The sequence below is a fragment of the Sphaeramia orbicularis genome, chromosome 12 (assembly GCF_902148855.1).
Source record: "Sphaeramia orbicularis chromosome 12, fSphaOr1.1, whole genome shotgun sequence".
Lineage (NCBI taxonomy): Eukaryota > Metazoa > Chordata > Actinopteri > Kurtiformes > Apogonidae > Sphaeramia > Sphaeramia orbicularis.
The window spans coordinates 74,303,406-74,447,584 of NC_043968.1; the positions used below are offsets into that span (position 1 = coordinate 74,303,406).

The following is a 144,179-nucleotide window of genomic DNA, read 5'->3' on the forward strand; positions in this document are numbered from 1 at the left end:
TGCCTCTGGTGAGTAAAAGAATAAAGACAGATATCAGCTGCAACAATGGAATTGCATGTTTGATACTTGAAAGCACAAAAATGTAAAACTTTATTTGTCAAAGCTCACCTGAACATGTCATATGTTTGCAGTGACTTAAGGTAATCTTTTAGAGCAGGGGTGTCAAACTCATTTTAGTTCAGGGGCCACATACAGACAAATGTGAGCAGAAGTGGGCAGGACCAGTAAAAATAATAACTTAATAACAATATATAAATAATGTCAACTCCAAACTTTTCTATATTTTAAAGTGAAAAAAGAAAAAGGATTAGGAAAATGTTCAAATCTACAAACTATCCTTTAAAAAATGTGAATAACATAATCAGCTATGAACAAAAAGAAATTTAGTGAGAAAAATAAGTACATTTTAAACAATACTATGCATCAGTTTATCATTTACAAACGTGCATTACAACTTACAGATCACAGAGGATCTATAAATACACAAAACATGAGTGACAGGCAGAATATTGTTAAAATTGCACTTACTGCTCCTACAAAATTTCATGTTGTTCATATTTGTTCCGGATATTCACATTTTTTGTAACAAGATAGTTTGAGAATGTAAACATTTTCATGTACTTTTACTTGTTTTACAATAAAACAAATAGAAACATTTGGAGTTGTCAGTATTTAGAGGTTATTATGGTACTATTTTACAGATCTGACCCACTTTACATTGAAATGGGCTGAATGTGGAACCTGAACTAACATTATTTTAATACCTTAAGTGTAAATTTTGCATTTTGCAAATTAATCCTACCTTTTGCCGTATGTGTTTACACCCGTGTTTGGAGCATTTCCTCAATGATCTACGCAAAAGTGTCCCACATTACCTGCCTTCACCTCAGACCTGATGGGTGCAGCAGACTCGCAGCGCCACAGTTTAGGACTTCGTAAGAAACAAAACAGCAGTCACTTCTACTACCTGTAGTTGATTAATAAATAACCAACATTGTAGTAGGAAGTAATAAATCTTACCGATCCCCAATAAAGATCCATAGTCAGTACAAGTCTGCAACTGAGCAATAAGAATCAAAATGGCAGAACAAGTATGTAAAGCACAGGTGTCAAACAGGGGCCCAGGGGCCAAATCTGGCCCTCCAAAGATTCCATTCCGGCCCGCAGGATGAAAGTGCAAAAATTAACCTGAACAGTCAAAGTTGTCAAAATCCTTTTGGTTCAGGTTCCACATGCAGACCAATGTGATCGCCAGTAAAAATAACAACACAGTAACCCATAAATAATGACAACAACAAATTTTCTTTGTGAAAAATTATGTGGAAAAAATTGAAGTGAAAAAAATAACATTACACTGTGAAAATATTCACATTTACAAGACTATTCTTTCACAATAAAATACAAATAAATACATACATAAAAACAAAGATGAACAACCCCAAATGTGCAATTTAACATATTCTGCCTGTTACTAAATGTTTGGTGCATTTATGGATCCACTGTGATCTGGAGTTGTGTTAATAAAAACAGATGTAATATTGTAAAAACTGTTCAAATTTTAGTTCCAAACTCCAAAATTTTAACAATATTCTGCCTGTTACCAAATTTTTATGTGACACTGTGTAAATGCACATGTATAAATAATAAGTCCAGGCATAATATTGTTAAAATTGCACTAATTTTTCAAATGAAATTTCTGTTTTTTCAGGTTATTCACATCTTTTTTTGTAAAATGCAAATATTTTCATAATTTAATTGGGGTTTTTTTGTACTAAAACAAAAAGAAAAACTTGAATTTGTCATTTTTATAGGTTGTCAAGTCATTATTTTACTGGTCTGGTCCGCTTGAGATCAAATTGGGCTAAATGTGGCCCCTGAATGAAAATGAGTTTGACAGCCCTGATGTAAAGGATGAAAACAGACTGAAGGAATGTTCTTTGATGACAAGGCTGGACTTCACCTCCACCTGTTACCTTTTATTTTACTCACAATTACTGCAATACATTTTCATTGTGACCTTAACCCTCCGGTATCTGGGTGCGCTTTTTAGGCACACTTTGCACTTCGTTTTAAAAAACTTCATTTTTTTCCCACAATTTAAATAAGGTTAGAATTCTAAAGTTGTTCATTTGTGCATGATCTTTAAAATTCTGGCCACCAACTAAAATTTGCACAATGTAAACAACGAAAATTACAAGACTAGCATCTGTCTCCCAAGTGTGCCTAAAACGCACGATTTCTTCCATTATAACCACTGTTTTTGATCCGAAAGCCATTAAGTCATAAATCCTGCTTTTACTGATATCTGGGCTTCATTTGAGAGGTGAGGGTCTAAATTAATTTATTAATGTTGTTGATGTTGCTGTTAATCATTGACATATGCCAGGCTGCAAAAATCAAATAATATGTAATCCAATTTTTATGTAGTATATTGAAAAAGAAAAAAAAACCCAAAAACATATTTTGTGTTTTTTGCATCAAAAAATGTAGTGACATCATGATGAAAAGAGATCGTTTAAAGGGTTAAAAAAAATGTAAAATGAATGATATGTATGATTAGGGCTGACCTAGATTTACAAAAATAAAATCAAATTAGAGCAGAAAAATAAATCAATATATAATATTTATAGTGTTTTTATACGTGTGCCATTTTTGGCACACTTGGTGACAGATGCTAGTATTTTTGAACATTTGACCTAGAGCCAAAAATAATAATGCAAATTAACCAATATTGCTGTTAATCATTGACATATGCCAGGCTGCAAAAATCAAATATGTAATCCAATTTTTCTGTAGTATTTTGAAAAAACAAAACAAAAACAAAAAAACCAAACCAAAAACATATTTGTGTTTTGCATCAAAAAATATAGTGACATAATGATGAAAAGAGATCGTTTAAAGGGTTAAAAAAAATGTAAAATGAATGATTATTTGATATGTATGATTAGGGCTGACCTAGATTTACAAAAATAAACTCAAATTAGAGCAGAAAAATAAATCAATATAATATTTAATAGTTTGATTTATAGGTGTGCCATTTTACGCACACTTGGTGACAGATGCTAGTATTTTTGAACATTTGACCTAGCACCAAAAATAATAATACAAATTAACCAGTGTTGCTGTTAATCATTGACATATGCCTGGATGAAAAAATCAAATAATATGATCCACTTTTATGTATTTTGAAAAAAAAAAAAATAAATTTTTTGAGTTTTTTGCTTCCAAAAAATGGTTTGTTTACATTACAAACACGGCATTTAAAGGGTTAAAAAAAAGTGCCAATTATTGTGTATTTGGTGTTTTTATTTACGGCTCAAGTTGATGAAATAGAAAAAAAGTGTAAAAGAATTAAAAACAAACTGTATGAAATTTTTTGGACATAATTCCATTATTAGTAAGGGCCTTGCTGGACGGGATATATATATTATATAATATATATATATAATATATATATATATATATATATATTATATTAAATTTATTATAAATAGTATCATCTGGCCTCCGCCTACCTGGGTCCATTATGACTGTTTTCTTCAAGTGTGATGGCATTTATCCCTTTTCATACTACCACAATCGCTGAAACTAGTCTTATTTCTCCTAATGACTCATGTAGAACATTCACATCAGCCTCCTTCGTGCTGTTACTTTGGTTTAATCCGTTTGCTTCTGTTCATGCAGTGATTGGATGTGCGGCACCAGACCTGCGCTCCGATGGACACTCTTAGCACTGACACCCATGAGACTTCTAGACAGACACAGTGACTACAGTGATTAAAATTCACAACGACATCTGAAAAATCCACGATTTTATGTCAGATCGTTCGAAAAGAGAAGAGCCTGAAAAAAAGAGGAAAAACACACGACACAATCCAGATCCACGCCCTCTGCATATTTTATTGGCCAGTGAGAGGCTTTGGGAAATATATGGCGTCGCTAATTGGCTGATGTTTTTAGCAATCATGCATAGTTGCTCTCTGATTGGCTGAGTCTTTAGGAGGAAGTCAAGTGTCACAACGTTTCGGGGGGGATAAGCTCGGAGTTGACAAAAGCGATCTGTATCGAAACATTTTGGACGCAGTTTTTTTGAAATTCCGGAGTTGAGTGTGGACGGACCACACTGGGGAGGATTATATTATCTGATTTGTGGATCGGTCCGCCGTGCTGCCTTGTGCTGAGGACTTGGTCTCTGCGTTGACTTGACCACCACCGCACGGCACAGAGGAAAGTGGGACTTTATTGTTCAAGGCTAGCTAGCTAGCTTTGCCAGGCGGCTTGTTTTTTGTGTGTCTGCCGTGGACCGCAGGCTATATGGCTACGAATTACGAGCCAATATATGGACTTTCAGAAGATGAGGTAAGCATTGCTCTTAATAAGACTCCGGTGTGGAGTCAGCAGACATGGTTATTCGTCTCCCAGAAGGGGTTAAATTAGAGATAGCTAACTATGACGTTAGCTGGGAGCTAGCAAGCCCTCACCCACGGTAACATTCCATAGTAATGTTCAGTCAGCTGTCACTTTCCTGCACTCTTATGCCTGTGTTTGCATTACTCTACACACCCCAGTTCCATCAGCAACTGCATAGTGTTCATTCATCTCAAAAATCAGCTGCAACAATATTATCCTTTTCCATAGAATGTTTCAGTTCACCAATGAACGACTTGTAACTGGACTAGACCCTCAAAGTGTTGTTTTTGTCAGCACTGTTTACCAGAAGAAAGTGTTGGCATATGGAAGGGGTGGGGTGGATGACATTACAATACAGCCTCTCTGTCAGACTTCAGGACCATCTCATGTCAACATTAGAGAAGTTAGTTTATGTGTGGTGAGTGATTTTTGACTTCTGATTGAAGCCCATGCCCACTCCACCCTGTTGAACTATGGCCTTTGACCCTCTAGTGAATTTTGGATGAGAGATTTCATGTTGACGTTGTTAACTATGGCAGATTCGAGCATGAATATTTTAGTGACATAATGTGATCCTACTAGGGACACGATCATCTCATAACAGAGGTCTGTCATTCCAATTACAGCCAGGAAGTATTATAAGGATGTCCTTTTTTTGGAGGGTCTGATTGATGATTAATAAATGTAATCTATCAAATGTTCATTCTGTGTTCCCATGGGAGAAGAGGGGCGTGTCAGGCTGTGCAGGCTGTCCTTGTCATAAACCAGTAGATTGGTAGCTTAACAGCAAGTACAAGAGATTTGCATGTGGACTTCTGCAGTTGAAGAAACTGTGAAAAGTACTGCATATTTTAGGGCAGGACTTATTTTTGCAGGCAAGTCTGAGTTTGAACTGTTCACTCAGATTGCTGATTTAGATATACTGTTGGCAGATGCAGAGTGCAAAGAAATAGATATTTGAAACTGAAGTACATGTGCTGATGTGTAACATTTATATGATAACAGTCACAACAGCAATTTGTGGCCTGTGAGTTATCTGTGTCAGCTGGCATCTTGACAAGGTAACTCTTTTCACTCTAACTACTTTCTGGTATGTGGATGTATGACTTTGTCAAAACTTGCCATTTCTAGTGTGTTGTTGCAGCTCGGAAGTTGTTTGTTCTTGTTGCATGGGAGGTCAGAATGGTAAAATGCAGATACCAGATTGGATGAGAACTCAGACTGCAATAGTTCCCCATCGGCAGGATTATACCACCAAAGTACAGCCCGTGAGCAAGACTGCATTCACCATTAAACACTTAAAACCATGCCATGGAATCTACACAAGTAATGGGTTTAAGACAATTGTGGCCTTGCATTCCAAAAGACAATGCACTTCCTTTGCCTATGAGGTTCAGTAATGATACACCCTCTGACCAAGGCTGAAGTAACAGCTGGGCTTGCCTTGGCTCCTGCCTGTACTTCATCTCTTCCTACATTCTCAGGCATTCATCAGAACTAAAACTATGATGTACTGTATCATATGACGGTAACACTACTTAGAAGAAACACTGTGCTGTTAAACTTACGACCATATTATATGCTACAGTGAAGGTGAGACAAAAAGTGTGTGCAGTTGTAACCTCATGCTGGAAGTAATTTCACTGTGGACTGCTTTATCTTTTCATGAGAGCTGCTATGAAAATATATGTGTTCATTCACGCAACCAATAATACAATAACCAATAATTATAACATTTAAAACACATGACTTATCATAGCTGGGCTGAACTGCCAGTGTTCCAGGCTGCCTGTACTACATGTGTTATTGACATTTTTTTTTCCACTTTCTTTTATGTCATCTGTCAACTTCAGATGTATAATTAAATGTTGATTAAATGTCTGGATCTGCCATCTCTTTCTTCTGCAGCATGAAACCAGTGCTGGGGTTAAGGTCATTGCAGGAATTGATCTGGCAAAGAAAGACATCATTGGAGCCAGGTGAGTAGTATCACATAATAATTTGGAAAATACACCACAAAATGATGAGGAGTTTTGGTCACTTGCCCTGAAACAGCACATGAAAATGGTCAAAGTAAGACTGGTGCATGTGCAAAAATATTCTGAAGAAAAACTCTTATCAGAACAAGAACAAAGGTTGTAGCTCTAACGTTGTCTTAGGCATTCTGCAAATAATTTAGAGGGTCTTTTTTTTTTTATTAGGCTATATCCTTTCAGCCTTGGGCAACATAGTGTTAAATAGTTTAACTACATTCCTTCTATATATAAACAAAGACTTTGAACAAAGTGTTAATTAATGATTACCTAAGTGCCTTTCCTATCCAGCTCATAACTTGCTTCATTTACAGTTTTTCTAGATAAAAACCTGTCTAATAATTATACATTCCACATACTAACACTGGGGTCATGGGAAACATGTCAAGACCAATGTTAAAATTAAACTGTTGTGAGTCTTTGAGGTGTGAAGTTCAAGGGCCTTTTCTCTGACACTTTCTGACTGCCTCGTCTCATGTGATTCTTTGAAGAAATGTAACCAACAACTTTCATGTGACATTGCATAACATTCCTCTGTAGAGCTGTAGTTAAACCCTGTGTTAAGTTTTGCATGGAGTGACTTCTGCCCCTTGAATTTTAATAGCATCTTTTTGCCCCTCCACGGTGACATGAGTACTGTGATCAATTAATGTGTTACGAGCAATAACCAACCGCACCTGAAATCAGTTACTGTTGTGTTCATGTGATAAATGCAGACAGCACTAGGAAGGATACATTTAGCTTAATGTGCCAAGATTTTTATTGGAGACCATTTCTAAATTGCCACAAATATTCTGTTTTGACTTTTCTGTGCTGCAAGGTGTTGGTCATTTATGTCTTGATGTGGAAACCAATAATTGTAAACACATTTATGAGGGCATGCTGAAAGTCCACATTTCCTCCAAAACTCCACAGTCCTGTAACTTCAGTCAAACAGTGGGTTTCACAAAGTCAGAAGAGATTGAAGAAAAAGGGATCAGACCCTTTTTCTGAATCTTTTCCAAAATGTAGTGGATTTATTCTTGGCCCAAACTTTAATGTTTTGCACAATCCTGTTGACAACGAACAAATTATGAAACAAACAAGTGATGATTAAGAACCTAACTTACACGACAGTCATAAGTGTAGTATTCTCCCTTTCATAAGTGACACTTAAAATGCAGCAGCTCTCTGTCTTGGATTGCTACACCACCAGTGATAGCATCATCTAGAGCAGAGACCTTTATCAGTGCTGTTCATTGGAATGTGGCATCTAAACTATGAAAAAGCAGTTTTAGTGAAGAGAAAGAGAGAGAAAGAGCTCAACATCTTTATCAGTGTGAGTGCTGCTCACATGCCAGAGTTCATGTGTTAGCATCCTGATGCCCTGCTGGCAGGACAGCCCATTCTGGCTCAGGAGAGTACTGTACTGTACTGAAGAAACGCTGAATGAGGGCTCGATGTGGCTAGCTACCATAGGAGACAGTGCTGACTTGGCAGTCTGTCACCTCTTAAGAGCCTCAAACAGTGCTGGCTTGTTCTTTTCTACTTTTTGCTCCCAAATCATTGCTGCATTCTGTATTGCAGCTTCTTATGGGGACAGCTGATTGTCCAGATTTAGATGCTTTCTTATTGCTGGCATTCATTCACTATTTCCTGGTGACTCCATTACTGTCTTATCTACAGATGTCTGCAAAGAGCCTCTGGGGCTAATCTGATGGTGCAATTGAAACCAATATCTGAGCAAACATAAGTGAGTGAAGTTCTCAAATCTTAAGTAGATGGTATTTTTTCAGAATGTGACAGCAATGCCATGGGACAAGCTTTTTATCCATTATGTGGATGCAAATTGATGATAGTAAATCAGGAAAATAGCATGTGGGGCTGCCCAATTTGGTGAAAAAGTCTTATTTCAATTATTGTGGACAATACTGCAACAGTAATTCACATCTACTTGCTCGGTTATAAACGGACGTGCATAGAGTACCAATCATTTTGACTTGAGTTTTTTACCCTGAGCTTGAACTAGTAAAAATACAGCAGTGATTTTCATTTTGCAATTTTTACACAGTACCTCTCTGTGTTACTGAATCAGATAAAATAGCACCCTGTAACACGCACACTAAACCCATTTAAATTGCATCCTTGCGCGATATGTAATTGCAAAGGTTGACATTGCTATTGGATTAATTGTGCAGCTCCCCTGGCATGCAATCAAACAACTGGAACAAGCTACAGTTTGAATCTAGTCACCTGCTAGCTCTCATTTCCCAAAGTTGGCTTGAAGTAGTTTGTCTGCTCCAGCAGGATTATTGTTCAGAGAAACAAGGAGGTGAGAAGGAGTGCAGCTGAGATACAGTACTGTAGGGCCATTGTTTTTGTTTAGTCACAGCCGATCACAGAACCCTAAAACACAATTAGAGCCATGGGGTTCCTGAAGATGTTAATTGCTATTTTGCTAGGGCTCTATTTATAGCTCATTTTTTAATGGATCTCTGAAATCCAGTGATCGGCTCATTCACTCCCCAAGAATGAAGTACTGAGATTGGCAGGCAGGCAGACCAAATCTAATTTCAGGCAAATCGATCCTGGAATTAGATTGGTTATATCAAGTCGGAATGGCTAAATGTCCCATGAAAAAGTCATTATGGCAAATCAGATTCAAAACATTCATATATGAGTCAAATGGGTTTTCTAAATCGCTGTGTCAGACTGACCACTGAAGTCCACATGTAATTCAAGGCACCATTTTATATTAACATTACGCTGAAAAACACAATTTGGAAAGATGGAAAGTTTACTAAATATTCCATCGGAGTGTGGCATAATAAGTCACACTTTTACTTTATCACATGGTTTCAGATTCCAGCATCACCAGTCATTTTATTTACACACAATTTTGATAGGTGTTTTGGAGTAAAGCGGCACACTATAAAGGGGTTGGACAAAATAATGGAAACACCTTCACCTCAAGATGATAATGCCCCAATCCATACAGCTAGAATTGTTAAAGAATGGCATGAGGAACATTCTAATGAAGTTGAGCATCTCGTATGGCCGGCAGTCCCCAGACCTCAACATTATTGAGCATTTAAGGTCAGTTTTAGAGATTCAAGTAAGACGTCGATTTCCACCGCCATCGTCTCTAAAAGAGTCGGAGGGTATTCTAACTGAAGAATGGCTTAAAATTCCTTTGGAAACAATTCACAAGTTGTATGAATCAATACCTCGGAGAATTGAGGCTGTAATTGCCGCAAAAGGCGGACCTACACCATATTAAATTATATTTTGTTGATGTTTTAAGGTGTTTCCATTATTTTGTCCAACCCCTGTAGGTATACAGATTTAAAGAATTGAAAATATTATTTGCAAAGCAATGCTTGGGGTTTGCTAATGTTTAGTTGATTGACATTACATTGATATATAACTGTGAACTATATCTGACCATTTACAAAGTATGCTAAAAAACTACTTTTTGGGAGGTGCTGTTAATTGAACTAGGTCTTGTATAACATGTATGTTTTTTTTTTGTTTTGTAATTGTGATGAATGGTTTTTAGTTGTTGTTTTGTTTTGTTTGTGGGTGTTTTTGGTAATCTGTGTATTGCAGTATAAAGACAATTGTGATGAGTGTGGACTCCAAGAAGAATAGTGATGGCCTAACCCAAAGCTAATGGAGATCCAAATAAATGAAATGAAATAGGTAACAGTGACTGATATTGGATTTTTAAGCTACATTCAGCAAACTAAGCAGCAGGAAACAGCTGATAGCTAATTAGTCATCTAAAATCATCCCTGCTCCTCCAAATATTTTTCACTGAAAACCCATCATGTCAGACATTAACTTCTTTGCACTTCATTAGAAACTAGGAAACCTTTCAACTGAACATCTAAGTCAAACTAATGAATATGTAACAAAATAAATCTGAATCACGGAAGTGGAACTGAATGTTAAACTAACCTTAAAACCTAGGTTGGATCAATTGTTTTAAACTGGTCAGCTTAAATCTTCCCCAAAGTCAGTTCTAGTTTGTTGTTGTTACTGTTGTTATTATTAGTTGATACATGTGCCCTATCAATGCTGATTAATTGGCCAAAATGATTAATTGGTTATTTCTGATCAATAACCTCGACATGGGTGGGTATCTCAACTGGAGCTCTAGTAGTTGTCAAACTTCAAGTCTTAGCTGGTTATTGATGTTGGTTGTTTTTAGGGCTTAGTGATATAGACACAAATTCAGGGATGTTATGGTGGTGTTTATTGAAGTCAAAATATTGTGGTTGTAGAAGCTGCCATGTTGCTTCAGTGATCAGCCAAGGAAGTACAGTAATAAGACTGGCATCAAATGGAGGCTTAGCAGCAATTTGTAATTAAAGCCTATGGTTGTATATTTAACCTTCATATATCACCTGTAATTAGCTGTCCATGCTGGGGGTCTAAATTGTGGTCTTCCATCACCGGGTAGATTTTCTACATCCAGAGGGAACGGTGACAAAAAATATCACACATTGAAGCTTTAAATCTATACAAACAACAACCAAAACAAAAACCAGTCCTTGAAAATGTGTCAGTGTGCATTATTTGGTAAAAAAAAAGAAAAAAAAGAAAATTATTTTAAATAAAATACAATGTGTGTGCAGTTATTAGGCAAATGAGTATTTTGACATATCATTATCATATTTATGCAAGTTTCCCAACTCCAAACTATATGAATTCATTTTCTTGTTGAAATGAGTCATTTTCAGGCAATATTGGATGGATTCGATGGATTGGAGAGATAATGGCCTTTAACACCCTATATTAAGATAGGGGTACAACGGTACGTGTCGTACCGTTCGGTACACCCCTCACGGTTCGGTATGAGCATATACCATGGTACGGCTCATTTGTCATTTTCAAATGACATTTCTGGACAACTTGCGTTTATTACAGTTTTGCAAGACGACTGACTTACTATCATTGGTTGGAGCCGGACACGGAGCCCGGATAGAGCATTATGTGATGGAGCCAAAGGCAGCGAGCCCCGGCCTGAGCTAGAAGCGGCAAGCCTGGCGCGAGCCGGATGTGGCCCAAGCCGGAAGTGGCGGACCCCAGCTAGAGCTGAACGCGGAGCACAGCCTTTCTACTTCCAACTACCCTTCTCAGTATCAACATTAGTATCCACATTAGTGCAACCTCCTCTGTCATCACCATGCTTGTTATCACAGACTTTCTTTTTCCTCTCAAAAAACTTTACTCTTCTTCATGGTATTTGGCCAGTATGGTAATTAAGAGTGGCGCCCTCTGGTGGATTGATTGAGAGCGCTCATTCCAACGTACATGACCCGTGGAAGTATGAAGGCAGTGATTATTGACAGTGTTTGAAACGGGAGAACCTATTTACGCATATGAAGGAACGTAAATGAGCCTTAAGGCTCTCCATCACCTTGCAGTTACGTTTTGGTGCACAGCGGGGCTCCAGCTTGGCTCTGCATCCGAACTGTACCGAACCGTGACTCAAGAACTGCAATACGCACTGAACCGTGGATAACCTGTACTGTTGCATCCCTATATTAAGGTGTGCAGAATTATTAGGCAGCTTCTTTACTTTAGGCAAAATGGATAAAAAAAAAGGGATTTAACTAATTTTTGAAAAGTCAAAAATGATAAAATTCCCTTTAGACAGATGAAATAATCTTGAAACAGGTTAGCTATTGAAGCATCACCACAAGATTATCACATTTTATTGCAAATAGTCAACAGGGTCACAAAATATGCAAAGAGAAGAAAACACAAACTAACAGCAAAAGATTAAAAATAGAATCACGAGCGAAATTAACAGGAACACATGGACCTGCAGAACCACTATGTTCTAGAACAAAAACCTACCTACAGTGTCCAGAAGTAGAAGATGTTCAGTGCTCAGAGACTATGTTAAGGTGAGAAAGGCTGGAATACGACCACCACTGAACAAGACGCATACGTTAAAACATCAGGACTGGGCTGATAACCATCTGAAGACATGTATATTATACGTTTTATGCACAAATGAGGTCAGAGGAACTGTTGATTGACCAGACAGATGGACCCACGGCTGCACCAGTATATCACAGAACTCCACTTTTGGGTTCTCCACTGAAATGTTGCTCCATCGTGTCAGGTAGTAATGCAAAGTCTGACATGCCCATTTCTTCTAAACTGCCCCTCTTCAGATCCATTTATTATATTGAATTTCTGCAGAACTTCTTTAATTCTACTACATAAGTGTCATTGCCTGGACTGTATCCAATGGTTCAATAAATCAATCATTAAGGAATATGACATGCTTTTTTCATGAAGTATATAAACAATATTTAGCTTTTATTCTTATAGACCCTATCAAAAGAGAAATTCAGTTCTCAGTATAAAACCGCCGCTTATCAATGAATTAAGTGATCAATAAGGTCAACCAACTAATGCAGTGTTTTTCAACCTTGGGGTTGGGACCCCACGTGGGGTCACCTGGAATTCAAATGGGGTCGCCTGAAATTTCTAGTAATTGATAAAAATAAAAAAAATAAAAACTTACTAATAAAAAATCTATGGTGAGTTTACAGAGACAATCACAACACATAAAAGACAAACTGTGAGTGTGAAACTGAAGCACTGTGGTTCTGTTTATCTGTCAAATGTTCATTGTGGTCAGTTTCAGATGCTGCAGCTCTTTCATAATTCATAGTTTGAGTTCTTGTTGTTCAGTATTATTGTCAGCCTTGTGAATCCAAGCTGGACTGACTGTACATATCCTGACCAAGGAAAATCAAATTCTCCCTTTGTGCAGTAATCTACACCTGGCTTTTCTGCCTCCGTCCATAAAAATATACATTATATAGAATAAGTGTCATTTAAAATATAAGTTTATTTGCATCATAATATAGTAAACTATTACAGGATCAAAAACGAATAAATTTTAGCAAAAAAAGGGACTGGGGTTGCTTGAAATTTGTGATGTTAAAATGGGGTCACGAGCCACAAAACGTCGGAAACCACTGAACTAATGATTAATGGATTAATCGATAATTTGCATCCCTAGTAGTAATCATGAAACATGATTATTTCTCTGGCAATAATCGTTGCACCAAAATCTCTAATCGTTACATCACAACTCCACTTCAACTCAGATGCCAAGGTGGAGGTGGGGTTCTGGTATGGGCTGGGATTATTAATGATGAGTAGATGGACCTCTCTGGGTTGAAGATGTACTCAGAATCAACTCCCAAAGCCACTTGCGGTGTTTAGAAGACACGTTCATTTAAGCAGTGGTAACGAAAAAGTTTGTATTTTTCAAGAAAGGTGTTTTTTCATGATTTTATGCAGGACAATGTTCCATCACATACTGACACCACTGAGTGTCTAGCCAGAAAAGTCTTTAAAGATGGAAGAATAATGACAGGGCCACCTCTCTCACCTGACCTAAACCCTATTGAGAACTCGTCCTACCTTCTTAAACAGAAGATTTATGGTGAAGAAGAACACTCCACTTCTCTGATCAGTGTCTGAGAGGATGTGGTTGTTGCTGCACAAAAACTGATTGTCAACAAGTTCAGAAACCGACACACTCAGTGAATGGAAGGATAATGACTGGCATTGAAAGCAAGGCTGGCTATATTGGTCAGAGACTTTTTATTTTTTATTTTTTTGGTAAATTTTGAGTTGTTTTTTCATTATTTTCAATTCAACAGATGAAAATAAACAAGTGAGAAAAAGTAGGAAAAATTTTTTTTCATTTAGTTGCCTAATAATTCTGTACACTGATATTTGCCAAATGTTTGTGTGCACAGATATTTTCTTAATAAAGACAAAACCTCACTTTCTTTCTTAGATATTCAGGCTTGAGCTTTATGAACATTTTGGATTGAGCAAGAGTGCTGTAGTTCTTCAATAAAATGACTCCTCAAAAATACAACTTGCCTGATAATTGTGCACACGGTTTAAAGCAGTGAAAGGCAGTGACAATCAATCCATAATGAATGATTTACAACAAATGTGGCATTTTGTGTTTCTGTTGAGCAGCAAAAGTCTCCAGAGCAACCACTAATCTTGATTTGTATGATTTAGATTAAAAAAGCAAAATTAGATTAATCAAATGAATTCAATATGGAGCGGGGCAATCTCACAATCTTATCATGATGGATTTATTTTTTCATATCTCCTTTTCAGATGGATTACATACACTATACAGATTGTGTCATCGAATAACAACAGTGTCAAGACTTTGCTACTCAGTGTATTAGTGTAATTATGATAATTTACAAAAAATATGACATTATGAGCCGTTAGCATTAACACTGCTAGACGTATATGTTTATTAAAGTCAATTTACAGTGATTCTTTAGTGTCTGTCCACACCAACGTGTTTTAGTTCACATTATCGTGCAGTGGATGTGTCATGTGTTGTTGTTGCTGCTGCTGAAGAAATAATGACAACTTCATATAGTGAAGAATTCCTGGGGGTCTGCTCATCTCTGATTTACACGGATGCTTCACAGTTACGCTGGAGTGTTAAAAACATTTTTGGTTTATTATAAATCTCCCCAGCCTATGTAATTATTGGAAACACTGTCTGTAACTCTCATAGACTGTCATGGATTTACATTTAAGGAGAATCTAGACTGGTGTTTACATCAGCTGTTGTCAAAATATTGAAACAATACAGTCCCAGCCTTTAGTTTCATCCTCCAATCCCAATACTTAAACTACAATTAGTAACATGATTTGTACTCTCATAAAACTTAGCCAAAGAATAGGGTTAGGATGGAACCCAAAATGATCATACAGAGTCATTGCTTTTGTTGTGTTGGACCTTGTCGTGATAATAAGTACAAAAATGACATTATAGTTGACACAAAGTTGGAAAGTGCAACACATGCACTGAACACTGTATAAAGTTGTGAAGACCACAGTTTTTTTTTTTGTTAAAGGAGTGATATTTTGCCTTTTTAAATGGAATTCTTCATTTTCCAACATTTCCCTGTGGTCTACATAAACTGTAAATGCTCTGCTTGGGTCTGAATTCTTCATTAATTCAACTCCACAGGTCCATCTTCAACCCTATTTCTGAGTAATGATACTAGAAAGGTGGTTTGGAGCACTGGTCCTTTAAATGCAAATGACCCACTTCAGGCCCTGCCCCCTCCAGGTTGTTTGCTGTGCTGCTCTGTGCCGTTCAACCAACTGAACATTTTAGGTAAACGGCTCCAAGTTTGGACATATTTTCAGTACGGACTACAGCTGCTGCTGCTGACAAGCAATTCTGTCGTACTCAGAGAAATGTCCGTCTGAAGTCTAGACGTTATATGCGCAAATGCTGTGACATAACTAGCTATAAAACGTAACAAATTAAGCAGGAATTGAAACGGGTTGTAGACAGCCACTGGATTTTTGCCAGAATGAATATAAAGATAGTTTTGCAGCACCTGGAGGGTTCAAATTCAAACTTTATGAACTATTAGGGTCCAAATACACAAATAAATGAACCAAAGACTAATAAAAGTGTGTTTAGATAAATATATCTTTAGGTAATTCAGGATGTTCAAACTAATTTTAGTTCAGGGACCACAAACAGCCCAATATGATCTAAAGTTGGCTGGACCAGTAAAATAATAACATAATATATAAATAATATAAGTAATGTAAATAAATAAGTAAAGTTTATAAGTAATGTTTTTTAGAGTGAAAAAAGTAAAATTACATTATGAAAATGTTAACGTCTACAAATTGTCCTTTTAAAAATTTGGGAACAACATGAACAAGCTCACATTTCTTTAAAAAAAGTGCAATTTTATTATTTACAGTTTATTATTTATACATTTGCAATACAACTTACAGATCACAGTGGATCTATAAATACACAAAACACGTAGTAACAGGCAGAATATTGGTAAAATTGTTCTTAATACTTTTAACCCTTAGGAGTCTGAGCCTATTTTGGCTGTTTTTCAGTACTTTTGATTTTGCTTTTATATACTATGTAAAGAAATGTTTATTATACCCATGGTATCATTTTTTCCAGCACAACTTTATCTACCTCATCTGCCTATTATTTTTTCACTTCAACCTACTATATCAACACAAAAAGACAAAAAAATAGGACCAATGGCCCTGTAGCTTACCCCAAATTAAAAGCTTTGGGAAATGTATCCAGATGCCATTTATCATCACCCGGTTATGTGTATTTATTATATTACAGAAATAATATAATACCATGTTTTGGTCATATTCCAATCAGATCTGTAAAAAATTGAAACTCCAACTTGATATCATTGATATTTACTGATTCATTGTATCAATCCACTTCCTATCTCTTACAATGGGACAATTTTTCAAAGTCGCACCAAATCTAGAATCAGATCCGGATTGAAATAATTTCAATACCTTGTGCTGACATCATCATACAGAAGCTGTATACCAAGTTTGAAGTCAATCGGAACTGTAGTTTCGGAGAAAAAGACAATTGAAATTGTTTCCCTATAAGAGCCCGTGTTAAATTTTCCGTCAGTTCCCAGATCCAGAAGAAGATCCTGATCAGCATGTGGACATTATGTTTTGGTCATCTCTTCATCAGGGCTGGACTGTAGAAATTTACACTGGATATCATTATATTTACTGAGCTATTGCATCGATCCACTTCCTATCTCTTATAATGGGGAAATTTTTCAAAGTGGCACCAAATCCAGAATCAGATCCGGATCTAAAATAATTTCACTAACTTTTGTTGACATTATTATTAAGAAGCTGTATACCAAGTTTGAAGTCAATCGGAATTGTAGTTTCAGAGAAGAAGATGATTGAAATTTTTGTAACGGACGACAGACGATGATGACAGACGCTGCCGCTGGATGCCGCATGATGACAGTAGTTTACGGCCTGTCGGCTGGTAAGCTAAAAACACACAAAATATAAGATCCAATTTGAAAAATATAAATACACAAAGATACTTAATGAACCTTTTCAGAGACTTTAAAAGTGAATATTGGTTCCAAATATTAGGTATAGAAAATCAATTTGTAATAAATTAAAACTATACTCAAATATTTGACATAAAAGCAGATCTTTACCCAGGCATTTTCTCCAGTTTTGTCACCTCACATTATTTATAGGTTATTATGTTATTATTTTACTGCTCTGATCCACTTGAGATTAAATTGGACTGAATGTGGAACCTGAACTAAAATGATTGTTCATACCTTCAGTGTAATTTGTGCATTTCACAAATTCATCTCACGGGCCAGATTGAACCCTTTGGCGGGCCGGTTTTGGCCCACGGACCACATGTTTCACACCCATGAAGTAACTGATCCGTTCATGTATCCGTCATTCACCGGTATTGAGTTTTACGCATATGTTCACCACAGAATTCTAAAAATGTATTCCAAGTGAGATTTTAGAACGGTTATTGACCGCAGTGACCTGACGCTGTAATTCATGCTGCCTTTTGGAACGGAGATCAGTGGAATAATTGTCCAGTAATGAACAGCACAATTTCAAGTCTCCATCCAGAACTCACTAGAGGTCTCTACCCTGTCAGCACCTTTAAATAAACTGTTTTTTAAATAGCATAGTCACATAAACTCTGAGTACTATTTTATGCTGCAGTTTCTATATTTAGCTCACTGCTTTGTCAATACTACATTATAGCCTTATCTCACAATACCCAAATGCAAGCAGTTTTTTATCTGCAGAGCTGCTGGTGGCGGGCTCAGGTTTCAGGTCTGGGAACAAGCTGTATGTTTAGGTTGTAACCCAACAATGAGGGCTCTGGTGTGCTTAGTGTGATGGTAGATTGGACATAGGATTAGTAAGGGTGGGGAGCACAAACTGCTGTGTGTGTCGTCGTAAAAAGTGATGCGTTCAAACTATGAAAAGACTATTGTTGTATTCAAATGCTGAAAGCTGCCACTTGGAACAGTCTTTTGGCATGTTCCCTGATGTTCATCTATTCACCATTTAATTCACTGTGCATTCTTAATGAATCTGTTTAAAACATATATTAATTCTCAGTCAACATAATGTTGTTTTAGGAACCTTAAACACAGTATACTGTTAGTATTGTAGCAGATCCTTTTAATATTTATTTGGAAATACATTTGCTAGACTTCGTAACACTTGACTGCAGGCAGTAGATTAGTACCTGTGAATCTGAATGTGTTGTAACAAAATGAAATCTGTGAAAAGCTCAAGATCTCATTATAATAATAAAAAAATAATCTTTCTTCCTCTGTTTCATTGTCTCTGCAGCGATCCTTACGTGAAACTTTCCATCTACGTTGCCGATGAAAACCGAGAGCTTGCCTTAGTCCAGACAAAAACCATTAAAAAGGTGAGTGTTCAACTAAAAACAGTTGCTTTTTGCCACCGTATTAAACACATCACTTTCCTCGTCTTTTAGTCTTACCATAATGAAGTCTAGTGTGTCAGCTGTTTGTCAGATTGTCCTCGTGTGCCTGATAATCTCCTCCCACACCGTCACCACACATTCACACCATGGTCACTTAAAGGAAGCTTTGTCGAATCCTTTTAAAGTCACAGGTTTGAGATCACCTTCCTCTCCTTAATCCCACCTCGCTCCCATCACCACCTTTACTTTAAACTGAATCACATCCTTTGTAAATGAAAGAAAACACTGGCAGTTACTAGAGGGCAGTGACTCCTAGTTGATTCATAAAGGACTCTTTGAGTCTAGAAGGGTCTTTTCTTCCGGTGGCCTATTTTTGGGGATGATATCTATTCACAGTAGGGGGAGCTATTACATGCTATTAGTGTAACCTGTATTCAGGGACTATTTAAGGACTGTGTTTTTCACTGAATATCTGTGTTCCACAGTTTTCTCTTCTTTTATAAGTTTGGGGCACAGCTGATGTCAAAAACTAAATTCGTGTGAAATCACTGTGGAGAGCAGCAGTCTCACTAAAGAGCCTTTTATCCCAGATTTAATACTTGCAGTGAGTTCTCAGTGGGCCTTAATGCAAGTGTTTTTCAACATTTTTGGATGACTTTGTTTATGTATTATCTGTCTAGCTTTTCCACGTTTTTGTATACAGATGTGGTAATAATAATGGTCTAAAATTATGTGAAATTCTAGGCTTTTTTTTCAAAATGTGGTCTCTAACCCTTTCATGCATAGTGGTCACTACAATGCACAGCTATTCTACAGCTGTTCTCTTGTATATTCATGGATTTTGTTGTTTTACTTGCGTATCAACCAACAGTGGACGCTTATGCAACACCCCATACATTACAATTCATACCATTACTGTTCCTGTTCTTGCTAAACCTGATCTGCAGTAACATATTTGAGTGTAAATCAATTGTTAATTGTTAATAGACTGTAATTAAAATTTCTTTTAAAACAAAAGTTGTTTTTTTGTTGCATATTATCTGAGTGAGTAATAACTAGTTCTAGTATGTTAAAATGTGAGGAAACATCAGATTCACAACATTAATAATGATTGTAATGCCATATATGTCATACTGTGTGGAAATATGGGGCAATGTGTATAAAACTAATATAGACCTGATAATTACACTCCAAATAAAAGCTATAGAGTCATAAACAAAGTTGGTTATCTCCAATCAAGTAATCCACTTTTTGTAGAATCTGGTTTACTAAAATTTTTTGATATTGTATATTTAAAAACAATGGAATTTATGTTTTGCGTTAAAAGTGAAAACCTTCCTTTTGTATTCAGAAAATTTTTAAGTTAAGAGAAGGACATTATAATTTAAGAGGGATGTTTGTGTTTGAAAATGTAAAGTAAGAACAAACGTTAAATATCACAGTGTTTCAGTTATTGGTGTCAAGCTATGGAACGAATTGAAGGATGAAGTGAAATTGTGTAGCTCACTGTCGAGTTTCAAAAAGACTTTAATTTGTCAAATTATGAAGGGCTATGAAAGTAATATGATTACAAAATGACTTATAACACTGAATGTAGTATAATTTGTGTTTAAGTATTTATCTGCTGCAACTTCAGGTGTGGACTTGGACTAAGGATGGGAATAGGAAAAGCAGAAATAAGCCTCCGGCTTCAGCTTCTTCCTTTTTCAGTTATAAATGTGTTAATTTTATGTTTGTTTTTAATATGTATGTGTTTTGTTTTGTTGTTTTTTTTAAATATGTATGTGTTTTGTATTTTGTATTTAACTGAAATAAACATTCATTCATTCATTCATTGTTTTTCATAGTTTTCACACAGTATGTCAGTAAATACATATTTCTTTGCTTCAAAAATTAAATGCATGGTGTCCAGCAAAGGGGACATTTTTGTAACTCAATGAAAAATAGATTCATAAAAAAATTTCAATCACATTGTTTATTTCATGCCTAAAGAGGAATAAAAACATTTGGGAAAAAAAAATCTTGATTTAGGTAATCATAATAATTCATGCATGAAAGGGTTAAAGAAGACTTTACATTATGCACTACATGTATATAAAAATTATATATTTGTATAAAAAGGCCAGAACTCAGATACCTGGGTGGGAGAAAACCGCTCAGCTAAATAAAGAGAAACAGAATTATACCCTGTTACATCATGTTAACAACCACTGCTATTGTTTGATTTTTATTACTTTAAGACATCAGGTTTATCTTATCAATAGTGTATTTGTTTCAGTATAACAGGAAAATTTTAAGTATGTGTGTTTTCTATTTTGATACTATAAGCGTAACATGCATATTACATCACACCTCATGACCCTGCTGGAACCCGAGGGAAGTCCTGTTCATTACCAACATGTGAAATCCTCTTGGCTTCAAGCATTAAAATAAACAGCCTTGTAGCAGATTGAATACACAGGTACTGTGTTACATGTTTCCTTACCTCCAAAGAATATAACTGTATGTGAGGGCATCTCTACAGCACCACACTGATTTATTTATAGTGGTTTGTGCACATTTTATTGACATTTTGAAAGATATGGATTTAGCAGTTTTGTTGTTTCCAGCATTTTCTGATGAATTATTCAGACACAAGACCTGTAACAACAACTCACGACATGAGAATTTTGCGTGGCCACTGCTGTCATGTGACTTGAACGTCATCCAGTGTAACGTCGCATGACAACATTAATTATTGAAAATCACTAAGAAAGTCCGTTAAGGAAGGAGCATGACAAGAGATAAAACTTAGTTGTTTTCCTGTTTGCAACAATTAAACAGAAAATGATGGAAACTCTAATAACTGCAAAATCCCTGTCTTTTGGATGTCAATAAATGTGCACAAACACTATAAATAAATTCACGCGGTGCTGTAGAGATGCCCTCGCATACAGTTAAATTCTTTGGAGGTAAGGAAACATGTTTGTCAGAGTAAACTCAATAAAACAGCATCAGTACTTTGTGTATTTTTTCAGTGAAATCAAATGCAAAAAACTACACGAGTACTGAGTATTCTATCAGAATTTAAATACATGCAGCTCTCAGGATTTCGGTCTTCCCCCTCCTTTCAAGGCAGACCTGCCTGATTAGTACATTTTTCATTTAACACCCTGTATTAAGAAGGTTCGCTATCTGCCAGCTAACCTGCTGCTGAGTCATGCAGGCAGACATATGCTGCCAGTGGCCATGCTTGCCTTATAGGATATAAATAGCTGACAAGGCACGGCGATGTGGGGCGAAAAAAAGAAGCATCACTGCTCTGCTCTTCTGTGGGCTCTGTGTGTGTGTAAGTGGGGGCATCTTTGATGGCATCTTTGTTGTTGAAACTAAGAGTTTGGCTCGTGGCAAGATGACATGAACAAAAGATATAAGAAATAAATACAAGAAAAGCACCAGTCTGAGACTTTATCAGTAACTAAATGTTCCTCCGAGCTTTTTTCATCCTGGATATATTAATGTTTGGTGTTTCATTCTGTGGGACCAACAGAATCACAATATTTAAGCATTATTTGATTGTAATTTGCCTTTTTGCTCAGGGCAGGAGGTTCATTTGTAACTCTGATCCCTCCATAGTATTTAACCGAGACGCTATTTTATTGCTGCTGTAAAACGTCGCCAAGTGTTTATTAATCCGATCGACCTTGTGAATAAAGGCTTCAATTGACATTCTAGTGTTTAAGTCATTTCAATCACCAGAGGAATTTAATGAGAAGTGTCACATAGCTTCCAGACTAATAAAATATCAGATGTGTGAGACAGAAGGGGAGTGTGCGCATCCACGTCGTGAGTGGATCGGCGTAGAAAAAGTTGGTCGAAAATCCTCATGGCTGTTGATCCAGGGACTAATGCCGATCACTGGGATGTGTTGTACTGTAACTCCAAACTTGCCCCTAACAACCTAAGAGGATCATTGACGCACAAGTCTCAGCCTAATTTTCTCACTCAGGCCCTCTGCTTTCACTCACTAGTTGGATGGGTTTTCATACATCTGTTCAGTTTCCTGTGTAAACAAACCATGGCGCTTATTTTACTTTAACCCTTTAACCCCTGACGTGTCTGTGGTGAGCATTCTGAATGTGTGATTTATTTTAAATATTCATAGAAATTCAACCATTTGCTCAATGGGAAAAATTTCAAACGCTCTGATAGAAAAGACTTTTTTCTTTCCATGGACATCCGAGCATGCTCTGTGCACCCCCTGCCTCCTTTGTAGTGGGGGGTAAAAACACAGAGCAGTAAGTGAGACCAACTCAAAAAAAAAAGACGCTTTTTTGTTTTTTTTTTAACACCGTTTTCCTTGTCGTTTTTTTGTTGTTACTGTTTGCAGTGTCGTTATGATTTTCCTTTATTATTATTTATTTTTACTGTGTTTTGACTGAGTTTTGGGAGTTCAACCCAGATGTTGGACGGATTTAGAAAAATAGAGTCCAAAACTAAAACTACTGGGCCCAAATTCAAATCTTTGTTGTTCAGTGTGTTCCAGTTCACAGTTCTTGTTCAGCATCCTAAATCTCTAATTCTGAATGTTTTATTTAGTCCAAATCTGTCAAAATTCACTCCTCTCTTTGTCTTTTTCTGTTATTCCCCCTGTTTTGGACCCTAAACACACAGTAAATCAAAACCACTGAAGAAAAGGAACACAAGCACATTCTCACAGCAGCTTTAATGAACCTGAAACAGACGACAATTCAACTGCAGCACTGTTACCTGGAATAATCCTCAGGGGTTAAAGGGTTCATATGTAGCCAGCTAAATCTCAGCATTAACATGTTTATTCTTTTCTGTTTCAGACCCTAAATCCCAAATGGAATGAGGAATTCTTCTTCAGAGTGAGTTCACTTCAGAAACACTTCAATGCATCAGATCTCTTTTCCTCTTGTCGTCCTTCACACTATGATGCTCTATTATTGCACTTGTTTACTCCAGAATGGTAGAGTAGTGGTGTTAGAGTTGTTAATCTCAGGTTGCAGTTGAACTAAGAGCCAAGTTCAACCTTCTCCACCTCCACTGTAATCAAACAGACCATATTAGACTTTACAAGCTTAGCCACATGCGTATGATTACTGCCCACTGGTTATTTATAAAAGAATTATAGTTCAGTCCCAAGTGATAGCAATTAGAAGACTCACGATCTTCTAGCCACAGTCGATGTTAATTATTGTGATAGTCATCCGCTAAGGTTACCTAGTAGGTGTTTGCATGCATCTTCTTTGGCTTTGGATGCCACATAACCGCTGACTGACTCCTTTTACTTCTCCCCTGTTATTTTGATTCCAACCCAGGTGTGTCCGCAGAATCACAGGCTACTCTTTGAGGTGTTTGATGAAAACAGATTGGTAAGAATCAGTCTTCATAAACTTAACTCCATATTGCACATTGTTTTTCCTTCTAGTTTGTCATTGTTTTTCTCTAGCAACAGGTTTCTTCAATTCCATTTGCAAAACACTTTGTCATCCAACAGGATTTTCATGGTTTTGATTTCAAGTCACTCAAAGTCCTGAAATTAAGAGAAAATTGTCAGAAATTTTTGGAAAATAATGGAATTTAATTTTGTCTAAGGGAGCAGACCTGTTAGATTTTAGAGGACGACAGGGAAGAGCTTTTTAACTGTTAAAAAAAAGCGATGGTTTGTTTCAATCAAACATCCTGTTTTTATATTTTCATCTGGCTGGCATGGGATTAGCTATCTGTATCTGTTTACATTTGGTTTACTACTTTTTTTTTTTTTTTTACATTTGCTTATGTAAGGCCTACAGTCTGTTGTGCCAAGCTGGTAATAATAACTTAAAAACACTGTATAATTTAATCACTAAAATGTACTTATAAGTGTGTTTGAGCAATTACATCACATATTGTGGTTTTAAGTTCTAATTCTATTTAAGTTCTGCATATCCTTTAAAGAATCTGAAATCAAATAATCTGAATTTTAGGCCTTAAAATTACTTCCATTAGATTTTGTCTGTTCTTAATATGTATTAGAATATGATTTTAATGTTATTCCTTTCACTTCAGAGTCTTAATAAGTGGTCTTGAAAAATGTAATGAAAATTATCCGAGCGATAGTACAGAATCTGCAACCTAAAAGCATGAACCAATAAGTATCAATGCAAACTGTGCAATGTTAAACCTGCGTATGACTTCCATCACCAATGTGTCATCAAAACTGTAAAGCCCGAGTCATAGCCTAAGTATCACGAATCTATAAGTCTTTCCTTGATCACGCACCTGAATCTCTTCCCTCACGTTGAACAATTTCAAAGTGTATTCCACCATAAACACTATACGTGTTTACAAACAGAGCCGGTAGGTCACTTGGACACTTTCAGAAATTAGTGTCGACGTGTTGTTTAGGAAGCGGAGCTCCACCTACCCGCTTTTGCTTGGTCGACATGTTTGTTGGTGCTGCTACTGCGGCTATGTGGAGCTCCACTTGCCAAAATGCACATCGCAACATATTTCCGAAAACGCACGAGTTACCTACCGGCTCTGTTTGTAAACAAATGGATTGTTTATGGTGGAGTACACTTCAAAATAGTTCACCGAGAGGGAAGAGATTCAGGTCCATAATCACAGAAAGACTTAGAGGTTTGTGATACTTAGGCTGTGACTCGGGTTTTACAGAATTGATGAAAAATTGTGACGAAAGTCATACGCAGCTTTAATGTTTAAAGTCTGGAAAAAAAAACAATTTAAGAAGCATATTGTATTTTTTTTATGACTCATTCTGCTTCTTTGTGATGATACTGTTTTTTGAAGTTGTACTTTTATAGTTCAGAATTAATCATACCACTAAAAATGATAGCACCAAATATAATTACATGACAGTAAAACTGATGTGGTTGTGTAACCATGTTGCACTCAGTGATTCTCTCGGAATTGTTTTTTTTTTTTTATTTCACCACAGGGATCAGCATCAGCCTGGAATTAATTGCACTGACCTGCTTTTGTTTGCAACATTTCTGTTATGTCACATTTATCAAAGTAGAAGATTTCTTGACTTGTCAAATTAAAATGTTGTTGAATATCAGTTTCCATGACAGCTAAACTGAATAAGTGTGTAGTGTCAAGTGTTGGAGCAATTTAAAGTAGGACAGTGAGTCTTAATAGACAACTTGCTACTGTTCACAGACAGTCCGGGTATAAGACTCCTTCACCTTAGTTAACCTTCCTTTTGCAGCAGCAGCAGCTATGGGGTGAAGTGGTTACTGACATAATGAAGGCATTATTTTGTGGAAGAAGAGAGAGAATGTGCATGAAGAGCCTTTGAGGCTGCAGTCATATTTGTTTTGTATGGTTTCTCAGTAACTCTGGGTCTGGATCTTGAGCTTAATGTTTGACAAAACAAACAGCAGATGCGTTCATACACTGTTCTGGTGGTCTTGTCTGTGTAAGCCACATTCTTCCTGGGGCTCAGGTTCAGGGCTACTGCTTCTTCACTGAAGCAACGTGGGAGGTAAAGTTTTCATTGTGTCCTTTTTGATGAATATTACAGTCTCTAGTCTTCTGTAAGGTGAGGTGCTGATTATTTTTGTACATATTCTGCCTAAAATGAGTGCATGTATTTTGCAGCATGTGGAGGAAGAGGGCATTTCTAATGTTTCCGTAGTGCTTTAGGTGCTTTATGTAGCAGCAGGGAAGAGGATGACCCAAGAACACACAGCAAAGCAGTCGGAGCACTGCTCCTCTCCTTATAAGTCTGAGGAGGTTCTTTTCACCTTAGGAGCATGCCAAGACTCTCCCCCACCACCGGCCTGTACTTCTTTAAAGGGTGTGCTTGTCCTGCTGCACTCATGATTTATAGTTTATTTGTCTGAGGAGATAGTTTAAAACTAGACTTAACTTTGTGCTATAGCAGCTTTGGCAGATTTCACTTTATATAGATGCATACGTGAAATGATGCCTCTAAATAATTATTTATTGCAGTGTGCAATGTTTGTTTGTTGTTAATTTAGGTTTTTTATTGCTTATTATTACTATTATTATTATTATCTATTACTGTCATTATTATTATAATTATTTATTATTACTATTTTTATTATTTATTATGACCAGTACTTCTAATGTGCAATTGCCTATTCTTACCACTGTTTTCCTAGTTACCATTATTATTTATCTTCTTTTCATTTTTAGCTTCCAATTCTTCTTACATGTGTACATTTGGTGTTGTGCTCCCACTGGATCTGTACTTTCCTGGAGGGCTCTGCCCAAGGGATCAGTAAAGTCCTATATAATCGAATTTCTAATCTAGTAGACTAAATGTCAATGAATTTAAGTGTCCACAGATTCTACTGTACTCCACATAAGACAATGTAATGTATAGTGTAGAATGTAGAGATAAAGGTTTGAATAGGCCTCCAGTACAGTGTAGTACTGCGTTTTAAGCAGGCTTGTTATGTCATTTGGCAAGCTGGGCATGCTGCCATTGGACCACACATTGGCATTTTGTTTCTTTTATACAGAACATTCTCCATAACATTTCACACACATTTATTGACTGTGCATAAGACTGCAGGCAGTGTGTCATCACTGAACATATCTGCCTGCCAAGCCACAATTTCTTCCAGCATTACAGTCTTCTCATTTTGGCTGTTTCTGTGCCTCCAGTCAATATCACAGTTTGTCTGTTTGATGCCCTCTTGCCACAATGCAGATCTCAGTTTTTAGTTTTTGTCCTTCTCTCCTTTGTTCTCCTCGTGGTACACCATCAATAGCTCAGCTGTCAGATTCTTGCAGCTTGCTTTTGAGATGGAGAAGGAGACGCACTGAGGACTAAACCGTTGCTCAAAGCAGCCATAGAACAGGAACAAGGCAGCCACTTTGTGGATCTCTGAGGCATCCAAAGGCCAAATTATCATAGGGACTTTCTGAATTCCTTGTATGAAGGCAGACTGCTCCCTTAGCATTTCTGCCTTCATTTGTCATAGGCTACTTGAATTATGTTTAATAATTAATGGCTTTGTTGTTTAGCTGTACACATTCCCTCATTAATGTCTTATATTCACTGCACATACTATACTTTAAAATGCTGTGAGGTATATTTTTTCCACAGTAATGTGTAATGTAGTCTAGGATCACAGCTGAGATGTATCTTGAGCAGTTTTTGGTGGCCTATAAAACCAGCAGACAGTTAAGTGTTTGGCTGTGTAGGGGAGAGAGAGAGGGTATGTCTACTCCATTTGAAGAAGCCTTTTTTTCCTCAGAGAGGACTGCGCTGTTTGCCTTCTCAAATCTGCAATCTGACAGATTCTGCTCCTCACCCTGCCTCGGGGGTTTTTTGGTTCATTTTTAGCAACAGCTTCCTTATGTTTCTTTTGTCTGTTTCCAAGCTACAAGAAGTAACAGCCCAATTTGTCACATAAATTGTCTGTAAATTATGTATTTCTTGTGGAGCTACTGAAGTCACAGAGGTAATGTGATAGAAGGAGGGATGGGCAGAGGGATGGGAAATGTTCAGGCACCAGTTGGCACTTGAGGGCAGCATGGCTTTGTAACTGGAGGTGGTGGGGCCATTGGTTGTCACATGACTGAAACCCACTGTCACCTCGGAAACCAGGAGCGCCTACCGCTCTTATCCAATCATGTCAGGAATGCTGGCCCTTACTCGGCTCAGGCTATTTCTGCTGTCTGTCTCCAGTGCTTAGTATTGCTAAGAGTCTGCCACCCCTCCTCACCCCTTTTTCTCTTTAGCCTTCACTCTGCCACTCCTCTGAGTGTGTAGTGTAAAGTTCTCAGCTCTCTTGCAGTGGATGTTTAGTTTTTGTGGTGTGACTTTTCTTCAGTACAGTTTACTGTGGAAAGGAAAGTTGTGGAAGAGACTCGGAGGGGTTGTGGGAGGGGAGTAGAGGGAGAGTAGATGAAAAAAGGGGATCAGTCATCTAACCAGTCAAAGAATAGAAGTGGGCGACTCTAGGAGACGGAGGGAGGAGAGGAGGAGAAGAGGGAACCAAACCGGCAGAAGTCAGAAAGTAAGTGAGACTGAACAGAGCTGTGCGAAGTGAGGTGAAAATGGCACAACGTCTACGTTTGTACTTTGGCTCTGGCCGCAGTAACACAGCCCCGGAGATACTGGACGGAGAGTCTGACGAACAGCAAACACATCGTGATCTGACCATGACACCCCACATGCAGTCGCCTCCAGGACCGTGGCCTTTTCAGCAGGAGCCAACTTCACAGCACTTCCCACCCAGAGCGTTTGGGCAGCGCTCGGAGCCTTCACTTAAGCGCAGCTCATCCATGTTCATACCCCAGCTTGCTGCCTACCCTGAGCCACGGCTCACTAAGAGCTCCTCCATGCACATCTCCCTACAGCGCTCCAATGGATCAAATAATGAAGATTCCAGTAATCGTGTCGATGATGTCCCACCACCTTGTTATACTCCTCCAAGCCCTGCGCCTCCATATTCAGAAGTACGAGCAGATGTTCCTCAGCAGCCGCCTCCTCCATATTGCAGCTCAGATTCTTTAAACTCAGCAGCTTTCCTTACAGAGCCAAACTTACCAAAACGTAGGGTTTTCAGTATTGGTTCTAATGGTCATACTGTCTATAGTAGAGGTCAGCCTGGCATCAGTGTCGGTGGGATTTGTATCCAGAGGAAGTCTCCTGATGGCTGTGACATCCAACATTTCCGAATCCTCCCTTATGGAGATACTGGCTGGTCTGTTAAGCAGCAGAGCTTAGATCTGTCCTCTGGCGTTAATGGTGGAACACAGAGACTAGTGTTTCAGCTCCAGCAAAATCAGAACCAGGATCAGAGCCAGGGCAGGCAACAGTCTGCTTCATCCCAGGAAGAATGTACCAATGTTGGCTTTGCAAGTTCAAGGGGGTGTCGTATGGTGCGCTACCCCAGAATTAAGCTTGAGAGAAGCTCATCTCACCAGAGACTTTATCAACACAACGAAAATGACCCAGATGATGAAACTACAGAGGAACACCAAACGGACATGGGTACACAAAGAACGAACACAAGAAGCAGATCTAATGGTTGTACTTTCAAATTCAGTAGGGATACTCCCAGAAGACAGCCTCATTTTAAGATATATTTTACCCCTGGTGGAGGTGGAGATCAAGATAAGATTCCTGGAAATGATGCAACAGAGAGTAGTCCTGAGGTAAAGATTACTGTTGACAAAACTTCTGAATTGTTACTGTGTCTCTAAAACATTTCCTGAAAGAATTCTTGTTTCCTCCAAAATTATGGATTTGCGATTTTGTCAAGACACAAGTAATTTGAGAAGTTACTGCTATTTCACTCACTTCCAGATTCCAGTTCAGATGAGGAGAGATTTGTGTGGCGCAGGAAGAAGGTGGTAACAGTGGAAAGTACAGACACTGTAGCTGAGCTAAATCATACACGCTGGCTTTGTTTTACTTCACAACCACAGGCATTTGAGATTTTAACACACCATCAGCCAGTTCAGTGAGGAAAAGAAAACAGGAAATGGCTTATGGATGAATGGATAATTTCTCCCCCTGCACTTGTTGCCTTCTGTTTCACAGAAATGTGACACTAAAGTTTGGTAATACCCTTAACTGAAGCTAGTGCTCTTGGAGAGTTGGCTGTTTCTATCTTTAGTCTGTTTCGAGTGTGGTTGTTGATTTTGAGAGTGGCCAGGCGGCATGTCTTCTTTGGCTCCAGGCTGGTATGGATCTGAATCCCCGCAGCTGCTCCAAAAGTGATTAAGAACTAAAATGTCATTAGGTCCTATATGACCATCAAGAAGTTGAACAAACTATGACTATCAGCTTTTCCCAAATGTAATGTTACGATCTAGATCTCAAAACAAATCTTAAGGTTATGTTTTTGTCATCAGTGGGTCAGTGAAACACCCCAATCAAAGCTTTATTCCCAAATTAGGCATTTTTTGTCCTGTGTTCACTAAAAGTAATACTGATGCTCTTATATGCATGTATTTTCTTATTTTCATCCTGCTTTTTTTTTTTTTTTTTTTTTTTGTCTTCAGGGTGTTTTTGGTGTCAGCATTCAGCCATGAGTTTATATCTAAAGACAATAGCAACATTGCATGTCATGCATGTGAATAATAATATGAAAATGAATGGATTCTCTTTCATTCTGCTCACCTCATTAACTTTACCTTACAGTTCTGTGTAAGAGACAAAATCCTGGGCAAAGCATGCAGAAAGCACACACAAAGTGCACCTCTTGACTCTTACTCGTCTCCCAGATCTGTCAGTTGGGCAGACGGAGGAGATGGGAGGACGTGTGTACTTGTTGTATGTCCTTCTAGAATATTCCCTTTGAGGTTTGCAATGATGTGGGTGACTTTATTTGCTTTATAACATAATCACAATGAAATAATCAGAGAGTAAGGAGTGAAGTTCTATTTACAGACATAAATGAGAATTGCTACTTAGGTTACCTTGTATTTTCTTTATTTTTTGTGTGTGTGTTCTGACGGCCTGCGGGAAATTTCACTTCTGGCAATATGTCAGTGTGCCCTCACAGTTGCAGGAGTGAACAGCATTTCTGATTAGACTTATGCTTGCTTTTTCCAGAACAAAGGGAAGCTTTCCATGATGACATCTATGATATGCTCATCTTAAAGTTAAATGTTTGATAGTGTAATATTTATCAAAAATGTATCCTGTCAAATATACAGCATTGTCAGAGCCAAAGAGTCAGGTTATTGGCAGGTTAAGGTGGTCCGATGACTTTTGCTGTTGCTCTTTGACTCTAAAACCTGTACATTTTTTGCATTAAAATGGATTTGTATTATTTCAATATTAGTAAATGGATCAAAGCCACACAAAACAAATCTGCAATTTTTAAAATAATGAACACCTGAACATATACTTTTACCATCTTATTCCCAGAATTAATGGCCTGTTTGGGATAAAACAATATCTTTCCCCTTCAGATGTATAGGGAAATCTCATAGTTTTTCTGTTTTATCAGAAACCTTTAGGTGTTGCACCCAAGTCTTGTGGTTGAGAGAACCCCATATTAGCTTGAGACAAAGTGAGTGTCTTACAAAAAGTAGCTTATTTATATTATTGAAGGCACTTAGACCATACTTCTACGTATTTTCCACATATCCTATTTTACTTCTTTTTAAACAACTTATGTTGCAGTACCCCTGGGGCATCTTGGAAGGAAAGCCCCTCATAAAGCACAATGACAGGTCCTTTCCAACTGTCCTGGAGATGGAGGACCCCTGTTCAGAGTCAGGATACTACACCAGTGTCTGCGCCAGCTTGACTAGCACCACCAGACAGCTGTGCCATGCCATGTCATGCCGTGCCCTGCTTAGATCCCCTACTTGCCTCTCTGAATAAGCTATTACAGGCCAACAGTCTTGATATATTTACCTTAGATGAGACTGTGAATGGATTTGGGGGGTGGGTGGGTTTGTGGGAAGTTTGTAGTGTGTGAGAGATCCAGTTGGGTTATTGTTGTGAAAGGCTTTTCTCTGTCAGCTCCGATCTGTCAAGAGTTGCATGGCATTGTAATCTAGCAGTGTCAGCACTGAGACTGTTGAGTAGGTGAAACAACTCACACATCAGTGCCAGCCTGGACCTGATCCAAATCACTCTATATCACTCCCATATACCCGAACTAACATTCCAGGAAACTCCTAGTCTATTAACGAGAGTGCATTACAATTACAGTCAGCCAGTGCGTCACCTTATTCCCCCCACTCGCTTTTTGTCATTACGTTAAATTCATTTATGCTCTGATATCTTGCTGCACGATTCCTTCTTTGTTTGGTGTTGACCCTCCTCAATTATGGCCCCCTCCCTTTGGTGAGTGTAACCTGGCCCTGGGAGGCAGCTGCAGGCTCAACTGTGACCCTTTGATGACTCTGCAATTAAATCCCCCTGCATGCTCATACCCACAGCTTAAAATGCTTGTTATAGTTAATAACAGAAAAAAAACTGCCACGTCTCCCAACAGTGCATGTCTTATAGTCAGCCACTATCACAACCATCTGGTTCATCATTCATTAGTACTGAAGCAAATGCAATTTCCAGGTCATTCAGTATTAAATGCTTATAGTGAGTCATCAGTGCTGGGAGACCTGACTACTTAATTTATCATCAACATAAACTGTTATTCTAGACTTTATAAAAACTTTTACAACAGCAATAAGGTGGGAGTTTAGATTACATATCACAAGTTGCATAAAAGAGTGTAATACAATACTGATGATTTGGTTCAAGTTGCTTTTGTTGTCTCTGACTCACAGCTTAACTGAACACTTGTGTAATCACTAAATGAATGGTCCTGTTGGTTTGTAAAATGAAAGCCTCTTCTGCTTTAAAAACACAAAGTTGTGGATCAGTTGTTTAAACGCTGTTTGTGTGTTTCAGTGGGTGGATGTGTTTATCAGAGTAAACATGCTTTCACAGGTATCTGTTTACATGCCTGTGCATTAATAACTCAGCGTTTTTATGTGACTCATTTGTAACCTTTCAGTGTTGAATTCCAGCTCTATTCAGTGAAATGGAAGCCCAGCACGCTGTATACTGATGATATATACACTCCTTTGAGTGATCAGATTAAACCAGTGTAGTACATATCTTTTCCTTGGTCAGTGTACAGTAGTCAGCTGTATACTAGAAAGCAGTGGTTCCAACCTTTTTTGGCTTGTGACCCCATTTTAACATCACAAATTTCTGGCGACCCTAAACATTCAAAACAAGACAATGTTTTTGCTAAAATTAATTTGTTTCTGATCATGTAATAGTTTGCTATACAATGTTGTAAATAAACTTTTATTTTAGATGACATTTAGGCTATATAATGTATATTTTTATGGACGGAGGCAGAAAAGCCAGGTGTAGATTACTGCACAAAGGGAGAATTTGATTTTCCTTGGTCAGGATATGTACAGTCAGTCCAGCTTGGATTTACAAGGCTGACAATTAATACTGAACAAACAAGAACTGAAACTATGAATTATGAAAGAGCTGCAGCATCTGAAACCGACCACAAAGAACATTTGACAGATAAACAGAACCACAGTGCTTCAGTTCCAGCTTCAGTTTGTCTTTTATGTATTGTGATTGTCTCTCTCAAATCACCATATATTTTTTATTAGTAAGTTTAAAAAAAAAGATGTATCAATTACTGGAAATTTCAGGCGACCCCATTTGAATTCCAGGCGACCCTACCAGAGGTCCCGACCCCAAGGTTGAAAAACACTGCTATAAAGCCTTTAGAGCTTTTTTGTTACATTTCTTTTTTTTCTTTTTTTTTACCTCTCTGTATTCAAAAACCAACATGATTGAAGTGAGCCATTTTCACGTGTTTTAAAGTTTGTTTGTTTTTTTTGCTTATCCCAAATATTCGATAGTTGATGTCTCGTCTTAACCCACCGTTCCCTGTTAACGGTGTCTCCAGACCTACAGTGTTGTTAGTAATTGCCTGCTGTCTAAATGAGTTGTGTCCTACACACAGGCTGTATCCAAGAATGGGCTTTTCCATCTCGGACAGGTAATCATTGCCCCTAGTGGGGGCTGCTGCTGTGCAGCTCCATCATCTGTCAGTCCTCCCCTTTTCCTCTCACTCTGCATTAATTACAGCATACGGACGGATACATCTCCGAACGTCTTGGATTTGAAACAGACCTTCCCCATTTCTCAGACCTTCTCCTGTCCTGTCCTCTATCCTTCTGTCCCTCTGTTTGGCTGACGTGGCTTTTATCTGGTGGCAGTGGATGTTATTTTTCCTTGCTGGGTTTCACAGGTTCTTCTCCTAGATCAAAGGTCTATCCAAAAATAAACCCTTCACTCAGCCTTGGGTTTGGATACTTGTGGAAATCTGTGCTGATTGGTTGAGAACATAAAAGAACTAATCACTATAAGATCATAACAAGAGGAAACATTGTTTAATTCAGTAACAGGTTAATTAAAATAATAGATAATTGCATTATATTCAAGGTTTTCAAAGATTCTCAGATTTCACACAGGTGTTCCAAAAATAAGGCTAGATGTTCATTTGTAGTTGGGCTCTCCTTACAATGACAAGCTCTGAATCTTTCTCTGTTCGTGATGAGCACAAAATGCTGGTTTATCTTCTGGTAATTCATTTCAACATTGTGGTTTTTCCTTCTCATTCCTTGGAAACTATGATATTCCCTAAATAGTCTCAAAATGTTGGTGCTTTCCAGTCCAAATGTTGAAAGTCATCTTGTCTTTTCTTTCCTAGACCAGAGATGATTTCCTGGGACAGGTTGATGTTCCTCTCAGTCATTTGCCGGTGAGTTGTTTGCACCTGTGTGCCGCTGCTCGGTCTGATGTTCCACTGCTTTTTAATACTCAGCTGTTTCTTATCTTTTGTTTTGCATTGCCTGATTAACCTCTGTAAAGGTGAAGCTAGGAGTGTGTTGTGTGTGTTTTGTCTTAAGTGTGAGAAAGTGCAAACCTCAAACGTAACATCATGTTGCAACAAACAGCTTAACACAAATGCACAGTGGGCTATCTGCTCTGTAAACAGAAGTGACTGTCCTGAGGGCAGATTAAATGGAAAATGAAAAACTCACATGAAAATTATCAACTGCTGTAAGACAAGAGCCTCTGAAAACAATAATATACTGATGTTTTTTAAAAAAAGAAAAATTATTGAACAGATAAAATCCCATTGAGATTGAGATCTCTTTTAAAAGGGTGACCTGCCCAAGTGGTCAAGCAGCACACATCATACCATAATGACAAACAGGTTCATAGATCAGGGATAACAATAAATTATCACAGGCAATAATTTAGTAATAACACAAAATAACACCAAGAGTTTGACAAAATTTGTGCTATGTAATTTAGGTCACCAGGAATATTTTAAAGTGCGAGATCTGGTCAAGATCAGCAAACAGTTTAAAAACATAGGCACTGTCCAAAGGATTCTCACTGTTTAGTCAGTAAAATGGTACAGAAAGCCTGTAATGAGATGAGTTCTGGTATTTTCAGCTCCGATTGAAGAGTATTCCAGGCAGAGGAGGCTCGCTTCCCCAATTCAGTTTGAATCCTGGGAACATTCAGATAATAAATATCACATGTCTGAAGGGCATGGGGGCTATTTGTTCTCTGAAGAAGAGAAGATAAATATGACAGAACCAATCCAAGAAGAGCCTAGTAGATCAGAGACAATCAATGGTGAACCAAGCTCAATGAAGGCCACTCATCTTTTCTTTCTGTCTTTTCTGTGAATAAACACACATTACACTGACTGTTAACAACAAATATTTAAAGTTTAAGATCTGAAATTTTCTTAAACTTCTGTGTGGTTTCAGACCAAGTTCCTGAAGAGTGTGCAGGGCTCTCTGCAGCTCTGCTGAACTTGTGTACTTTTAAAGCAAATCGGTAAAAGTTGTTGGGGTTAATTATTAATGTCCTATTTGGCTCCCACTGGTCCAGGAATTAGAAGATAAAAGCTACAGCTGAGTCACGAGATGTGATGTCAGTGTACAGAAGAGAAGACCTTTGGTCTAATGAAGAAACACTTATTTCATACATTAAATAAGATGTCATAGTACTTATGTGTCTAACGGGGATGATTTAATGTTGTAAGAATCTTATCCTCATTCAATATTGGACTTGGTGTTGTTTAATCTCTAGATTTCCTTCATTTTTCATGAACCAGCCATGTTCTTGCTGAATCATGTGAAGCAGCCTGGTAGCCACATTTACTGTGTGAGCTACTTCAACAGTTTTTTTCACCACACTGCATGACACCCTGTCCCACTCATGTACTAGTTTGTATGAATCACACTGAAGATGTGGCTCATATGTCCTTAACTATGAACAAGGCTTGAAAAGTAGTGTTTTCACACTAGTAGAGTGGGAATGTCCAGTCCCTTTTGGCGGACCATCATAAGACCTTAATTCACAAAAAAATATCTATGATAGTTGATGGTGAGAGAGGAACCATTTTTGATCCCATATGACTTACATCATCAGTTACACATATGCCTAACATTTTGAAACATGATTCTGCAAATCAATACATTTAGTTTGTTATAAAATTTATGAAGTGTTGGACTGTGAAGTTAAGTGAAGTGCAGTTATACAGGGTTTCCATAAAGTCTCTTTACAATATAACACATTTATTACAAAAGCAAATAAATAGACAAATCTGTGGAAATTATTACGAAATGAAAAGTAGATATTGAAGTTTTTTTGCCTCATTTAACCCACCTCTATATGGACAACATTAGCTGCTCGAAGCACATCAAGATGGGACTGGATTTCTTGCCATGTTCACTGTAGCATAAGCCCCTTTTACACAGCACTTCTGTTACGGGAATATTTCACCTTTATTCTGGAATGACTTCTGTGTAAACGAAATGGTGGGATCATTTGGTCTCACCTTTATCGCGGCTTTGTAACGCGTCTGGAGGTAGTAGCAGAGCCGTGACAAAGGTGGAATCAGGATTGCAAAACGTTATGTAAAAGGAACACCTCTCGTTCTGCAACCAAGGTGTGACATTTTAATGGCGGTGACCCCCACGCCTGAGACAGCGGGCGCATATGGAGGCACTGGCATGAATTCTGCGGCAGCTACCCTGGGTGCTGCGGCTTCATGCCAGGGGTGCCGTGGCTTTGTGCCACTGGTGCTGCAACTACATGCCATTTTCACCTGTGGCATGAACGAGGTACCCAGGGCGGCTGCTGCAGAATCCGTGCCAGTGTCTCCATATGCGCACTGTAGGCTGCGCTGCGTCACTGCCCCTTTGATTGGGGATCACAGGTCCATTGTGTAAAAGTCCAGCCTGTCTCACCTCTGTTACTCCTTTGGCTTGACTGTGTTTAACGGTCAATGGTGGAAAAAAGGTGGGATCACCATCTTGCGTTTTTTCCGGGATCTCTATGTAAAAATGGCTATAGACTCATCAATTTAGAGTTCAGTTAACTTTCAATAAACCACAATACACATTGTGTCTTTTCTTGTGTAGCCATTTTTTGGAGGGTTATATAGCAGAACCTATTTCATCAACAGTGTACCTTAAATACACAAATGCAATGTGATTTAAAAATTGTGATAACAACTGAGTACATAGAACAAATTTGATAAAGAGATCTTATCAATTGCTTTTGTAATACATTTTTTAAACTGTAAAGAGACTTTGTGGACACCCTGTATTATTTGAAATACTACACCAAAAAGTCATATAAGTGACTTTATCCTAACATTTTATCTAACGACAATCTGCCCAGAGGAAAGTTTTCTTCAGCTTCATCACGACCAAGCGTGTAAAATGAGAAAAATGAGATGTAATGTCCCAAGGTAAAATCCCAGAGACACGATATACCATCTACTGAGCCATGTCACACAAATCTGAAGAGTGTTTTATTATTACGATGGTAACTATGGATTTGCAAATGTATCTTTGAAATGGATAATATAACTCAAACAAGTTAAGGTTCTGGAACCGCACTGGGAGGGGTACAACTCTATTTAATGAGCAGATATATAAAAACAATAAAAATCAAAGCTGTCAGATATTTTGTGTACTGCTTTGTTTATAACAACTTCATGTCAAAACTGTTTAACAAGATCCGCACTTGAGATTGGTCTTGAGATATGGAAAAGTAATTGGCAGGTTCAGTGGTATGTAAGAACACAGTGAACTGCCAGCGGTAACTGGTTTGGCCCAGTCAGGGCCAGTGGGTGATTTCTCTAAATTACTGAAGGTCTTTTATGCTCTTCATTTTGAAACAGGAGAAGCTTGACATTACATAATGATGATGGCTGATATTTCCATACCGTCAGATGTGTATCTGCTTATGTATCCAATTGACTGTTGTCAACAATCTCCTTTTAATTTGCAGACAGAGGACCCTGCCATGGAGCGTCCCTACACATTTAAAGACTTCCTCTTGCGGCCCAGGAGGTGAGTTTCTTTGGATTCTCACAAACAAACTGTATTATATCTTTTTATTTTAATAGTCTGATTTGTTCCCAAGCAAGTTGTAGCACATAGTATTAAAACATTGCTCAGTGTCGTGGCAATTCCAAAAAGGTATTAAGTTCACGTAAAGGTCAGTAGCTCGTTGAAGGTAAAAGACCATCTGGTGTTCTAAGAGACACTTTGGAAAGTCTCCCACATTTCTTAGCATCAGCCTGCGAGGGGCTTTTTGGTTTGCGAGACACCTGGTTCTAATGTGCTATTTGCAAATAAGGGCGTTTTTGCTGATGTTATCTTTCCAGTCACAAGTCCAGGGTGAAGGGTTACCTGCGTCTGAAGATGGCCTATCTGCCCAAACAAGGAGGACATGAAGAGGAGGCAGGAGAGATGAGGGAGGAGGCTGAGGTAGGGCTTTGGCTGCCACTGCTGTTGACTTAGTGCTACCAAAGGCATCTTTTTTATCATCGTGTTCATAATGGCACACAGCCACACCGTACTCCACTTCTATTCCTTCCTGCCCTCCTAAAAGACAGACTTCTAAGCTTAAAGATAAAAGCAAGTAGCCTATTTCAGAGTATTAGAAAAGTGAGAATGTCTGTGCTTAAAGTAAGACCAGAAAAGAGGTTTCTTTTATTCTTGTCTCTAAGAATCCAGTCAGTATGTAGCTGCCAGAATCTGGTGAAAGCCTTATCCAGGTCAGAGCCTGGAAAAGTCATTTACAACACTGCCCCTTATTCAGAGAGAGAAAATACATCTAAGCTTCTCCTCTATTTTTTATGCGTGTTAATGTTTGTGTGTGTGTCGAAGTCTTGTGGGTGTGTAAGCTGCAGTGCTCGAGTGCATGTCGGATACAGTTTCAGGCAGTTTAAAGCTTCGTAGGTGACTATAAAAAGCAAATTACAAAAAATGAGAAATGTCACTCTGCCAGCCACCCTTGCATCTCTTTGAATGTGTTTTTATCAGTGCACTGACCTGCAGGAAAAAATATATTAAACCAGTCCTCGGAGAGTGTTTCTGTATGTAACTGTTTCTTGCTATCTGTCCGTAGTCACTACAGATGCATGCACATCCTGTGGTTGGAGATATCCCAGTCAGCCAGCGTCTTGTCAGACAGAAGCAAATGTTAACAAAAGCATTAAAAACCACAACATAGAACTCAACCAATCAACAACAATCAACCAATCAACAATCAATGAGCGTCAACTAATTCCTGCAAATTCATTGTTTGTCTGAGTTTGAGTCCTTTCTTTCAGATCTATTTACTGACATGGCAAAAGAAGCTTTATCATGTTTAATACTTTAATTGAAATGGAAACTGTCATATAAGCAAATGAAAAGTAAGAAAAGTTTAGTTTTATGAACAAACCCAGAGCAGGGTGCCTCCATACCTTGTAAACCAATAATCACGTCCTCTGATGATGGCATGTGTTATGAGTGACGTGTTAGAAGTCAGTCATTTAACAGATACATTTTTGGTGTAAAGTAACTAAATTGATAAGTAGTAGTAAGTAGCTGCTGTAATCATCACTGGACAATATTAGCAAGACTTGGTATGAGCTGTTCTAGTTAAATCAGATAGCTGTGGTCGCCTACATGACATTGACTTTATTTGCTTACTCACTTTTTCTCCTGATCTTCATTGAAAATGGGTCTGCTTATTGACTATAGATTGGTGATATGTTAAGTGTCATGATACATGGGTCACAATTCATTATATTAGGGTGTATGGTGATACTATAAATAAAGTAAGACTGTTTTTAATATAATTTCAAAACATATCTCACACCACAATATGCTTAAATTCTCAACAGTATTTACTCCTTTTATGAGGAAAAAATGCTAATTATAAATATTGCAATATAATTTTAAAATTTATTTAGATAGTGCCACATCATCAAAAGTCATCTCATGATACTTTATATTTACAAGTGATCAAACCAGACTCTTACAATAATTTTATATTGCTTCAACTAGAAATACATCATTTCCTTCACGGGGGGTAATTTTGTTCATGTTGTCAGCTAAAACACTGATGTTTCTGTGTCTTGTTGGTTTACATTTTATCATTACAAACTTCTAACTTCTTTACTTTTTTATGTAGTGTTTGTCATGTTCTGACCTTACAGAAAACTGAGATTAGGCTTTGAACTTAAAATAAATGATGTGATCTTTTTTGTGATAACTAGCAATATCAACTGATAGCAAAATTGCACAATAATAGTATGTTTGGCTGTCAACCTTGTCAAAAAACATAATCCACGTTTCTATTTCTTGCAGTCCCTTTGAAATCACTAGTTTTTGTTCAGTCTTAGCACTAGAATTGTCCTATATAAGTTAAGAAAAAGAGCTCTGTTGTGAATTTTGCTTGCAAATTACTAATAATAAGTATAAGTGTGTATTGGCAAGAATCTGGCGATATGATACAAATCGCAATATTAGGACCACGATACAATATTTTGCGATATATCACGATACTGTTAATAAGGTAATATTTTTTGTTTGTTTTGTTTCCTCTATAATTATAGAATATTTCCTGGAAAATTTTAGTTCCACCAGAAATATGCACAAATACTAAACAAATTTTATTTGATCAGAACAGGATTTAATACTGTATCACAAAACTTTCCTCTGTATAAATGAAATTTTGTTGTAAATAATCATAATAATGATAAACAACTAAAATTATGTTTACAGACATTACAGTTTAAGATCCTGCTCAAATGTTAATATTCTATTAGTTGTAGAAAGAATGCATAGTGCACAGTCCCTGAATCATCCAACATCATAACATTGTTTTTGTGTGATCCCAACAAAGAAATTAACATCTGCCTCTCAGACAGTAAAAAGTGTTTTTAGGATGATTGAAATAATCATTATTTAACAAAACAGTGTTATCAGTTAAAAAAAAACTACATGCATGACCTCACAATACTACTTTTATAATATACAAACAACAGAGCATGTGAATATAGAAATAAAAGCAACACAAAAAAGAAAAACAAAAACATGAACCTCCGCCATGTCTCTATTTGAATAAATACTTAAAATATCGATACAGTACTTTTTAGTATTGATACAGTATCATCAAATTAAATATCACGATATATTGTGGAACCGATATTTTCTTACACCGCTAATAAGTGTACTGTGTTTTTGAGGCTGCTGTTCATGTGTAAGTCTTTATACCAGTATTTGTCATGTTGGGTCAGATAATGTTAAATCTTGCTTTCAGGGTTGGGATGAATCTGCAGACTCGGGCTCTCAGCGACCACAGCAGATGCTGCCACCGTTACCTCCAGGTTGGGAAGAGAAGGTGGACAACTTGGGACGCACCTACTATGTCAACCACAACAACCGCACAACACAATGGAAGCGTCCCTCCAACATGTACGGCACACCTCCCTCCCTTCGTTTAGTCTTGTGTTTCCTATCAGTGATTTGTCAAACACTTGACTGTAAATGAATGAACTCACTTCCTGTCTTTCAGGGATGTGATTTCCGAAACTGAGAGCGACAATCAACAGCGGCAGATCCATCAGGAAGCCCACCGTGTCTTCCGCTCAAGACGCCACATCAGTGAAGATCTAGAGAACGAGCACTTGGAACCCAGGGACATGGACAATGTAAAAGAGAAAACACAGATAATACACTCAAACGCATTAAGAACAATTAATTCATTCTGATTTTGTCCTTTCTGTCGACCTCATAGTCCTGGGAGCTCATCACAGAAGAGGACCCTAATGACAGCTTGGCCCAGTCTCTGCCTGGCCCCTCCTCCGTCATGACACCACAGCACCCGCCAACACCCGTCACCCAGGAGTTCTCTGAGGATCTGAACCTGAGGCTGTCTCTCACACCTGATGCCAATGGAGAAGTGCCAGGACCTAGCTCTGCTCTGGTGAGACCCATAAAGTAGCAGTCGCAGCCTAAGTCATTTCCCCATGTGACTGATTTCCTAGCAGTATTTACTTTTCTATTGATTCTATTGTCCTTTTTGTTCTTTTCTAACAGAGCCAGTTGTCAAACAGACTGCGTTCCTCTAGTATGACGGATGGTGTCAGTGACCAGGCCCAGGCACCTCCTCTTATGGTACATATTTCCACTTGTTCCTCTGTCCTCCTCTCTCTCTCTCTCGACTTCCTCATTTTCCTTGTTAAGTTAGCATATTGAACATCCTCCTCTTTGTTCTCTGATTGCATTACACGGGCTGTTATTGTTGTGTCGTGGACCTCCTCTTTCCATGCCTCAGTGCTGTGGGTGTACCACGCATCCAATCATCTCCTTAGCTTCTCCTTGTCTTTAAAAATGTCCACTTGTCTTTACTAGGCAGGTGTTGCTACCCCCTCACTTTTCCTTCCTGCTGTCCATGTTTCCTCCGTTGTACGGTTCATTCCTCTCTTCTTGCTTCAGTAGAATTACCACACCTCTTCCTCCCCCTCACTTTCACTTGCAGCTGTGTTTGATGTATCAAAGGAAAGCTGGCTACAGCTGTGTGCCAGGCTGCGGCGTGACCACTCCAGTAGTAACCATTGGCAGGGGTGTAAGATTAAGGAGAGCACCACATCAGTGTTAATGCTCCCCACAGAGCACTGAGTCATAGCATCAAGCTGTCACAGGATCTGAATCAGATGTTTGTCACAGCTGAGTCACAGCAGTGAGCTTGGCATTTTGAAGCTGAGGAATAATACAGGTGCTGGTGTTAGCTGTTCACTTTAACACTTAAAGAGGGCTTCACACAGAGAATATCATCGGAGTGATTTTCCTCTGTTCTGCAGGGCTTAAAACCTGCACAGAGTTCATAGGCGCTGTTCAGGTCTGGCATTAACATACACCCTGAATGGGTCTCCAGCGTCTCACACCTCCCTCCTCTATATGCAAATAAGCAAACTCATCTTTAGCCTAAAGCGTAGTAGATGCTGTCATTCTGAATTTAACTGAGTCAATTTATAATGTGTCTTTAATCAAAGAATGCCTGCAGCTTTTGAGGTGGAATGTTTTCTTGTTCAATAATTGAATGGATGAGGTGATGCTGTAAATACATCTATAGACTTCAAATCTCCATTGGACAACTCTGACTATTCCATTTGTATTATTGGTAAAATATGTGCATTTGTGCCTGATTGTTCTTGGCTATTTCTCACAAAGGAAAAAGTGTCCGTGTCAGTCCAGTATAGCACTAGTCTAGTCTATTTTGAATGAGTATCTGTGTGTCCCATGCCACCATGAATGTGTCGTGACTACATTCACACCTTCATCCACTCACGATGCATGTTAATGCCAGGTCTGATCAGAGTTATCTATGTTCATATGTGTGAAATTGTGGCTATTTTGGTGCTGTTTGGATACATGGTGAGATAAAAAAGAATGCCCTGAAGTTCTTAATTGTCCTAGGTAAAATGAAGGAGGGGGAGGAGCCACGTGTTTAGGATGTGTATGTGTGATAGCGTGTGTTTATGTGTGTGAAAACAGATGTCATAGACTGACAGGGATCGTTTATTGCTCGAAGGCGGTTAGTGATTTTATCCTGTATTTGCAGTTCAGTTTAAGAGGTTTGAGATTATGTATAAATAACACTGGTGTAATCAGAATATTAACAACCTAGCATCGGATGAGCACTAAATACAGGGTTATTCAAAAAGAATGAACCGATTTCATGACGCATTGCTTCAGTTTTCAAACATCGTCATGGAGTGAGTCAGTGACCATTTGAAAGAGGAGTTTTCTAAGTTTTGAATGGCTGCCCCAGGCTGATGGTTCGAGCTTTTCTAAATGAAAAAGTGCTTGGCCTGTGAGATCCCCAGACCTCACCGTGTGTGAATTTTTTTTTTTTTTTTTCTTGTGGGGATATGTAAAAAATCGCGTTTATGTTCCACCGCTACCCACTAACCTCAATGACCTTAAACATCAAATAACAACAGTGATCAACTCAGTGGATCATGATATGCTGATACGCACCTGGGAGGAATTCTCTTATCACATTGATGTTGTCCGTGCTGCAGGCGGTGGACACACTGAACACTTGTAGGACAGGAAATAAAAGTTGATTGTGAGTAGAATACTTGTGACTTGGGTGGAGTTTTCTATTGCTTTTCCTTATTAAAATATTGCGTAATGAAAACAGTTCATTCTTTTTGAATAACCCTGTATATTTGTTTATCTTTGGTATTTAAATGTTTCCTATTTTTGCTTGAGATTCATACCTACTATGGACTTTGTGAACTTCATATCCCATTTCTTGCTGCTCCTTCTCCTCTGAGACAACAGTGTTTTCTGACAGATGTTAGCTTTTTTTCCTCTTGTGTTGAGATAGAATCTGCTGCATTGTGTAGGGGTTAAATTTTCAGCTTAGAAGTCTGTGTCTCTTTACCAGCAAGGAAACATAATCCTGATAACCTCTTCTCACACTTTCTTAACGTTTCTTTTTTTTTTTTTTTTTTTTTATGTGTGTCTAAATCTTAATGATGACATTTTCCTTAACCTGAATCAAATCAAATCAATCACAACCACACCTCACACTTCACTGTGCTCTTTGCTGCTTGCGGCCATGCCCGCTTTCACCGCCTCACTTTCCCACCGTGGCCCATGATCACTGGAATCACCTCTTACTAGACACTGTTCACCTGCTTTGACGATAAATTCCCCCCTTTGTCCATTCAGTCTTTGCTCACTCAGACCCTTCACTGTCACCCAGTGCTCCCACTTGCCCCATTCCTTCCACACTGGCAATTGAATCCTAACAAACTGTGAACTAAAGACCATCTTCCCCTGTTGTCTACACCAGCAGAGTTCCCAGACCAGAAGAACGAGAGCTCAAACAGTCACAGGTGGTGAGGAGCCTATGGTAATAACCCAGTTTATATACAGTCTAAACCCTGTCAATCGTACACCCGAACACCCTCACTTCCCTACGACATACAGCAGCTTACAAAACTTCTCCTACAGTAAAACACAATTTCATGAAATGTCACGCGTAAAAAATCACCCTCTGTTTATAAAGCATAGTTGATGGACCCATCCAGTACCAGATGAAACTTCCTTTATTCAACAGATCAACAGTTTGTGTGAATGACGTATACAATAATACAGTACATAGTTGTTGTTTTTTTTACTTTGTAAAATGTGTTTAGTTGAGCAGCAGTACTTTTACTTAGTTATATCTAAACCTCAAAGTGCATGTCTTTTTCTGTGGTCATTTGGTCAACTATTTCAGGACCCTGTTTTGCTCCAAATGGTTAATATGTGACAAATCTAAGTAGTACTTATCTACTGACTGTCTGCCATGCGGTGTTTGTGTTAGTTCCTCTCTGTTTTCTATTGTTTTTGTCATGTGTAACATTTCACTTTGTCATATTTTGCATTAAAGGTCCAGTGTGTAAGAATTAGGATTATTTTAGATGTTCTAATTGATGGTTGCTCACACTTTTACAGCTTCTGAGCTTCTTTTAAAATGACCAAGACAAAATGATCTACCACCACTGTATATTAATACATATATCAGTGCATAGCTCATTAGGTAATATTACTACCATTTATCTTAATGGTCGGATAACTCAGTGGGTAACGCTACTGACTGTGGTGCATGCAAATTTTGCTAATTTTAGTTCCTTTTTAATGTCATGTGATCTACCCATGCTACTGTCACGATCTACTAGTCCATCGCAATTGACGTATTGGACACCCGTGTTGTAATTGCTAATTTTATTTGTTTGTAGTCACATGAGACTGAGAATGGTTGTGTTTTTTTTTACTTCAGAATGAATGTTTTTATATCTGAAGAGTGAGCGCATCCACGATGTTGAACCATTATCCAGTATTAAGGTGCATTGCTGTCACCTACTATGTTCGAATGTGGAACAGAGTTGATATCAGAAGGATATTCATTTGGTTTGAGCCATTTAATCCCTAGATGTGTCTAAATATATCACACACTGAATCTTTAAGATCAAAAACTTCTTGTCATATGTGATACAACTAGGGCTGGGCGATATGGAACAAAAATCATATCACAATCTTTTTTTTCTAATCAGATGATATCGATATGTATCAAGGTATAAATCAAATCACTGTTTTTGTCAAACTTAAACTTTCCATTACTCATAAGTTAGTTGTGAAGACATCAGAAGGTTATTTTTTGATTTAAATCTGGTGTATTTTCTGTCAGAGGTTGAACATGACAGATGTCCTGAAGAACATTATACAACTGTTTCAGATAAATAAAATGGGTACATATATTTAAAGCTAAACTAAAAGTCTGACCTGCAGGAAAAAGCTTTCAAGTTTTAAAAGAGAACACAAACGAAACAGACCGTCTTCACCAAACAATACCCGGGTATTTACGGGGGGGTACATTCCTTAATTGCTGTAACTGGCGTGAAACTGAAAGTGAAACTTAAAGAAAGGCGAGTGTTTGCGTTCTTCACATAGGCTACATGTATTCGTTTGATTCACCTCCGTATTGTATTGAAGGCCCTGAACCGAAAAAGTTCGCACCCTACTTTTCAGTAACCCGGCCACCCGAGTTCTTTTCTACTGAGGGAACAACCGCTGCAGTCCAAACATTAGCACCTGTGCTCTGTGCATCAACCTAACCTGATGTGGCTCTAGTGTGATTGGTTCGGTGCAGCGCTACTTAATTATGATCGGCTGTTCTGTCTATCAAAACATGGTCAAATGAATTCTATAGAAATTGTATAGAGCAGTGGTTCCCAACCTTTTTTGGCTCGTGACCCCATTTTAACATCACAAATTTCTGGCGACCCCGGACGTTCAAAAGGGAGACACTTTTTTTGCTAAAATTAATTTGTTTTTGATCATGTAATAGTTTGCTATACTATATTGCAAATAAAGGTTAATTTTAGAGGACATTTAGTCTATATAATGTATATTATTCTGGACGGAGGCAGAAAAGCCAGGTGTAGATTACTGCACAAAGTGAGAATTTGATTTTTCTTGGTCAGGATATGTACAGTCAGTCCAGCTTGTATTTACAAGACTGACAATTAATACTGAACAAACAAGAACACAAACTATGAATTATGAAAAAGCTGCAGCATCTGAAACCGACCACAATGAACATTTGACAGATAAACAGTACCACAGCGCTTCAGTGTCAGCTTCACAGTTTGTCATGTCTTTTATGTATTGGGATCGTCTCTCTCAACCTACCATATATTTTTTATTAGTAAGTCATTATTTTTATCAATTACTGGAAATTTCAGGCAACCCCATTTGAATTCCAGGCGAACCCACCTGGGATCCCGACCCCAAGGTTTAAAAAACACTGGTATGGAACATGTCTCATATTTCTATCGAGGAAAAGTCATATTGCAGTATATATCGCCCAGCCCTAGATACAATTGTTTATCACAGCTGATGAGGGATGGGGTTTTAAGTCCCTGTTGTTGTTTATGTATATGTATATGGTTGTTGAAAAATGCTTATTGTATTGAGTAGTTATGGCTTTAAAGTCGACTTCACTGAGCCGCCGTCCACTTACACAAACAGTAGTGTGTACCCATACTCCTTTTCTGTGGTGCTGACAGAAATGTTAAACTATTTGAAGACTCCCTCCTCATGTCTCCCAGTGTATCAACCTGTACTGATGAGTTGTCTTTGCTTTGCTCTCTCTCCACACTCGGCCAGTCTCCCACCGCGTACTCCTTGACCACCCCTGGCCTGCCCCCTGGATGGGAGGAGAGGAAGGACGGCAAAGGAAGAACTTATTACGTCAACCATAACAACCGCACCACTACCTGGACTAGGCCAATTGTGCAGGTACAGCAGGTCTGAAGGCTGGCTGGACTCCAAGCATGGGACTGGACCTTGCCTTGGCCCCCCCCCCCCCCCCCCCCACTCCCCCAGTCACAGCCTACGTCTGTGTGCTGGACCTCCTCCTCTATTTCCCCCCCTGTCTTTCTTCTCTGAATAATGGAAAAAGACACCACTTTACAAACCAGTGTTTCCTCTTCTGTGTTCCTCTGTGTTATTTCTTTTTTTTTTTTTTTTTTTTTTTTTTTTAATTCTGTCTTGCTGTATCGTATGTCTTTCTTCCTCGTCTAGCGTTTTGTTTGCACCAATGGATGAAGCGCGACTCTGCATTGGCCACATCTTTCTAAACCCTGGCATGGATTTGCAACCGTCACTTTTCCCTCCCCCCCTTTTCCAATTTCCAATTTCTCCCCTGTTCCTTCTCCAGTAGTTGTTCTCTGTCTTTCTGTCTGCAAATCAAGCAGCTCCCTATAGTCTAAGTTGCTACAAGACAAAGAGAGTGTGCTCCATGGGACCGGGTGTATGTTTACTGCTCATGTCTCTTCTCTTCAAATCCACCCATCCATATTTGCTTTTATGTGAAGAATGCAGATTATAACTGTTGATCTGTCATCGGTCATCACATCACATAGTGGCTTATTTTCCCCATTTTCCCATCTGTTTTCATTATTACTCAGGAGACACTGCCAAACAAATGCCATTAATCGCGGTTTTTCTATACATCGGGTGCTTAATTATACCTCATTGTATGTGCTGATTCACTCATTGCGAGTATTGGATGTAAAGCAGTGACACTAACTTTATTCTTCCCCATACTTAACGTCGGATACGTAACTGTAGCCTTCGATATCTTCAATTCCCAATGATTGCTGTTTTTGTCGGTTTTCCGCTACCTATGCTTTTGACATTGTAGGATCTTATTTCTCTGTGGGAAGAGCTTGCATCCAGAGTTTTTTCCCACTGCTGACAGGCATGTGTGACAGCATGGCTTGTGTTGGGACAAGTTTTTCTATTTTTTTTGCCAACAGCGTATCGTACCTTTACCAAAAACCCAGCTTAACCGTAAAAGTGCTATTCTCACTAACAGCTGACTGAAGATGGAGCCAGCACCTCGGCAGCAGCTTCAGGAGGAGCCTCGGCCTTGGCATCCATATCCACCCCCTCCTCCTCTTCCAATGCCTCCAACAACCACCTCCATGAGCCCCAAGTCCGACGACCTCGTAGCCTCAGCTCCCCCACTGTCACCCTTTCCACCCCCTTGGAGGTGAGAATTACCCACCTTTACCGACCTCTTCCATCATTTCTCTATCCGTTCCCCTTTTCCACAATCCGAGGATTTCTTATCCTTCGGTCTCCTCCTTTCTCTTCCCCATTTCCTCCTTTCTTTTCTTGCAAACCTTCACCCCGCCACCATCTCCACCCGTTTCCGCCAGATCATTGACCTCGACTGGATCGAACTTATTCACTGAGCTACATCAGTCGATTCCCTTTGTTAATATGACACTTTTTCTTCTGTTCATCTTTCATTCTTTCAGGGTAACTCTTCCTTGCTGCTGCTTTCTCTCTTCCCATCCCTCCCAACTTCCCATGGACATGCTAATTTAATCATTTTAACTGCATATTTTTCTCTCATTTCCATCGAAGACACTTGTTTTTCTTCATGGTATTCTTTCTCTTGTCTAGAGCTTGGATTGAGTTGACAGAGTACTAAAGCAGACCGACCATTTAAACCCATGAAACGGTTTGAGCTTCATTCCAGCTTTGTCTTTTTGAACAATTTGCATTCTGTGTACGTTTCAGTCTCGTCTGTTCAAAGCAATAACAGTAACAGGCTAATGTGATTACTGCTGGATGAATAAGGGCAGTCGTTACTGAATTGATTGCAAGTCCCCAATGATTGTTGTAATTTTCTAAAAATGTCCCCCAGGATGTCCAAATCAGTGGTATTGATTGTCCATGTGATCACTTTAGAGATGAAAAGGCAAAGCAAAAATAAATACTGCTGACTGACGCAGATATATTTGACAAAGTTTTCACAATGGAGTCATCTTTTTCAGTGTATTCGTCTCAATAATGGATAAAACAGCTGTAGTGTGTGTTTTATTTGGTAACGTTTACCGACAGTGGAAGGCTTTTGCTCTACTATGTCACTTATTTATTGGACAGGAGATTTACTGCTGACACTGTGTGCGCTTTCATTCTGACTTGAATAGAAAAGCGTTTTTAGGTTGTTACTGGCAAGTTGTATTCACCCTTATTTTCTGTGGAGCCAGATTATAGGGTTGGACCTATTAAGAGGTGGGATGATTTACAAACTATTGGGAGGGTTTCAATGATGTCTAATGGTTAACATTAGACTTCTCTACTGGAATTATTGACTTTAAAGGAAAGCAGAAGATCAAATAGTGTGTCTAGATCTTTTTTACAGCTTGTTTGAAGTTTACTTCCAGATTTTCTTGATGTATTACTCCAAGTTTGATGTTTAGTTCAACACTTATTCAAGTCCGAGATATTTGTATAACATTTACAATTTTTGAAGGAGGATGGAAGATGGGTTTGTATCATCTATCACTGTGGTACTCAGCCTTAAAATCCACGATCAGTCGACTTATTTGGGCAATATATTGAATCCTTTTTATTAGTCACCTTTTGCTTATCAAATGCTGTGAAACTGTCTTAATTATTAAACTGACATTACAGTGTTTTTCGAGGACTCAAGAGAAGTTCAAAATGCAATGTACAGGGTGGGGAAGCAAAATTTACAATGAACATTTAGTTGTTTTTTCTCAGCAGGCACTACGTCAATTGTTTTGAAACCAAACATATATTGATGTCATAATCATACCTAACACTATTATCCATACCTTTTCAGAAACTTTTGCCCATATGAGTAATCAGGAAAGCAAACGTCAAAGAGTGTGTGATTTGCTGAATGCACTCGTCACACCAAAGGAGATTTCAAAAATAGTTGGAGTGTCCATAAAGACTGTTTATAATGGAAAGAAGAGAATGACTATGAGCAAAACTATTACGAGAAAGTCTGGAAGATACTATTAAAGAAGAATGGGAGAAGTTGTCACCTGAATATTTGAGGAACACTTGTGGAAGTTTCAGGAAGCGTGTGAAGGCAGTTATTGAGAAAGAAGGAGGACACATAGAATAAAAACATTTTCTATTATATCAATTTTCTTGTGGCAAATAAATTCTCATGACTTTCAATAAACTAATTGGTCATACACGGTCTTTCAATCCCTGCCTCAAAATATTGTAAATTTTGCTTCCCCACCCTGTATTTGTTGTTATTTATTCGTGGTGAATATAATTCTTTAGGCATTGCCCACTAGTTATACTTCATTGCATTTATTTTTAACAAACTTTTGTCAGCTGTTTGTTAGACAAGACATCCTTTATTAATCCACAGGAAAATCTTGTTAGTTTTAAGATTAAAAAAAGAGAAGACAAGATATGTCTACATCCTCTTGATTATCCCACAGGGAAATTTGTTTGGGAAGGTAGTGCCACATTACAGCTGCATTGATAAAAATACTAAACATAATGAGAATTGCAATACACATTGAAGCAGATAGTGTAACGCACTATAACGACAAAGCAGTGAATAAAAACAGCCTCATAGGAAAAATTATTTGTAACAATAGAGAGACTTTAGAAGATAATATGTTTGAAGAACCAGGAAATGTGCGAAACCCAGGACTAAACAAGTGGTTCCAGGCACAACAAACCCTGCCCCTCACACATATTGTAGCTTATTTTGGCGTCGATCCAGCTGATGTCATCATGTCTATCAGTGTGCTGATGACAGCACAGACACATTTTGGCCATTATAAGTAAATGGTGAAAACCTTTTTTTTTTTTAAAAGTCATAGAAAATTTTAACTTTGACCTACTTTTCCCAAAATGTAATCACATCTATTCTTCGTCACTGGCAATCTACAAACCCAATTTGGTATGAATTCAACTAATAATTTTGCTGCTGAAGTGTTAACAAACAAAGAAACTGAACCAGAAACGATACCCCTTGCCTTTTCTTCAGGGGATGGGGTCATACTATAAATTAGTCCTGTCCGTAATATATAACATCGTATTGTTATTTGTTAAGTACAGTTATGGATGTGGAGAGAAAAGACTTAATTTGGTTCATTCTTAACATCAGCATTGGTTGAGTTTTCACACAACCAGTCACTTTCATTACTGTTTCTGTCTGTTTTTTCTTGACTTTATTGATTTGAGTCACAAATTGTATTTGTTTTATCTCTGACTTAGAGTTAATTGTATCTGTCTTTGTCTTTGTGTTTGTGTAAGGAGGGACTCGTCATCCTTACACAATAATTTTGGTGACTTAAGTCTAAGATTTTGAAAACCTACAGAAGTTTGAAGCTAGTCCTTCATATCCTGTGCACATTTACTCTGCATACAGATTGAGTTCTGTCTGAAACCTCCAGGGTTAATGAAGGTCACCACATTGTAAAGTTGTGTTGACTTTTTGACTTCGCAGTGTGTTTAATAGCTCAACACAGAAGTAAACATATTTTTCCCACCACTAAGGGGAAATAAATGAAGGTTTACTTAATGGGGTTGAGGATGTGCATTTATGTGATAACAAGACATCACAAGAGTTAAAGGAAGTGAAACACTCACTGCGAGGTGTTGTAATTACAACATCTAGAGGAGGTGGGAGGTCTGCGGATTAATTAACGGAGTCTTCTCCTGCTGAAAGTCACATTGGTCTGTAATAATTAAAGAATAATGGAGTGTGAGGAGCATTCAGTAGTCTAGCAACTTACTTATAGTTCATGAAGTAACAGAGTATTAAAGAAGGACATGGTGTAAAATGCTGTGATTCTTTTTCAGATTGCTATAAGTACATTTGTTTCAGAGTGTTGATTGACATTTATTGAGCTTTTTGATTAGCCAGTGAACCTTGAAGGGAGAAAAAACTATTTTCATGTTAAACAATGGGGAGGAGTTGGTCTGAGCTGTCATCTGTAACATTTGATGGGTATTCATGGATTATTCTGTTTATACATCAATTAATAATTTAGACATAGGCAGTCTTTATTTGTCTATTCCAGATTTCCATCTAGAACTGAAATTTCAATGCAGTTGGCTCAGGAGACAGTGAAAACATAAAACGATAAAAACAGACACTTTATATACATGACAAAATAAATATGCATGTAAAAACGATGTGTCAGTATAGAAAGCCGTGGGGTGTGTGACGAAGGGAGATATTATTTTGAGTTGAGCAGTCTTATGGCATGTGGAAGAAAACTGTTTGACCACTGGAATATTCTGGAAGCTAAAATCTGTCTTATCAATTTTCCATTCATTCTGTTATTCCTGTCCTCATTACTATCCTTGCAGTTCAGAAGACCACCAGGGCTTTGTTTTTTCCATAGTTCAGTACATATTTCATTATCAGTCTGTCTCCTCGTCTTTCCCATTTAGTTTCACCGGGGGATAGATTTACATTTTGCTAATTTTTCCATTTTCGTTTCAGGGAGCCAACAACATCCAGGTGCGGCGGGCCGTGAAGGACACGTTCTCCAACCCACAGTCTCCCCAGCCGTCCCCCTACAGCTCACCGAAATCACAGCATAAGGCTCAGCAGAGCTTCCTGCCCCCAGGCTGGGAAATGAGGATAGCCCCCAACGGACGACCTTTCTTCATTGACCACAACAGCAGAACCACCACCTGGGTGAGTTGGCACACTTGATAGACTATGTTACTGAGGTTTTTTTTTTTTTCTTCTTATCACTTCTGCCTAGATGTAGTTTTTGTGTATTTCCATGAGAGTATGGTGTAAATTACAGGGGTATTAAAGGGCATTTTGACTTTAACTCATTAGTCAGACAGGGTTATGAAAAACCTAGAAAATAAATCAACTTAAATCATCTTGATTTTTGGAAGAGTTAAAGAATTTAACATACTCTGAATTGACATTGGAAAAAAAAAAGACAGAAAATTTGACATTTTGACACAGATAGATTAGACAAACATGATGTATGAACTTAAATCACTATGACTGAGGCAGTTTTTCTCAGTGTGACCATCCCACATTATAGCAATGACCATGAAAATCCAATCATACTCAATAATTTGTCAACTGTCATGTAATCACTGGCTATGACTTAAATGGTACCTGTGGTGAATTTTCATTGCTAGCTATTTCAAAAGATCACGTATGATACTAGCAGTTCCATCAGGTAACTTGCGTTTTGGTACGTTTGAGTACTAAGTCACTGCTCGGTCAGTCAGGCATGGTTAGAGACATGTTTCCTCCTTCATGGGCTGTTCCAACGTCAGTATTGAAGCAGACTCGTCGTATTATCCAATGACTTGGGCTGTGATGGACTGGTCACTGACCCTGTGCAGCAGACACCAGTCTTATGCCCTGTTTCCACTATGTGGAACCGGCTCAGCTCGACTCTGGTACCAGGTACTATTCCTGGAGACCGTTTCCATTACAGGGTACTACTGACTTTACAGTACCTGGACGTCATAGCGATGTGGCACGTTACTTCCATGTCGTCTGCTCAGAGAGTCGCTGATAAACTCGCTCTGTGCATGTTGTCTCATCAAGCCCATGCTGAATTTTTTTGTCGGCCACCAAAGACTGAATCTCCTGACTGAATGGTGTAGTTTTGCGGGCTGTCATCATGTGGATTAACCTACCGCTGTATTTACTGTCAACTTCCGCATCAGTTTTTTGTAAAATGGTGGGTCACAGAGACAACTCTCTGACCAATCAGTGGTCTGCAGTGTTTACACATCACGTTTTGATATCTGTTCCACAGTCTTAGAACCTCAGTGGAGATGAGACCAAAAAACTAGTACCGGGTACTAGATTCCAGGTCCTTTCTCATAATGAAAATGCAAAAAAGTCAAGTCGAGTCGAGTTGAGCTGAGCCGGTACCACGTAGTGGAAACGCGGCATAAGATGACACATTATCGACCAGCGCTGGGTCACATCTCTAGGACAGTGGCGGAGTGTAAAGCCTACGACTGCACAAACAACAAGTGTGAACACATGCTTTACACTCAATCTCAATCACTGACTGCTGCTTGTTTACTCGCACTCAATCACCCAGAATCAACGATGGTTTGTCACTTCCGGCTGGCAATGGCTGCTCCCCATAGGTTCTGCCTCACCTGTAATTCACGTAATAAAAAGGTCCAGTGTGATGCATTTATGGCAATTTTTTACTGAACTTGCATCTCTCTTGCTTATAAGTAATAAACAAGTGGTTCCAGGCACAACAAACCCCCCCCCTCACACATATTGTAACTTATTTTGGCACCGATCCAGCTGATGTCATCATAGACAATTTTCGGCCATTATAAGATTTTAAAAATTCATAAAAAATTGGAACTGTGTACCTACCCAATTTGGTTTGAATTCAACCAATAGTTTTGCTGCTAAAGTGTTAAAAAACAAAGAAAACAAACTGAACCAAAAATAATACCCCTTTCCTCCCCTTTGGGGGCGAGGTAATAAATCACAATTAATGTCGTAAACATGCTCAATACAGGTCCACTTTAAGGCCCTGCTACCAGTTATCAGACAACAGTCCTCACTTTTTCTCCGTCTGCCATATTAAAGGCAGAGGAGCTGAGCATTTGACAGAACTCTTCACAGTTTAATTGACAACTTTAATTCACTCTGCAGTAAATATATCCGGTAGATTTATTTAGCCAGGTAGTGTTTTACAGGCTAAGTTTTTATTTTCCTTTCAGAGGTATTAAAAGGCATTAAGTTTGTACTTCAGTAATGTGTAAATCCACTGGTACGGACTGGAAAAGAGATGAAACTGGTCCTAAATTGCATTCAGAGTTGTTTAAAGAGAACTTGATGAAACCTGCACAAACCTTTTGTTCCCCTCAGTTGCTATAATGTTACATCTGTAATGAAGAGTAGCATGACACCAGTATTAAAAAAACTATAATAATTAACCATAGTGAACTTCATAGAGATTATATTAATGCCCCTTGAAATGTCTTGGTGAAGTTTTAAAGCAGGTCTATAAACGTGTGGAAACCCTGTTCGTGTGCTTTCTATTAAAATAGCACTCTATATTGATTATATGCGTATATTCTTTATATTTTTCTTAAATTTTTAGCAATTTAGCAACCTGATGGAAATTCTAGCTACTGAAAAAGCTGTAAAACTATATATCTACGTATGTCTTTGTACTTGATTCTCATCACTACATGGTGAAAATCTAGGGCAGTGGTAAGTGATGAACTCATGGGGTCTTTTAGTGACATCTGGTGGTGTGAAAGTAAATCTAACATTGGTTTGACCCTGAATAAGAATTATGCTCCTTCAAAGTCTTAAACTCTGTGGCTGTGATATTGAGGATGTTCACTTTGATTTTAAACAAGAACAAATCTAAAAATATATACAAATATATGTCTTCTTTACATCCTTTCCTTTCTTAATATCAGTTTGTTTGTTCTTTTTGTACCACTAGGAGGATCCCAGGTTAAAATATCCGGTCCATATGAGGAACAAAAATTCAATGGAGCCTGGTGACCTTGGCCCACTTCCCGTAAGTACTATCTTCATTAGACCGAAGGGATATTTATTTGGCAACCAAGTGCATTTTGCAGTAAACAGCTGAATCTATTGTAGTATTCAACTATTTCTGCTACTGGCAGTTATTTGCACAAGTGAATAACCTTATTAATATTTTCCTCCTTTTTCACTAATATCTAATAGTATTTTGTTGACCCTCCCATAAGACAGAAAGTGGAATGGAAAACTGTGCAAATTGTCACAAATAATGTTATTAAAATGCACAATACTGTCATGATGCATTCACATAAATTTGATCACAGGTCAGTAACACGTGACAACTTTATTCAAGACTCGTGCAGTTGAATCCAGAATGTGCAGTTATTTAACTGTTCAAATCATGTATCGGGATTATGCATCAATGAAATTTGCATATTAGGAAACAAACATTCACTATCTAAAGTATTTCTGTCTGGCGTTTGAACATTACTTACTTCTTAACCCTTTAACCCCTGAGCCATTGTTTCATTGAAACGGGCTGCTGTTGAATTGTCGTCTGTTTCAGTGTCATAAAAGCTGTTGTGAGTACGTGTTTGTGTTCCTTTTCTTCAGTGGTTTCACTTTACTGTGTGTTTTAGGGTCAAAACAGGTGGAATAACAGAAAAAGACAAAGAGAGGAATTGAAGTTTGACAGGTTTTTACTAAATAAGGCGCTCAGAATATACATCAAGAAGAGATTTAGGATGTTGAACATGAACTGTGAACTGGAACACACTGAACAACAAGGATTTGAATTTGGGCCCAGTAGTTTTTAATTTGGGCCTTTTTTTTTTTTTTCCTAAATCAGTCCAGCTGCTATTTGACATCTGGTTTAACTTCAAAAAGCAATTGCACAGTTAAAACATGGTAAAAACACAGTAGAAAAAAAATAAGGGAAATCACGACAACACTGCAAACAGTAAAAACAAAAAATGACAAGGAAAATGGTGTAAAAAAATAAAAACAAAAAACAAAAAAAAAAGCCCAAACTATTGATTTTTATAGTGAGTCAGTCTCAGTCACTACTCTACTACTCTCAGTAATTTTGCACCACATTACACAGGTGGCAGGGGGTGCACTGAGCATGCTCAGATGTCTATAGAAAGCACAAGGTCTATTCTATCAGCACGTTTTGAAATTTTTCTTATTAAGCCAATGGTTGAATGTTTTTGAGCATTTAAAATAAATCATACATTCCGAACACTCACCACAGACACGTCAGGGGTTAAAGGGTTAACCTACCGACCTACTAACCAGTCGTACTTCTGTTTTGTGTTAGTTAGCTCAGTAAACATCACTTGCTGGTTGATCTGAAGCACTTGTTTGTGGGTTTTGCAGTAAAAGATGAGATGTGAGCATGTGACTAGACTGTATCAGACATTTCCTTTTTTGTCCTTTGAGTGGGGGGGGGGGGGGGGAGGATGAGGAATTAGATTCTGTCAGGGTTGGGCTGTGGGAGGGTGTGTGTGTGTGGGGGGGGTGTTCACAATTCCTAATTTGGTTGTGGTGAATGTCTATCAACCATGCTATTATTTCTTTGATGCAGACAAACTCCCACCAAATGCCAAACATGACTGTTGCTAAATGATAAATGCTCAAACGTTAATGCGCTTGTACATCTCACAGGCTTGTGTGGAGTGTGTGCACGGGCGTGTGTTTTCTCTCCCTCTTTCTCTCTTTTCTCTTTCCATTCTGGTGGATCTAATGTATGCTTCTTCTTCTGCACCTGGCCATGTCTGTTTGGCAGAACCTACCAGAGGAGGTTGGTTGGTGCCTCCCTCCATCTGCCTGCCTACCTACCTGTCTGGTCCGGTTTTAGTCAAATGCCTGCAGACAGCCTTGCGCTTTATTATTATTATTATTATTATTATTTCTTTTTTTTTCTCCTCTCTTTCTCTCGTCTTTCTTTCTCTCTCATGACCGGCATGGATGGACTGTACCCACCCCCACCCTGCCCCGTCCATCTCCCCTTTTTCATCAATATTTGATCCCTCTCCCTCTCTCTGCACCATCACCACCATCCTCTTTTGTTATAGATTAACATTCGGAGTGCCCTACCACTCTCCTGGGACCCCTCAGACTGCACCTTGTCTGTTTACCTGTATCAGTGTTTGAGGCACAGATAGTCAAAGTTGGGAAAGTGGAGCTCTGATGCACTTTTAGGAGGAGAACGAGGGAGGAATTTAGGTGGGAAAAGTGGGATACAGTAAATAAAGGGCAGGAGGAGAGTGAATGATGGAGGCAGGTATGAACATTTCAAGACTAAAGCAGCTGTGTGTAAGAAGAAGAAATGTGCTGCATGTGTTTCTAGCGTGTTGACCTCGTTTCCACTCATGCAATTGCAGCACTTATAAACCACACACACTGTAAGTTAGACATGGGGCTGGGCAATAAAACAATAATGATATTTATCACAATATAGCTCTATATCACAATAAATATCATTATCGTCATGTGTTTTTGTTTTGTCTTGAGAGTAGTTTCTGTGTTTTATTTAAATCAACTCCTATTTTTTAATGAACATTTTGTCATTATAATTGTTGTAAATGTTCTACGTATAGATTTCTGAAATATTTCACAGCTGGACTAGTATTGGTCACGTTCTGACCATAAAAAATAGTGTCAAACTACCAATACGCTGTGGCCCGAAACATCACTTCTGTGGTTAATAAAACATTTTTTGGGAGCTCACAGGTTGTGCAGACCTTATCTAATTTTTTCATCCACTGTTTTTTTGGCAGCTGGATGTGCGTGTCACCACCTCTTTTCACAAATTACCAATAACCCAATAAACTAATAATGATTAGGGGTGTGTATTGGCAAGAAACTGGCAATACGATACAAATCACAACACTAGGATCACGATACGATACGATATATCAAGATATACTGTTAAAAAGGCAATTTTTTCTTTGTTTCTTTTTTAAAAATGATTATTTCTTGGAGGAATTGAATAACACCAGAAATATGCACAAATACTAAACACATTTTGTTTGATCACAACAGGTTCTAATGCTATATCACAAAATTTTCCTTTGTTAAAACTTAAATTGTATTTTACAGACATTACAGTTTAAGATCCTGCTCAAATGTTCATATTCTATTAGTTCAGAACTGACATCATAACATTATTTTTGTGCCATCTCTACAAAGGAACTAACATCTGCCTCTCTCTGACAGTAAAAAGTGTTTCTAGGATGCTTCAAATAATCATTATTTAATAAAACAGTGTTAAATGATAATAAATAAGATATAAACAATAAAGAAAACCAAAAAATAAAAATGAACCTCTGCCATATCTGCATTTGAATAAATACCTAACTAGAAGCACTTGGAGAGTGCAGACCTCCGCCAAGGCTGATCAGTGGCGCCCCCCGTGGGCCCCCCCACCCCCGATCACCACCAAAATTTAATAATTTCTTCCTTATCCCATTTCCAACAAACCCTGAAAATTTCATCCAAATCTGTCCATAACTTTTTGAGTTATGTTGCACACTAACGGACAGACAAACAAACAGACAAACAAACAAACCCTGGCAAAAACATAACCTCCTTGGCGGAGGTAAAAAAAATATCGATTCAGTATTGTGAAATGAAATATCGCAATATATTACAGAACCGATATTTTCTAACACCCCTAATAATGATATTAATAATAAATGTTTTTCATCTTGTTAAATAAGATTTTATGAGTAGCTGACATATGAATTTAGGGTAGGTAGAAGGATGGGGTAGGGAGGTGGGAGATTATAAATTAAACGTCATCCCACTCCTTTTTGAATGTTTGAGTTTCTTTTTATATGAATCCTTTTGTTTGGTTTTAATGTTGTATTCAAAACAAACAAACAAGTTTTGAAAAAAAAAAAATCTATCATGAAATCAGAGACTACAGGTGCATCATGTAACAGTCTTTTATATTGTGCAGTAACATCTTATGCATCATTTTCATCCTGTTGAATCATTTATGTGGTTTAATATTGTTTCTTTTATTATATTTAAGTCTCGCCACATCTTTTATAATGTGTCTTCTGGCGTAGCGTTGCATCTTTTTACCGTGTTTTTATTGTAACGTCTTATACATGGCTTCAATTTTGCTGCATTTTTCGCCTTTTGCCGTGTTTTTATCCTGTTGTGTCTTCTAATTTTTTTTTTATCTTGTGCTATACACATGGCTTTCATCTTGTTGCAGATCTTACGACACTGAAGTCTAGCTCCATCTTTCATAAAGTGTCTTCATGTATCTTGTTGCAACTTCTACCATGTTTTTATAAGATGTTTTTATTTTTTTGGTCTCGATCTGTTTTTATCTTGTGTCATCTTATACATAGTTTTCATCTTGTTGCAGCTTTTACCACATCATAAATCTTGCCTCATCTGTTGACGTGTGTTGCCGCATCTTGTTGCCCGTTTACAATGTTTTGCCTTGTTGCATCTTTTACATACGGCCTGATCACAATCAAGGGTACCAGAAAGGGTGCACAAATAGATAAAAAATAATAATAATCCTCTATCAAAAAATCAGACAGGCCATTTTATTTGTCTGATATTTCTCTTTTAAAGTCCAAAATATTTTTGTATTATGGTGTCTACTAAAAATTTCACAGGCTTGCCCCTGTCAATTCAGAAATTATTGGGTGTACGGACACTCCAGCCTGATAGCCTCCATATTTAATGCCTAGAAAGATATACTAATGTTTCAGCACTCAGGATAATCATGCATAGTTTATTGCATAGATGTCGTGTCCAAAGCATACGAGCTGAAAAATTCCATATATTGACAGAAACAATAAAATTAGACCCACATATTTTGATATGGTGTACGGACTCTACAAGATTGGAATGAAAATCTGGCTTACCACATGGTTGCATCTCTGTTAGATCTGTAACTAAGTCTTCCTGGTACAGGAGGAAATAAACATTTGTGAACAAGTTATAACAATATATCTATAAGGCATATACTCCATATTATTGATGGAAGTATATTGGTGTACAGACACTACATGAATTTTGTTGAACGCACCATTGAAAACATGCGGTTTGACATAAACATCCGTTTGCCACATTGTTACCAAATTTTCTGCAGCCAGAGAGCATACCAAAATCTGTCTAGTTGTGCATATGTAGTCATAATAATATTGAAATAAGAGGTTCTCATTCTATTATTACAACTAAAGGGCTGTAAAAGAAGGGTTTTCAGAACAAAATGGTTGATTGTCTTAATACTGAAAATAAGAATTGATAATCAAACAGCTGTTCAACAAAAATGATCAACAAATGAAAAGCAATGTGATGTGTGTATTTTGTAATAAAAAAGACACAGGAGTTGAGTAGTAATTATTTATTGTGTTACAAAACATTATGTACAATAATTTTGCTCTCTTATAACAATAAAATTGTGCACATGTTTTCACGCTCATTGGGTCGCCATTTTATCAGTTTTTATCCGATTTTCTTCAAATTTGGTGGATTGCAAGATCTAGTAATAAGATGGCCAAAGAAACATTTAGGGAATGGTTTTGGGGGGATCTTTGTGGAATACTGATTAATAACTGATACAAATATACTTGTACACCTTGATTGTGATCAGGCTGATAGTTTTTATCTTCTTGCGTCTTGTTGTGTCTTACATTGTATTTAACGTTTTCAAGTTGTTACATCTTTCATGTCACCTACATCTTGTGTTATTGTAGTTTTTTTTTTTACCCACAAATCATCTAAAACCACAAATAATCAGCTGGCTTTTTAAACTCGCAACAGGACAAAATATCAGCCAAGGAACTAATATTATTTATCAATATTGACCGATGACATTTTTTTGTAACCATGATACCATTTGTGTCCGTATTGCCCAGCCCTAGTTTGACAAATGTTAGCCTCAGTCCCTTTCCCGACCTCCTCTCCTCTCGACCCAGTGTAATGTTCTGTTTTAACCGCCTGACTGCTGGTGCCGTATGAGTGTGTGTGGCCTGTGACACTGTACTGAGTGGTCACCGTGTCAGTGGTGGTGTACTGGTTTGAACTCTAGTGCTGATTAACCTCTATGTTGTGGTCATACCCCTGCCTGGCTGACGTTTCAGACCTCACTCAAATAGGAGAGAAAATCCCTTCAGTTCCTTTTTGGTGTTTGATTGAGCTCGCCCTACTGCCAGTATAGGGCTCTATCAATGCTTGAACCTGAAAAGGTCACTCTAGTTCAATCAAGCATACTATTTTAAAAAAGGACAGACATGGATGGATTTAATGACTATTTGAGGATGGCCTGTTTTTAATAGTGTTGTCTAATGGTGACTTGGTACTTTTTTCTAACTCATCGTCTTTTCTTTTGATTCCTTTTTTAGCCTGGATGGGAAGAAAGAGTTCACACAGATGGACGTACCTTCTACATTGACCACAGTAAGCTGAATTCAACTTATTTTCTCAATGCTTTGTGTGTGTTGTGTGTGTATTTTATTCTGCATTCTCTTCATATCATCCACCTTTCTTGTCTTACGGCAGGAATGTCAAACGTGCGGCCTGCGGGCCAAATTCAACCCCCAAAAGGGTTCAATCTGGCCCGTGCAATAATTATACTTAGGAATTAACAATCAAGGGTCTAAAAATCATTTTAGTTCATGTTCCACATTCAGACCAAAATGATCTAAAGTGGGTCAGACCAGTAAAATAATATCATGACAACTACTACAGGGTGGGGAAGCAAAATTTACAATGAACACTTAGTTGTTTTTTCTCAGCAGGCACTACGTCAATTGTTTTGAAACCAAACATATATTGATGTCATAATCATACCTAACACTATTATCCATACCTTTTCAGAAACTTTTGCCCATATGAGTAATCAGGAAAGCAAACGTCAAAGAGTGTGTGATTTGCTGAATGCACTCGTCACACCAAAGGAGATTTCAAAAATAGTTGGAGTGTCCATAAAGACTGTTTATAATGGAAAGAAGAGAATGACTATGAGCAAAACTATTACGAGAAAGTCTGGAAGATACTATTAAAGAAGAATGGGAGAAGTTGTCACCCGAATATTTGAGGAACACTTGCGCAAGTTTCAGGAAGCGTGTGAAGGCAGTTATTGAGAAAGAAGGAGGACACATAGAATAAAAACATTTTCTATTACGTCAATTTTCTTGTGGCAAATAAATTCTCATGACTTTCAATAAACTAATTGGTCATACACTGTCTTTCAATCCCTGCCTCAAAATATTGTAAATTTTGCTTCCCCACCCTGTACATTTGTCTTTGTTTTAGTGTAAAAAAGTACAATTACAAGGAAATGTTTACATTTACAAACGATCCTTTCACAAAAAATGTGACTTACTTGAACAAATATGAACAACCTCAAATGTCTTAAGAGCAGTAACTGTAATTTTATCAATATTCTGCCTGTTATTAAATGATTTGTGTATTTGTAGATCCACTATGATCTGTAAGTTGTGTAAATGCTAAACTGAGACATAATGACATGTTAAAATTGCACTTATTTTTCTTATGAAATTTCAGGTTATTCACATTTTTTAAAACACAATTTGTGGATGTAAACATTTTCATTAGGGATAGGGTAGGATATAATTGTACTTTTTTTCACTGATTTGAAAATTATTATTATTATTATTATTATTATTATTATTATTATTATTATTATTATTTTTATTATTATTTATTTATTTATTTATTTATTTATTATTTATTATTATTATTATTTTAATTTACTGTTCTGGACCACTTGAAATCAAATTGGGCTGAATGTGGTCCCTGAGAGAAAGTGAGTTTGACATCCCTGTCTCGGGGTATAATTGTTGTTGTGTCGTCAAACATTTTCCAGTGACAGTGAAAACCAAACCCATCATCAATTATAGCAGTGACAAAGTGGACAGGCAGGCAGAGGAAAAGGCTTTACATAGTGCAACGGTATCACATAACTGAATGGCCTGTCATTAGATACAGGGTGAACATGATTTGATTGAAAAAAAAAATGACAGATTACATAAAAAGATTTTATAAATGAAGACATTTTAATTAAAAAAAAAATAGCACAGTTTCACAATACTGCACAGACATCCTAGACCAACTTTGGCTTAGAAATGAGCCTACATGTTCATGTCTAAGGAAATATGTGCATAATGTTTAAAAAAGAAACTAAATCAGGTCAAAGCCAGTATTTAGTCCAACCGTATGACCTCCACTTATTATGTCCTGAACTCTCCTGAGTAGGCTGTATATTTTTGTATTTTTCCTCTGTTCAGATAGTCCTGTATAGTTTCTGTAACATTCATACAGTAGTGGAAAAAAGTTTTTGGACAACCTTAAAATTTTACGCAGTCTCAAATATTATCATGAAATATTTGCAGAAAAATATTTTATGTTTTTCAAAAGGTGTGGCTGGATCAGGTACAAACAAGTGCGAATAATTTGTTTCTTTATTGTAACAAAAAAAAAAAAAAAAAAATTCTTGACTGTTGCATTCATGCCCTGGTATTTTTTCCTTATCTTGTTGAAACATCCTGTTTTAACCATGAAGGAACAGTGCACATGTAGAAGGTAACGTGGGTTTGGGGAATGGAATAATACTTGGCAGAAGTCAATGAATTAAGAGTGATTCTTAACTCTTTAAGTGCCAGACAGTTAAGGGGCTAATAAGCCTTAAAAGTGCCACAGAATTTGGCCGTTTTTCAGTATTTCGCGTCGTTTTTATAATATTTGAAGAATCCTGCAGGAAACCGCTCGGTAACATCCGACCGATTGCTAATTAGATTCAAAACGCACCGGACGCAGCCGATTCATTATTGATCGTAATTTGCATAATTCATAATAATAATAATAATAATCTTTATTTATATAGCACTTTTCATACATTAAAAACTGTAGCACAAAGGGCTTTACATATCAGTTTAAAAATCAGTACCGCCCCCCACCCACACCCACCCACTCACCCGCGCGCGCACACACACACACACACACACACACACACACATATACATGCAAACCCACAAGCTCACACATGCTTAAGAAGACTGACTGAGCACGAGTAGACCAGAACAAAAATGTACAAGTAAAAGTAAAACATCAATTTAGGAGGCGCTGTCTCAGGGAGCCATCCGCACCAGGAGGCAGCCGCCGACCCCGGCGACCAGGCACCAGCAGCACAGCCCCGCATCCCAACTAGTGGGAGAGGGCCAACTGGGACCCCCACCCACCAGAAAGGAGCGGACCCCAGTGAGAGAAGGCGCCACAGCCCCCGGAGTCCACAGCCGCCCCCCGGCATGGAGGGCTCCCTCTGATGAAACACCGGAGAATAAGAAACATTAAAAAGATATAAAAATATTATTCGGTCGCGTGACCTCAAATTCCCGTCTGCTTGGTCTCAAAAGGGGGACACAGAAAGAATGTCATCGAAATGTGAGAAAGAAATGGGGGTGGATGGTTTGTTTGTACACAAATATGGCGTGTTCTCCAAAGCCGATCTGATCGGCCCGTGGCACTTTACAGGTTGTTTTCGTAAAGCCGATTTAATCGGCCCATGGCACTGAAAGTGTTAAAGCAATATATCACAAAAACTGTCCAAAAGCTTTTTTCCGCTGCTGTATTTTCTGTAAGTGGTTTTTAATGCTATTTTCATATTTCCTCAATACTCTGGTTGGATCTTGAGTCAGTGATTGAGGAATGCACATGTGTCCTCACTCTGTTCTTGATAAAATAACAAACCTAGCGGACAGACAGATTTTTCCTGTTCTTTCCTTAAACATTTGTCTGTCTTTTGTCTTCAGATACAAAGAACACTCAGTGGGAGGACCCTCGCCTGCAGAGTCCAGCCATCACAGGACCTGTGAGTACTTTAGTTTGAGCTGCTGCTTTCCTTCAGACAGCCTCAGCCGTGACAGTTTTGCAACATGGAAGCAGAAGGGTTTTGTTTTAACACTGTTGTACTAAGTGTGTGTCATTTGTAATATCTTTGCAGTGACAAAGTGATTTATCTGTGTGGTGCAGAGGTCACTTAACATGCCGGCACCTTCGTGTCACTTTGTGCACCACTCCAGATATGGTTTCTCCTGTAAAACTTCCATATCCTAGTGTTGCTCATTGTAGTTCTGAGAGCAGCAGAATTAATCAAATCACAAACACAATGTCAGACTGTGCAATTTTATAATCACAAAAGGCTGTAATTTAGAAGTTTGAACTTTGTGTTAGTGGAGTGATAGTTTGACCCAGTTCTACGTTTGTGGCAGTACCCAAATTAATTTTCCTCTTTATTTAACCTTTCTTAAGTGATTTATCACCATTTCTTATAATATTGTCCTCTGTATTTTGTGTTTTTTCAGTGTGAATAATGTATTTTCTTATTTTTATTTTACTGATCGTGTAGATGTTCATAAAAACTCAGATTAAAGTTGAGGATTATTATATCAAAAACAGAGAAAACTGAAAAAAAGTGACTTTTTCAGTCAAATCTATCATTAACTGAACATAATCTTAGCGTCTCCATCCACTGTCATTGATCCAACTCCATGGGTTTTACTGGTGAGTCAATGTTGTAGAAGATGACGGTGTTTCCACGATAACTACGGAGCCTCTGAACGTCCAAATGGGTCATATCTGATGACCATGAAAAGATGAATAACTGTATTTTACACCAATTATTGACATGGATTGATAGAATCAGTGGGTCAACAGGTATTAAACAGTTTAGCTCAGTAGATGGTTTTTATGGTGCGACTGGGATCAGTATTCCATAAGTCTGGCAAAATATTTAAAACAATTATAATAAATTAAAAAATCTACATAAAGTAAAATTAAGACTGGTGAATCAACGTTGTAGAAGATGACAGTGTTTCCACGGTAACTACGGAACCTCTGAACGTCTAAATGGGTCGTATCTGATGACTATGAAAAGACGAATAACTGTATTTTACACCAATTATTTCAACACTGTCATAGGTTTAGTGGTTCCGAAGTTATTGAACATTTTAAATCAGTAGATGGTTTGCGTCGGTGGTGGATGTTTGGGTCTTTATGGTAAATGGAATGGTAAATGGGCTGAACTTAGATAGCGCATTTTCTACACCTTCATGGTGCCCAAAGCACTTTACAATTCCTCACATTCACCCATTCACACACACACTCATACACCAGCAGGCGGCTGGAGGGTTGAAACTGTTTTTGTATTTTAAAAAAAAATAAAAAATTATGTTTGTATATTTGATCTTGCAGCTGCAGTGTTGTCCACAATTTTCGCTAGATGACTTTGTCACCAAATCATAAAACTCTTGTATTGTTAGAGTGTACTGGTACATACACTGAACAAAAATATAAATGTAGTATTTGTGTAACACGAGACATGAGGCTCAAAATGAGCTCATGATGTCTTATAATCATGATTTGTAAACAAACTTTGTGTCCATTTCTGTGAGTGTGTACTTACTCAGTGATGCAGTAATTCCTCCCACAACACAGGTGTGTCATATCCACCAGGCCCCACAGTGTCCACATGAATGTCCCTGAATTCCAGACGCAGTAGTGTTCTAATAGACATAAATCTGTACCACATTGATAAACAAAATAACCTGTGTATGATTTAATATATTGCGAAACACCTAATGCTATTAAAAATGTAAAGTGTCACATGGGGCATTTATATTTTGCTCAGTATATTTAGGACATTGAAAGCTGACCTTATTATTCTTTGATTTCCTTGTGTTTCTTTGTGTTCAGGCTGTTCCCTACTCCAGAGAGTTCAAGCAGAAATACGACTATTTCAGGAAGAAATTAAAGAAACCGGTAAGACTTTATTACCCTGATAAACTTTTAAAGTCTGTAAACTTTTGCAGTACAATGTCAGTGCAGGTAATCCTCCTCTTTCACACCCTTCTACATGTTAAATATTCATTGTCATTATATCACACTTATTTTTAATTAGCACTTGTCAGGTGATGTGGCATTATCAGAACTTTCTATTTCTCAGCCCTTAAGAATATAATCAGTGTGAGCATCTGACGGCAGGGTGATGGGAGCTTCAGTCTTGTCAGTGGGATTTTTGTGGTATACACAGTGAAAGAGACTAACGCACCACTAGTATATTATGAGACGTAAGAAAAGGTAATAATTATTAGAATAATTCTCAAATTCCCATTTGAAATTCTGTTCATGGAATGTCATTTGTAGATTGTTCTTAGTGTATGTGCTGCTTATTTGGGTTTTTGTTGTCATTAACCATTAGGGGTCTGAGCCTATTTTGGCCATTTTTCAGTACTTTTGATTTTGCCTTTTTATACTATATAAAGAAATGTTTACTATACCCATGTTTGGTATCTTTTTTTCAGCACAACTTTGTCTATCTCATCTGTCTATTATTTTTTTCACTTTAACCTACTATATCAACACAAAAGGGCAAAAAACACACAAAAAACATAAAATCCGATTTGAAAAATTTGTATAATTTATTGCATAAATAACACAAAGATGCTTAACAAACCTTTTCAAAGACTTTAGAAGTGAATATTGGTTCCAAATATTAGGTATGTAAAATCAAAATTGTAGTAAATTAAAACTATACTCAAATATTTGACATAAAAACAAATCTTTAGATAGGGGTTTTCTCCAGTTTTCTCACTCCTCCACCCACCCCTACCCCCCCAGTCCTCCCGGTTTCCACATCTGGTTCAGGTGGGCGGTCATTCTCACCCTTAACTGCAATGCTAATGCAGTCTGTGGATTAGAATCTGCAGATTGGGCCAGTTTTTTCCATTTTGAAAAAGGACAAATAAGGACAAAGATATGGTCAGAAATATAACGCCCCCACCACCTCATTTTCATACTTTTACTCCCATTTGTTTACTCCGGTTTCAAACTGTCATATCTCCGGTAGTATTTACTCTGTCAATATCAAATAAAAAGTGGGAGAGTGTTTCAAGTCTGCTTTTCATGTGTCTTTTACCAGATGTTTTACAAGTTAGATTTAGGACAAATGTTGCGTTTTCACAGCAAAGAGAAAAAGCAGCATCTTTTGTGTTTTTGTAGCCTGACATGAGGATAAGGCATTAACAGTAATTATTGTTCACTAGTAAAGTAACTATAAAGTGGACTTGGCTGGAGGACTGGTTGAAAATGATTGATCAAATTCACAAAATGGAGAGAATAACATTTATGCTGAGGCTGCAAGCTGAACTTTACATGATAAGGTGGGGCAAATGGATTAGTTTCTTTAAAAACAAGTAATGTGTGGTTTGTTTCATAGTCCTGTGAAATGTTAAATAAACTACTGCTCTAAAAATGTAATAGTGCAACTTGATTGCTATTTCATAACTGTAACCTAAATTATCTTTACTATTAGATTGTAGCTATTATCTATTGCCGATTGTTATTTGTTGCTACATTCTGTATGACAAAATGATAAATTCCTAATAAAAAAAAAAGTGGACTTGCTACCTAGTCAGCTAAAGCATTTTCACCATAGTTAAAAATGTCGAGATAAAACTATCCTTTGTCCATCTGTCATTACACCCATTTCACCACAAATAATGTTTTCTTTTTAACTTTTTTAGGCCGACATCCCCAACCGCTTTGAGATGAAGCTCCACAGAAACAACATATTTGAGGAATCGTACCGTCGGATCATGTCCCTGAAAAGGCCGGATGTTCTGAAAGCACGGCTGTGGATTGAGTTTGAGTCAGAGAAAGGACTGGACTACGGCGGAGTGGCCAGGGAATGGTTCTTCCTCTTATCAAAGGAGATGTTTAACCCTTACTACGGCCTGTTCGAATACTCTGCCACGTAAGTGTCTGCTCAGTAGTGCTTTAGAGTCTAGAGTTAGCTGAGGAGAGGCCGTGAGTTCAGAGCTGTGGAAAAATCCTCCTCCAGTTGTGCTCTGTTGTTTTTTTCCACAGTGTTTTGAGGAGCTGGCCTGCCCTTGTGTTGTCCTATGAGACTTGTTGGAGTTTCCTGTAGACTTTGATTAACTTTTCCTGTCATTCACAAACCCATCCTGAAACAAATATTTCCCACATACAGGCCACGTCAAGTGTCATGTGTTTTGCTCATGATCATGCTTTTCTTGGCACCATCAATTCAAGATAAATCCTCTGACTGTTTTCCCAAGGATAGTTTAGAAGGAACTTATTTCTTCTATATTTTCTTCAGGGACAGATTCATTAAAACGTGAATAATACTGTCACTGACTTCCTGAAAAGACTTAACATTTCAGAAACAGGCCAGTATCACTAGAATGTACTGGAGGTGGTTTTAAAAATCACACCTAAATGTGCCAGAGTAACCGCAGAGTAATAACCTTATGGTGGCTCTGATGTTACATACTGATCTGGTGCTACATAAACAAAATTTGATTGATTGAGTGGTTTGATTGGTTTTCCCCTGTAAGTCGCTTCGGAAAAAAGCATCTGCCAAATGCATAAACATAAACATACCAGTGACAGTGATGTATACTGACCGCCATGTCAGGGAGGGACAGCTCAGCTTTAATGAATTTCTACGGGAATTCTTGTATATTGTGTCCCTTTCAGAAATTCTGTGGCTGCATATCATTAGCCTCATAGCATAATATCCTTAGTCATGTTTTTGGCCAAATTGTAATACCTGCATAATGTTATTCTCCTAATAGTACTGCCTCATTTTATGCAGATATCACAATTTGGCCAAAAATATGACTTTAAGGTAGGGATGTAAACAATTCATCAACTATCAATTAATTGTCGATAAGAATTTGCTCGATTAAATTATTCATTGTTGGTTAATTGCCCTTTTCCACGGTGGGATTTGTGTGTGTGTGGGGGGGTCATCTCCGCTGAAATCTCGCTCCATCATGTCAGGTGGTGATGCAAAGTCAGAAATGCTCATTTCTTCTAAACTGCCCCTCTTCAGATCCATTTATTTTATATAATTTCTATAAATCTCTAAATGTCATTGCCTGTACTGTACCCAATGGTACAATAAATCAATCATTAAGGAATATGACATGCTTTTTTCATGAAGTATATAAACAGTATTTAGCTTTTATTCCTATAGACCCTATCGAAAGAGAAATTCAGGTTTTACTATTTAGAGTAAAAAAAAGTCTGCATAAGATTTCAAAAAATATTCCAAGGCACGCTGTAGGATTTGTGTAAAAATAAAATGCCTTTATTACTCCATGGCAATCTTTAAAATACAGCCAACGCGTTGCAGCCTCTGGTCTTCATCAGGGCTTTTTTCAACAGAATATTTTTTGAAATCTCTCTTGCTTATGCATAAACACAGTCCACTTGTTTACATAACAAACCAAAACATCACTCTGGATTTTTTGGAAATTGTATTGTGGGAAGTGAAAATGGTTTCTCACGGATTCGGCAGGAAAACGAGCCAGATCGCTACAATGTAAACTCCTCCAATCCACCAGGGATGTTATACAGAATGAGTCTGGTCGGTGGATGGAGGTAAAGGCCACATCTGGGTTCAGCACTCACAAAGGGACAGACAAACTGCTGCTACATGAAATTCACATTCCCACAATGCACTTAACAAAATTTTCTAAAAGGCCCGAGTGACATTTGTTCTGTAAACAAGTGGACTGTGTTTATGATGGAGTCATCTTCGAAATTGTTCACCATGAGGGAAGTGATTCAGGTGTGTATGCACAGACAGACTAATGGATAAGAGATAATTACAATGTGACTGGGGTGATACAAATGTGAAAAAAAAAAAAAAAATGCGATGAAAGTCATACCTTCTTTAATATTGCCACAAATTTTTGCAACTTTTGTTTTTTTTTTCTCCTCCTGATATTCTTGCAGTTTTTCTCTTGTCCCTGTCTCATGCTATAAACCACAGGTGTCAAATATGCGGCCCGGGGGCCAAAACCGGCCCGCCAAAGGTTCCAATCTGGCCCGCGAGATGAATTTACAAAGTGCAAAATGCAAAAATTATCCTGAAGATATTAACATTCAAGGGCATCAAACTCAAAAATAATAGCATAATAACCTAGAAATAATGACTCCAAATGTTCTTCTTGGTTTAATGTGAGAAAAATAATATGACATTATGCCGATAAATAATGGCAACACTAATTTTTTCTCTTTCTATTGCAAAGAACATTAAATTCTGATATCCTTTAAGAATAAAATGTCAATAACCTGAACAAATATGAACAACCTGGAATGTCTAAAAAAAAATATGTACAATTTTAACAATATTCTGCATTTTTTGTGCCTTGGTAGATCTGATCTGTAATGCACATATATAAATCATAACCTGAGGCAGAATATTGATAAAATTGCACTTATTTTTCTTCAGAAATTTCAGTTTTTTCCAGTTATTCACATCTTTTTTTGTTTTGAATAGAAATAGTTTCATCGTTTAATGTTATTTTTTGCACTAAAAAATTTGCAGTCGTCATTATTTATGTTATTATGCTATTATTTTACTTGTTCCGGCCCGCTGGAGATCACATTGGGCTGAATGTGGCCCCTGAAAGAAAATGAGTTTGACACCCCTGCTATAAAGCCTAGACTTATTTAGGGGAGCGTAAGGCCTCCTAGGAGCCCCTGGTTTATGTTTCTACTTCATTCTAAGACTTTCTGCAAAGCTAGTGAAGAATAACCAGGTTGTGATTTTTCTTTACTGTTACAAGTGTTGTTTCCTTTTTCATTATTCAGATGAAGCTTAGCAACAGTGTTGATTTCTGAGACGTATGGCTGCATAAATACAGTTTCACGAAAGAATGGTCGTTAACTTTTTTGAATTGAAGTGAAACTGCAATGTAATATAATACTCTAATGATGAGCTACTGCTTTGTTGTTGATAAAGACAAGGATGGGGAAATGAACCAAGTCATAAAACTGTTTCCCGCAGAAAAGAAATGTTGCTACCACCTGCTTGGAGAATAATCTGGAAATGTTTTGTTCTTTCCAGGGACAATTACACTCTCCAAATCAATCCTAACTCTGGCCTGTGCAATGAGGATCATCTGTCTTATTTCAAGTTCATTGGACGTGTGGCAGGAATGGCTGTGTTTCATGGAAAACTACTGGATGGTAAGGTGTATGAAAGAGAACCTCAAACCCACCACTGAACCTCATACTGTTCTTTGACCTGTAGATTTAGGATTAACGAATGGAAAAACAGAGGTCATAATACCAGTCATATTTGTAAATTAAAACTAACTGAGCGTAAGACCACAAATCTCTACATATATATCAATACAACAGCTGTTTGATTTTGTGATATTTGTAATAGTGGAATAGTTCCATCATCAGATTTTCTTCATTTCTGTGTTTGTATTTTAGAAGAATGTGTTCATGGTGACATAGATTTCAAAACATCTTATTTCTTGTGAAGCAAATAGATACAGATTTTAACTTCACATTTTCACAAAGAAACACCCTGATGGCTTTATATTCACAAACTGTTCACCACTATGTCAGTTTGTAAATAATTATTACCAATAATTGTTTCTTCAAGCATTCTAACTACAGTAAATTAAGGGTTGTTCTATGACTATCATGTTTATTTTACTTTATACCTTTTTTGTGATTGTAGTTGTACCTGTGTTATCCATTTGTATTTTGATGTTCTTTTATGAAGCATTTTGAGACTTCTCTTGTCTATGAAAGGTGCTATGTGAATAAACTTTGCTTGCTTGCAAAGCCACTAATACTACTTCCCTGTAGATTTATGTACAGTATTGAATAAGAAAATGCTGAGTCATCTACAACACAGACAAAACTGGGAAAAAATTAATCTCAAAAAGCACTTAAATATTTTTCAACTCATAAAGACCCAGCGCTACTTTTGCGCCAGTTCCAAAATATTTTTATCTTTATATTTAACCTTTCTTAAGTGATTTATTACCATTTATTATACTATTATCCTCTGTATTTTATGTTTTTTTCAGTATAAATCATGTGTTTTCCTATATTTAAGTCACTGATTATGTAGATGTTCATAAAAGCTCAGATTAAAGTTGAGGGTTATTATATCGAAAACAGAGAAAACTGAAGAAAAAGTGACTTTTCAGCAAAGATATCAATAGACAAACGTAAAAACAGATGTCTCCATCCACTGTCATTGATCCAACTCCATGGGTTTTTACCGGTGAATCAATGTTGTCGAAGTTGCCGGTGTTTCCAAGGTAACTACGGAGTCTCTGAACGTCCAAGTGGGTCACATCTGATAACCATGAAAAGATGACAAACTGTATTTTACACCAATTATTTACATGTATTGACCGGATTAGTGGATCAGTAGGTATTGAACAGTTTAGATCAGTAGATGGTTTTGGTCACCAGTGGATGTTTGGGTCTTTATGGGTTAATTTTATGTGTCTGATACAGGTAGACGCTCTTTAGTTTGTATAAAAATATGTAGAATCTGCAAATACCATTTATGTGCACGTCTGCTTATGTTGGCAGGTTTTTTCATTCGGCCGTTTTACAAGATGATGCTGGGAAAACAGATTTCTCTTAAAGACATGGAGTCTGTGGTAAGATTGACAGTGCGACTACAATAATATTAACTCACCTGTGATTACATAAGTCAACGCAGCATAAAACCAGTGATATCAGGTATTTAGTTTTGCTTAATGTTGTTGGTCTGCATCCCTGCAGGACAGTGAATACTACAACTCCCTGAAGTGGATTCTAGAAAATGATCCCACTGAGCTGGACCTGAGGTTCTGTATCGATGAGGACAACTTTGGACAGGTGGGTAGATGTCCCTCACATCACACTGACCCTTTAATCCCTGATGTGTCTGTGGTGCTCATTCTGAATGCATTATTTATTTTAAATATTTGTAAAAAAAAATTCAACCTTTTGCTCAAGTGGAAAAATTTCAAAACATGCTGATAGAATAGACGGTTCATCTGAGCATGTGTAATGTGGGGGAAAACACAGAGCAGTGAGTAAGACTGGCTCACTATAAAAATAGACAGTTTAGATTTTTTGTTTTTTTCCTTTTTGGACCATTTTCCTTGTCGTTTTGTGTTTTGCTGTTGTTTTCAGTGTTGTTGTGATTTTCCTTTTTTCTTTTTTTTTTTTTTACTGTGTTTTTACTTACCGTATTTTCCGGACTGTAGAGCGCACCTGAGTATAGGCTGCAGGTGTCCATGTTGTAACGTGAGTTATTTACACAGAAAGATGGTAAACAGAAAGATTATTCAAATATTTATTTCCATACCTTAACTGCTTTTTTCCAAACAGTGCCTGTAACACGGCAGTAACATGGCTGGTTAAAAAACCCAGAAAAGTCATTGATCGCTATCTTCATCTTCCTTCTGCATTGAAACAACTGAAGTCGTCTTCTTCAGTGTCGGAGTTGGAACAGCCTCAGAAAGGCTCCATCACTCACCTTCTACGTCTCTTTTCCGTTGTTGCTCTCAATGACACTTCGGTGCAGCAGCTCTGTTTCCATCTTGGACAGCCAGATCGATTGCTTTTAACTTAAAAGCTGCATCATATGCATTTCTTTGTGTGTTTTCCACAATGAGGGTTTGTGCAAAATGATTTTTAAAAGTTAAGCTTAAAACTTCTCTTCGCATCACCTCTTCCACCTGTCTGTCTCGCGTTTGCGCTTCCTGCTAAAACACCCCCTGGAGGCTGTTAGCTGCTAAGAATCTATACATGAGCCGCATCGTTGTATAAGCCGCAGGGTTCAAAGCGTGAGAAAAATGTAGCTGGGTCAAATCACGCACCTATGGACTTGACTGAACTTTTTATATGAACTAAATTCAGTCCCTCGGAAGGTTCTCTAAGAATGAATACTAACACTAATTGTCATTGCTATAATTTGAAATCTCAATCATATATTTCTATTTTCAATATAGTTTTATGACCTTTTACACACCCTTTTATCATTATAAAAATCATTTTGTCTGAAAAATTGGTGTGAATTGCTTTTTTAAGCATTTTGATATCAGATGGTGCTGGTTATGTAGGGAATTTCATTTTTCTCAAACATGTTTTTTTTTTTTATCACTAATTAATCGAATGAGTTAAACCAATGGAAATTTCTGAAAGAAAGCATTTAATCCTCTGCTTAAGCATGGCTTCATTGGAATTTAAGATTATTTTGTCACTAATCTAAAAAAAAAAGATTTCTTTTTTTCCCCTACATAACCAAAAATAGGTCTCGACATGAAATCGCTAGCTTGTGAAGGTTTTTTTTTCAAGGTCAAGGTTACTTTATTAATACCCGTAGGTAGATTTGTTTTGCAGTCTAGGTGATTGCCTTGGCATTACAACAACACATACATTGAACATGCAAGACAGGCACTTGATCACGCTTACAGACAGGACAAAAAGACAGGACAAAAAGTGCTCAGTGTTCCACCATTCATCGGTATAGCAGCATGGATAAGTAAAAGAATAAAATAAATCGGATCAAATAAATAAAAACAAGATGCAATAAAAACCAGAAAGGGTAAAATAAAAACAATCTGGGATAAAAACCAGGATAAGAACATGGAATTAAAAAATTTAAAAAACTAAAAAATTTGAAGTCACAATAATAATAAATAGAGCAAAGAAATGGAATAAATAACTAAATAAGTTAGTAAAGTGCAATGTCACTATTTCTTATTGAGCTCAGTGACGGCGACAGGAACAAAGCTATTTTTATAACAGTGTCCTGCACCTTGGGACTAAGAACCTCCGTCCAGAGGAAAGGAGTTGAAATTCACCTCGTAAAGGATGGGAGTCATTGTTAAGAACTGATGAAGCCATCCTCTTTCACTTTCTATAGATTTAACTTTTCATATCAATAATTCTGATAGTCTGTTGTCTTCATATGGATTTGGTATACATGAATATTACATTCTCTGGAAAATATTCCTCTTAATTGAGATGAAAGGGTAGTTATCACAGGATATTGATGAGACTCAGCTTGAGCAGTCTGTCAGCTGGTATGAATGGAGCCACAGCTAAGTTACTCAAAACTGGAACAGTCTCAGAGCTTCTCTCAGCTTTAGCCACCAGCATCCCTTACTTCAAGACCCACAGCTTCATCAAAGAGAAGCAGTCCATCCAGGATCCTAGCTGCTGCACCATTCAGATTGACTTCAGTGAGAATGATGTATTATTCATGTGTCTATCTTAAGTACTTTTTGAATTCCAGTATAAAATGTAGTCGGGCACTCCCTACATAACCGCGTGATTTGACCCAGCTGCTTATAGTCCGGAAAATACGGTAGTTTTGAACATGTAGCTGCTTTTTGGACTTCAACCAGGTGTCAAAAACCAGCTGGACTGATTTAGAAAAAAAAGAGCCTCAAAACTAAATCTACTGGGCTGAAATTCAGTTCCTTGTTGTTCAGTGTGTTCCAGTTCACAGTTCATGTTCAACATCTTAAATCTCTTATTGATGTACATTGTGGGTGTTTTATTTAGTAAAAACCTGTCAAACTTCATTTCCTCTCTTTGTCTCTTTCTGTTATTCCACCTGTTTTGACCCTAAAACACACATTAAAGCAAAACCACTGAAGAAAAGGAACATAAGCACATACTCACAGCAGCACCTTTACCTGGAGTCATGTCTCAGGGGTTAAAGGGTTAACACTGACGTTTCTTTGAATATTATTCCTGTTTTAGTCTTTCCCTGATTGTTGTTTCTTGTGTGTTTTCTGTCTCAGACGTACCAGGTGGATCTGAAGCCCAGTGGCTCAGACATGGTGGTGACGAACGAGAACAAGAAGGAATACATCGAGTAAGAACCATTTCTGTCATGTCCTCTTTTGTGTTTTTTAGCAGTGATCATTTGTTTCAAAAACTACCGTGTGTTCCATATAAATGCCATGGATCTTGTCTCCAACAGCCTGGTCATCCAGTGGAGGTTTGTCAATCGGGTGCAGAAACAGATGAACGCTTTCCTGGAGGTATTTATGTGCACTTGCGCTGTTGCCACTTGGGGGCGATATAACAACAGGTTTCAGGTTGATGTAACACAAGTGTATTGAGTTAAATGTGTTAAACTTCAACCTACTTTCATACATTTTTGCAACTTCTGAATACTTTCGTGGCTCTCTACTTATGTTGCCAGTTTTAACTTTTTAATATAAGCTGTTTTAATTCCATTTTATTTCATTTTTCAGGGTTTCACTGAGCTTATTCTCATAGATCTGATCAAGATCTTTGATGAAAATGAGCTGGAGGTAGGAATTCCTCTATGTTTGTTGTATTATTTCTACTCTACAACAGCATGTTACACAGTGTTTATTGGATGCTTGCTGTCTTTGTGTCCGTGCAGCTACTCATGTGCGGTCTGGGTGACGTTGATGTCAACGACTGGAGGCAACACACTGTTTACAAGAACGGCTACTGTCCCAACCACCCTGTTATCCAGTGGTTCTGGAAGGTAAAAACACACTCCGCTGTGCTTCAAAAGCCACACCTTCACACAGTTTCTGCATAAATGCTCAATCTAAGTAAAAGCTACCATGTTCCCCACATGTGTCAGTTAATATTTTATGGGTTTAGTCTTTTTTCCGTGGCTCTGTGGTGCCTGTGACAGGTCTGCTGGCCTTGCTTTTGAAGATCAAAGTCTGTTTGGAAGAACAAGCTTGTTTGCTCTGATGAAAGAGCTGAAGTAGTGACTGCCCTGCTTATCATTTGTCATGACTTGCACTTTAACGCACACTCGGCCAGTAAACAATAAAAATACAAGCCAAAAATGTGTTGACGAAATGTGCTGTATACTGTATGTACTTGAATACAAAGAGACTGTCATAACATAATGTCATTATGTAGTTGAATGACTGACACACACATACAGTAGTTTTTCTGCTTTTTTTTTTACTCTTGCATAACTCAATTAGAGTTAGTTTTGTTTTTGTTTTTTTAATACTTAGTGTCTGTACTTCTTCATCAGGTTGTCCTGTTGATGGATGCTGAGAAGAGGATCAGACTCCTCCAGTTTGTTACAGGAACATCACGAGTGCCCATGAACGGCTTTGCCGAGCTTTACGGTACGTGACCTCACAAGACAATGTCAGTTCAGTTACTGCAGAGCTTGAACTTTATGCAACAGTGACATAAAAATAGTTTACACAGAAACTGAATCAACAGTGTCTGGGTTCCTAGAATTAACTGATTTCCCCTGTATAAATGTGGACAGGAGGTAGAAATGACACTTGGACGATTAATGGTACATTATTATCATTATTTATTGGATTTTTTTTTTATATAGCACTCATTTAGAAAGACAAATAGCAAAAAAAATGTGTTTTATTCTCACTTTTGTTCTTTTTTGCATGAATGCAAACACTCAGTGTAGAAATAATTAAAACTCATTGGGATCAGGTGCAATGTGACCAGATTCCATTTTCATTAATAAAACTTATTTTCAGAACAGAAAGTGCATACGAGCTGGAACAGTAGTGGATTGGTTTTGGAGAGAAAACATGAAAAGGTGTTTGCATTTTTCTTGCTCCGGGTGATCCTTTCGACATGTGGTTAAAGTGCTTTTTGCTGATCTTTGCTGAATAATTTTGTTTCATTGTGGTGCTTAAAGCTGCAGTGTTAGCATTATTGGACAAAATTCCATAATTATCTTTAAGCATATGTTCAACTGGTCAGTCACAACATGAGACTTCTGCATTAACTCTGTTCTCATATTTTCAGACTGCAGGAAATCTACCTTGTTGAACCTTAATTTTGTGTAACAAGGTGTTTCCAGACAGGGGGAGGGGTTAAATCCATGATTAACAGCTGTAATTACTGATCACTGATCAGACTTGGTCAAATGTGACATGCCACTACTGCTCTGCTCTGTGTTTGAAGCCTTCACTTTTACATAATATCATGAAATGACTTTAGGGTCATCTGTATTTATATTTATTCTGATTTGGACTGAGAGGAAAGGCTACAGGAGGAAACCGTATATTCTCAAATTCTGGCTTTTCTTCCCTTTGACCTCAGCTCTTTACCTTATGTTATACCTTGGAGGTGCTGTTAAATCATACAGTATTTTTTGGTGTGTCCTTGTGATAGTGAATCATAAATGGTGGATCCTCTGAAGTAGGAGGATTAGTTTACAGTCATTAATAACATCACTTGGAGCAAAACATTTGCAGAATTCAAACTCAGTCCAGATATTTCTTTCAAATAAAATCTTTCACATCAAGTTGTTTTTATGGGAGTTGTTTTTTGTTTTTTTTGTTTTTAAATAAAAAGTAGTGAATTTACACCTTCGGATCGATAAAATAAATCTTTGTCTGTATGTATCTGAAAATGACTTTTAGGTTGATATTGACTTGACTTGAAAACAATAGTACAGAGTGAATAGGGCGTTAGGGAAGGCAGCTGAGAGGATGTACAGCGAGGATCCACATCAGATGCTTCTGCTCAGTGTCTTAAAAGTGTGGGAGACTATCGTCACCAGTTTTTCATGAAATCTGTAAATCTGTAATCTCAGTCATAGTCTTAGTATCACAAATCCATAAGTCTTTCTGTGATTACTCACCTGAATCTCTTCCCTCAACACAATTTCAAAGTGCCATCCACCATAAACAAACCATTTGTTTACAAACAGAGCCAGGAGGTAACTTGGGCATCTTTGGAATTTTGTCGCGACGTGCATTGTGGGAAGCAGAGGTTCACGCAGCTGCTTGGAAACGGCAACAAACACGACGCGGAAACGGCTGGAGCTCCACTTCCCTTCAGCTGTTTCCACGTTTCAGCCGTTCCCATGTCGTATTTGTTGCAGCCATGTGATGTCATATGGTTGCACTGTCGCTACCAGGTGGCTGTGCGAACCTCCGCTTCCCACAATGTACATCGCAACAAAATTCCGAAGATGCCCAAGTTACCTACCAGCTCTGTTTGTAAACCACTGGTTTGTTTATGGTACACTTTGAAATTGTTCACAGTGAGGGAAGAGATTCAGGTGAGTAATCACAGACAGACTTACACATTCATGATACTGAGGATATGACTGGGGTTTGACAGACCTGATGAAAAACTGGTGACAAAAGTCTCCCGCAGCTTTAAACCTCTAAAGCACAGGTGTCAAACATACGGCCTGCAGGCCAAAACCGGCCCGTTAAAGTGTCCAGCGTGGCCCCTGGGAGGAATTTGTGAAATTAAAAAATTACACTGAAGATATTAACAATTAGTAGTTTCAAACTCATTTTAGTTCAGGTTTCATAGTCAGACCAGTATGATTTCAAGTGGATCAGAGGGTGAGGGTCATCAGGGGGTGAATGATTCGTAACCCCCCCCCCCCCCCCCCCCCCCCCCATCCCCTGGTCTACCTCCCTCCGTGCCGAGCATACCTCACACTGAGTACGCACAGACCATACAACCATCTCCTCTTTCCCTTTGCAAAGTCAAAGTGAAACTTAACACACGTTACTAATTCCTCTCCGTCTCCCACTGTTGTGAAGCTCATTTACCTTTTCCCTACCTCCTGAAAGTTTGCAAACTTTCATTTGAGGGGGCAGGACGTTTGTTTAAGGGGGCATTTCTCCCTCTTGCACCCTCCCCCAGAAGCGGCCCCAATACCAATATGTTCGGGACTGTAGCTAGTAAGTGTGGCGTTCCTGTTCTGAACTTCATTTCCCATCATGCAGCTTGGTACTGCGCTTCCATGATTGTAAGGCAGTTGTGTTCCAAAATGACTAATATCTCCAAAAATATTGGTCCTGTCAACTTTCTGAGAAATGTGGAGACGGGACCCTTCCGCAACTGTTTAGTTTTGTTTAGTTTATTTCGAATATGCAACAAAACAAAGTAATCCTACTTAGTCTTTACAAATGAAACAGATGATAAGAAAACAAAACAAAAACCTGTACTTATAGATGAAAACAAAGTATGACTTTATTTGCACATTCGAAAAGGAGTGGAAGGAAGTAGAACTTACTTAATCCCACCCCTTCTCCAACAAAACAGTCTATTGTTCAGCTTCCTGTAGGTACCAAATTGGCCCGTTAAAATCATCTCAGTTTGTCAGAATCAATCTGATACACACACACACACACACACACACAGATGCTCTGAGACCTTCCAGTATTATTGTATAGACTGTTCTTATCATATGTTATCTTACCGGTCCGGCCCACTTCAAATCATACTTGGAGGATGTGTGCCCCCCCCCCCCCCCCCCCAGCTCTAAAGTCCTTGGACTAATAGAGGAATTACCACTTGATCAGAGCAGTGTCATCCTCATTATTATCATTTTGTGTCCAGGTTCTAACGGCCCTCAGCTGTTCACAATCGAGCAGTGGGGAACACCAGACAAACTGCCAAGAGCTCACACATGGTATGTGGCTTCACACACACTCACACACACACACACACACTGGTAAAACAATATGACATAAGAGACCGAAGTGACCTTGTTCTTATCGAATATTTTTCTCTCAGTTTCAACCGCCTGGATCTGCCAACCTACGAATCCTTCGAAGACCTGAGAGAGAAGCTCCTAATGGCCGTAGAGAACGCGCAGGGCTTCGAGGGCGTCGACTAAAGAGACGATAAAAACAACAGAAAACAGCAGCCACAGACTGCGACTAAACAACCAACGATAACAAAAAAAAAAAAAAAACACCACAAAACAAAACGCCACAGGGATGTCCAACAACAACAACAGCTGCCGCCGTAGCAGCTCTGTGCGAGCATGTTGTACTGTAACGCCTGACTGAGCGCCGCCGACACGAGCACGGCGGTTCCACCGACTGTACAGCGACTTGTCGAGCCGATTCGCCGACGTCTTTCTATCTTTTCAGCGTGGGTAGGCGACTCCTTAAAGGTGCTGGGGCTGGGGGAAGAAAGGGAGAGTCAGTCGAACGCCGAGTCCGATCCACCCACAAGGCATGAGCGATAAATGACGAGCTGCCCCCCCCCCCCCCCCCCCCCCCCCCTTCCCCCGACTCCCTGTACGACTTTTCTGTCCCCTTTTCCCCCCCTGTCGTCCTGTGAAAATCTACAGTGCTGGAAAACACCAATGCATTTCAATAGCTCCTTTACACTATAGCACAGTATTCCAGTGCCCTTCAGTGAGAGGGTCTTAGCATGGCCTTAATCTGGCTCCTACATGCACTATTTCTGCAATGGCACTAATGATCACAACACTCCTAAAATCCTTAGACCAACACCAGATTACCTTAGGAATGCTAGCCAATCACCTTTCAGGAAATCGGCCACGCCCCTCCATAGAGCCTTGTCTACGTCAGATGTGTGATCAGATATCGCCGCTGCAGCCTTTTGTAGAATAACACCTTTGTTTTAACCACTCGGAGGGAGTCAAGAAAGGGGGATGAAAAAAAAGAATCCCCATGGAACAGGATTTTTTTTTTTTTTAATTTTTTATTAATCATTGGTATAATTCCTGCAGGAAAATACTCTCGACGTATTTGTACTGATGAACAATGTTGTTTACTATTTTGACAATTCTATATGAAATGGTGTGTGAAGTGTAAATCTGGCTAGTCTGGGAAAAGATGATTAATCCATATCATTTGTTATTACAGTGATAGCAAATGTGTTGAATAAAATGGTTTTTATCGTAGTGCTATGGAAGCAGCATGAAACTGTATCTTGTGTTTGCTTTGACTACATAGTAATTGGACGTGTAATCGGTCTCGAGGGCGGGATGGGTTCAACTAAAAACGGGGTAGTTTCTCTGAGACGTTTGCATCATGATTATATTAATATTCTCATGCCTGTTGCTGTTCATAATGCTGTAAATTGTTCTTGGGGGGAAAAAAAAACATGTTTTAAGTTCTTTCATGATATATAAATATATGTATGTATTACATTTAACAGAAGTATTACTGATCAACAACACTAAAATGAAGCTGTGTGTGCGCGGGTGTCTGAGAGAAAAGCTGTGATTGCCACTAAATATAAAACAGCACGTTTTCTTACAAAGAAAAAAAAGTTTCCTTTTTTTATTCTGTTTTATTTCTCTCTCTCCTTTTTCTAACACCATTGAACCTAAAGGGCACTTTATAGATCACTCTGAGGTCATGTCGCCTGTTGTATGTCTTTTGTCATTAACTTGAATGTGATTCTCTTTTTGTTTTTTGTTGTTTTTTTTCCATTTGAAGCACTTACCTGGTGCAATATAAATAGTCTGTAAATCTGGGCTGCTGCTAACATAGAGAAAGTTGACAGAAGTGAAGAAGAAACTTCACACCCTTTAGTATTCTCTGATTCTTTTGTACCTTCCTTCCTTCCTTCCTTTGACTTGTTTCCTTCCTGCTGTGATCCCACCACTCAAACTGACTCCGTAAAACATTAGTCCCTTTTTTTCAGAGGAGTTTCTTTTTGTATTGAACGACAGGAGATATCACTTTTGTCAAAACATTTCACCACTCTGCTACTCTTTGTGGTTCGTTTAATTTCAGTCAAATAAAAATGAAACTTCTCCATCTGTGTTTGTGCTGACGTCATTGAATGAAGTTGAACTGACGAGATTAGAGATCAGAGCTGAGGATCCATGACCAGATTCACTCCTGAGGGGTCTAAGCAAGACACTGAACCCAGATGGACGGACAGATAGATAGATAAATACTGCACAAAGGGAGAATTCCTTGGTGAGGATATGTACAGTCAGTCCAAAGCGACTTACAGGGGAAAAACCACAATACAAGAATAGATTAAAGACATAAAACAGCTGTACAATTAAAAACAGTGTCATACAGAAGAATAAAAAGCAAAATATAATGCATATTATTATGGACGGAGGCAGAAAAGCCAGGTGTAGATTACTGCACAAAGGGAGAATTAGATTTTCCTTGGTCAGGATATGTACAGTCAGTCCAGCTTGGATTTACAAGGCTGACAATTAATACTGAACAAACAAGAACTCAAACTATGAATTATGAAAGAGCTGCAGCATCTGAAACCGACCACAATGAACATTTGACAGATAAACAGAACCACAGTGCTTCAGTTTCACACTCACAGTTTGTCTGTTATGGATTGGGATTGTCTTTGTCAACTCACCATAGATTTTTTTATTAGTAAGTTTATAGATAGATAGACTTTATTGATCCCAAACTGAGAAATAACACTGCAGCAGCAGCAGCAGCATTGCACACAGTAAAAATAGAATATAAGAATAATAAGAAAAGCACTCGGAGAGTGCAGACCTCTGCCAAGACAGATCTGCCCCCCCCGATCACCACCAAAATTTTATCATTTCTTCCTTGTGCCAGTATCAACATTTCCTGAAAATTTCACCAAAATCTGTCCATAACTTTTTGAGTTATCTTGCTAACAAAACAAACAAACACACAAAGAAAAGTGATCACAATACCTCCTGGGGGAGGTAACAATAGAATACAAGCGCAAATACAGTATACATTATAAACTAGAAAAGCACTTGGAGAGCACAGACCTCCGCCAAGGCAGATCAGTCCCCCCCCCCCCCCCCGATCACCATCAAAATGTAATCATTTGTTCCTTGTGCCAGTATCAACACTTCCTGAAAATTTCATGAAAATCTGGCCATAACTTTTTGAGTTATCTTGCTAACAGACAAACAAACAAACAAACATGCATGCACACAAAGCAAAGCGATCACAATACCTCCTTGCGGAGGTAAAAACAAAACTGGTAGAAAATCTGGATGATCAAACAGTAAGGCGTAACAATTAACTGTAATGTGCAAAGTAAAATGAAACATTTCACTAATATGGACAGTAAAGAGCATAGCGGAAATATGTTTATGACCTTTAACATTTAACCCTTTAAAACCTGATGCGTCACCGCTGACACACCCTGTGCATATGCAGTTTAAATGGTTGTAACTCTTTCACTGTTTGTGCAATTGGAAAAATTCCAACCGTTTCTGAAACCTGAGACGTTACGCTTTGTCATCCTTATTTGGTCATTATGGTCATTTTACTCAAGTCTGTACTAGAAGATGGAGAAGTAGGTGTTTCAGCAGAATTAACACACAGTGAATTGTACATGACTGCTACATTTTGGAAGTTAAATACTCTAGAAAAATGGGCAAAATGACTCACAACATATTTTCTAACCTTTTTATAGTAAAAAAAAAAAAAAAAGTCCAGATGGACCATTTCAGGCTTAGGGTTTAAAGGGTTAAACATCAGGCAGAGATGAGTTTATTACCTCTGCCAAGGAGGTTCTGTGTTCGCCAGCTTTGGTTTGTTTGTTCATTTGCCTGTCCATGTTCAAAACAACTCCAAAAGTTAAGGAAGGATTTGGATGAAATTTTCAGGAAATGTTGATACTTGCACAAGGAACAAATGATTAAATTTTGATGGTGATGGGGGGGGGGGGGGGTCTGTGCTCTCCGAGTGCTTTTCTAGTCATATAATGAAATGACGTGGCAGAAAAGACTTCCTGTATGTGTCTGTTCAACTGCAGAACTATTTCCTTACAGGTTAAAGTGTGTGTAAATGTGAGACGTAAAGCTCTTTCAGTATAAGTAGAAAAACTTCATAAAAGTCCTTTTCACTGGATGCAAAGTTACACAGTAACAGGATGAACATTCACTACTAAAAAAACACGTTTATATATTTTAGTTTACAAATGCATGAAATCCAAATTTACACAATGACCCCAAAAAAGACTTTGTACCGGACCTGGGAATGGATGATAGAAATCCAACATTTTACAGTGTAAATATTGATTTCTATCTGCATTTTATTCTCACTGGCTGATAGACCATGGGTTGTAGTGAAGGCGTCATCGTTGTCTTCGTTAGCAATTTCTTCAAACCAAGGTTATTATCGTTAGCGAAAACTAACAAAATGACGAAAACTAGAATTGTAAAAACATTTTCGTTAACTGAAATAAATAAAAACTATAATTAAAAGAAAAAACGATAACTAACGGAAACTGTATTGTGTGTTTACAAAACTAACTAAAACGGATAAAAATTATGCATAAAATTCCCTTTGTTTTCGTCTGTCAGTGGTGGATTGATATGAAATCGATTTATTTCACTTGAGCAATTTTAGCTAGCGGCACCATACGACATTTCACGGTCCGTCACTTCTCGTCACTTGTGGTTTCCAGTCGTCTTCTGGTCCCCACTCTACCTGGAAACATGGAGACTAAAGCAGCAGAGTCCTGTCTGGGATTTATTTGAATACGACGGAGAAGAAGATAATAAGTAAAAAATAAGTAAAAAAAAAACAAACAAAAAAAAAAACTTGAATTAAGTAAAAAAAAAAAAAAAAAATCTTCAATTAAGTAAAAAAAAATATTGAATCAAGGGAAAAAACAATCTAGAATTAACAACTTAATTTTTTTTTCTTTGTTTCAGTGCAAAAAATAACATTAAATTAGGAAAATATTTACATTTACAAACTATCCTGGAACACTAAAATGTGAATAAACTGAACAAATATGAACAACCTGAAATGTCTAAAGAAAATTCAGCACACTTTCTCATAATGGGTTTTAAATACATGCCTTTGCTTCAAAAATTAAACGCATGGACATTTTTAGAACTCCATGAAAAACAGGTTAATTTAACACGTTTCAAACACATTGTTTCTTTTATACCTAAAAAGGAATAAAAACACTCAGGAAAAAAATCGTAACACAGGTGGTCATAATTCATGCATGAAAGGGTTAAATTAATTTTTCAAAATGTTTAGATTCAAACTCTGCTGAATATTTCACAAACATTCATTTAATTTAGGACTTGCATGTGTTCAATTTTAGATTTCCTAAAGCTCTTGGTTCCACTTCTTGTTTTGCTTAAATTTTCTGACATTTTCATCGTTTATTCTTTCATGCACAGATATCACATGCCTTTTTCTTGCCTTCATTTTGTTTGTGTCCTGATGCAGATAAGTTTAACCAGTGGACTTGTTCTGTTTTTCATCCCTCTGTTAAAGGAGGTTCATTTCCATTCATTTATATTCTAGCTCAGGGGTGTCAAACATGTGGCCCAGGGGCCAAATGTGGCCCGCCAAGGGGTCCAGTTCGGGATGTTTTTCCCAAGTCCAAAAATTCCAGTCTTGAATTGAATTAAGCAAAGAAATTTTTTTTATCTTGAATAAAGGAAAAAATTTTGAATTAAGCAAAAAAAAATAAAAATCTTCAATTAAGCCAAAAACAAAAATCTCAGATTTAGCAAAAAATCTTGAATTAAGCCAACAAAAATCTTCAATTAAGTAAAAAAAAAAAAAAATCTTGAATTAAGCCAAAAAAAAATCTTCAATTAAGTAAAAAAAATCTTGAATTAAGGCAAAAAAAAATCTCAAATTTAGCAAAAAATCTTGAATTAAGCCAACAAAATCTTCAATTAAGTAAAAAAAAAAAAATCTTGAATTAAGCCAAAAAAAATCTTAGATTAAGTAAAAAAAAATCTTGAATTAAGGCAAAAAAAATCTCAAATTTAGCAAAAAATCTTGAATTAAGCCAACAAAAATCTTCAATTAAGGAAAAAAAAAAAACTTGAATTAAGCAAAAGAAAAAAAAACAACAAAAAAAACAACTTCCAGTGAAACAAGTGAAAATTATCTTGTAAATTTTTATGAAATCAGATTTTCCAGCTCTATTGTTTATCAATCAGTTTTTATATCCCACTGAAAAGTTCCTCTTTAGGTGATTCTGTCTTATTTTAAGTGTGATGAGATATTCGGACTAGAAATGAGAAAAATACACTTGGTAAAATTTTGATTTTTGCAGTGGAAAGTATGTCAAAATATGAGAAAACATCAGATTATCAGCATTAAAAATGTCTTTATTTCATAGTTTTTCTCACAGTTTATCACTTTCTCATAATGGGTTTTAAATACATGCCTTTGCTTCAAAAATTAAACGCATGGACATTTTTAGAACTCCAAGAAAAACAGGTTAATTTAACACGTTTCAAACACATTGTTTCTTTTATACCTAAAAAGGAATAAAAACACTCAGGAAAAAAATCGTAACACAGGTGGTCATAATTCATGCATGAAAGGGTTAAATTAATTTTTCAAAATGTTTAGATTCAAACTCTGCTGAATATTTCACAAACATTCATTTAATTTAGGACTTGCATGTGTTCAATTTTAGATTTCCTAAAGCTCTTGGTTCCACTTCTTGTTTTGCTTAAATTTTCTGACATTTTCATCATTTATTCTTTCATGCACAGATATCACATGCCTTTTTCTTGCCTTCATTTTGTTTGTGTCCTGATGCAGATAAGTTTAACCAGTGGACTTGTTCTGTTTTTCATCCCTCTGTTAAAGGAGGCTCATTTCCATTCATTTATATTCTAGCTCAGGGGTGTCAAACATGTGGCCCAGGGGCCAAATGTGGCCCGCCAAGGGGTCCAGTGCGAGATGTTTTTCCCAAGTCCAAAAATTCCAGTCTTGAATTGAATTAAGCAAAGAAATTTTTTTTATCTTGAATAAAGGAAAAAATTTTGAATTCAGCAAAAAAAAAAAAATCTTCAATTAAGCCAAAAAAAAAAAAAAATCTCAAATTTAGCAAAAAATCTTGAATTAAGCCAACAAAAATCTTCAATTAAGTAAAAAAAAAAAATCTTGAATTAAGCCAAAAAAAATCTTCAATTAAGTGAAAAAAATCTTGAATTAAGGAAAAAAAATCTCAAATTTAGCAAAAAATCTTGAATTAAGCCAACAAAAATCTTCAAATAAGTAAAAAAAAAATCTTGAATTAAGCCAACAAAAATCTTCAAATAAGTAAAAAAAAATCTTGAATTAAGCCAAAAGAAATCTTCAATTAAGTTAAAAAAAAAAATCTTGAATTAAGGCAAAAAAATTCTCAAATTTAGCAAAAAAATCTTGAATTAAACCAACAAAAATCTTCAAATAAGTAAAAAAAAATCTTGAATTAAGGCAAAAAAAAATCTCAAATTTAGCAAAAATCTTGAATTAAGCCAACAAAATCTTCAAATAAGTAAAAAAAAAATCTTGAATTAAGCCAACAAAAATCTTCAATTAAGGAAAAAAAAAATCTTGAATTAAGCAAAAGAAAAAAAAACAACAAAAAAACAACTTCCAGTGAAACAAGTGAAAATTATCTTGTAAATTTTTATGAAATCAGATTTTCCAGCTCTATTGTTTATCAATCAGTTTTTATATCCCACTGAAAAGTTCCTCTTTAGGTGATTCTGTCTTATTTTAAGTGTGATGAGATATTCGGACTAGAAATGAGAAAAATACACTTGGTAAAATTTTGATTTTTGCAGTGGAAAGTATGTCAAAATATGAGAAAACATCAGATTATCAGCATTAAAAATGTCTTTATTTCATAGTTTTTCTCACAGTTTATCACTTTCTCATAATGGGTTTTAAATACATGCCTTTGCTTCAAAAATTAAACGCATGGACATTTTTAGAACTCCAAGAAAAACAGGTTAATTTAACACGTTTCAACACATTGTTTCTTTTATACCTAAAAAGGAATAAAAACACTCAGGAAAAAAATCGTAACACAGGTGGTCATAATTCATGCATGAAAGGGTTAAATTAATTTTTCAAAATGTTTAGATTCAAACTCTGCTGAATATTTCACAAACATTCATTTAATTTAGGACTTGCATGTGTTCAATTTTAGATTTCCTAAGCTCTTGGTTCCACTTCTTGTTTGCTTAAATTTTCTGACATTTTCATCATTTATTCTTTCATGCACAGATATCACGTGCCTTTTTCTTGCTTTCATTTTGTTTGTGTCCTGATGCAGATAAGTTTAACCAGTGGACTTGTTCTGTTTTTCATCCCTCTGTTAAAGGAGGCTCATTTCCATTCATTTATATTCGGGCTGGTTTTCTGGAATGTGTGTGTACGTGGTGTGGTGAAGGGACCTCAGTTCATTCACACGTGCAATCTGGGAGTTATCAGCTCCAAGGACAAGCAAATAAAAGCCACGCTACCAGTCCAGGGACATTTTATCAAGACCTCCTACCCTCAATCTGGTCTCAAATAAACCAGGAGCCAACTCTTCTGTGGTTTCACCTTTCAGACGGAACTGAACAATTACTGCATTCGCAATATCAGTTTGTGCAGTTACGTCATCACAGGAGGCTGTCATGTACAGGTCCAGGTTTAGGAGGATTTAAGGTGATCTGCAGCAGAAAGAAAAGAAATACTGTTATACATATATCAGCTTTGTCGACGATTTTTGATTTCTGATGCGGTTTAAAAACATGTTAAAAGAATCTTGTAAGTTTTCTTTTGTATTTTCTTTATGTTTTGTGTTCAACTTTATGTTAAGGCTGAAAACAATACATTTACATTACATAACTACAAAACTGTTAAAACTGTTCAAACTGTTCATGTTCTTCCAAACAGACACTATGTGCACCAAAGAATTAAAATAAAATAAAATAAAATAAAACAGAATTAAATAAATTAGAATAGAATAGAATAGAATACAATAAAATAGAATAGAATAAAATAGAATAGAATAAAATAAATGAAATGAAATTAAAATAGAATAGAATAAAATAAAATAAAATGGAATAGAACAGAATAAAACAAAACAAAATGAAATAAATTAGAATAGAATAGAATAGAATAGAATAGAACAGAATAAAACAAAATGAAATACATTAGAATAGAATACAATACAATACAATACAATACAATACAATAAATTAAATTAAAATAGAATAGAGTACAATACAATACAATACAACAAAATAGAATAGAATAAATTAAATTAGAATAGAATAGAATAGAATAGAATAGAATAGAATAGAATAGAATAGAATAGAATAGAATAAACAAAATAAAATAAAATAGAATGGAATATGAACAGAATAAAACAAAACAAAATGAAATGAATTAGAATAGAATAGAATAGAATAGAATAGAATGAATAGAATAGAATAGAATAGAATAGAATAGAATAGGCTTTATTGTCATTCCACTAGTCGTGCACCAGAATGCAGGTGGTCTGTACTAGTGACAGTGAACTTACATTTAACAACACCATAAGATACAGACATATAATAGAAAATACAGGATATAAAGTATAAAGAAGGACACATTGAACTAAAGGTTTGTTTTCACTTAATTTTACTTTATGTAGATTTTTGAATTCATTATATATATATATATATATATATATTATATATATATATATATATATATATATATATATATAGTGTGTGTGCGTGTGTGTGTATATATATATATATATATATATATATATATATATATACATACATACATACATACATATATACATATACATATATATACATACATACATACATACATATATATATATATATATATATATATATATATATATAATATATATATATATATATTATATACATATATATATATATATATATATATATATATATATATAGATATTATGTATATTATATATACACAAAATATTTTGCCAGATTAATGGAATACTGATCCCATTCACACCAAAAACAACCATTTTAACCCATAAAGACCCAAATATCCACCAGTGACCAAAACCATCTACTGATCTAAACTGTATAACACCTGTTGATCCACTAATCTTATCAATCCATGTCAATAATTGGTGTAAAATACAGTTATTCGTCTTTTCATGGTCATCAGATGTGACCCATTTGGATGTTCAGAAGGTCCGTAGTTACCGTGGAAACACTGTCATCTTCTACAACATTGATTCACCAGTAAAACCCATGGAGTTGGATCAATGACAGTGGATGGACACACTGGGTTTATGTTCAGTTAATGTGAGATTTGACTGAAAAAGTTCCTTTTTCCTCATGTTTTCTCTGTTTTTGGTATGATAAGACCTCAAATGTAATCTCAGCACGATGATTTAACTGAAAAAAAATGCAAAATGGAGACGATAATATTATGATAAATGGTAATAAATCACTTAAGAAAGGTTAAATATAGAGAAAAATGTATTTGGGAACTGACACAAAAGTAGCGCTGGGTGTTTATGAGTTAAATCACAAATACCCACCTGGGTTCTTCAACTGTCACTGAGAAACAAACAACTGTTAACCCTTTAACTGCCAGCTCAACCATATGGTTGAGTTACTCATCAGGTTCCTTATCAGGTTCCTCTTAGTCTGGTAGTTAAAGGGTTAAAATAAAGGAGGAGATACTGATTCAACAACATCAATAACAAATGATATGAAAAATATTTTAACACAGTGGTTTCCAACCTTTTTTGGCTCATGACCCCATTTTAACATCACAAATTTCTGGCGACCCCAGACATTCAAAACAGAGACTTTTTTTGGGCTAAAATTAATTTGTTTTTGATCATGTAATAGTTTGCTATTCTATGTTGCAAATAAATGTTAATTTTAGAGAACATTTAGACTGTATAATGTCAATTTTTATTAGTAAGTTTTAATTTAAAAAAAAAAAAAAAAAAAAAAATTATTAGAAATTTCAGGCAACCCCGGGGGGGGGGGCAGGCACTGATCAGCCTTGGCGGAGGTCTGCGCTCTCCGAGTGCTTCTAGTTTCGGCTGTTTTTCTTCATTTTGTTGCTTATTTTCTCCATTTTATGTATTTTGTAGATTTTCTTTCTCTTTGTTCATGTTGTTAATTACCTCCGCCAAGGAGGTTATGTTTTTGCCAGGGTTTGTTTGTTTGTTTGTTTGTTTGTTTGTTTGTTTGTCTGTCCGTTCGTGTGCAACATAACTCAAAAAGTTATGGACAGATTTGGATGAAATTTTCAGGGTTTGTTGGAAATGGGATAAGGAAGAAATGATTAAATTTTGGTGGTGATCGGGGGTGGGGGGGCCCACGGGGGGGCCACTGATCAGCCTTGGCGGAGGTCTGTGCTCTCCGAGTGCTTCTAGTTATTACTAAGTTTTAATTTTTTTATCAATTACTAGAAATTTCAGGCGACCCCATGTGGGGTCCCAACCCCAAGGTTGAAAAACCCTGTTTTAACATAATAATGTTTTCCAATCAACAGAAGTGTGAAGTGGTACAGGCTGTAGGTGTGTTTGTCTACACCAGCGCACACACACACACACACACACACACACACACACACACACACACACACACACACACACACACACAAGCACCACATGACCTCATTATATCCTCCTGAGCCCCAGCAATGCATTTTGGTCCTCTGTCCTCTGTAGTGGACAAGAGTTTCACAGCTTTACTTTAAAAGAATGTCCACTGAAAAGAACATTATATTAAAAAAAAAAAGTATCTGAAAAACTGTTGCATCATGCTGTTTCCAATTAAGGCAATTATTTAACGTAAAATGGCGAAAATATTTACTTACTGGTTCTCAGGAGGATATATTTAGGGTTTTAATTCCACTATATTGATGAATTTTCTGAGTTTTAATCGATAATCCACACCTCTTACAGCATGATTTTAATTTCCGGGGATTTTAATCTGCACATTGATAATGAGTTCGATAACCTGTCTAATGATTTTATAAACTTACTTAACTCCATGGATTTTACCCAACATGTCATACGGCCAACTCACAACAGGGGACACACTCTGGACCTTGTCATTAGCCATGGCCTGTCCACGTGTGTCCTCTGTTGTTGATTTGGTTGTATCAGACCACTACTGTGTGTTTTTGAACATCACCGGTTTTAACAAAAGGGAGACCTCGGTGAGAACTGTGAGGAGGCGCTGTCTGACCCCTGAAGTGGCTGCAAATTCTATTGAAGTTTTACAGAAATACCCTCCAGTACACTCTAAAAAATGATTAATAGGCTCAACGTAAAAAAATTGAGGTAACAATTTCCATTAATCTTTTTAAGTTATTTCAACTTGGCAAATTGCTTAAATGCCACAAGACTTCTCTAGTTAAGTAAACTCTATTACTTTAGTACAAACAAAATGATTTGCTTTTTACTCTACGAGCTTAATTAAGTCGAACCAACTTAATTTTAATTGTGTAAAAACTACTTCATTTAGTTATATTGACTTATTGTTTTACTTTTATTCTACTCAAAAAAGTTCATTCAAGTAGTTTCTTTAATTTTTGGAGTTGGTCTAACTTATTTCTGTACATCAGAAGAAATTCCACATGGAAATTCCAGTTATATGACTGACCCGTTTAATTCTCTGCGCACTAACTTACTAAATTTGTCTGCATGTTAATATCTCAAATGTACACAGTACTATTGTTCTCATGTTCTTGCAGATATTAATTTATATTTGTTAAAGGTCCCGTATTATGCAAATCTCACTTTGTGAAAGTTTTCTTATAGTAGTGTGTGTTGCAGTAGCCTCATTATGAGGTTCGAATTTGAAAACTGTCTGTTTCCTCCCTGCCTTGCTACACCACATTTAGTGAAAATGCCTGCTCAAACGGCCGAGTTTGAGTTGGGTCCGCTTATGATGACATAAGCGGATTTAACTCCTCCCCCTGACTGTGCCCCCACCCTGCATGAAAAGGTAAGCCCCACCCTGGTAAAGCGAGCCCCGCCCTGGCAAAGTACCTCTTGGACAACAAACATGGCGAAGGCGAGACACGCAAGTTGTGGTGTTGCTGGCTGCACACACCAACACGATAGTTTATTTTTGCTCCCCGAAAAAAGTGGCTGGATTCTATCTTTGATGGTCATGTACCAAACAACATTCCCAAACGCTTGTATGTGTGTGCCCGGCATTTCACGGACGAGTGTTTTTTTTAACATGGGCCCATACAGCTCCGGCTTAGCACAAAGACTCCGAATCAAGACGGACGCAGTACCAACGCTTCGTGACCCAAGTACAAGTGTGGGAGATGTAAGTTCTTATCATTTTTTTGTATCTTTACTGCATAACCCTACATTACGGATAAGCTGGTGGTTGTTGATGTGTATGTCTAATGTTAGCATGGCAGCTAACATAGCTCGGTTACTGCTGCTAACGTTTGCGTCCCCGTTAACATGCAAGAGCTGATAATATCAAGAGACATTCAACAGAACTACTGTGAACACTGGCCTTTTGTGGTTGGCATCAGTAGAGTTAGCATCAAGCTTGTTAGTAGCTGCCTGCATTAGTGGCGGCAGGCGTCTTTCCGTGTCAGGTCCACGAACCCGACACAACACCGCCGTTTTCCGTCGGGGCTCAATCACGCCTCAAGGCAAAGAAAGCCAGTGTTTGGAAAGACGTTCTGTCTGAGACATGTGTATGATGGCTTCACAGTCAACATTAGCGCGTAGTACCGCTAGCGTAAGCCGCGTCCTCTCCCAGAGAGGGGAGGGGGAGTGGGCGTGGACAGATGCGTTCATTTGCATACCCGGAAGCAGGCCCAGAAACAGACTGTTCTGAGGAGGGCTGGTGAGAGGGACTTTTTCGACCGCTGAAACTCCGAACAAAGGATGATTTTGGGGCGAACAAACTTAAATACTGTGTTTGGGCTTCTGAGACCTATATGACGTGCCTGAAAAATAGCATAATACAGGATCTTTAAGCAGTGAGGAGTTACATTAAGCTACATAACTGCAACTAACAATAAACAGGAAAGGCACTGTTTGGCCTATGGCTCTGACTCATGGTGCAGTTCTATAAACATAAAAAAAAAAAATAAACACAAAAAAGCCAGTAAACATTAGCATGCACACATTAACTCAAAATTAACACCAACATCACAACCCTGCTGAACCCCTGCACATAAAAGAACATGTTTTCAACAATATACCCAATACCCACAATGCAATGCAGCAAATATGCGACAATATATGCTACAATTTAAATTAGAAAGGAGCAAAATGTGTATTATTCAGTCCTTGAATAATTAAAACTACTGTTGCAGAAACAAAGCTAAATTCTCTCAAGCCTTAAAGTTTGGTAAAGCTCTGTGCAAAATCATATTTCTCCCTTTTTTTTCTGTGCTTCCCTCCTTTTCTTGTGGTAGGCGTGGTCTGTCAGCAAAACATGTCCAGGCTCGTCAGCTTTGTACTCAGCTTTTAGAGGAAGCTTACAAGATTTTTAAGCTGTACTAACTTAATATATTTCTTTGTTAAGTTAAAGGCAGAAATGTCTGTTCAAAATCAATATGTTATTAAGTTAAGAGTGTTTTCCTTGTTTTTCATTTAGACCAACTTAATAAGATAACTTATCATCTGATTTAAATGTGTACATGTAACAAACTTAATTTTTTTAAGCAGAGAAAGCTCTTGATTTTAAGCTTAACTTACTAACCCCATGAATCATTTTTTAGAGTGTACGTTTATCAGCATCCTGTGATTTTATTGTCGAATATCTTAATAACAAACTAAAGTCAAGCCTCAATGCAGTAGCTCCACTGGTTACAAAAAAGGTCAAAAGAAAGCCTGCACCCCCATGGAGAAATGAGGAAACAAGAACCTTGCAAAGAAAATGCAGGATGGCTGAAAGAAAATGGAGGAAGAACAAAATAACAGTAAACCATCAATTATTCCTCGAACAACTTCAAATATACAACAAGGCAGTCAGACATGCCTGAAACACATACTTTGCTAATACCATATCTTCCCATAAAAATAATTCCAAACTCCTTTTCTCTACAATTGATCATTTAATCAACCCAGATATCACCAGACACTCTGCTGCAACTGACTCCGTGTGTGAAAGTTTCGCAGACCACTTCAGGAGCAAAATCGATTTTATCAGATCTAGTATTTTACCTGTCCAGGAAACCATTTTGAATAAGACTGAGGGTCTACTTTTACCTGATGAAACACTGGACAGTTTTGCCCTGATTGACACTCAGACACTTGGTAGAGTTTTCTCCCAAGTAACCCAACCAACTTGCCTTTTAGACCCAATTCCCACGTCACTTTTTAAGTTATTTTATGGATCCTTTGAAAGCGAACTTTTAAATTGCTAATTGTTGTGTTCAGACGGGCACCTTTCCCACTGCCTTTAAAACGGCAGTGTGAGGCCCCTTCTGAAGAAGAGCAATTTGGACCCTGATAATTTTAATAACTACCCACCAGTGGCGATTTCTCACAGACTGCAAGGGAGGCCCAGCTTCCCCTAAAATTCCGAAAATTAAATGGTTAAATATGTACAGTTGTGTTGACATTTTATTGACTACAAATGTGTTAGAACACGTTCATCTCACAGATGAGTTCGTTCAGAATCAGCTTTATCACAAACCAACGGACGCAATGTTGTTCACCTCTCCTCCATTCCCGTTGCGCTGTTTTCTCATTCGATCTCTGCTCAGTGCATTTGTCCGTAGACGCCGGGCGTCTCTGGGCTTCAATGGGACTGAATGGAACAGTTTTTTTCATTGCCTCAAAACTGGACGGTAATTGGATAAATGCCACGATGTTGTCCCGCCCCCGGACGCCGGGTGTCTCTGGGGGTGAATGGAGCTGTGGGCGGAGCTCGGCCGGGCTGGACGCCAGAATCCCACGTGCTGATTGGAGGATCAGTCGAAAGGCTGAATCCCGTTTGATTGACAGCTGTTTTCAGATCTCCTCCTTCACTGACACAGTTCAGTTTAATCACATCGCACATTCTGCTGTGAAATCAAGAGAAAAACCACGACAAAATTACTCGTTCATTTCTTGCACTGTAAATAAATCACACACATTGTACTTCCTTGTTTCAATTTAACATAATTTCAGCGTTTTCTTGTTTCAGTTCCATAATTTAATCATTTCTTGTTCGAGTTTAATATCGTTTTGTAGACAGTTAAATCAAACTGTCGGCTAGGTCAGAGTGAAAGGAGCTTCTCTTGTTTATAAAGGCTGAAGTCTTACACCCACAACACACTGGGCCAAGGCCGTCTAAGCAGCCCTAGCTCTGCTGGACATAGAGAGGACACTGGTCCAGTCCCTGGAAAAGACGCCTACTTGGTACGATAAGGTCACTGAGCATTTTCTTTAAAAGGAACGGAAAGCCGAATGTATGTTTAAATAACTTGACAATTTTTTTTTTTTTTTTTTGATGTAAGCCGACAATGAGCTTCCCCTGTCTGAAAGACAAGCAGCTGCCACTGCTACAGACCCATATCCAACTTACCTTTTTTAAGCAAAATTTTAGAGAAAGTTGTTTTTAATCAATTGAATGAATTTTTAGATAAAAACACAATTTTAGAGAAATATCAGTCTGGTTTTAGGATTAATCACAGTACAGAGACAGCTCTTTTAAAGATTGTCAATGATCTCAGGTGCAACTTGGACTCACACAAGATCTCAGTCCTGGTGCTACTGGATCTGAGCGCTGGTTTCGATAATGTGGATCACCCAATTCTTTTAAATAGACTGAAACACCTGGTGGGCCTCTCTGGTACTGTTTTTAACTGGTTTCAATCCTATCTCACAGATAGAAAATTTTTGGTAAGTATGGATACATGCTCTTCAGCGATCCATGAAATTATATGTGGTGTGCCCCAAGGATCAATTTTAGGCCCCTTACTTTTTAACCTATATATGCTCCCACTTGGGGATATCATCAGGAGACATGGAATCAACTTTCACAGTTATGCTGATGACACACAGCTGTACATTGCCATGTCTCCTGAAGACACCCAGCCAATTGATGCCCTTTTTAACTGCATTTCAGCTATTAAAACCTGGGTGGCAGATAACTTCTTACAGCTCAACCAGGGCAAAACTGAAGTTTTAGTTATCGGTCCTGAGGCTACAAGAGAGAAGTACTTACCAAAACTACAAGCATATTCTTTTAACCCATCTGTACAAGTAAAAAACCTGGGTGTTATCTTTGACTCTGAGCTCACTTTCATCCCACACATTAAATCTATTGTAAAAACAGGTTTCTATCATCTTAAGAACATAGCCAGAATCCGTCCAGTTCTCTCTCGAGCCAACACGGAGATGCTGATGCATGCTTTTATTTCCAGTAGAACTGACGACTGTAATGCCCTGCTTTCTGGTCTTCCCAAAGACAGAATTTCACAACTCCAATTTCTTCAGAATTCAGTCGCTCGAGTGCTGACGAAGACCAGAAGGTGGGCTCACATTACACCGGTTTTAAAATCACTGCACTGGCTCCCTGTGTTTTTCAGGATTGATTTTAAGGTCCTATTAATAGTTTTTAAATGTCTTAATGGTCTTGCTCCTTCTTATCTTTTAGATCTGCTTTTACCTTATGAACCCTCGCCGACCCTGAGGTCCTCTGGCACTGGCCTTTTAACAGTTCCAAAAGCTAACACCAAAACTCATGGTGAGGCAGCTTTTCAGCATTATGCTCCTCGCCTTTAGAACAGCCTGAAGGGAACCTCAGGGCCGCAGAGAATGTAGACATTTTTAAAACCAGGCTCAAGACCCACCTCTTTAATTTGGCTTTTAATTAGCTTCTGTTTTATCTACTCTAAGGTTTTATATATATATATATATATATATATATATATATATCTTAACATTGTTTTAACCAATGCTTCTGTATTATCATTTCAATGTTTAATATTTATATTATATTTATACATATATCTTACACTTAGATTCTTTTAACCAATGCTTCTGTTTTATCATGTTAATGTTTAATATTTATATTATATTTATGTCTTACATATAGATTCTTTTAATCAGTTCTTTTATATCTTTTTAATGTTTCTTATCTATATTTTCTAGTGTCTCATCAGAGGGAGCCCTCTGTGCCGGGGGGGGTGGGTGGGGGGCTGTGGACTCTGGTGGCTGTGGCGCCTCCTTTCACTGGGGTCTGCTCCTCTCTGGTGGGTGGGGTCTCCGCCGCCGTGATGCGGTGGTGGTTGGCCCTCTCTCACTGGTTGGGATGCGGCGCTGTGTCGCTGGCGCCTGGTTGCTGGGGTTGGCGGCTGCCTCCTGGTGTGGATGGCTCCCTGAGACAGCACCTCCTCTTTTACTCTTTTACTTTTATTTTTACTTTCTGGTCCTCTGTGCTCAGTTAGCCTTTTTAAGTATGTCTGTGCTTGTGTGTGTGTGTGTGTGTGTGTGTGTGTGAGCGGTTGGGCGGGTGGGTGGTACTGATTTTAAACTTATATGTAAAGCACTTTGTGCTACACTGTAAATGTATGAAAAGTGCTATACAAATAAAGATTGATTGATTGACTGATATTACTTCTAGCTGTTGTTGTCTTCGCTGATTCAGTTACTTTCTGTGGTTCATCTGTTCTGATTGTAATTATTTTAACCACTGTTGAAGGTTTTATTGTTAACCCATAAAGACCCAGTGCTACTTCTGTGTCAGTTCCCAAGTGAAATTTTCTCTATATCTAACCTTTCTGAAGTGATTTATCACCATTTATTAGAATATTATTTTCTGTATTTTGTATTTTATCAGTATAAATGAGGTATTTTTCTGTATTTAATTCACTGATCATGTAGATCACAGGTGTCAAACATTCGGCCCGGGGGCCAAATCTGGCCCGCCAAAGGGTCCAGTCCGGCCCCTGGGATGAATGTGTGAAATGCAAAAATTACACTAAGATGTTAACAATCCTTTTAGTTCAGGTTCCACATTCAGACCAGTTCAATCTCATAATAACCTATAAATACTCACAACTCCGACTCCACTTTGTAAATGTAAATATTTTCATGTATTCACACTAAAACAAAGTATAATTTTTAGCAAAAAAAAAAAAAATCTGAATAACCTGAACAAATAAGAATAACCTGAAATGTCTTAAGAGAAGTAAGTACAATTTTAACAATATTCTGCCTGCTACTAAATATTTTGTGTATCTGTAAATCCACTGTGATCTGTAAGTTATAATGTACATGTGGAAATAATAAACTAAAGCTTAATAATATTAAAATCACATGTTCATGTCATTCACATTATTTGAGAGGATATTTTGTGTTTGTAGATGTAAACATTTTCATAATGTAATTTTACTTTTTTCACTGAAATACACAGAGAAAAGTTTGGAGTTGACATTATTTATATATTATTATGTTATTATTAGGGATGTAATGATCCGAAAATTTCATATCACGGTTATTGTGACCAAAATTATCACGGTTATCATTATTATCGCGGTATTGTTGAAATTGTGCTCAAAATGTTCAAAAGGTACTGATACACACACTGAAATAATTTAAGCAAGTTTTATTTAACAAAAATAATAATAATAAAATAATAGGCATAATGTACCTTCTGTTGGCAGAAACATTCAAATATTAACCCTTAGGGGTCTGAGCCTACTTTCTCCGTTTTTCAGTACTTTTGATTTTGCCTTTATATACTATATACAGAAATGTTTACTATTCCCATGTTTGATATCTTTTTTTTTTTTCAGCACAACTTCATTTATATCATCTGCCTATTATTTTTTCACTTTAACCTACTATATCAACACAAAAGGACAAAAAACACACACAAAATATATAATTTGAAAAATGTATATAATTTATTTCATAAATAACACAAAGATGCTTAACGAACCTTTTCAAAGACTTTAAAAGTGAATATTGGTTCAAATATTAGGTATAGAAAATTAAAATTGTAATAAATTAAAACTATACTCAAATATTTGACATAAAAGCAGATCTTTGCATTTTTAGGTTTTTTCCCCTAAAAGTGCAGTAATCAAACACGGTTCTCATGATAATTAATTAATTATTATTATAATTAATTATGAATTAATTATTACCATTTATCGTAATATTATTGTCTCCATTTTGCATTTTGCATGTTTGAATGTCTGGGGTTGCCTGAAATTTCTAATAATTTATAAAAAATAAATAAATAAATAAATAAATAAATAAAAATTAAAACTTACCCATAAAAATTGACATTATACAGTCTAAATGTTCTCTAAAATTAACATTTATTTGCAACATAGAATAGCAAACTATTACATGATCAAAAACAAATTAATTTTAGCCCAAAAAAAGTCTCTGTTTTGAATGTCTGGGGTCGCCAGAAATTTGTGATGTTAAATGGGGTCATGAGCCAAAAAAGGTTGGAAACCACTGTGTTAAAATATTTTTCATGTCATTTGTTATTGATGTTGTTGAATCAGTGTCTCCTTTATTTTAACAGTTGTTTGTTTCTCAGTGACAGTTGAAGAACCCAGGTGGGTATTTGTGATTTAACCCATAAACACCCAGCGCTACTTTTGTGTCAGTTCCCAAATACATTTTTCTCTCTATTTAACCTTTCTTAAGTGATTTATTACCATTTATCATTATATTATCATCTCCATTTTGCATTTTTTTTCAATGAAATCATAATGCTGAGATTACATTTGAGGGTTATCATACCAAAAACAGAGAAAACATGAGGAAAAAGGGACTTTTTCAGTCAAATCTCTCATTAACTGAACATAAACCCAGTGTGTCCATCCACTGTCATTGATCCAACTCCATGGATTTTACTGGTGAATCAATGTTGTAGAAGATGATGGTGTTTCCATGGTAACTGCGGAGCCTGTGAATGTCCAAATGGGTCATATCTGATGACCGTGAAAAGATGAAGAACTGTATTTTACACCGATTATTGACATGGATTAATAGGATTAGTGGATCAACAGGTATTAAACGGTTTAGATCAGTAGATGGTTTTGGTTGACGGCCGATGTTTGGTTTTTATGGGTTAAATGAATGAATTGATTTTATCACAATTTGTGTTTTTCTAAGTTTTATGTCAATTGTCAAACCTTGAACTTTGGCCTACTTGGCCCAAAATGTAATGGGTTGGTCCCAGGGCCTAAGCCTATCTGTGGGTATAATTTGGTAAAGATAGTTGGAATAGTTTTCCCGTAAAGTTGCTAACAAACAAACAAACAAACAAACAAACAAACAAACAAACAAACAAATACAAAAAGCAAAGTGATCCCAATACCTCAGAGGTAAAAACAACTTCATTCTTGCTAAAAAAACAAAAAAAATGTCAGTTTTGATTGTCTGGGGTCACCAAAAATTCATGATGTTAAAATGGGGTCACAAGCCACAAAAAGTACTTTAGTGGATATATTTCCATATTTCCATGTGTGTTTGTTGGATCCTAAACTCTTCCAGCTCACAGTGAAACGTTGCTCTCCAGGCCTTATTGCCACACCAGGTCACTCCCCTTCACCCCCCCCCCCCCCCCCCTCCATCTGTGGTCAGGGTCGATCAATACTTCCCCTGTAGCTTATCACTAATGTGGAACCGGCTGTTTGTCCAAACCTTGCTCTGTCTACATAAAGTCTTGGACAACACAGCAGCGAACCCTAAACGCACCACGGACCTCCTCATGATCCTGTAGCCGCATGACTTCACGACTGGACTTTTAACCGTTTGGATCCAGAAAAAGACTGGGACAGCGAAATATGAGAAAGAGAAGAGGAGAAAGAGAGTGGGATGAAGAATGAAAGTGGACAGGGATCCCACAGGTAAGATAGTTCATATTTAGTCACACTTTGCATCATCGTTCCATTGACTTTCACTGTGCATTTAAAAAGGAATCATCCAAAAATATCTTGTGTGCACGTTAATGGAAAAAAAAGCATCTGATTTCACTGAAAGCAGAATGATTTTCAGGATTTTGCAAAGAATTCAGGCTTTAAAGTGAAAAAAAAAAACACACACACATTGTGACTTTCTCACACACACAAACACAGCTGCACTCATCCCCACAACCAGCACAAAAAAAAAAAAAAAAAACAGACTTTGAACAACCACGATAAGCTTTTCGGTTTCTATCCTCACACACTTTTCTACTATTTTCATTGCTGTTTTAACACATATTAAACTGAATCGAATCATATGCAATATTTCCATTTCTGATGTATTTTTCTCCTTAATTTGCTTCATTTCCTGACAAAACCACCTCCTATCTCTGTGTTTTCCTCTGCAGGTTATCGACCCACTACACCTGTTGGCACGTTTTGTCCTCCAGAGCTTTGGAGTGTGACAATGGTGTTTGTGTCCTGAGTATCAAACGCCATTATCACACTAAATAGCTACAGTGAGAAAAGGACCTCAAAGTACGGAATCGCTTCATTTCCTGGTTTTGTCTCGATCCGTGGCTTCTGTTTAAGCTGTTTCTGACTGTCAAACCTAAATGGGTGCTTCTATGAAACTGGGTTCATTTTGGTATCGGGCACTTTTCCAGCTTTTTAGACCCAATAATAAAAGGTAAATGTAGACATATTTCCTCCCAGGATGGACCTAATGACCTCAGATAAATGCACAAAAATGAAACTCTTCCTCTGAGCCATCCCATAATTAATTAATTTTTAGTCAAATATTGGAGCCAAAATTGGGACAATAAAAGCTACCTATAGTTGTCAGTGCATTAGATCTGAAAACATGGCTGTAAATATTCTTATATCCTCTGTAAGGGACAAGAGTTTAACAGTTTTACTTCACAAAAACAAAACAAACAAAAACAAAAACAAAAAAAATCTGTCCAATGTAGGATATTCCATAAAAAAACGAACAAAAAACAAATGTACGTGAAAAAACAGTTGCAACATGCTATTTTCATTCAATTATTTAATGTAAAAAAACCAAAATCTTTACCTTTACCTGGGTCTAAGGAGGATATAGACTAGAAATAAATTAAATATGTCGATCCTAGTGGTTTTTCTAATCCACTCATGTGGGTTTTTTTTATGAATCTCAGTCTCATTCTAGGTTTGGTATGGAACCCATCGTGTCCACTGGTGTTACATGCAGAACCTGCCCAGTTAAATGCATATAAATCGCAAATGATTTTGCAACAGCGGTCATTTTTGTGAAACACTCTGCCTTGCATAATTAGTTCAGTTCCCAAAATGTACCTGTGAGAGAATATTCAAAAATTAAAAAACAAAAAAAGATAGTAGTGCGTAATTTTCTTGTCCTTTTGACTGTTACATGCGGATTTTTGTTTTTAAAATAATGTTAAATAGTATAAAAATGTGTTTTATCTGAAAAATACTTTCTCTTTTATCTCAGGAAGTTTTTATTTTTTTACTCTTGCTCTGAGCCATCCCAAAATTAATGAATTTTTAATCAAATATTGGGTCCAAAAATAGGACCCAAATATGGGCATTAAATCTCCCTAGGTGTCAGTTCATTAGATGTGAAAACATGTCTGCAAATGGTCTTCTATAGACTATAAATAAAGACACTGTGTTAAATGTGTCAATCCTAGTGGTTTTTCTAATCCACACATGTGGGTTTTTTATTAATCTCAGTCTCATTCCAGGTTTGGTGTGGAACCCGTCGTGTCCACTCGTGTTACATGCAGAACCTGAACATTTAAACACAACTAAATCTTGAGTGATTTTGCAACAGTGGCCATTTTTGTCAAACACTCTGCCTTGAATATTTACTTAGATTTCCCAAAATGTACCTGAGATATTTAAAAAAAATAATAATAGTAGTGCGGAATTTTTGTGTCCTTTTGACCGTGTTGCATGCAGATTTTTGTATGAAATATAATATTAAAAATATATAAAAATATGTTTTATCTGAAAAATAGTTTCTCTTTTATCTCAGGAAGTTTTTATTTTTATACTCTTGCTCTGTGCCATCCCAAAATTAATGAATTTTTAATCAAATATTGGGTCCAAAAATAGGACCCAAATATGGGCATTAAATCTCCCTAGGTGTCAGTTCATTAGATGTGAAAACGTGTGTAAATGGTCTTCTATAGACTATAAATAAAGACACTGTGTTAAATGTGTCAATCCTAGTGGTTTTTCTCATCCACACTTGTGGGTTTTTTATTAATCTCAGTCTCATTCCAGGTTTGGTGTGGAACCCATCGTGTCCACCCATGTTACATGCAGAACCTGAACATTTAAACACAACTAAATCTTGAGTGATTTTGCAACAGCGGCCATTTTCGTCAAACGCTCTGCCTTGAATATTTACTTATAAATAGTACTTAAAAATAGTAGTGTGGAATTTTTGTGTCCTTTTCATCGTGTTACATGCGGATTTTTGTATGAGATATAAAATTAAAAATATATAAAAATATGTTTTATCTGAAAAATAGTTTCTCTTTTATCTCAGGAAGTTTTTATTTTTATACTCTTGCTCTGTGCCATCCCAAAATTAATGAATTTTTAATCAAATATTGGGTCCAAAAATAGGACCCAAATATGGGCATTAAATCTCCCTAGGTGTCAGTTCATTAGATGTGAAAACATGTCTGCAAATGGTCTTCTATAGACTATAAATAAAGACACTGTGTTAAATGTGTCAATCCTAGTGGTTTTTCTAATCCACACATGTGGGTTTTTTATTAATCTCAGTCTCATTCCAGGTTTGGTGTGGAACCCGTCGTGTCCACTCGTGTTACATGCAGAACCTGAACATTTAAACACAACTAAATCTTGAGTGATTTTGCAACAGTGGCCATTTTTGTCAAACACTCTGCCTTGAATATTTACTTAGATTTCCCAAAATGTACCTGAGATATTAAAAAAAAAAATAATAGTAGTGCGTAATTTTTGTGTCCTTTTGACCGTGTTGCATGCAGATTTTTGTATGAAATATAATATTAAAAATATATAAAAATATGTTTTATCTGAAAAATAGTTTCTCTTTTATCTCAGGAAGTTTTTATTTTTATACTCTTGCTCTGTGCCGTCCCAAAATTAATGAATTTTTAATCAAATATTGGGTCCAAAAATAGGACCCAAATATGGGCATTAAATCTCCCTAGGTGTCAGTTCATTAGATGTGAAAACGTGTGTAAATGGTCTTCTATAGACTATAAATAAAGACACTGTGTTAAATGTGTCAATCCTAGTGGTTTTTCTCATCCACACTTGTGGGTTTTTTATTAATCTCAGTCTCATTCCAGGTTTGGTGTGGAACCCATCGTGTCCACCCATGTTACATGCAGAACCTGAACATTTAAACACAACTAAATCGTGAGTGATTTTGCAACAGCGGCCATTTTTGTCAAACGCTCTGCCTTGAATATTTACTTATAAATAGTACTTAAAAATAGTAGTGTGGAATTTTTGTGTCCTTTTCATCGTGTTACATGCGGATTTTTGTATGAGATATAAAATTAAAAATATATAAAAATATGTTTTATCTGAAAAATAGTTCCTCTTTTATCTCAGTAAGTATTCATTTTTAAAACAGACCCAAAGTGCTTCCAAACTTGCTTCACAACATTCGTCTACATCTGGTTTGAATTTTTAGCCCCATGTCCAGTTTCGTAGATGCACCCATAAATGAACGCTGCTGTGTTGACTCCATGCAGGAATGGTCGGGGGTGAAAATAGACCCATACGGTGCACTGATCCATTGTAGGTTAGACGTGATGCGGAGCTGCAGGATGTGACCCACTTTAGTTTTGGAGGTGCTAATTTGTTGCAGGAGAGCCTGACCCCAAAACAGGAGGACCAGAATAGTCGCCCCATTTGTTTTGCTGCCATGTTTTGTGTTGTTATTCTGTTTCACTGTGTAAATGGATGAACTACAAGTGTGTTTTTATGTGTTTTATGTTTACACTTTTAACCCATGAAGACTCAAACATGCCCTAGTGACCAAAATCATTTAGTGATATAAAATGTTTAATACCTGTTGATCCACTTATTCTATCAATCCATGTAAATAATTGGTGTAAAATACAGTTATTCATCTTTTCATGGTCATCAGATATGACCCATTTGGACGTTCAGAGGCTCCGTAGTTACCGTGGAAACACTGTCATCTTCTACAACATTGATTCAGCAGTAAAACCCATGGAATTGGATCAATGACAGTGGATGGACACACTGGGTTTATGTTCAGTTAATGACATTTTTGCTGAAAAAAAAAAAAATCACTTTTTCCTCAGTTTTCTCTGTTTTTCATATCATAACCCTCAACTTGAACATGAACATCTACATGACCAGTGACTTAAATATAGAAAAATACCAGATTTACACTGAAAAATGCAAAATACCATGGATAATATTATAAAAACAATAATGATAAATTGAAAAAATAAATAGAAAAATTAATTTGGGAGCTGCCACAACAGTAGTACTGGGTCTTCACAGGTTAAAAGAAAAACTAAAAATAAAAGTGTTTTTGTCTGGTGCTTTTTAGCTATATTTCATCACTGAAGTTGCTAAAATAAAACCAGAAGACTTCATATTGAGCAAACGTGTTCACACCCTGTGCAAAAATACAAACATAATGACTCTTGTAAGAATTCAGTGAACATCTTCAACCAGTAACATCACTTTAATAACAAAACACAATCATGTGTTTACAGATCATAGCCATAGCCCAAACCTCAGAGCCATGGAGGTCATGTTTTTTTGGGTCAGGGGTTGAAAAGCAGCAGGACAGACAGGCTTACACTGACTATATATGACCTAAACAATGTGATCTACGTCTGTAAAATGATGCCACACATTTACTACCAACAGCAGGAGCACAACTGCCGGTTAAAAATGACCAATAAAGAAATATTCACATTTTTCACTAAGCATCATGTATCTCACATGAGCTACATGTATACAAAATATGATGTTTCCAGCATATAAACAGGTGCACATCACCAACCATTAGCTTCACCAGACAAACTATTTATATATAATAAAACTATGAAGTGAATCTCAGTTAATCAAAGACATTTGTTGCATTGCAACCAAAAAACAATAAAGACTTACCCATACTGTCTCCAAAAAAACTACAGGGTGTCCCATAAGTCTCCATACATAGGAGACATAATACATTCCATACATATATGGTTCTAACATGTATTTCTTTATACTTCTTCTTTATAGTTCTTCAGCAGACACGCATTGAAATGTGTTCCCGACAAAATGGCAGTCATATAGAGCATATTATATAAATAAAAATGGTTTATGTCAAGAAACGTTTATTTTTCCTATGTATGGAGACTTATGGGACACCCTGTATATCGGCTAAAATTTACTTAGGGGGTCAAATGAGTGGCCATTTTTGTCAAAAAAAAAAAAGTTGTCATAAATGCATAGAACTGTGTTGAAATAATGCTAATACATTTGTGCACAGACTACTGATATTATTTGACAGTGGAAGCTATATTTTCAGAAATATTGGATTTTGAATAGCACGTGTATGTGAAAACTTTTGCTGGTGGATGGACGTGACATTACCCATGATGATCTGGTCAGTACCAGTACTTTATTAGTAATAAACTTATATACTTACTATTTCTAATTCTCCTCTTATTCATAAATGTTAGTATTGTGGATCTAAAACAATAACAGCTGACACAAAAACACAAAATGTGGCAGTGGACGGATGTGACATGGTTGTTACGGATCCCATCATACTGATGCTCGGCAGCCATGTCACCGTTTCCACAAATGATCCCTGTGCAAAAACTAGGATCAGAATTATTTATTGTATAGTTTATCATCATACTAAAGAGGAAATAACAATATAGAATTGTTATTTCTTTATAAAAATGCTTATTATTAGAAAACTGTTGATTTAAAAAGTGACGTGTGACATTCTTAATGTATGTATTGGCGTAACATAAGCAGGATGGATCAGCACCATACTCCATATTGAACCTGTAAAAATAAAACATGTGATATGTAGGATAGAATCTTGTAAGAAAAACCAGGGAATCTAAAAGAATAGAATATTTGTTTTTCAGGTAAATTCAGTTCAAATATAACTTGGCCATTTGTGACATGAAAATATAGCATTAATTGTGATGAAATTGGACATTTTTGACCTGAAAACATAGTTCATATGACCATCAACATGTTGCAACAGAACTGAAATCCTGTAAATTTGCAGAACTTGCATTTACCAACACAAAGTTCCTTTGGGGATTCACTTCTATTGATTTCTTATGCACAAAGACATAAATAAGACCTCTAAGCAAATTCTAGCCGATATATACATTTCCTTTTCCTGTGTGTGTTTTCATCATACAACCTAGTCTACTTCAGAGATATTTCCTCCAATCAATGAATAAACGTTCATTAATTTAATGAACTAATATCTGAAATCAACAGAAGTAGAAAAACAAGAAAAACTCTGCAAAAGAAAAATGATCACTCCTCATCAGTCGAGCAATCTAAGACATCACAGTTGGACGCCGGAGACAAACTTTATCCTTTTCAAGTGTTCCTTAAATTTATCACAGTTGTTTTCCCATCGAAGTTATGACATAAATTAAAAATACAACTCACAACACTCAGACAAACACACCGTCTGTCATGAAATCTGCTGAACATATTCTAAAGTGTAGCTGCGTCTCCTCCGTCCGTGGCCGACAGCAGCCAAACGTGTCCTCATGTGCTGACACCTGGAGTCCACACGGACCCGGTTAGGACTTGCCCTTCACCGTGGGCCCAAACACTTTCTTTTTGGGTGCAGCAGCAGGCTGGGCTTTGGGCTTGGGTGCAGATGCAGGTTTTTTGGGTTTGGGCTGCAGGGACTTGAGGCCCAGGATCTCACAGTACATGTTACACTGGTGCAGAGCTTTGAACTGGTCAATGAAGGAGGTGGCGCAGTTTCCTCTGAAGCCCTTATATCTGAAAACAGGATCAAAACCACGTTAGGAGCAACGTCAGGAAACATTTCGTTAGCCTCATAGCAGAATTGCCTAAGTCAGTGTTTCCCAACCTTTTTTGTCTCGTGACCCTGTTGAGCCGCGTTATGTAATTAATTCCTATTATGTAATAAAAGTTCAAAATGTAATAAGAATGTCATGTCATGTTGTAACAAAGCTGCGAGTGTATTTTTCTCATTTCTAGTTAAAATATCTCATCACACTTAAAATAAGACATAATCACCTAAACCAGGGGTGGACAATTAAGTTTCAGATGGGGCCACATGAGAAACTTTGACAGTTGTTAAGGGCCGGATCAATACACTTGCAGCTCTCCGAAATATCTCTATCTATACAGGGTGGGGAAGCAAAATTTACAATGAACATTTAGTTGTTTTTTCTCAGCAGGCACTACGTCAATTGTTTTGAAACCAAACATATATTGATGTCACAATCATACCTAACACTATTATCCATACCTTTTCAGAAACTTTTGCCCATATGAGTAATCAGGAAAGCAAACGTCAAAGAGTGTGTGATTTGCTGAATGCACTCGTCACACCAAAGGAGATTTCAAAAATAGTTGGAGTGTCCATAAAGACTGTTTATAATGGAAAGAAGAGAATGACTATGAACAAATAAATGTGTTTTTGTGAATGTATAACATGTATAAGCACTGATAAACTGTCCAAATACAGTTTTTTATCAATGGATTGTACTACTTAGTCTCATTGAAAATTATTTATAAATATATTTATAGGTAATTTGATTTGTTTTAATACATGAAAATATTCTTTATTAAACATTAAAAAATCAAAAAAATATGCAAAATATCATGTAAAGTTTGAGCAAAAAACTGCATTTTAATTATGGAAAATTACCATATTTTTATGAGATGGTTACTTTCCGTTATTTTACAGTATTTTTTCGGCACCCCTGCTGCCAGTATATTACTGTTTTTTTTTTTGTTTTTTTGTTTTTTTTACAGTGTACAAGTAGATAAAGCTAGATGTCCAATACACATACAGGGTGGGGAAGCAAAATTTACAATGAACATTTAGTTGTTTTTTCTCAGCAGGCACTACGTCAATTGTTTTGAAACCAAACATATATTGATGTCATAATCATACCTAACACTATTATCCATACCTTTTCAGAAACTTTTGCCCATATGAGTAATCAGGAAAGCAAACGTCAAAGAGTGTGTGATTTGCTGAATGCACTCGTCACACCAAAGGAGATTTCAAAAATAGTTGGAGTGTCCATAAAGACTGTTTATAATGGAAAGAAGAGAATGACTATGAGCAAAACTATTACGAGAAAGTCTGGAAGATACTATTAAAGAAGAATGGGAGGAGTTGTCACCCGAATATTTGAGGAACACTTGCGCAAGTTTCAGGAAGCGTGTGAAGGCAGTTATTGAGAAAGAAGGAGGACACATAGAATAAAAACATTTTCTATTATGTACATTTTCTTGTGGCAAATAAATTCTCATGACTTTCAATAAACTAATTGGTCATACACTGTCTTTCAATCCCTGCCTCAAAATATTGTAAAATTTTGCTTCCCCACCCTGGTTTATCAAGAACAGTAAAGTTACATATGCATAAGCGTCCACTGTGTTGGCTGATATGGAACTAAAACAACAAAACCCATGAATATATAAGAGAACAGCTGGAGAAGAACTGTCCACTGGAGGGACCACTGTGCATGAAAGGGTTAAGTGTGATGAGATATTTGGACTAGAAATGAGAAAAAAAAAAAAAAACATTTGGGAAGATCTAGATTCTTTTCCAGTGTATGAGGCTAATAATACGTATATATGTGTCATTCTAGAAGAGTAAACACTCACCCTTTCTTACAGGTGGCTATTCCAACATCAGTCAGCCTCATCCCCACACCTGAACAGAGCAGATCAGGATATTATAATCTGCATTGTAACTGTGAAAGTGTTCAGAAAATGATGATGATGATGATGATGATGATGATGATGTAACTGATTGGAGTAAAGACGTACAAACACAGTAGGATGAAGATAGAAGTGATGCAGTTTATAAAGTCTGCACATTTGATTGATTGACATATTTATTTCGAATATGAATGTCAAAACAGAAGAAAATAAATAAACAAAACACTTAAACATAAGACATATAATGCATATTCGAAAAGGAGTGAGAAGAAGCATAACTTATAAACTGCCACTCCTTCTCCTTAACCCATAAAGACCCAAGGCTACTTTTGTGGCAGTACCCAAATTATTTTTTCTCTCTATTCAACCTTTCTTAAGCAATTTATCACCATTTATTATTGTATTATGCTCTGTGTTTAGCATTTTTTTCAGTGAAAATCAGGTATTTTCTTTTATTTAATTTGTTGGCCATGTAAATGTTCATAAAAGTTCAGATTAAAATTGATTGTTATTATGTCTGAAACAGTGAAAACTGAAGAAAAAGTGACTTTTTCAACAAAATATAGCATTAACTGAACATAAAGCAAGTGAGTCCATGCACTGTTATTTATCAAACTCCACAGATTTTACTGATGATTCAATGTTATAGAAGATGACGGTGTTTTCTTATTCACTACGGAGCCTATGAATGTCCAAATGGGTCATATCTGATGACCATGAAAAGATGACAAACTGCATTTTACACCAATTATTTACATGTATTGATAGGATTAATGGATCACCAGGAATTAAACATTGAAGATCAGCAGATGATTTTGGTCGTCAGTAGATGTTTGGGTCTTTATGAGTTAAATAATTAATAACAGTAATATCCTTCCTAGTCTAAGCATATCTATACTATATACTATAATATGACTGATACTTATTATTAAATAATTTGGTTTCTGGATTTATTATTATTATGAACAAATATAATATGATTTAAAAATCTTGGATGAATGACATCTGAATGAGGAATCTGTGCATTAGACAGAAACTAAACTTGAAGGTTTTATTGACTTTTTCCTTTGAAAACATTTGTCAGACCAGAGGAATTATATTGAACATAAACTGGGCGATCATTGAATTGGATGGTGACTAACTTCTCAAATATGTGGAGTGATACTGAGTATTTTTGTGTAGATTGAGTCTGGGTTTAATTAATATTTGGTACTTAATAAAATAGTTTAAAAAAATCTAACTGTAATTGAATACAATTTAATTACAACAGAGTAAGAATTGGATTTATTTTACTTACTTTAAAGTCACTTATTTTAATACTTTTTACACATTGCATTAATTTATTATGGTATTATGTTGTTGTTTTTTTGTTTTTACCATTTATGTATATTTTGTGAGCAATGAGAGATTGTTATTTGAATAAAGTGGAAATAAATAAAATCCATCAACAAAATGATATGATATGTAATATTTTAAAATGTTGAAAAAAATATTAAAATTAACTCAAATGAATTAAATTAAATCTTACCTATAGATTATACTTAGTAAATCTACACTCTATATATCCAGGTACAAATCTAAATAAAATTTTGTGAAATATTTATAAAATCAAAGTTTTTATTCAACATTTCTTGCAAAATGAATTTAGTTCTATTAAATATTTAGGCTCTATTATGCACCTAGGCTCTATTTTTTATTTTTTATTTTTTGCCCAACAGCAGTCATATGTTTTATAAGGGATCAAGGCAATAACAGAATGTATTTCTTTTCTTTTCTTTTCTTTTCTTTTCTTTTCTTTGTTTTTCTTTGTTTTTCTTTTCTTTTCTTTTCTTTTTTTTCTTTGTTTTTCTTTTCTTTTCTTTTCTTTTCCAAAAACTCACTGTACTAGAATTGTTTTGTGAAGGCTGTCTTTGTCCAAACCTTGCATGTCCGTCACCAGCAGGTTCCCCTCGGTCTTATGGTAAACCCAGTGTTGGAAGGCACAACACTTCTGTCCGGCCTCAGAGTCTCGTCTCATCAGGTTGATCTCTTTTCCGTCTTTGACCGAATACTTGACAAAATCCCCGATCAGCTCCTCCTCCAGGGTGGCGTAGGGGATGTCACTGGACGGACGGTGGACCAGGTAGATGGGAATGATCCTTTAAGGAACGGAAACAAGAAGCACTATGAGTGGAGAGGTCTGAGATGGAGTGTAGAGATAGAATAGAATAGAATAGAATAGAAAAGAATAAAATGGAATAAAATAGAACAGAATAGGGATGTAACGATTACCGGTATAACGATAAACCGCGGTAAAATTGCAGACGCTTAGTATTAACGTTTAAATTCTAATTATCATGATAACCGTGTTTGATTACCGCACTTTTAGGCGAAAAAACACCTATGTAAATATATGCTTTTATGTCAAATATATGTGTATAGTTTTAATTTAATTACAATTTTAATTTTCTATACCTAATATTTGGAACCAATATTCACTTTTAAAGTCTTTGAAAAGGTTCGTTAAACATATTTGCGTTATTTATGTAATAAATTATATACATTTTTCAAATTGGATTTTATATTTTTTTGTGTGTTTTTTGTCCTTTTATGTTGATATAGTAGGTTAAAGTGAAAAAATAATAGACAGATGATATAGATGAAGTTGTGCTGGAAAAAAAAAAAGATCCCAAACATGGGTATAGTAAACATTTGTTTATATAGTATATAAAGGCAAAATCAAAAGTACTGAAAAACGGACAAAATAGGCTCAGACCACTAAGGGTTAATATTTGAATGTTTCTGCAACAGAAGGTACATTGTGCCAATTATTTTATTTATATATTTATTTTTCAAAATACAATGTGGTTAACTTATTTCAGTGTGTTTATCAGTACCTTTTGAACATTTTGAGCACAATTTCAATAATACTACGATAATAATGATAACTGTGATAATTTTGGTCACTATAACCCTGATATGAAATTTTCATATTGTTACATCCCTAGAATAGAATGGAACAGAATACAATAGAACAGATCTTTATTGTCACTGTCACAGGAATTATGAAAATCCATTTAGCAGCAAATCAATTTAGTGCAAAACAGGCTATATAAAACTACCACACAAATACTGCAACATGTAGGAAATGTGTAAATCTACAGGATAAAAATATTAAATATACATATAATTCACAAAACTAACTCTATATCATACTGTATAGGATTTATAAAAGGTAAAATACAGAAAACCAAGGTGCTTGTGTTGTGTGTATGTGTGTTGGTTTTATTCATTCATTCATTCATTCATTCATTTATTTATTTGTTTATTTATTTATTTATTTATTTATGTATTCCTATGTGTGTTGGTTTTAGACTTGACAGCTTGTTACTCACTCTGGGACCTCTCCAAACGCCTCCAAAGACTGAGCAACAGCATCGTACGCCTTGATGTACTCTCTCGCTGTGTTCTGGACCTGACATTCCTACAGAGATTTAAAAAAAAAAAAAAAAAAAAAAATAATACATTCACTTTCATACAGGAATGATATAATACTGAAAGGCTGCATGGCCTATAAAGAACAATAGTAGGCTATGAGGTATATGGACAGTAATTACAAGTGGAAAATTAGTTCTATTAAACAAATGGGGGTGGATCGTTTTCGACAGTTTTAGCCAATCCTTATCCTGGAAAGTGGTAAACGAATGTGAATTTAACCTAAAACATTAGGGTTAGGGTCACATACTTTACATACAGTTGACATACTTAAAGGTTCAGTATGTCATATTTAGTCATATTTAACAGTAAAGTTTAGAGGTGTGCCAAAAAATCAATTCATATAAAAATCGCAGTTCTCATTTACTATGATTCAGAATCGATTCAAAATGTCCCGAAATTGATTTTAAAAAATAAAACAAATCCGCCGTCAGTCTGCCTCCGTTTTGTACGCGGGACATCCTGACGTCATCATGCAGCCGGTTCTTTAACCCTTTCACGCACAAATTATGAGAACCTTAATCAAAATTTTTTCCTGAGTGTTTTTATTCCTCTTAAGGCATGAAAAAAACAATGCGATTGAAAATTTTCTTTTGAAAAATAAAAAAAAATAAAAATAATTTTAAAAATGTAAAAAATATATTAAAAAAAAAAAAAAAAATGAAAACAATTTCTTATGAACCTGTTTTTCATAAAGTGGCAAAAATGTCCACTCAGCTGGACGCCACACGTTTAATTTTTGATGCACAGAAACATGTATTTACTGATAAGTTGTTGAAAACTATGGGGAGGATTTGTGATTTTGGGGGTTTATGCTCAGGAGAGATCTACATAAGGATACTAATTCATGTCAGAAAAGATATGGAGTGTCTTAAAACTTTAGTAAAGATATGTCTAAAAAAACAAAACAAACAAAACAAACCCAACAACAACAAAAAGAACAACAAAAATCCATGAATATACAAGAAAACAGCTGTAAAATAACTGTCCACTGGAGTGACCACTGCGCGTGAAAGGGTTAAACATACGCATTCATGGTAAGCACTAAAACAAAGGAAACTAATGGAGGAGGTAGGGTTAGCAGCTAGAAGCTAGCGCTGTTAGCAGTTAGGGTTAGCGATTAGTGCGACTAGTGGCTAGCTCATTAACACGCCATCAAATTGTATTAAATTGTAATGTACCGCCCTCAGCGGTGTTAATTTATGTCAGTTGGTTTTGTTTCATTTCCTGTTTTATTTTGGTGAGGGGTTTTGTTGGTTTGTGTGCACTGTGTCTGTCTTGTCTGCATCCTCCCTGATTCCCTGATTGTCTTCACCTGGGACTCATGACCTCTCCACCCTTTATATCCCCTCCTCTCCTTGTGTTTGTTGTCAGTGTGTCTTCCATGCAATGCCAAGTCAGGAGCTCCCTGAACCTTCTCCTGTTTGTCTGTGCTGCTTTGCTTCGTTTTGTAAGTTTATTGAATCCAGAACTTTTTGTTAAATTTTTGGGTACCTAAACTGAGAAGATTTTTGTGTTAATTTTTGATACCACGATCGTGAAGACTTTTTAGTTAGATTTTTTTGATTCCTCATCTGAGAAGATATTTTTGTTAATTTTTGATACCACTCTTGTGAAGGTTTTTGTGTTAATTTTTGAAACTACAGCCGTGAAGATATTTTTGTTGCTTAAATATTTTGAGTAAAATAAATACTCAAACATTAGCTCTTTTTGTCTCAGTCTCTTGCATTTGGGTCCAAGCCTTGCGTTTTCGTAACATTAAATGATACACGAAAGGATGAAAATGCATATGAATAGCACGCCAAATGCAATAAACTGGCGTCATATACAACACGATGTGATGAGCTCAGTCTGTCAGCTGCATCACTCAGAGTTTAAGGGCACAGTGCCGAGTCAGCCACCAGCAGCAAACCAATGCACACCGCTGTGCCTCACCAAACTCCTGCCAAGCGTGGATAAATGTTTAAAACGGAATAAAAGTGAAAAAGACGTTTGAATGTCTGCATTTGTCATTCTGTCTTGCAAAGCAGACTGGAGTAGATCATGAGGATCCTTTACACACCAATAGATTTAAGCAGATATCATTATGAAGCAAATAGTTTTGAATTGAATCATAGCCCCTAAAATTGGAATCGAATCGTGACATAGTAAAAGATTCCCACCCCTAGTAAAGTTACACATTATGCCCCTCTGAATACACTCCAAAGACTTAACTTATCTTATCTTAACTTACCTACCTTGACTTACCTTAACGTACCTTATCTTATCCTACCTTACCTTAGCTTACCTTAACTTACCCTATCTTATCCTGTTTTACCCTACCTTACCCTACCTAAGCTTACCTTACCTTAACTTACCCTATCTTATCTCATCCTACCTTAACTTACCTACCTTAACTTAACTTACCCTATCTTATCTTATCTTACCCTACCCTACCTTACCTTTACTTACCCTATCTTATCTTATCCTGTTTTACCCTACCTTACCTTACCTAAGCTTACCTTACCCTACCTTACCTAAACTTATCTTATCTTAACTTACCTACCTTAACTTACCTTAACTTACCCTACCTTACCTAAACTTATCTTATCTTATCCTGTTTTACCCTACCTTACCTTACCTAAGCTTACCTTACCCTACCTTACCTTAACTTACCCTATCTTATCTTACCTTATCTTTTCTTTTTTATCTTATCTTATCTTCTCTTCTTACCTCCACAGCCAAGTTAAAGTTCTTCTGAACGAGCTCCTCGTTGTTCTTGGTCCCATAGCTGATGGCGTTGTGCACTTTGAGCACACAGGAGTGTCCAGGTAGTAACAGGGGTATCTGACCCGCCTGGAGCTTGGTCCGGAAGGCCCGGCGGTGCATCCCCTCGCCAAAGTGGACCTTTTCAGTGATGATGCTGGCCGGATGGTTCTCTCCGAAATACTGCTCAGATAAGAAATCCTCCTTGAAGATGAGTCTGGAGCAGCGGACATCTTCCTCTTCACTTTCTACTTCTACTGGTGCAGCTGCAAAACACAGAAAAGTGTCACCTGAAGGTAGTCTGAGGAAAATGTCGCATAGGGGTCATTCCATCCCAAATCAACCAGATTTCAGAAAGTGCCCCACATGACCCCCTCAGAAAATTCTGAAAAAAATCACACTTGTTCACCTGCCAGATAAACACATCCAAAATTTTAATGTCATATCTGTAATAGTTTAGGAGATACAGCCCTTTGAAAATTTTTTTTTTTTTTTTAATTTGCAAATTTGCTTTTTGGCCAACTTTGAGGAGCTATATCTCCTTAGGTATTCAAGCCACACTGCTGAAACTTACTGTCTGGGGTGAAATCCCCCTGAAAAGACCATATTTTGCATCAAAATAATTGTAGGTGCCTTCATGTTTGGTCCATGAGGCCTTGAAATCAGGCCAAAAGGCTAATTCTTCCAAATATCCTCTCTTCAGGCTTGCACTGTGTTATAATGGATGAATGTAGAGACCTCCTTTTTTTTTTTTTTTTTTGCACTGATTCTTATGGTCAAGATGCAACAATATACTGCAAAACGACTACATTTCAATGGAAAGTGTTGCTGTGAGTCAGTGACTAAAATGGGTCGATTTCAATTTTTCACAAAAATACTCTTTATTTGAGCACCCAAATTACCATGTGGCCAGTTAATGAAAATTTTGAAATTTTTACCATGTCTTCATATATGTTTCAAGATGCTGTGCACAAAATTTTAGCTTTGGGATAGAACTGGTTCCATTTTTAATATTTTTTTTACTGCATGACTATATTTTCTTCAAATTGTATACAAACATAGGGCTGTATCTCCTAAACCACATGCGGCCCGGGGGCCAAAACCGGCCCGACAAAGGGTCCAATCCGTCCTGTGGGATGAATTTGTGAAATGCAAAAATTACACTGAAGATATTAACAATCAAGGATGTTAAAATGATTTTAGGCCAATTCAATCTAAAGTGGGTCAGACTAGTAAAATACTACCATAATAACCTACAAATAATGAAAACTGCAAATTTACTCTTTGTTTTACTGTAAAAAAAACAAACAGTTAAATTATACAAAAATGTTTACATTTACAGACTAGCCTTTTACAAAAAAAGTAAATAATCTGAACAAACATGAACAACCTTAAATGTCTTAATAGAAATATGTGGAGTTTTAATAATATTCTGCTTGTTATTAAATGTTTTGTGTATTTGTACATTCATTGTGATCTTTAAGTTATAATGCACATGTATAAATGATAAGCTATGGTGCAATATTGTAAAAATTGCACTTATTTTTCTTAAGAATTTTCAGGTTGTTTCTTATTTGTTCATGTTATGTTCAAGTACAGTTGTAAATGTAAATATTTTCATTACAGAATTTTACTTTTTTCACTCAAAAACATAGAGAAAACTTTAGAGTCGACATTATTCATAAATTCTTATCCTATTATTTATATTATTTTACTCATCCGGTCCACTTTATATCATTTTAGACTGAATATGACCCCTGAAGTAACATGAGTTTGACACCCCTGTCCTAAACTAGTACAGATATGACACTAAAATTTTGGATGTGTTTGTTTATCTGGTAGGTGAACAAGTATGAATTTTTTCAGAATTTTCTGAGGGGGTCATGTGGGGACTATTGGTTGAATTGCCATAGAATGACTTCGTGTTTGCTTCATGCTGTGACTCACATGAGCTGATCTTTGGTGTTGAAGGGATGACGATCTCACTGAGCACTGTAGGGATTCACACAAAACAAATGCACGAGTCATTTCTAAAGGAACTGGAAATAAAGTTGGATTTTTTTTATTCTTTCATGTCCAGGTCTAAACTCACCCTCATATGTGAGCAGGTAGTCCAGAACGACCGATCCATGAGAGCTGCTGAGCCGACACTGGTACTTGCCCAGGTCTTTGTTTGAGGCGTTGGAGATGGTCAGGGACACTCTGCTCTCATCCCCTGCACTTCAAAAAGAGGAAAAGCACCAAAAAACACCATTTAAACCTCACCTCCAGTAATCACATCTGCAAAGAATCTCACTTTTTTTTTATTCTTTTACATCAGGGGTGTCAAACTCATTTTAGTTCAGGGGCCACGTGAAGCCAAATTTGATCTAAAGTGGGGTGGACCAGTGAAACAATAACAGAATAATATAGAAATAATGTCGGCTCCAAACTTTCTTCTATGGTTTAGAGCACAGGTGTCAAACATACGGCCCGGGGGCCATATCCCTGGTTTATATGATCACTTGAATAATCTGACAACTCCAGAAATTGGATAATGATCAGAGTATTATTGTGCATGTAAACAGGTTCAGAGTTACATCCAGGAGACTGAGGAGTCAAAGCCCAGGTGCCACTGTCCTCCATGCAAAAGGACTCTAAATACCTCCTCTTGGTCTCAGCCAGGGTAGTGCCCTCTCTGCTCCAGGTCACAGTGTAGTCGGTGAAAACAGCTGCAAACTGACACCAAAGGCATAGGCTCTGGGGGTCTCTGCTCACCGACACCGCCTGGATGGGCTGCACCACCTTAGGGTCTGCACACAGGACTATTTTAGACTGTGAGTTTTCATGGCATCACGTTAAAGGGAATGATGATTAACCCTCCGGTATCCTGTCCAGCAAGGCCCTTACTAAGCACCAAGTGTGCCTTTTTCGCACACTTGTGGAATAATGTCAATAAAAATTTCATACAGTTTGTTTTTTAATTCTTTTACACTTTTTTCTATTTCATCAACTTGAGCCGTAAATAAAAATACCAAATACTCAATAATTGTCACATTTTTTAACCCTTTAAATGCCGTGTTTGTAATGTAAACAAACAATTTTTTTGGATGCAAAAAACACAAAAAAATTTTTTTTTCAATATACTACATAAAAAGTGGATCACATATTATTTGATTTTTTCATCCTGGCATATGTCAGTGATTAACAGCAACATCAGTTAATTTGCATTATTATTTTTGGCGCTAGGTCAAATGTTCAAAAATACTTGCATCTGTCACCAAGTGTGCGTAAAATGCACACCTATAAATCAAACTTTTAAATATTATACACTGAACAAAAATATAAATGCACGACTTTTGTTTTTGCTCCCATTTTTCATGAGCTGAACGCAAAGATCTAAAACTTTTTCTATGGACACAAAAGGCCTATTTCTCTCAAATATTGTTCATAAATTTGTCTAAATCTGTGTTAGTGAGCACTTCTCCTTTGTCCTTTGCTGAGATAATCCATCCACCTCACAGGTGTGGCATATCAAGATGCTGATTAGACAGCAGGATTATTGCACAGGTGTGACTTAGGCTGGCCACAATAAAAGGCCACTCTAAAATGTGCACTTTTACTGTATTGGGTGGTCCGGGGGGGGTCAGAAAACCAGTCAGTATTTGGTGTGACCACCATTTTCCTCGCACAGTCTTCTTCATGAATTCTCTGAAACAGCTTTGGAGATGGCTTATGGTAGAGAAATGAACATTCAATTCACAGGCAAAAGCTCTGGTGGAGATTCCTGAAGTCAGCATGCCAACTGCATATTCCCTCAAAACTTGTGACATCTGTGGTATTGTGCTGTGTGATAAAACTGCACATTTTAGAGTGGCTTTTTATTGTGGCCAGCCTAAGGCACACCTGTGCAAAAATCCTGCTGTCTAATCAGCATCTTGATATGCCACACCTGTGAGGTGGATGGATTATCTCAGCAAAGAAGAAGTGTTCACTAACACAAATTTAGACAGATTTGTGAACAATATTTGAGAGAAATAAACCTTGTGTGTACACAGAAAAAGTTTTAGATCTTTGAGTTCAGCTCATGAAAAATGGGAGCAAAAACAAAAGTCGTGCATTTATATTTTTGTTCAGTATATATTGATTTATTTTTCTGCTCTAATTTGATTTTATTTTTGCAAATCAAGGTCAGCCCTAATCATACATATCAAATGGAAGAAACAGTGCGTTTTAGGCACACTTGGGAGACAGATACTAGTCTTGTAATTTTCTTTTGTTTATAATGTGCAAATGTTAGTTGGTGGCCAGAATTTTACAGATCATGCAAAAATGAACAACTTTTGAATTCTAACCTTATTTAAATTGTGAAAAATAATATGAAGTTTTTTAAAACAAAGTGCAAAGTGTGTCTAAAAGACGTACCCGGATACCGGAGGGTTAAATGACTGTTTTTGCACCAGTAAAACCAAACAGAAGAGTGTTTACCTTCTTTAGGTAGGACTGGTTTCTGCTTGACCACTTCACTGTAGGCCTTCTTACGAGTAGCTCCCACATCTGCTTTGGCTTCCTCTCCCTTTGCCTGGATACCAGCGTCTGCCTTCGGTAGTTTAGATTCCAAAGCACTGACAATCTTCCCAAACTTATCCTGTGATAAGCGTCGCCTTTTAATGACATCATCACTCAGAGGACTTTTAGCGCTTTTTGGTGGCTGGTCTTTATGTTCTGCATAAGCCAGAGGTTTTTCTTCTTTAGCCTCTGATTTCTGGGACTTTTTCTCCCGACTGTCTGACAGATTACTGTCCTTTACAGCCTTCCCTGTATTAGTTCCCAGCTTGGCTTCAAATGCATCAATCCTCCCCTTTGCACTTTGCGGCACTGTCCCATTTTCCACTTCTCCCAGCGGCTCCCCTGTAACACCCTTCACCGCTGCTGTGTTCTGGGTGTGCTTCTTCTTCTTCTTTCCATGGGACTTGCTACTTCCCTTCTCTGCCCCGACACCACTCTCAATCACCAACTGGACCTCCTTGTCTTCACGTCCATCTGCGGTATCCTGTCTGGTACAGTTCTCTCCAGGAAGATTATCTTGTGTTTTGCAGGTCTGTTGAGTTGGGACGTGATGAGGTACATTTTCCTGCTTCTTGGACACCTGCGTCCCATGGTGATGATGATGACCCACAGACCTGTCCTTTTTGGAGCGTGTTTTGCACTCCGAGGTGGTTTTGTGAGTTTTATGAGGCATTTTTTCCTGTGTTTTTAACTCTGGTTTTTCAGGCAGTACAGCTGCTGCACTGGATTTTGCAGCGTTTGAGCCAAATGGGTCGTATAAGTCTAAAGTGATGCATGCAACATGTTTTTCTTTAGAGATGACGAAATGGTCTACTGGGACAAAGTGTGATAGGTCGCCGATCTCTTGGGTGCTTGTTTTCTTGTCAGTGAGGAAGCTGGATTCCTCTGCAGAATCTACTGTACTCTCCTTTTTATGAATCAGGTCCTCATCGGGTTCCACAGAGAAACAGTCAGTAATTCCATCCAAGGTTGGCCAGAGATTACAATTGCGCTCTCCCTTGTCATTGGGAGAACTTCTGGCACAGATTTGGTCTTTGCCTTTCAAACTGCTGCTCGTCTGACGAGTGAAGGAGGAGCTGATGCCCAGAGGAGCTAAGGGCATAATAAACTTAGGACTCCCCCACTGCGGCTCCACCTGACATGCTCTGTCAAGGTCCGGAAAAGTGTTGAGTAACACGTGCGTCTCAGTATTAACATTCAGACTAGCCTGGTTGTCCACATTCGGCACATGCGAGTTCGTCAGAAGGCTTGTGCTATGGAAATATGGAACTGGTGAAGGCTTGGCTCCTCGGCGATCAGTCTGGAGTATCTCAGCTGGTCCAAGACTCTTTCTGCTTTTCTGCTCGGCCACCAAGCCCGGAGCGTAGAAAATATGTTCATCTTCTACTTCACACACTCCGTCTGTGGAGGGCTGGGAATGAATGTGTAAGAAATGATCAGCCAAAGTTGAAAGAAAATAGAAGAGGCAAGAATTTCAGTCTATGCTTGAGTGAGAGTATAATGTCACACCATAAATATGTAAGGGTACTCTACCTCAGACTATCAGTAGCACACACAATAATACTAGCAAATTAGACTACTGGTATTATTCTTATATATTTTTGTATTATTACAACAATTATGATTTTCCCCCTCACTCCCCCCTCTCTCTTTCTCACTTTCATTCACATCCCCCTCTTCCCCTTTTCCCTATCGCCCCTAACCAAGCTATATTGTTTGGTTACTATTTACATTTATGATCTTTTTCATTGTAATATGATGTTGTTGTTGTTTGTGAATACTCTGTTATTGTGGTTGTTTTTGGTTTGCTTGTTTATTTGTTTGAGTTTCCCTTTGTTTATGTGTTGTTGTTGTTGTTTTTCTGTCCGCATTGTCTTGTTAACTATCACTAATAAAAAAAAAACAAAAAAAACAAAAAAAAACATATTTTCAGTCCAATAGTTCAAACATTTTTCAACAAATTGAACTTAGTTGACATAAAATTATCATTTAACCCCTGGAAGTCCACCGGATCACTGGTGACCCTTCTAAGAATGATCATAGACCCCTACCATAAGATTCATTAATAGTGATGTGATGTTCACAAACAAATCGAATCTTTTGAACGGCTCTTTTAAATGAACGGTGGGAACCGAGTCTTTGTAAAGAGCTGTTCATTTTTTATTTTTTTTTTAAGGAGGGATTGTCTGATTGCCTGTCAATTTACCAACATACTGTTCTTGTTCTGAGAACTGCACTACAGTTCAGGTATTTAAGTAATTGTAGTGATTAATCGCTGTTGTGTTTTGTGCAATTTTTTCCGTATGTTTACACACATTTATTGTTCTTGTTTTGAGGAGAATAAAATGTTATTTCATAAGAAATCGTTTTATTTTCTTCTTCATTTTTAGGCTACAGACTAGTCCACATAATGTACCGTGATGTTTTTGGTCAAATTCCAGCATTTGCCTAATGTCACCTCTCATGCCATGTATTTAGCCCACACATTTGAACTAACTATTCTTCTTTACGGTAAGATAATATTTACTGCCACGTCAATGTATAAATGTATAAATGTGGATAATGAACTTTAAACCAAAAAGCTTTTAGATAGCTGATATGATGGAAATATTGCTTGTTGGGTTTCTGTAAATTGGCTTAGAGTCTGGTTTTGACCAACTCTATATATAAAGTGTCATGAGAACTTTATTGTGATCTGGCGCTATATAAATAAAATTTGATTGATTGAGTGATTTAATTGGTTTTCCCCTGTAAGTCGCTTTGGAAAAAAGTGTCTGCCAAATGCATAAACATAAACATGAACATAAATATAACTGAATTTTATGCAGTTTATTCAATATTAAATGAGCGGTGACTGGAACAACACGCTAACTTTTGGTCCTCTCTCTTATTAATCCACAGTCCACACACTCTCATTTTATTGGCTACACAGTGCACCCTTGCCTGTGTAACCTTTGCTGCCAGTCCAGATTACCCCTTGGCCCGGCGGCTGGTAACACCTATTTAGTCATTAAAACATTGGTGTTTCAAAATAATGCCAAAAACATAAAAAAGCCAGTCTTTTGAATGGCTCTTTTCAGTGAACGGCTCCCTTCAAAGAGCCAAAAGTCCCATCACCATTCATTAACCCATAAAGACCCAAACAGCCACTGGTAACCAAAATCATCTACTGATGTAAAATGTTTAATAACTTCAGCACCACTAATCCTATCAATCCATGTAAATAATTGGTGTAAAATACAGTTTGTCATCTTTTCATGGTCATCAGATATGACCCATTTGGACTTTCAGAGGCTCCGTAGTCACCATGGAAACACTGTCATCTTCCTCAACATTGATTCACGACTAAAACTCATAGCGTTTGATAACTGACAGTGGGTGGATACACTTGATTTATGTTTAGTTAATTATGTATTTTACTGTAAATGTCACATTTTCTTCAGTTTTCTGTATTTTTGATATAACCCTCAACTTTAATCTGAGCTTTTATGGACATCTACATGATCAGTAAATTAAAAATATAAAAATACCAGATTTTTTTTTTTACTTAAAATTGCTAAAAACTGAGCATAATATTAGAATAAAATGTGAGAAATCACTTAAGACAGGTTAAAAATAGAGAAATTTTCATTTGGGAACTGACACCGAAGTAGCACTGGGTCTTTATGAGTTAAGTCATAAACATACAGGGGTTGGACAAAATAATGGAAACACCTTCACCTCAAGATGATAATGCCCCAATCCACACAGCTAGAATTGTTAAAGAATGGCATGAGGAACATTCTAATGAAGTTGAGCATGTCGTATGGCCGGCACAGTCCCCAGACCTCAACATTATTGAGCATTTATGGTCAGTTTTAGAGATTCAAGTAAGACGTCGATTTCCACCGCCATCGTCTCTAAAAGAGTTGGAGGGTATTCTAACTGAAGAATGGCTTAAAATTCCTTTGGAAACAATTCACAAGTTGTATGAATCAATACCTCGGAGAATTGAGGTTGTAATTGCTGCAAAAGGTGGACCTACACCATATTAAATTAAATTTTGTTGATTTTTTAAGGTGTTTCCATTATTTTGTCCAACCCCTGTATTATTTGTGTAAATATATGGCATGCTGTGTATCATTAGAAGACTTGGATTCTCAATTGTTTTTTTGCTATTTGCATATTTTTTGAAAATCTTGAGGAATAAAGACCAATAAGAAAAAAACAAAAACAAAACAAAACAAAAAAAACAAAAAACTATCAGTATCACTACACAGGTAATTATTCTAATATTACCAGTCTACTTTTCAACTGCAGAGACATGCCATTTTCTCATTTCTCCATTGAAGACATACCTTTGTATCAAGCCACAGAGCTGAAGTGTGTAGAACACCATGCCTATAATTCCGAGCCCACAGTCCATACAGTATTCCGAGCTAAGCTGCCTTTGTTAGAGACAGGAGCCCCAGCTAAGCTTTCTGCATCTGTACTAATCAAAAGAAGCGTCCGAGGCCCACGGACCTGTCGCTGTTGCAATCCTGGCTTTTTAAAGGGGGATGCAGTGCGAATGGGTGTGTTAAAGGGGAGCTTATGAAAAGAGAGAGAGAGAGAGAGAGAGAGCAAGAGGGGGGTCAAGTTTCAGTCCTCAGCTGTGCTCTCCTCTCACCCCTCCACACTGACACGCCACGGATGCATGCTATTATCATTGAACTCTCAGCTATTATTAGATGCCATTTCTGTCCATCTGAAGTTTTCTCTCCAGCACTCCTGGTTCCTCCTGCACGCACAGCTGTCAGTCTTTGAGATCGGAGCCAAAACGACTTATCGAATAATACACTATCACTGCTTGAGTCCTTGGGTGCAAAAACGAATGGCTCCAATCCAAAGCAACGTGACAACACTCCTGGATCTGATGATACCGCGCACCTCCTGACCGGCTAGCAATACAACAGGTATGACAAACAGACGAGGGTCACAATGGCGGTATGTCTCGTAATGTTCCAGCCATATTTCCACAGCACATGACTGGTTTATCTGCTGGCCATCATGTGCTGTGTAAAGGTGATCGTTGTTATCATGCTTTGCGAGGGATGAATCTTTCCACTGCTCTTCCTTTTATACACCCTAGTGAAAATGCTAGCGTTGTGTGTGTGTGTGTGTGTGTCAAGGTTCTAATAGTTTTGGATTTTTTCATTTTAGTTGAGTTTTATTTAGTTTCGACTTTTTTTTTTCTCTAATTCAGTTAATTTTATGTAGTTTTTAGAGCAGGTTTGCTAGTTCTTATTAGTTTTTGTTATTTTCTAAATGCTTAGTTTTAGTTTAGTATTATTATTATTATTATTATTATTTTTTTTACATATCTTTTATTTTCTTTGCTGTCATATTCAAATAAATCCCAGACAGGACTCTGCTGCTTTCTCCCAACTTTAGTCTGCATGTTTCCAGGTAGAGTGGGGACCAGAAGACGACTGGAAACCACAAGTGACGAGAAGTGACGGACCGTTAAATATCATGTGGTGTCATCAGCTAAAATTGCTTGAGGGAAATAAATCGATTTCTTTTCAATCCAACATTGACGAAGACGAAAACGAAGGGAATTTTATCCATAATTTTGATTCCTTTTAGTTTTGTAAGCACACAACACAGTTTCAGTTCGTTATTGTTTTTTTCTTTTAATTATAGTTTTTATGTATTTCAGTTGATGAAGATGTTTTTACAATTCTAGTTTTCGTCATCTTGTTAGTTTTTGTTAATGATAATAACCTTGATATGTGTGTGTCTGAAGGGAGGGGGGGGGGGCAGGCATGTCTATACAAATCTGATACCAACACACAACAGTAAACATACCGTACTCATAATTTTACCAACCACCCAAGCATGCGAATGGGAAATTTCAGTTTGAGTTCAGCTGAACATAAATGGCATCTAGTTTCTCACATAGAACATACACCTTAAGTTTGATTTTCTGACTATTACACCACTCCTCTAACGGTCTTCCTACCTCTTTAATTACCAGCTCTGTCGGTGCAGTTTTTTCCTCCAAATCCGCATCCTCGACGATGTTCAGGATGACGTCATTGTCGATCATCACCGGCTCATCATATCCAAAGTAGAAGAAGTTTGCTGGTGTTTCACCCAACTCCGCCGACAGAGTCGACTCAGGTGTCGCAGTGGCTTCTCCGCTTCCAGAAGAGGCCACCTCCACTCCAGATGAACCCATGGATGAGCACGGGCCTCTCTGGATTTCTTCCGTCTGTTTTTGTCTACAATCGCACAAGGACTGGACTCTTCGGGGACCCTGTTCTAGGCAGAAAGACAAGCAGCTCTGTCCGGAGAAGATGGAACTCTCCGCAATCTTTTCTGCCTCTAAAGGCTGATCCTGGACACCCATGGGTGGCTGAGTCTGGACCTGACCCTGTCTCTCAACGAGTGTCTCTTCTTCTTCTGTATGAGTTGTTACTTCTGCCAGTGCCTGTGTCAAAGCATCTATCTCTGCCCCTATCTCTGTGAAGGCGGCTGTGATGTCCTCTAGTGGAGCTGAGATGATCTCTGCCCAGTCAGAAAGTGCAGTGGCCCAGCTGTCCACTGAAGACCACCTCTCAACTGGTGGCCCCCAACGTCCAGAGTCATCGCGGTCCCAGCCAATCGTGTTGCTACCTTCGGGGCTGTAACCCGACTCTAGTGTCTCTCCAGGGGAAAAAGAGGAGTGAGCTGTGGTGGTCGGCGGCCCTTCTTGCATCACGGAATGTCCCGTCTTGTCCAAAACATCCCCGTCTGCAGAATCCTCACCTGTCAAATACTGGCATGCGTCCAACCATAGTTCATTAGGGCTGTCACTTCGCTGTGCTCGGGGGGTTATACCTGTCACCTCTTCTTCTACTCTCACATCATTTACTGACATTAAGTCCCCCTCGCTGGCATCTACAGCTGATGGTCTTAGCCCCATACCCTGGCCCACGTCTGACTCATAGTCCACCAAAGCCTGATCCTTAGAGGAGCTCTGATCATATTTTGACACCAGCTCTGGTGAATCACGTATCCGGACATGTCTCTCACAGTCATGATTGTCCTCCTCTGTTTGTGATAATGGTGCACATTCAGGACTTCTAATCTCCTGGGGATCTGCGATAGGACCCAGGATAAAGTCATGCATCTCACTTTCAAATATGTAAAGGTCTGACATCGGCGCTGAAGCTGTGTCACTCTCCAAACTATCTGACTGATGTGATAATGACCTGAATGGATACGTGGAGGTGGACAGAGACTCAGTAACATGTGGGTTTGTTAATGTCTGTGACGTACACAACAGGTCACCAGAAGGTTGAGATGAAGCTGATTCATGTTCAGCAACTGTTTCAGATGAAAGAAAGTCACACGTGAGGCTTGAATCTGTCTCTAAAAGAGGCAGTATAAGAGGTTCTAATGAGCCCGACTGGTCACTATGTGTACAATCTCCACCCTCTGACATGTTAGAGCAGGAGGATGGATGTTTCACACTGTCTGAGTCGCTGCTCTGCTCCTGTGAGAGGCACGGGGGTCTGTTTGATGAAGGCTCAGTGGATTCGGACAGGTCTGACATGGTCTGCGTTGCCGTCTGCTTGAACACAGAGCAGATGTTTTCAGTGGGACTGTGTAAAACAGACAGACAGTCCACTTCTACGGTCTGAGACTGTGGAGCAGGACAAAGCAACTCCATTGGGAGTTCTGCTTATGCTGCTTTAGGACACGGACAGCAGCGAAACTCCAAGTGTCAAACAATTTCAGCCTGAGATCTGAGACAAAAGGTACACACGTCTGTGCACGCAGTCAGAGTATTTATGGATGGTTTGGCTGAGATCATTTCCCAGTCAGCATTCAGATTCAGTGTTCCTGTGATTCAGTACCTGTGAAAGAAAGTGGTACAGTTAGCAGGGAATGGAACAAACATTTCACAAGCAGATAGATAGATAGATAGATAGATAGATAGATAGATAGATAGATAGATAGATAGATAGATAGATAGATAGATAGATAGATAGATAGATAGATAGACTGGGAAAAAAATAGCCCTCTAAAAACGAGTACAAAAATATTAATAATAATACAAGATATTTTTGCTTGAATTAATTAAAAAATTCTGCCAGTGGAACAAGTGAAAATTATCGTGGTAGGGTTTCTTGAAATAAGATTCTTAAGATCTGTTGTGTCTAAAAATCAGTTCTTATATCTCACTGAAAAGTTACTCTTTAGGTGATTCTGTCTTATTTTAAGTGTGATGAGAGATTTGGACTAAAACTGAGAAAAATACACTTGGTAAGGTTTAGAATTTTTCCAGTGTAGGTAGGCAGGCAGGCAGACTGGAAAAAATGTCAGTCTAAAAATAAGTTAAAAAAAAATATAAATAAAAAAATAATAATAATACAAGATATTTTTGCTTGAATTAAGCAAAAAATCTCTGCCAGTGGAACAAGTGAAAATGATCTTGGTAAGATTTCTTGAAATAAGATTCTTAAGAGCTATTGTGTCTAAAAATCAGTTCTTATATCTCACTGAAAAGTTACTCTTTAGGTGATTCTGTCTTATTTTAAGTGTGATGAGAGATTTTGACTACAAACGAGGAAAAATACACTTGGTAAGATTTTAATTTTTTCCAGTGTAGGCAGATAGAGAGAAAAAGTCAGAAATTTGAGATTAAAGTCAGAATTCTGACTTTTTTTCTCAGAATAAAAAAAATATATATATATATATTGGACCGTAATTTTTTTTTTTCAGTGGCTCTAATCCTCTTCTGTAACTTTTTCAGTAAGCCCCATTTTTTAAAAATTAATTAATTGATTTTTTTTTTTTTTTTTTTTTAACAAACTGTACAATACAGTTTAACAGCTTAAACTGATAAACTGCATATATGTACAATATTGTAACCGAGATAATAAAATAGATCTTTTTTCCCTGTGAAAACATATAAAAGTAATCAACGTGTACATATTAACCCTTTAAGTACAAAAGTCACAATATTGTGAGAAACAACAGAAAAGAATGAAACAGACAGCTTTTTGAAATCTTGATATCCAAACTGAATATTACTGTAAAAAAAAGATGATAGATAGATAGATAGATAGATAGATAGATAGATAGATAGATAGATAGATAGATAGATAGATAGATAGATAGATAGATAGATAGATAGATAGATAGATAGATAGATAGATAGATAGATAGATAGATAGATAGATAGATAGATAGATAGATGCAGCAGTATGACAAACAGTAAAAATAGAATATAAGAATGAAAATAGAATACAAGAGCAAGCAAACTATACACAATAAATCACAAGTTTAAAAAAGAACTGGTAGAAAATCTGGACAAACAGGATCAAACAGTAACAGTAAACTGTAATGTTTAATGTAAAATGTAATTCAATATATTTATATTTTTAAACTCCAGTAGATGAGCGCCCATATCTTGGACGATGAGGCTGATTTAAAGTCCTTGAAAACAGGTCTGCTATCTCCCTCTAGCTGTCACACAGTGTGACATGTTTATCTTAGTTGCAGGAGACGATTCTTTAAATGACACGTTGCATCTATTTTCGAAACTTTTACAGGACACTTGACGTACCTAATGAACAGGACGGTTTCCTGTTGTTGTTTTTGTGCAGATGATAAAAGCCTGGTCTACGGTGCCTACAGCAGATGAATACTGATGGAAAAACATGTATTTTCTCTACTACTAATATAATAGTTTAAAATAAACATTTATAAACTAATATTTGAATTATAATAAGAGAACATTTTAAAAAAAAGTGTGATTGGATTAAAACTTTATAGGTTATGAGTCATTTCTATTCTTATGTAACGATCACATCAATCTTTAGGTTTTGGAATTCAGACATGTAAACCTAATCCTAAAATCTGATCTGAATGATGACGGTTTTTGTGGTAAAGTGTTGATAATAATTTTGTAATTAATGTAAAACAACTAATGTGATCCATATTGACTTTATGAAAGACTGTATATTTAATTTGCACATTTAATTTCCAAACTAATAAATACACTACAGAACATAATAAATAATAAAGTCAACGAAGTGACATTTAAAACACACACAATTTAGATACATGTACTTAAATAAGTTTAGACAAATTAAACTGTTTATTTTCCTATACACAGTTTTTTTCTACTGAAACTGATTAAAACTTCAAAGATTCCAATGTTGATGTTTGTTAAAGGTACCTTTTCCATCATTTATGAAGTGTATGTTTTACTTATGTACTTAGATGGTTAGCAATATAGACCCCAGTCTCAGTTTCTACGGTCAAAAAAATCAATGGGTAATTTTATGTTCTCTCTATTCTTACTTCTGTAGTACTGGTGTTTTGTTAATATTGTTGCACTTCTAATTTCATTGGACACACAATAACAATGAAGACTATTCTATTCTATTCTATTCTATTCTATTCTATTCTATTCTATTCTATTCTATTCTATTCTATTCTATTCTATTCTAACTCACTTTTTTATTGTTTTTCTCTTTTCACCCATTAAATATTTTCCAGTGATACAACAGGATAGAATTATAAGAAAATATATCAATAAAAATATGAAAATCAAATGTTAAAAAAGCAACAAAAAAAAACAAACACAAAATAGCAGCTTAAAAAAACACACAAAAACACACACTCACCAAAAACAAACAACTATTCTATTCTATTCTATTCTATTCTATTCTATTCTATTCTATTCTATTCTATTCTATTCTATTCTATTCTAACTCACTTTTTATTGTTTTTTCTTTTCATCCATTAAATATTTTCTAGTGATACAACAGGATAGAATTATAAGAAAATATATCAATAAAAATATGAAAATCAAATGTAAAAAAAAAAGCCAAAAAAAAAAAAAAAATTCTATTCTATTCTATTCTATTCTATTCTATTCTATTCTATTCTATTCTAACTCACTTTTTATTGTTTTTTCTTTTCATCCATTAAATATTTTCTAGTGATACAACAGGATAGAATTATAAGAAAATATATCAATAAAAATATGAAACTCAAATGTAAAAAAAAAGCCCCCCCAAAAAAATTCTATTCTATTCTATTCTATTCTATTCTATTCTATTCTATTCTATTCTATTCTAACTCACTTTTTATTGTTTTTTCTTTTCATCCATTAAATATTTTCTAGTGATACAACAGGATAGAATTATAAGAAAATATATCAATAAAATATGAAAATCAAATGTAAAAAAAAAGCCAAAAAAAAAAAAATTCTATTCTATTCTATTCTATTCTATTCTATTCTATTCTATTCTATTCTAACTCACTTTTTATTGTTTTTTCTTTTCATCCATTAAATATTTTCTAGTGATACAACAGGATAGAATTATAAGAAAATATATCAATAAAAATATGAAAATCAAATGTAAAAAAAAGCCCCCCCAAAAAAATTCTATTCTATTCTATTCTATTCTATTCTATTCTATTCTATTCTATTCTAACTCACTTTTTATTGTTTTTTCTTTTCATCCATTAAATATTTTCTAGTGATACAACAGGATAGAATTATAAGAAAATATATCAATAAAAATATGAAAATCAAATGTAAAAAAAAGCCAAAAAAAAAAAAAATTCTATTAATTCTATTCTATTCTATTCTATTCTATTCTATTCTAACTCACTTTTTATTGTTTTTTCTTTTCACCCATTAAATATTTTCTAGTGATACAACAGGATAGAATTATAAGAAAATATATCAATAAAAATATGAAAATCAAATGTTAAAAAAAAAGCCAAAAAAAAAAAAAAAATTCTATTCTATTCTATTCTATTCTATTCTATTCTATTCTATTCTATTCTATTCTAACTCACTTTTTATTGTTTTTTCTTTTCATCCATTAAATATTTTCTAGTGATACAACAGGATAGAATTATAAGAAAATATATCAATAAAAATATGAAAATCAAATGTAAAAAAAAAGCCAAAAAAAAAAAATTCTATTCTATTCTATTCTATTCTATTCTATTCTATTCTATTCTATTCTATTCTATTCTATTCTAACTCACTTTTTATTGTTTTTTCTTTTCATCCATTAAATATTTTCTAGTGATACAACAGGATAGAATTATAAGAAAATATATCAATAAAAATATGAAAATCAAATGTTAAAAAAAAGCCAAAAAAAAAAAAAAATCTATTGTATTGTATTGTATTGTATTGTATTGTATTCTATTCTATTCTAACTCACTTTTTTATTGTTTTTCTCTTTTCACCCATTAAATATTTTCCAGTGATATAACAGGATAGAATTATAAGAAAATATATCAATAAAAATATGAAAATCAAATGTAAAGAAAAACAAACAAACAAATAATAGCAGCTTAAAAAACACAGACACACACTCACCAAAAACAAACAAATATTCTATTCTATTCTATTCTATTCTATTCTATTCTATTCTATTGTAACTCACTTTTTATTGTTTTTTCTTTTATCCATTAAATATTTTCTAGTGATACAACAGGATAGAATTATAAGAAAATATATCAATAAAAATATGAAAATCAAATGTTAAAAAAAGCAAAAAAAAAAAAAATTCTATTCTATTCTATTCTATTCTATTCTATTCTGTTCTAACTCACTTTTTTTTGTTTTTCTCTTTTCACCCAGTAAATATTTTCCAGTGATATAACAGGATAGAACTATAAGAAAATATATCAATAAAAATATGAAAATCAAATGTAAAGAAAAACAAACAAAAAATAGCATCTTAAAAAACACAAAGACACACACTCACCAAAAACAAACATATTCTATTCTATTCTATTCTATTCTATTCTATTCTATTCTATTTTTTTTTTTTTTTTACAGACAGAGAACAGCATTTTTTTTTGTTTTTTGCTTTATTTTAAGTGTCCATAAAGTGTGAACTACAGACGGCGTATGGCTGATGTTATCTTAGGAGCTCGCTGCCTGCGTTTCCACTCCGATCAACTTGACATATGTGTACAGAGGGTCTGATAGGAAGTGTTGAAGGAGGAGGCTTCGAAAACATGCACCCTGATATACAAGATTGCAGGAGAGGAGCTGGTGGCACAGACGCTGGAAAAATACCAGTCCATCTTCACCCATGACCTGCATTAGTCGCATTCCTGGTGCAAGTGAAGGACACCTAGCATGAACCGAGTCTCATCTGTCCAAACATATCTGCATAAACATAGTATATAATAGTAGAATTCAAACAAAAAACATGAAATATCAGACTAAAATATGTGTATATATAAACATTTATTGAATTATTTATTATCTTTATCCTTTTTTTCTTCTCTTGTTTTCATTCTTTATTAAGTGCTAGACAAAATATTGTGACAAGGGTAACAAAAACCATTAAAAATAAAACATAGACATTAAGCAAAACAAAGACGGGAACAAACAAACGTCTATTTACATGTGGGTTTGTGTGTGAGTGTGTGCATGTGTGTATATATATATATATATATATATATATATATATATATATATATATATATATATATATATATATATATATATATATATATGTATATATATACAGTATGTGTGATTCTTTCTGATTTTTTTGTGCGGGTGGTGCATATCCAGGTGTAAACAGAAGAGAGAATGGGAACAAAATCGCCAGTTTAATAAATAAAAGGGTTAAAGGATATGAGTATACAGAAGTGAGAAATCAGAAAAGGGTTTTAAATAATAGTATAGAAAGAAGCTTAGGGGGGGGAATGCAAAATCAGTAATCCCAAATACAATAATAGTGATAGCCTTTTCTATTTTCCCTTGAATTATTTATTATAAACATTGCACTATTATCATATCTATTATACCCCCCACCTCATAACATCACTGTACTGCATGACTACTGCTACTGTAAATAGAATGATGTACACTGTATATTCTGCTATAGTTTATTCTGTACACTGCTAATTTATTCTTATCCTATTTTTAACTTTTTTTTTGAACCCATAAAGACTCAAACATCCATCACCAACCAAAACCATCTACTGATCTGAAGTGTTTAATACCTGTTGATCCACTAATCCTATCAATACATGTAAATAATTGGCGTAAAATACGTTTATTCATCTTTTCATGGTCATCAGATATGACCCATTTAATTAACAAACAAGTCTTGTTAAACGTACAGAACAAATACTTCTTTTACAGTTAATTGTCAGTAATTTTATCTCCTTTTATTATTTATTTATTATTATTATTTTTTAACAATATTAAACTTTAAATTAACAGTTTAATCTCATAAATACAAAAGAAATATTTGTGAAATTATGATACATTTGCAAATGTATCTTAACTGTATTTTTCTGTGAAAAAAGAAAAAAATTCTTTTAAAAATTTTAAATTTTATGGTTATCCACAGTTACATTTTTTTGTTATTTTACATTTGACATGTAAAATCACAGTCTATTTTTGTAATTTCACAGATATTTTCCTGTATCTTAAAAATAAAGGAAAAATCTGTAAAATAAACAGTGAAAATTCTGTTAAATTACAGATTTTTTTTTTTACAGTGGGTCTTTTTGGCATTTAACCCATAAAGACCCAAACATCCACCACTGACCAAAACCATCCACTGATCTAAACTGTTTAATACCTGTTGATCCACTAATTCTATCAATACATGTAAATAATTGGTGTAAAATACAGTTCTTCATCTTTTCATGGTCATCAGATGTGACCCATTTGGACGTTCAGAGGCTCCGTAGTTACCGTGGAAACACCGTCATCTTCTACAACATTGATTCACCAGTAAAACCCATCGAGTTGGATCAATGACAGTGCACGGACTCACTTGTTTTATGTTTGGTTAATGATAGATTTTACTGCAAAAGTCACTTTTTCTTCAGTTTTCTCTGTTTTTGGTATGATAACCTTCAAATGTAATCTAAGCATGGTGATTTCATTGAAAAAAATGCAAAAGGGAGACGATAATATTATGATAAATGGTACTAAATCACTTAAGAAAGGTTAAACAAAGAGAAAAATGTATTTGGGAACGAACACAAAAGTAGCGTAGTAGTAGTAAAAGTCTTTATGGGTTAAATCACAAGTAACCACCTGGGTTCTTCAACCCAACTTTAAACCTTTCATGCACGAATTATGAGAACCTTGGTCAATATTTTTTTCTTGAGTGTTTTTGTTCCTCTTTAGGCATGAAGAAAACAATGCAACTGATTTTTTTTTTTTTTTTTTTAAACGTATTTTTCATGGAGTTACAAAAATGTCCACTCAGCTGGACACCATGCATTTAAGTTTTGAAGCAAAGAAACATTTCTATAAAAATCATCATCAGAAAGTGATATACTGTGTGAAAACTATGAAATAAAAGCATTTTTAATGCCACTAATTGCTAAATTGCTACTGTTTTCTCACATTTTATCACACTCTAATATTTCATGGAGATAAAATCCTCCTGAGACCCAGGAAATGGACAGTTTTAGCTTTTTTACATTAAAAAAATTGTCTTGATTGGAAACTGCATAATGCAACAGTTTTTTCAGATACATTTTTAAAACTATTTTTATTTATTGATTGATTTTTTTAATGGAATGTCCTTTGTAATAGACAGCATTTTTAAAGTAAAACTGTCAAACTTTTGTCCCCTACAGAGGACAAAATGCATTGCTGGGTCTCAGGAGGATATGCAAAAATAATAATAATAATAATTTGTTTGTTAATTACAGTCTAATACCAATTAGCAATTGATTTCCACTAAAACATGTTACTGCAGATCCGGTTTATCAAGAACAGCAAAGTTACAGTAATGGTATGAATTGCAGTGTTTTGGATGATGCATGAGAGTCCTGATATGGAACTAAAACAACAAAACCCATGAATAAACAATAGAACAGCCGTAGAATAACTGTCCACTGGAGTGACCACTATGCATGAAAGGGTTAATCTGAGCTTTTATGAGCTTCTTCATGGTCAGTAAATTAAAAATGGGAAAATACATGATTTACACCGATAAAGTACAAAATACAGAGGATAATATTATTAGTAAATGATGATAAATCAGTTAAAAAAGGTTAGATATAGAGAAAATTTTACTTGGGAAGTGACATAAAAGTAGTTCTGGGTCTTTATGGGTTAAATGACAATAAAGAATTTCAAAAATTCATGGGAAGGAATGCTTCTCGGACCAAAAAAGAGTTTGTTCGAGGTGCTCTTTGGAAAAAGGGAGTCATAAAGTAGATACCAAACATTAAATTTTTAATGTTTAAAGAGAGTGCCTTGGAGTTTTCTTCCAGTTTGACAATAAAGAATATTTGAATCATGGATTTTTAATAAATGGCTCCAGAGTTTAGATATAAAGTTTATAACACTCTTTACTAAACTATTCATTCATTATCTGAATCTGTTTTATCCTCACTAGGGTCACGGGGGTCTTGGAGCCTATCCCAGCTACATAGGGGCGAAGGTGGGGTACACCCTGGACAAGTTGCCAGTTCATCGCAGGGTTTTACTAAACTATCTTAGCATAAATCAAGCCTTTTATTTATCACGATGATTAAATTAGAGGCTTAAAAGAACCCAGTTAACCCTTTCATGCATACTGGTCACTACAGTGGACAGTTCTTCTCCAGCTGTTCTCTCGTATATTCATGGATTTGGTTGTTTTAGTTCCATATCAGCCGACACAGTGGACACTTACGCACCATCCCATACACTGACATTGATAACTTTACCATAACTTTGCTGTTCTAGATAAACCCGATCTAACATGTTTGAGTGTAAATCAATTCCTTGTTATTGTTATTAGAGTGTAATTAACAACAAAAGATTTTTTTTTTGGGGGGGGGGGGGGGGGGGGGGGGGGCATATTATGTCCATGAAGTGAGTAATGACTAGTATTAGAATACACTACAAACAAAAAGATAAGAATATTTCTTTTTTTTTTTTTTTTGTCATTTTTTGGTTATTTTTGCCATTTGTAAATAAAACTATGTCTGGTCATTAAAAAAAAAAAAAGTGTTTCAATTCAATTCACACACAAAAAAATGTAAAAAGCGTTGTGCAAGAATCCCAACTGAACAAAATAGCCCAAAAATTAAAAATATCCATAACTTTTTGTTTGTGGTGTATGTTAAAATGTGAGAAAACATCAAATTAGCAGCATTTAATGCACAGGTGTCAAACATGCGGCCCGGGGGCTAAAACCGGCCCACCAAAGGTTCTAATCTGGCCCGCTGGATGAATTTGCAAAGTGCAAGTTAGGACATCAAACTGAAAAATAATATAATAACCTATAAACAATGACAACACCAATTTTTCTCTTTGATTTAGTGCAGAAAACATAAAATTATGAAAATGTTTACATTAACAAACCATCCTTTCAAATGTGAATAACTTGAACAAATATGAACAACCTGAAATGTCTGAAGAAAATTAAGTGGAATTTCAACAATTTTCTGCCTGTTATTAAACGTTTGTGCCTTTGTAGGTTTGACCTATAATGCATATGTAGAAATGATAAGTCAAAGCATAATATTGATAAAATTGTACTTATATTTCTTAACAAATTCCTTTTTTTTCAGATTATTTTTTTAGGTTATCCTTTTTGTTTGGATAGTTTGTAAATGTAAATATTGGCATAACTGAATGTTATTTTTTGCACCAAAACAATTTGGAGTTGTCATTATTTATTGGCTGTCGTGCTATTATTTACTGGTCCGGCCCACTTCAGATTAAATTGGGCTGAATGTGGCCCCCAAAGAAAACAAGTTTGACACCCTTGATTTAATGGTTTTATTTCATAGTTTTCACACAGTATATCAGTAAATACATGTTTCTTTGCTTCAGAATCTAAACACAAAATCTAATTGCTCAGTTGCGAACAGGAATCCTTCCCTTGGCCGTAGAAACTGGGAGATTCACCCAAACCCCAGAAGAAAACAGACTTTGTGGACTGTGTGATTTGGGGGAAGTGGAAAATAAATCACATTTTCTTTTATATTGTCCTCTATATGATGAACTGAGAGCCCCTTTGATGATATGTGTATCCGAAATCCTGATTTGTTCTGGAGCACTGATGATGACAAGATGAAATGGTTGTTTAGTTCTAATATACAGGGTGGGGAAGCAAAATTTACAATATTTTGAGGCAGGGATTGAAAGACAGTGTATGACCAGTTAGTTTATTGAAAGTCATGAGAATTTATTTGCCACAAGAAAATGTACATAATAGAAAATGTTTTTATTCTATGTGTCCTCCTTCTTTCTCAATAACTGCCTTCACACGCTTCCTGAAACTTGCGCAAGTGTTCCTCAAATATTCGGGTGACAACTTCTCCCAATCTTCTTTAACCCTTTCATGCACGAATTATTAATTAATCAAAAATTTTTTTCCTGAGTGTTTTTATTCCTCTTTAGGCATGAAAAAAAACAATGCGATTAAAAATTTTCTTCTGAAAAATAAATAATAATTAAAAAAATAACAATAATAATTTGAAAATTAAAAAAAAACAAAACAAAAAAAAACATAAAAAATAATAATGAGAAAAAAAATTCTTATGAACCTATTTTTCATGAAGTTGCAAAAATGTCCACTCAGCTGGACACCACACGTTTAATTTTGACACGCAGAAATATGTATTTACTGATAAATTGTGTGAAAACTATGAGGACGGCTCGTGATTCTGGGGCTTTATGCTCAGGAGAGATCTACATAATGTTACCAATTCATGCCAGAAAAGATATGTAGTGTCTTAAAACTTTAATAAAGATATGTGTAAAAAAACAACAATGAAAAGAACAACAAAATCCATGAATATACCAGAGAACAGCTGTAGAATAGCTGTCCACTGTGGTGACCAGTGTGCATGAAAGGGTTAATAGTATCTTCCAGACTTTCTCGTAATAGTTTTGCTCATAGTCATTCTCTTCTTTCCATTATAAACAGTCTTTATGGACACTCCAACTATTTTTGAAATCTCCTTTGGTGTGACGAGTGCATTCAGCAAATCACACACTCTTTGACGTTTGCTTTCCTGATTACTCATATGGGCAAAAGTTCTGAAAAGGTATGGATAATAGTGTTAGGTATGATTATGACATCAATATATGTTTGGTTTCAAAACAATTGACGTAGTGCCTGCTGAGAAAAAACAACTAATTGTTCATTGTTTGCTTCCCCACCCTGTATATAAATTAGCATTATTTGTTTGTAAAGCCTGGAAAAAGCGGCAGATGTGTTTGTTTAGGTCAGCATTTTGTTTTGTTCATATCTATTGTGCCT

General features: G+C 36.6%; 2 protein-coding genes across 6 annotated transcripts; one reads left to right on the top strand and one right to left on the bottom strand.

Annotated features, from left to right (window-relative positions):
* Positions 1 to 18,684: 18,684 nt before the first annotated feature.
* Positions 18,685 to 85,372, top strand: LOC115429720 (E3 ubiquitin-protein ligase NEDD4-like). 4 transcript variants are annotated; one of them, XM_030149411.1, is made up of 30 exons: positions 18,685 to 18,759; positions 23,610 to 23,648; positions 24,102 to 24,155; positions 34,239 to 34,274; positions 34,989 to 35,039; positions 38,606 to 38,667; positions 38,985 to 39,087; positions 41,915 to 42,069; positions 42,170 to 42,305; positions 42,392 to 42,580; positions 42,694 to 42,771; positions 45,464 to 45,523; positions 48,325 to 48,456; positions 49,538 to 49,714; positions 53,969 to 54,166; positions 56,943 to 57,020; positions 63,364 to 63,418; positions 66,793 to 66,851; positions 68,735 to 68,800; positions 70,564 to 70,793; positions 73,923 to 74,044; positions 75,422 to 75,492; positions 75,617 to 75,712; positions 78,637 to 78,710; positions 78,819 to 78,879; positions 79,096 to 79,155; positions 79,251 to 79,358; positions 79,872 to 79,968; positions 83,189 to 83,261; positions 83,366 to 85,372. In XM_030149411.1, exons 6-30 carry the CDS (start codon positions 38,621 to 38,623, stop codon positions 83,466 to 83,468), a joined length of 2,628 nt encoding a protein of 875 aa, XP_030005271.1. In that variant the 5' UTR covers positions 18,685 to 18,759; positions 23,610 to 23,648; positions 24,102 to 24,155; positions 34,239 to 34,274; positions 34,989 to 35,039; positions 38,606 to 38,620; the 3' UTR covers positions 83,469 to 85,372. The 4 variants fall into 4 exon arrangements, with proteins under 4 accessions (XP_030005271.1, XP_030005273.1, XP_030005269.1 ...); XM_030149413.1 differs by lacking the exon at positions 34,239 to 34,274; XM_030149409.1 differs by lacking the exons at positions 18,685 to 18,759; positions 23,610 to 23,648; positions 24,102 to 24,155; positions 34,239 to 34,274 and adding exons at positions 28,739 to 29,928; positions 58,773 to 58,787.
* A 26,098-nt stretch (positions 85,373 to 111,470) lies between these two features.
* Positions 111,471 to 131,761, bottom strand: alpk2 (alpha-kinase 2). Of its 2 annotated transcripts, none has more exons than XM_030148578.1 (10): positions 130,916 to 131,761; positions 124,852 to 126,343; positions 123,029 to 123,176; positions 122,477 to 122,604; positions 122,332 to 122,376; positions 120,352 to 120,650; positions 117,540 to 117,628; positions 116,086 to 116,303; positions 114,109 to 114,157; positions 111,471 to 112,239 (listed from the first exon to the last, which is right to left on the bottom strand). In XM_030148578.1, the coding sequence occupies exons 1-10, from the start codon at positions 131,651 to 131,653 to the stop codon at positions 112,032 to 112,034; spliced, it is 3,414 nt and encodes a 1,137-aa protein (XP_030004438.1). In that variant the 5' UTR covers positions 131,654 to 131,761; the 3' UTR covers positions 111,471 to 112,031. The 2 variants fall into 2 exon arrangements, with proteins under 2 accessions (XP_030004438.1, XP_030004437.1); XM_030148577.1 differs by having other exon boundaries at positions 123,029 to 123,188.
* Positions 131,762 to 144,179: the final 12,418 nt, after the last annotated feature.

Excerpts from the sequence above, each read along its gene's own strand:
- alpk2 (XM_030148577.1), bottom strand. The coding sequence starts at position 131,653 with ATGCAAGAAGGGCCGCCGACCACCACAGCTCACTCCTCTTTTTCCCCT. Across the intron at positions 126,344-130,915 it reads CAGAGCTGGTAATTAAAGAG|CCCTCCACAGACGGAGTGTG; the intron begins GTAGGAAGACCG and ends ATTCATTCCCAG. Across the intron at positions 122,377-122,476 it reads CTACCTGCTCACATATGAGG|TGCTCAGTGAGATCGTCATC; the intron begins GTGAGTTTAGAC and ends GAATCCCTACAG.
- LOC115429720 (XM_030149409.1), top strand. The coding sequence starts at position 28,825 with ATGGCACAACGTCTACGTTTGTACTTTGGCTCTGGCCGCAGTAACACA. Across the intron at positions 29,929-34,988 it reads CAACAGAGAGTAGTCCTGAG|ACCAGAGATGATTTCCTGGG; the intron begins GTAAAGATTACT and ends TTTCTTTCCTAG. Across the intron at positions 38,668-38,984 it reads TTCCTCTTGCGGCCCAGGAG|TCACAAGTCCAGGGTGAAGG; the intron begins GTGAGTTTCTTT and ends TTATCTTTCCAG.